At 41.9% G+C, this 108,109-nt stretch overlaps 3 protein-coding genes and 1 long non-coding RNA gene across 4 annotated transcripts; 1 reads left to right on the top strand and 3 right to left on the bottom strand.

Annotated features, from left to right (window-relative positions):
• Nucleotides 1-2,095: 2,095 nt before the first annotated feature.
• Nucleotides 2,096-39,566, top strand: LOC110492234 (rho guanine nucleotide exchange factor 19). The gene is made up of 16 exons (XM_021566371.2): nt 2,096-3,221; nt 18,204-18,866; nt 19,082-19,537; nt 19,733-19,874; nt 20,020-20,105; nt 20,344-20,600; nt 21,004-21,164; nt 28,829-28,981; nt 30,110-30,239; nt 30,427-30,501; nt 30,648-30,737; nt 31,009-31,172; nt 31,384-31,542; nt 31,634-31,713; nt 31,945-32,049; nt 38,813-39,566. The coding sequence occupies exons 2-16, from the start codon at nt 18,206-18,208 to the stop codon at nt 38,968-38,970; spliced, it is 2,877 nt and encodes a 958-aa protein (XP_021422046.2). The 5' UTR covers nt 2,096-3,221; nt 18,204-18,205; the 3' UTR covers nt 38,971-39,566.
• Nucleotides 39,567-42,509: 2,943 nt separating this feature from the next.
• On the bottom strand, nt 42,510-53,492 carry LOC110492233 (probable pleckstrin homology domain-containing family N member 1). Its single transcript, XM_021566370.2, has 11 exons — nt 53,032-53,492; nt 47,252-47,351; nt 46,620-46,763; nt 46,411-46,497; nt 46,205-46,283; nt 45,895-46,031; nt 44,708-44,854; nt 43,798-43,884; nt 43,484-43,559; nt 43,229-43,305; nt 42,510-42,966 (listed from the first exon to the last, which is right to left on the bottom strand). Exons 1-11 carry the CDS (start codon nt 53,124-53,126, stop codon nt 42,859-42,861), a joined length of 1,137 nt encoding a protein of 378 aa, XP_021422045.1. The 5' UTR covers nt 53,127-53,492; the 3' UTR covers nt 42,510-42,858.
• Nucleotides 53,493-59,801: 6,309 nt separating this feature from the next.
• ttll10 (tubulin tyrosine ligase-like family, member 10) lies at nt 59,802-69,510 on the bottom strand. The gene is made up of 12 exons (XM_021566369.2): nt 69,246-69,510; nt 68,413-68,830; nt 67,770-67,932; nt 67,537-67,655; nt 67,201-67,321; nt 66,815-66,900; nt 63,188-63,374; nt 62,316-62,487; nt 61,631-61,771; nt 61,327-61,443; nt 61,113-61,206; nt 59,802-60,797 (listed from the first exon to the last, which is right to left on the bottom strand). The coding sequence occupies exons 2-12, from the start codon at nt 68,705-68,707 to the stop codon at nt 59,962-59,964; spliced, it is 2,331 nt and encodes a 776-aa protein (XP_021422044.2). The 5' UTR covers nt 68,708-68,830; nt 69,246-69,510; the 3' UTR covers nt 59,802-59,961.
• A 16,860-nt stretch (nt 69,511-86,370) lies between these two features.
• Nucleotides 86,371-93,404, bottom strand: LOC110492231. Its single transcript, XR_002468979.2, has 2 exons — nt 93,128-93,404; nt 86,371-90,698 (listed from the first exon to the last, which is right to left on the bottom strand). It is a non-coding gene; the product is annotated as an uncharacterized LOC110492231 (long non-coding RNA).
• Nucleotides 93,405-108,109: the final 14,705 nt, after the last annotated feature.

The following is a 108,109-nucleotide window of genomic DNA, read 5'->3' as shown; positions in this document are numbered from 1 at the left end:
TGCTATGCTTGCTGTGAGTGTGTTCCTCTGCCATTCAGCCTGCAGGAAGTGTGCGTTAGTACATGTCAGTTAGTGGATTAAGGTATGCAACGTGGTCACAGTCTTCCACAGAGACTGTGCATTCCAGATGGCACCCTATTCCCTATAATGTGCTCTCCTTTTTATAGAGTTCTGTAGGCAAAAAGGTGCTATTTGGGACATGGACATTGTACTAATGATTCTCCCATTATACCTCAACATTACATTTAAAGTAACTGTCATTTGAAAATCTCACTTTGAAAAGTACATATTCTGTTAACTCATACCCACATAATGTTGTTGACTCATTCTATACTCATATTTGTGAGTTACATTCAGTTACTTTTAGATTACTTTCCCCTTAAGAAGCATTAAAAGAAGACAAACATGTATGTTACCAATTGAACCAGATCTATTGCAGGATAAATCAATGTTAACGTTTACATAGCTGGCCATATATACATTTTACTTTATGGGTTGATTATGTAGGCTTCTTCTAACCCATCACTTTCTACTACACATAATAATATGATTAAATAGTATCTTTACATTAAAAACTAAAGTCTGTCAGAATTCCGGTCACGGGCCTCCCGAGTGGCGCAGTGGTCTAAGGCACTGCATCGCAGTGCTAGCTGTGCCACTAGAGATCCTTGGCCGCGACCGGGAGACCCATGGGGCGGCGCACAATTGGCCCAGCGTCATCCAGATTAGGGGAGGGTTTGGCCGCTCTAGCGACTCCTGTGGTGGGCCGGACGCATGCACGCTGGCACGGTCGCCAGGTGTACCTTGTTTCCTCCGGCACATTGGCGTGGCTGGCTTCCGGGTTAAGCGGGCATTGTGTCAAGAAGCAGTGCGGCTTGGTTGGGTTGTGTTTCGGAGGACGCACGGCTCTCGACCTTCGCCTCTCCCGAGTCCGTACGGGAGTTGCAGCGATGGGACAAGACTGTAACTACCAATTGGATACCACGAAATTGTTGATAAATACCAACAACAAAACAAAAACAAAAAATAGAATTCCAGTCATTCCAATAAATGTTATACCCCTTGGTCTTCAAGAACAGGACTTGGAAATATGGAAGTATAGATTAGCCTAATTGTTTTACCTGAGCATCACCCCAAAACTAAGGACTTATTAGCCAGCCCTACTCTGTTGTTTATGATTTTGTTGTCGTGTAGGACTGATTGGGCTCATTGATTTGGGTTGAAAAATAAGTGCTGCGTTCATGGAATGACATGCTTTGAGCACTACTGAAAAGTGCTATTTACATGTGAAAAATGAATGCCATAGGCTGCATTTGCAATAACTTTTTGTTGGTGACACTTTGATATCTAGATAATATGCAGCTGTTTAAAGGGCAAATCCACAGATGAAACAATAACAAAATGGTCGCCCGCCTCTGTTTTGGTAAAAAGCTGAGGGATGGGCCTGGAGAAATGTAACCACTCTCAGATTAATAGACAGAACTATGGATGCAAGGTCTGACCATCCATGATATCAACATTATTGTTTTAACCATGTTATGAGGCTATACAGTGTTTGTTTATATTTACAAAGTTTACAAACATTGGAGAAAAACAAGCTTATATTTTGGGTTCTTATGTAGTGTGACAGTTAAACTAAGCTCATGAGGCATTTATAAGTTATATTCTTGAGAAATCACTTTTTGATTACTACATGATTCAATATGTGTTATTCCATAGTTTGATATCTTCCCTATTCTAAAATGTGGACATGAACATGTGTCCATTAGGGCTATGGATTAAAAAGTGTTATCTGCATGAATTAGATTGAGCAATGAAAGCCCCACTTTTATTCCATAGGCTGGGATCTGCACTGTGCAGCTGTGCAAGAGCCATGTTTCACTGGTTTCAAAAAGCCTTTTTTCAATGCTGATTTGAATGTCATTGGGAAAACAACAAGACGTTTCAAAGATTTGTTTTGCAAACCTCCTTTCTGAATTTAAAAGTAATCCTCAAAGTAATCATGTAGTTTTTCAAAAGTATCTGTAATCTGATTACAATATTTTTGCTGGTATCATAACAGATTACAGTTACCGTTTTTTTTGTAATCCCTTACACGTAACAGATTACATGTAATCCAATACTCCCCAAACCTGCTTGTCATGTAACCACAAACAAGTTGCCAATGTTAGATGGAATACACAATATTGTGTAGAGTTTTAATGATAGCAGATTAACTGGCAACTGAGTTTTTTTGATAGATTTCTGGTTTGTTGATAGTGACATGATGAAAGAACAACTTTTGAATTTTTTATTGATAAAATCTGGAAAACTGTTCAAATGAGGACAATTAGACTTTCTCTCACCACTGCTTAGTAGAGGGTTGACCGAGGTAACCATTTTTTATGTTTAATTAGGGAGTTATAATGCTTGGGAGAGGGAGAAGCCAAGTAGTTCAAGCATGCGTTTGCAAATACTTTCTTTCTCCAAACTGATACTTAGCTACTTACTTAATTGCATGGGCGCACACGCATACACACACACACAGACACTGCCTGAGTACACACACAGACAGACACACGCCTGAGCGCACACACTGTCTGCTTCCCACCCCTTTTCCCTCCTACTTGCCTTCTATCCACTTTCAGTGCATTTCTGTTGACACACAACGATCTGACCCATGCGCACACACACACACACAGACAAACTATCACACATATTCACAGAAAGGAAAACATTTTCTCTCACACAGATGGCTGCTAGCACACTCCTCTCTCGATCTCTTTCTATAAGCAGGTGTTGAAATGCAACACTAACTATTAGAGGCCGAGAGAAAAAGAGGGGGAGAGGGAGGAGAGAGAACGGGAGAGAGTGCACTTCCCCAACTGTAGCAGGGAGAGAGGGGACGAGAGGGATTGTCAACGAGGAGAGGGAGAGCAGAAGCCTAAAGAGGGATCTGCATGGTAAGTAACCAGACCAGCGAGCACTTTTTTTCGTTTAAAGTTCCTGTTTTTTGTTGGAGGGAGAAGAAAATAAAGACACAACGGAGGAGTCGGGACCCTGTCCCCTACTTTCTGGACGAGTGGAGTAAAAATCTGAAGAAGACCTGAAGGGAATGAAGCTGGGAGGGACACAAGGCAGTCATGGATAGCACATAGAGCCTCAGCCAGACGATAGGATGGCCTGGATTCACACACTGTCGCTGGCAACCATCCAGCTCAGAAGCTACTGATATCCATGAGGTAGTACAGCCCATCTATCCATACATATTTGTATATATTGTTCTGTGTGCAATGCAATGTTGAAGTGTACACTAACCAAGTGTGTACCGTTGTTAGTTATTGTGACCTTCGGGTGGGGTGGTGGATTTTGATGTTGCATATGAAAGTTAAGCTGTCCTGTTTTTTGCGGGGTGAGTCAAAACAGTGCCATGGTGCTACTTTCAGACTGCATTGCTGCATGTCAGATGCACAGATTTAGAGGTAGATGAAAACAAAGATAAACAAAAACACCCTCAAGTTGACATTATATTAATACAATGTCAACTTGAGGGTGTTTTTGTTTTATTGTTATTTTCATGGCAATTGTACTGGGAGCGTGTGTTCCTCCAATGTGCAGTCTGTTTCAATTACACATGGTGTGCTGTTAGAGGGAGACCGTTTGAGAGTTCAAGGGTACATGTTCAGTATCATAGGGGGTGCATTCTATACTATTTCACTGTTATGGAAATTAAACTTTATTTTAAAGTACATTTAACATCTCTACACATAATACAGTAAACTAGGCTCAATAAATAATAATAACCATCCCTGACGTGCACTGTAATCCAGAGAGACTGACTTTACAGTCGATGAGTCATTATAGTGTAGGTCTGCAGTATACGTTTACATAATACATGTAAAATACACACGCATCTGTCAATACATGGAGATACTTTAGAAACACCACACGTACAGACTCAACCGTTCACATCAATTATACAATGGAATGGCAAAATATTCCATTAGAAGCATTGTTTGCATCAGTAATAGTTCCCTATCCTTGGGCATAGCATGGGAAATGAGGCTTTGCAAGGCTTTGAGGCTGGAGTGTAATGGTTACAGTAGGAGCTGTGATTAGTTGCAGGGCAGGTAAGTGCATGTTTGGAATATGTCGGGGGGAGGATTGTTTAAAAAAAACTGCACGGCGCCGTAGTGCGCACACACTCCTTTCAAGTCTTAGTCTACACCAGATCAGTTGGAGGCCCTCTCCATAAACCTTCAGGATCTTTCAAGTGACTGCACTGTAAACTGAGGAGCAACCATGTGTGTCTGTGTGCGTGTTTGTGTTTGTGTGTTTTTCACAGCAGTGTTTCTGCAGGGAGAGTGTTTTTCTCTCCCACGCTCTGCCTCCAGGTATGTTTGTTTGCCCATTTAACTCAGTGTCTTATAGGAACTGCAATCTAGCTAAGCTGTTTACACACCATCACGAGGAACAAACAAATGACTCAATACTGACATTCAACAGTTCAGCAATATAACTGTTTAGTGCCTGCCAGATTATGGCGTGCCTCCCAAATGGTACCCTATTCCCTATGTAGTGCACTACTTTTGACCAGAGCCTCTGATCAAAACAAGTGTGCTACATAGGGAATAGGGTGCCATTTGGGATGCAAGCATGCTCTTATCTGCTCTGTTTCCCGAACTAAATTTGATTTAGGTCATGTCCTCAAAGACTTCTAGTTTAGATACAGATTGATGTAGCACTAACTTGTATTATTAATGGCTGTAGCAAGAGAGGGTGAACCAAGGTGGTGCGGGTAGAGAATACCCACAAGTAATTTAGTCTGTCTCGCTTATGACTAAGCCTTTTCCCAATGACAATGCACTATCTGTTTGTGTGTGCGCGTGTGAGTGGATGTGTGAGGGTATATGTCTGAATCTGTGCTACTGATTTGCCTACAGACCAATAGTAGATCTCTGCTTGTGGAGACTGATGCCTGTACAACAGCTGCTACACTCCAGGCCTTTACGATGATCTGTACAGAAAAATTAAGAGCCAATGAACCACGTTACATAAAAAGGTTCAACAGGTACTAAGTACTACACCAAACACTAGGAACATCTTCCTAATATTGAGTTGCACCCACCCCCCACCCCCAAACAGCCACAATTTGTCGAGACATGGATTCTACAAGGTGTCGAAAGCGTTCCACAGGGATGGCGGCACACGTTGACTCCAATGCTTCCCACAGTTGTGTCAAGTTGGCTGGATGTCCTTTGGGTGGTGGTCCACTCTTGATACACACAGGACACTGTTGAGCGTGAAAAACCCAGCAGCGTTGCAGTTCTTAACACAAACCGGTGCACCTAGTACCATACCCTGTTCAAAGGCACTTAAATCTTTTGTCTAGCCCATTCACCCTCTGAATGGCACACATACACAATCCATATCTCAGTTGTCTGAAGGCTTAAAAATCCTTTAACATGTCTCCTCCCCTTCACCTACACTGATTTGAAGTGAATTTAAAAAGTGAAATCAATAAGGGATTATTGTTTTCACCTGGATTCTCCTAGTCAATCTATGCCATGAAAAGAGCAGGAGTTCTTAATATTTTGTATACTCAGTGTAGATCACAATATTGGGTTTGTTGAATGTAACTTCCTTCAGGAAATGAAATAAATCTCTTGATAACATAGAGCCGATTCGGACATAGGAAATTACGCCTTTCTTACACACACACCTTTCTTATGCACTTCTCAGTAGTTGGTATTAAGACTTACATTGTGCAGGTGAGCAACGGGCTTTGTAGGCGTGGTTCCCTTGTGTGCGCTAAATAAATGTAATTCAACCGCTGAAAACTCTCCCACTTACTGGCCAACAGATCTTCTTGTGGCCTTTTCACTCAATAGGGTTTTCAGTACATTTATCTTCAGCCATCTCTTTCAAAACGCTGGTAACTTTTAGTTTGAATTTTGTCCAGACTCACTAGAATACATCTAGAGAACGGGTTCAGAATAAAGGAAAGGGAAAGGGGGATAGGGAGTTGTACAACTGAATGCCTTTAACTGAAATGTAGAATATTATGGATCAACGAAAGAAAGCCATCTAAATATATGCATAATCAAGCCATCTAAATATTTGCATAATCGTCTCAGTTTCAGCACCAATTGGTAGATTTAAAAATACTCTGATCTGGTAGATTATTTAGGGTTAGGAAAGTATTTATGAATCATAAACTGGTGAGCAGAGCCTCACCAGTACGCACAAAATAAAGAAAATGGTGGTTTGATTAATTCTGAAAATGTCCACACTCAGTTCTTCAACCAGTGGTAATGTAGAAAGAATAGTGTACAATAGTAGGTTATACCGTCATCTATTATCTGCACTAACCATGGAACTGTGATGACACAGCCAAGTATTCCACCATGCGTAGGGTTCAAACTGTTACGGCTTGGTCTGTGCTCCACGCCATAACGTTTTAATTAGCCTTTTTGGTATGTTATCGACTGTTACTAATGATCCTCAGCAACAACCATATGGCCTTGACATCATTTACAGAGGAACCAAAGGTAAACAAAATAGTGTAATTAAATTGAATGATAATGTAGGCTATACCAACTGAAGGGAACTAACAGTAAATTGACAGTTGAATGTGTGGTTATTAGGTCTACTGACAGTCGATACTGATAGTGGCTAGTATTTAACATGATAGTTCTAGGAGAAAGTTGGGGTAGCCTATAGTTAAGACATTCGAGACTGCCCATCCCTGCTGTACAATTTAAATTATGCATAATGGCACAGCATTTCATACACTTGTGTGGGAAAGTTCATAAAATCAAATGTATTTATATAGCCCTTCTTACATCAGCTGATATCTCAAAGTGCTGTACAGAAACCCAGCGTAAAACACCAAACAGAAAGCAATGCAGGTGTAGAAGCAAATTAAAAGGTAATTTACCACCTACACAAGTGCAGTCTCAGTGCTATGATGGGGTCTAAAACCAGACTGAAGCATTTCGTATACATTGTTTGTCTTCAGGAAGGCAGTGAGTTGCTGCGCAACAGCTTTATCAAAAATGTTAGAGAGGAATGGAAGATTCGATATAGGCCGATATAGGCTTTATTACTGCCTGTTTGGTACACATCCGGTGGATAGAGAGCCGTTTATTATGTTCAACATAGGAGGGCCAAGCACAGGAAGCAGCTGTTTCAGTAGTTTAGTTGGAATAGGGTCCAGTATGCAACTTGAAGGTTTAGAGGCCATGATAATTTTCATCATTGTGCCAAGATATATAGTACTAAAACACTTGAGTGTCTCCCTTGATCCTAGGTCCTGGCAGATTTGTGCAGACTCAGGACAACTGATCTTTGGAGGAATACGCAGATTTAAAGAGGAGTCCGTAATTTGCTTTCTAATGATCATGATCTTTTCCTCAAAGAAGTTCATTAATTTATTACTGCTGAAGTGAAAGCCATCCTCTCTTGGGGAATGCTGCTTTTTAGTTAGCTTTGCGACAGTATCAAAAATACATTTTGGATTGTTCTTATTTTCCTCAATTAAGTTCAAAAATAGGATGATCGAGCAGCAGTGAGGGCTCTTCGATACTGCACGGTACTGTCTTTCCAAGCTAGTCGGAAGACTTCCAGTTTGGTGTGGCACCATTTTCGTTCCAATTTTCTGGAAGCTTGCTTCAGAGCTCGGGTATTTTCTGTATACCAGTGAGCTAGTTTCTTGTGACAAATGTTTTTAGTCTTTAGGGGTGCAACTGCATATAGGGTATTGCGCAAGGTTAAATTGAGTTCCTTAGGTGGTTAACTGATTTTTGTTCTCTGACGTCCTTGGGTAGGCAGAGGGAGTCTGGAAGGGCATCAAGGAATCTTTGGGTTGCCTGAGAAGTTAACACAATTTTTGATGCTCCTTGGTTGGGGTCTGAGCAGATTATTTGTTGCGATTGCAAACGTAATAAAATGGTGGTCCGATAGTCCAGGGTTATGAGGAAAAACATTAAGATCCACAACATTTATTCCATGTGACAAAACTAGGTCCAGAGTATGACTGTGGCAGTGAGGTGGTCCAGAGACATGTTGGACAAAACCAACATGATATGACCAACATGATATGTTGATATGCTTCAGTTTCTGCCCTATGACTGGTTTCACATTTGTCACCAGCGATTTATAAGGTAAAATATATCTAAAACAAGTGTCATTTATATTTACAATTCCCTTATCCAAACGGATTACTCATTTACCTAGCTCTTATCAATAGCTCTTATCAAGATGTAAATTATAGTGCATGGAGAATGGTGTTATTTATATTGAGAGAAAAAAATGTAGAGGCTTTTCCCACTTGGAGCCGGTAGGTTCGCTAGACCTTGTTAATGGTTTCCTTGCGCATAAAGGTGGTGGAATTATGAGATAAGTCAACGTCAGAATACAGTGTATCTCTAGACACACCTCCGTCACACCTTCATTTATTAGATCTCTACCCCAAATTAATAGCAGGCGAATCGCATGCTATTCCCATGCTTAAGTTCAAGGTCAGAATTCGCATAGAGAGAAAAGGGGATAAAGTGTTCAGTGTTTTGCTCCTAAGCATGCAATTTTAGCACTACAATTTATCATTATGGGAAGGAAAGTATTGACATGGTAATTTCACCATATGGGCAAATATGCTAAAATATACCAGAACAAATCTGTAAAGTTGAGTGACTAAAGTGCTCTTTGAATCAGACCATAAATGTCTGCCCACAGGCTGCCCACAGTCTGGATAGTCACAGCCATATAGTAATGTTTGTTGTCTGGGAGAGGTGAAGGAGAGCCATAACTTGACTGACTCAGACAACACAGCTGTAGTGGAAACCTTTCACAGTATCACAGTGTCTATTTATGTGAATGCAATAGCAGAAGTACAGTAGCACAGGATCCTTGACCTTGCGTTTTCAACCAAATATTCCATTGATGTTCGTAGGTATGTTGACTGATAGAATGTTGGTTCAACATATGTTTGCCTTTATCACTGCGTCGGTGGTCACAATTGACCACTGACTCAGTGATAAAGGCAAAAATATGTTGAGCCAACATTCTCAGTCCTGCAAAATTACCTGTGTCTTACTATAAACTTAGTCATAACATGATAACTAAACAATGTGGATATACTATGTTTTTTTTGCTGTCAGTTAATAGTTGAATGACGGACCTACTTGAGTGACAGTGTAACGAGTGCGCTGAGAGTCGGGAAGCAAGTTCAGGGAGTGAGTGATTTAATCAATAAATGAAACATAATACAAAAACAAGAAACACGAACAACGCACAGACCTGGAACAGAAACAATGACTCGGGAACAAACCAGAAGGAGTGACTTATAAAGGGCAGGGAATCAAGGAGGTGATGGAGCCCAGGTGAGTAGGATTATGCGCTGATGCGCGTAACGATGTTGACAGGTGTGTGCCATAACTAGCAACCTGGTGACCTAGAGGTGACCTAGAGTCCGGAGGGGGAGCACAAGTGACAGTACCCCCTCCCCGACTCAAGGCTCCGGCCACAGTAAGCCGACCAAAATGACGATCCCTGGGATCAGGAGTTGACCGGTCACCTCTGCTAAGGCACGGGTGCACGGCGACCTAGAGTTCCGGAGAGAGCATACGTGACAGTACCTCTTCGTCGCGCGGCTCCAGCCAAAGGACGCCAACCACAGGGACGATCCTGGCGATCAGGAGCCGACCGCTCACCTCTGCTAAGGCGCGGGAACCTGTCGATCCAGCTGAGGCGTAGGAGCATGGTGACCTAGGGCGCCGGAGAGAGCATGCATGACAGTGCCCCCTCCCCGGCGCATTCTGCTCCAGCCGCAGGATGCCAACCACAGGGACGATCCCAGGGATCAGGAGCGGACTGGTCACCTCTGCTGAGGCACAGAAACCTGACGGACCGGCTGAGACGTGAGAGCCTGATGAGACCTCCCCGGTTGTCTCGGTCGAGGCATGGGAGCCTGTCGAGCCCGCTGAGGGAGCATGGTGACCTACTGGCGCCGGAGAGAGCATGCATGACAGAGCCCCCTCCCCGGCGCGTGGGGAGCCTGTCGAGCCCGCTGAGGCAGGGGAATCCGACAAACCAGCCGAGGCCTCCCAGGTAGCCCCGGTTCTGACACCCGGACCCGACATCACCACCCTTAGGCGAGGTGTCATAATGTAACGTGTGCGCTGAGAGTCGGGAGGCAAGTTCAGGGAGTGAGTGATTTAATCAATAAACATAATACGAACACCGCAGAAACAATGACGACTCGGGAAGAAACCAAAGGGAGTGAAATATATAGGGCAGGTAATCAAGGAGGTGATGGAGTCCAGGTGAGTGTCATTATGCGCTGATACGCATAACGATGGTGGCAGGTGTACACCATAATAGTCTGGTGACCTAGAGGCAGGAGAGTTTGCACACGTGGCAGATATATATATATTTTTTAATTCGAGAGTGATGTGCCTTCAGATTTACAACTCAATTTACTGCAGTACACCCCTCCACCTCTTCGCCCTCCCCTCCAACCTCCATCCTCCCATGTCCTCCCTCCCCTCCATCTCTCTGAGTCTGGAGCACCTGCCCCATCACCTGTCACTCAGATTGTGTGTGTGCGTTGTGTGCACTTGTGCCTGAGTGTACACATATGCATTGGTGTGGTTGGCTGGAGGTGTATCTGACTATGTGCATCTACATGCACTGCCACTGCAGGGAAGCCAGACAGGACGCTGTGCCACATCCTTCCCATCCATCCAACTGTTGCATACAATCCTAGCTGTATGGCTAGCACTTAGACAAACGGTCTGGCTTTGAATTAGGAGAACTGAACATGAGAGGAGGGATAGGGTGGTGAGACGTACACAGCTTTTTGTATTATGTTAAATGCTTTTCCCTCACTATTTGCTTTGACCTGGTTTCCAAAATGATTTTTTTTTCATTTGAGAAGACAACCCACCCATAAAATAAATGGAGCGGGGCGAACCACTTTCTTATCCTTTGGCTTAGTGGCAGCTCTTTTTTCTGTTGCATGTGGAAAGTCCAGTCCCTTTGTTTGTCTCCTGTTGCAGATTACTGAGAATTTTTAGAGGAATGACGAGAGCCTAGCTATTCAAGGAATGTGCAAAGTGCCTGCATTTGTCAAAGGTTCTTGTTTGGGGGCTGGTCGGTAATGAATTTGGAAGTTAACTTGCTGGCCCTCTTCTGTCAGAGCATAAAGCAATCACTAGTCGAATGTCTCTATCATGTACATATAATAAAAAAAATACTATTGATTATTGAAGTTTTGACACATTTTCTGTAGTGAAATCCTGTTGATACGTACATTGATCAAACTTGGAAGGGCGGGAAGGATACATCTAAACATTCATAACATAAAACAACCAAACAGCATGATCTTTTTCCCTGGATGATATCTCATATTTTGAAATTATTTGAAAAAGATTAGATTCACAAATGAGCGTGAGCAGTGGGGCCCTGGGGCCCTGTGTGAAATGCCCTTCCTAACAGTGTTGCTTGCACACCTGTGCAAGAGCTGAAGCTAGAGCTGAAGCCTGCAGGCTGTTCCAAGCACTGAGTTGGCTATGGCCCCAGCCCACAGCATCTAACATGCAATGGGGCAGGTTTCACACATGCACAAGAATACATTTCTGTCTCACAATAAAGTTCAACAGTTTTTTTTATATCAAAGAGAGTTGTACAGTGTTCTTCATGAGTTAATCCCTTCAGTTTTCCCTGTTAGTATTCTGTTAAAATATGAACCCCAGATATGGCTGCAAGATACAGCGTCTAATTTATATGCCAACTTGAGAGAGAACTATAGAGTACTTTGTCCTCGCTCTAGTTCACCTCCTAATCCTAATGATGCTGTGCTTTTTCCTTCTCTGTTTTTTTTATTCATTTGTAGCTTCGCCCCACAGGCAAAACCTACTACATGGTCAGCTTCGAGGTGGGTTCTCTACCTACCCTGATCATGTTTCAAAACAAGCCGCCCTCAGTTGACTTGTCCATACCTGTCCAGAAGATAAAGGAGAGAGTAGGACAACAACAAAAAAGTCTGGCTTGGTTCCAAACTGGAGGAGAGAAAGAAGGAGAAAACAGACACAGGGAATGGAGAGAATACAATACTTGAATTACAAGAGATGCATCAGCAGAATGTACAGTGTGGCCCATGATCAGATCATCAAACAATCTTTGATTGACAGTTTGGGTGCAGAGAACACCTACAAAGCTGTTTTTTGTTTTGTTTTGTTTTTTACCCCCTTTTCTCCCCCATTTTGTGGTATCCAATTGTTAGTATCTTGTCTCATCGCTACAATGCCCATATGGGCTTGGGAGAGGCAAAACACAACCCAACCAATCCGCACTGCTTCTTAACACAGCGCGCATCCAACCCAGAAGCCAGCCGCACCAATGTGTTGGAGGAAACACCGTGCACCTGGTTAGCGTGCACTGCGAGATGAGACAAGGATATCCCGGCCAAAGCCTCATGACGCTAGGCCAATTGTGCGTCGCCCCACGGATCTCCCGGTCCTGGCTGCGACAGAGCCTGGGCGCGAACACAGAGTCTCTGGTGGCACAGCTAGCACTGCGATGCAGTGCCCTAGACCGCTGTGCCACCCGGGAGGCCTGTCAAAATGTTGTTGAAATGTACAAATATCTCAGGCCTTCCGTTTGCTTTGTGATGGCAGGTCTGTAGTTCATCAGTAGCCTACTTTTTATATCTGAATTGAGTGAAGAAACAAGTGTACTTCCTTTCATAAACTCAAATTCCTTTTGAAATCTTTCAAATACTTTGAGGGTTTGCTTTAGCCAGCCTAGAGTGCTAGGTGGGCGGGATTACACTTTTGGGACTTTTTTATTGGTTCATTGCAGCAGGGAAGCTCTGTTGCAATGAACAGCTCAAGTTTTTTAATGATTTCAAATAGTATTTGAACCCAGGTCTAAAACTCATCCCCCTGACTAAACCGAGTATGTTGCTCTTCTTCCCTCACCCAGTCTGTCTCTTTGATGGGGGGGAGAGGGGAGGGGGGGTATTATTGTGGAGGGGGCAGGGTGTACTGGTGCCCGAGAGGGGGAAGGCAAAGCTGCACATGTCTTGTCATTTACATGCGAGATTCTGCACATTTTTGTGGGCTTTTAAATAATATATTGTTGTTTGTGCTGTCTGTTAGCTGGAATCCCGACTCTCGAGCAACAAGTCCGAGATTGTCGGAGGTCAAATATTTAACAGGACACCTTTCTAATGTTTTGTCTCTTTCAGTCAAAGACAGCTGAAATCACTCTCTCGCTAGGCTCAGGTGTGTCTGTCCCCCAAGGTGCTCCTTGTATGTCCATTGTTTGTGTCAGGGTAAGCCAGGTTGTCAGTATGTCTTAATAGGGAAGGAGTAGCTGCCCCAGGCTCTGAACAGGATTAGGACCCACACCAAGTATCAACATTAAGGGGGATTTCTTTCTGCTCCATGGCCTCAGAACCTCACCTGTGGGTCTGGAGCAGAGAAATGAAAATCTGAATGCCCCTTTTTAAAAACATCTATCCAGCCTTTCATGTCTATGACTAGACACTTTAGTCTTTTGATTTTGAGAAAATGGTCGCAGTAGGTGGTTCCGAATGTTTGAAGTTGCAATCGCTTTTCAGGTGGGGTTTCATTGTAAATACATTTAATGTAATTTTCATCTCAGTATCCTCTTGCACCCAAGGGATATTTCCAATCACAAATTAATCTCCTCACATTCTCAGTGCTAGTGGAGGAAAAGTTTGACAATCTCCTCCAGAGTGCTATACCCTCAGTTTGTCCTACTGTCCGATACCACTTTGCACATAGAAGATTAATTACTATAACTTAACTTGAATGGGAATGTGCTATGCTGCCTCACCAGCATCGTGGAGAGTCCAATGGTGTGAAATACTGTATATATTATGTCTATGGCATAGTGGCAGAGTCCCCCAGTCTACTACAGGGAAATTAGTGTCCTGATGTGACAGGGCTTCACTGCATTCTCACACACATACAGGATGGGGTCACACCACACCGCCAGGCCACTCCACTCCGCCTGCTCAAACACACACATCCCATAACAGACCCCATAACTCTGGATGAGAGACATGAGGGAGAAGACGCACATCTTCAGGACAGGTCTCTGTCTGTCCCCTGACTTATGGTTACCCTTTGAAACTGGAAAGAGATAAAGAGAGATTTATGCAAATTGTTTGAGATTGAGGAGGACGGACTGTTGAAAGGCTAAACAGTGACACCAGTCATCATACCCTATTATTATTACCACTTGAAAATTGTGACTGTCACAATGTGTTTTGTTTATCTGCAGTGAGTCCCATGATTCCCATGCCAGAGTGAGTGATGTATGACTATGACTAGGAATGAAATAACTTTCAATAAATTCCCTGGTTTTCCTGAAATCCCGGTTGGCGGTAGCCCGGCATCAGGAGGGAATAAGCAGGAAATCCGGAATCCTCCAACCAGGATTTCTGGAAAACCAGGGAATTTATTGAAAGTTCCCAGAATTTTGCAACCTTAACCATGACATTATTACCAAAGAGTTGAAACTATGCTAACATGTTAACTTATGATACAGGCATGGAGACTTTTTTATAACGATGCATCAAAATTGAATTTATGGTATCCGTGTTATGAGTCTGATAAGGGATTATGTCGCACATAAAAAAAATTGAACATTGTTCTTTAATCAAAACTGTTATAAAAGAGATTCCAGTGTACTAGCTACTCATTAACAATGTAGACATTCTTTCTTATTGTGGCCTATTAAAATGACAGGGGAAACGCCTACGCCAAAGTCCATAACACTCCCAAATAACACTATACAACCAAAGACACTTTTTAAGCCTTTTGATTGGAATACATAACTTACTCGGATACATTTATGGAGATGCCCTTGTTGGTAGTTCTGAGTAGATTAGGTGTCTAGATGGAATGGGCAGACATTGGGCAGATTTTTTATGTACAGCACTTTGAGAAGGCAGGGTAGCCTAGTGGTTAGAGCGTTGGACTAATAACCGGACTAGTTACCGGAAGGTTGCAAGTTTAAACCCCAGAGCTGACAAGGTACAAATCAGGTACAAATCAGGCAGTTAACCCACTGTTCCTAGGCCGTCATTGAAAATAAGAATTTGTTCTTAACTGACTTGCCTGGTTAAATAAAGGTAAAATAAAAATATCAGCTGATGTACGAAGGGCTATATAGATACATTTGATTTGATTTGACATTGCAGGGTTGCAAGGTGTTACATGTTTTTCTGTATGATAGTAGGGACACAGTGGTAGACTGGATATGGACAGGTTATAGACCATAGAGAAAGAGTGACTTGAACTGGATACTGTCTTATTGTACCTTTATCAGTGGCAGTCGGTGCCATTTAAGATGAGGGAATGCGATTATTTTTGTTCATGAGCATGGCCTTTTTCTATTACAGCAAAAATAATCGTATTCCCTCATCTTAAATGGCACCGACTGCCACTGATAAAGGTACAATAAGACAGTATCCAGTTCAAGTCACTCTTTCTCTATGGTCTATAACCTGTCCATATCCATGCACCCAATTCAATGTAACATCAATAGATTTATACTACATGATACTCACATTTTCCCTATCTCCATCATGAGGTTGCTACAACCTAGCCTATGAATGAAAGTTTGTAACGTGCACACAGTTCGAGAGAAAAATCATTAGGCCCTAATCTATGGATTTCACATGACTGGGCAGGAGCCAAGGTATGGGTTGACCTGGGAGGGCATAGGCCCACCCACTGGGGAGCCAGGCCAAGCCAATCAGAATGAGTTTTTCCCCACAAAGGGGCTTTATTACAGACAGAAATACTGGGCAGGTGTGGGCTCCCGAGTGGCGCAGTGGTCTAAGGCACTCCATCTCAGTGCATCATTGCAGACCCTGGTTCAATTCCAGGCTGTATCACGACCAGCCGTGATTGGGAGTCCCAAAGGGGCACAATTGACCCAGCGTTGTCTGGGTTTAGCTGTCATTGTAAATAAAAATTGTTCTTAACTGACTTGCCTAACTAAATAAATGAAAGAAAAAAAACACATGATCTGCGGTTGTGAGGCCAGTTGGACATATTGCCAAATTCTCTAAAACAATGTTGGAGGTGGCTTATGATAGAGAAATGAACATTAAATTATCTGCCAACAGCTGTGGTGGACGTTCCTGCAATCAGCATGCCAATTGTACGATCCCTCAAAACTCGAGACATCTGTGGCATTGTGCTGTGTGACAAAACTACACATTTTAGTGGCCTTTTATTGTCCCCAGTACAAGGTGCACTTGTGTAATGATCATGCTGTTTAATCAGTTTATTGATATGCCACAACTATCAGGTGGATGGATTATCTTGGCAAAGGAGAAATGCTCACAAACAGGGATATAAATACATTTGTGTACAAAAATGGAGAGATATTAGCTTTGTGTGCATATGGAACATTTCTGGGATCTTTTATATCAGCTCATGAAACATGGGACCTGTTGCGTTTATATTTTTGTTCAGTATAGATGTTTTTTCCACTTGGAACTGACAGGTACACTTAACCTTATTCATTGTTTCCTCACACGTTCAGGTGCTAGAATTATTAGTCAATTAAGTCAAGGTCAGAATACTGCGTATGTAGACGCACACATTTCTTTGATCTCCTCCCCAAATACCTTGCTGGCACTGGCATTTCCCCATGTTCAAGGCCAGAATACGCATAGAGTGAAAAGTGCTCAAGCTACATGCATGTAACTACAGTCTGAATTCCCCCCAATTTGTTTATAGTAAGTAACACTAGTGTAAAGTGCCGACCTAATTTCCATGGCGCAGTGGGGGAATCATTTGTGGGTCACTCTCTCTTTTTCTCTCCCTCAATCTCTTAGAATCCCTCTCCCTTCTCTCGGTCTCTCTGAATCTCTGGACTGCTGATCATGTCATAACAACCAGGTTAAAGATTAAACACTGTGAGAGATAGATGGGTCTATATTGTCAGGTGACGAGGACTGAATATGTAGTCTCACTTGGTTTGGGCGCACTTTGTGAAGGGTTATGGCTGAATGTGTGTGGCTCTGGCCTGGCTCAGCATGCCATCTGTAGATAAAGGAGGTTTGTGTGTGTGTGTGTGTGTGTGTGGGGGGGGGGGGGGGGTTAGGTAGAGGATAAGTACAGGGGGCTGAGAGCTGTGTGTGGTGCAGTCTTTAATTAGAGCAGGAAGACACTCTCAGCTGCAGCACAGAGCCAGACCTAGAGGAGAGGGGGTGGGGGGTTTCATGTGTCCATGTTCAACTGCCATTTTGCTCCAATGAACAGACATCTTCCTTAGCGAGTATACAGTACATCTTTCACACTGCCACAAGAGAGAGATGGAACAACTGAAAGTATTTCAGGAAACATACTATTTGAAAATTATTTGTGAAGGGGACCTGATTGGTTAGTTTTGGCATACACAAACTATAAACAAAGTAGCGGATGAGTCGTTTTGTACTGCATTTGGTACTTGGGCTACAGCAGGTTTGCTTTATGTACAACAGCAACACCTTCCATATAAGGATATAACTGTCTCCACCAGTGGTTAATAGCTGTCTCACTCAGTTTTTCAATTTAACATACCATGTCTCGTATAGAGGGAAGCCTGAATGAGAGACCACATGATGAAATGTTCCTTTTAATAGTGATTAGTGAATACAATATAGCCTACACTGAGTGCACACATCATTCGATATTAAACTGATTATGGCACTAGGCCAAGTATGGAAATAGTCATGTAAACACCTTACTCTGCTTGTCATAATAAGGTCAAAATCGAAGTAAGCATACGTCGATTAAAACCCCTTGGTTTTCTTTTTTCTTTCAAATTATTAGACATGTAAACAGTTTAATCAGCACTCCGGCTGGGAATTCGATCTGCACATGTGCACCTGTAGCGCAAGCCTCCCTTTTCTGCATTTATTTAAGTCCCACCAGGTAGCCTGATTTCAAATATGTCCATGTAAACAGGATTATTAGGGAAATGGTTATTCTTGCAAAGCATGTAAACGTTTTAAACACACTATTATATTAATCTGACTATCTATAATAATGGTATTATTGTGTGCACGTAACCATGCTCAGTGGGTGCTGTTTTACCAGATATGGCAAGAGGATATTATGTTAGCATTTTGAAGTTTATTGCAAAAACTTGTTTCTCCTTTCTTCTGCATTTCCCATGTGTTCTCTCAGTCATGCTTCCCGGGTATGGATTCTCCCCTCTCCCTGACTTCCAGCCTCACCTCCATGTCTTCCGTTGCCGAGGAGAGTGTCCCAGCATGTGGTTCCCGGTCTCAGGCGAGTCTCAGGCTTTGAGCGAGGCCCGGGACGACAGGCCTCTCCTGCGGCAGTGCCAGCACAACCACATCGCCGTGTGTCAGCAGGAGCGGCAGCCGCCTGTGACCCCCAGCGACAACGGCCATGGATCACCTACTGCAGACGCTCAGCACTCCACCCCTTTGCCTCTGAATCATCGCAAACACACAAGGACTGAAGCAGAAAATGGCGGCTGGAGGAGTAACCCTGATCAAGACACTGATACGGACCTGAGTTCAGACTCTCAGATGCCAGGGGGTGACATTGAGCTTTTTATCCGGGAAGATAGGGGGACTGACCCTCCAGGGCAAGAGAAGTGTGAGAGACCCACGGTGGTGTCGACGGTGTTTCGTCCCCTCCACACAGCCCTCAGCCTGCCCCTGTTCCTCCCTCTGTCCTCCCTGTACAGGGACACAGACTACTGTAACTCTCAGTCACCTGGCTCTCTATCCTCACATGAGCCTCCGGAGATGCAGACCCCAGACACCTGTCGACCCCAGAGGAGGACGTCACAGGGTTCACTCAAGGAAAAGTCTATCCGTAAGTACAGTATCTATCCATTCCACTTTGTCAACTCTCTGTTAGTCCTCATCAGGAGAATGTTTCTTTCCTCCTTCATTTTGTCATCTGTAGGACATACAAATCACACTTCAAATCTTACTTCTGAAGTATTTTGTACAAGGCCTATTTCCAATATGACTGGCTGTAGTTTGCAGAGAAGTCTTCACCTCAGTCTTTTTTGTGTTGTGTCCTAGGGCGTAAGATGCGAGTGTACTCACCAGACAGCCTGAGTGACGATTCTTTGGCCAGCCCCATTCTGGATGGCGACTACCTCTTCTCAGGACCCTTCGATTCCTTCCTGGAGGAGGACATCGGGGGAGACCCTGTAGATGCCACGAGCCCCTCATCAACAGGGGGGACACCCAACCCTCGAAAGACTCCACCTTTTTCCGCAGAGCCGCTGCAGTTGTCAGAGCACTCATCTGTCTTGAACTGTGGGGCTGTAGAGAATTCCTCGGCCACCGGAGGAAGCTCTTTAGCCCGCTCCAGTATGGCGGAACACGAGCGGCGTCGCTTCTCAGCCTCAGAGCTGATCTCACGGCTACAGCTTTCCCAGAGGAAGAACTCGTTCACACTAAAGCTTGGCAAGTCACTGTCAGCTCGCGTGGCCTCCCGCGACAGGCAGAACCCCAGCAACTTCAGCCCTGACTGTGAGTGTCCTGCCTCAGGGTTGAGCACCACTGCAGTGGGATGTGTTAGACATTATGTTTTTGACAGCAAATGCTATAACCAATTTAGCAAAGCTGGTTTCTATGTAAGAGGATGTTTAAACTTGAGACAACTTTCTGTAGTGGTTGTGTGTTTGCCAGGTTCCTTCCACCTCCATATACTTTCTTCCTCTCCAGATAAGTCCACTTCCAGGCATCGTTGCTCAGGTGGTGCCAGTGACAGCGCCCCCCATAGTCCAGTAGGACCTACACCGCAACTGCCATCTGCTGACAAAAACACGCAACAACATCGACGTAGCACCGGATTCACAATCAAAAAGTGTGTTTTAACAGCAAAAAATTGGTGTATTATATCAAAGTTAAACTCACAAATTTAAACTACAAATCTTAGCTGGAAGTGAGTTGTAAGGTTGTCCACTGTGAATAACACTGTTATAACGACTATAAATACTACTTTCCCACAGTTTGAGGAAGAAATCCATTGAGGATGATTGGTGCACTCCTCCCACAGTCAGCAGATCCAATCGTCTGTCACGGTTTCTCCCCAGCTGTGAGTCTTGTGTAAAAAATGTGGTTTATTCCACCTCCCTTCTCCACCTCCATTATCAATGGTATTTATATGGCATTGCAATGGTATCCACACTCGTTCAACCACATGCTACATAACAACATAATATCTGAAAGTATTTTTTTCAAAACTTTCTGCAATATTGATTTTAATTCTCAATCACCCCTATGTACTCTTCTTACTCAAATTCGCATCGCTCTCTCTCTTTCTCTCTCCTCAGCAATTCTGTACCAGGAGTACAGTGATGTTGCAATCAACCGAGAAATCCTGAGGCAGCAGGGGGAGGAGCCAGGTGCTGAGGAGGAGGGGCTAAGGGAGGAAGGGGCTGGGGAGACTCCATCTCCGTCTAATCTGTCTCCATCCAGCTCCTTTTGCTCATCACGAGGCTCCGCCTTCTCGCTGTGGCAAGACATCCCTGATGTCCGGACCAGCGGTCAGCTGGACAACTTCAGCAATGTTGAGCGCAAACTACAGGAGGTGAGAACATGGGGGTGACATCAAGCCAGATTGGGATTTGAGAAGCACTCATAGAGATGGATAGAAGGTGTGCCCAATATCCTATCTTTTGTGGAAAGTGCAGCCTCTATCTATGTCTATGGCAGCACTACAGGCTTTTAGCATATCCAATTAGCCAGCCAAGTTGATCTGTTTCATCTATGGGATGGATTACCTATTTTGTTAACATAACATATTTTGATTTGTGGTCATAACATTAAATTCATAGATTTTCCCAATATGTCTCATGATAACTTCATGATTTTAATATTTAGATAAAGCATTTCATTTTTCATATTTAGATAAATAAAGTATCATGTTTTTAATTGTGAGTGAGAGGTGTGCCTATTGCTTCCTAAAGGCCCATAATGTCTCCTCATCACAGGCCAAGTTTGAGCTGGTGACATCAGAGGCGTCGTACATTCGGAGTCTGACCATCGCAGTGGACCATTTTATGCTGTCCCAGGAGCTGGGGGAGTGTCTGGGGGCCCAGGACAGACAGTGGCTCTTCTCCAAGCTCCCCGAGGTCAAGGACGTCAGTGAGAGGTATAGTAAATGAATGTATGTCATGAGATTCTCTGTTTTTTCTGTCTTGGTTTTTCTTATTCTTCTGTTTCTCTTCAAATCAAATTTGATTAGTCACAAACAGGTGTAGACTAACAGTGAAATGCTTACTCATGGGCCCTTCCCAACAATGCAGAGAGGAAAAAGAGAAATAATAGAAAAATAATAACACAAGGAATAAATACACAATAAGTAACGATAATATATACAGGGTACCAGTACCAAGTAGATGTGCAGGGGTACGAGGTAATTAAGGTAGATATGTACATATAGGAAGAGATAAAGTGACTAGGCAACAGGCAGTGGTGTAAAGTACTTAAGTAAAAATACTTTAAAGTACTACTTAAAGAAAATAATATACTTTTTACTCCATACATTTTCCCTGACACCCAAAAGTACTTGATACATTTTGAATGCTTAGCAGGGCAGAAAAATTGTCCAATTCATGCAATTATCAGAAGAAAATGCCTGGTCATCCTTACTGCCTCTGATCTGGCAGACTCACTAACACAAATGCTTTGTTTGTAAATGATGTGTGAGTGTTGAAGTGTGCCCCTAGTGATCCATACATTTAAAAAAACATTAAAATCATGCCGTCTTGTTTGATTTAATATTAGGAATGATGTATACTTTTACTATTGATACTTAAGTATATTTTAGCAATTACATTTACTTTTGATACTTAAGTAGATTTAAAAACAAATATTTTTTGAGTTTTACTGAGTAGTGTTTTACTGGGTGACTTTCACTTTTACTTGAGTCTTTTTTTGTTAAGGTATCTTTACTTTTACTCAGGTATGACAATTGGGTACTTTTTCCACCACTGGCAACAGGATAGATAATAAACAGTAGCAGCAGCATACATAAACATAAACAGTAGCAGGAAGGAACTCACAGCCAAGGTAAAAATACACAATTCCAACATCGATTGTCTACTCAGGGAAAACAGGGTGATGAAGGAGTCGCTACTATACATACAAAGTCGTAGCATGCGTGGAAATCATTTACAGTGCCTTGCGAAAGTATTCGGCCCCCTTGAACTTTGCGACCTTTTGCCACATTTCAGGCTTCAAACATAAAGATATAAAACTGTATTTTTTTGTGAAGAATCAACAACAAGTGGGACACAATCATGAAGTGGAACAACATTTATTGGATATTTCAAACTTTTTTAACAAATCAAAAACTGAAATATTGGGCGTGCAAAATTATTCAGCCCCTTTACTTTCAGTGCAGCAAACTCTCTCCAGAAGTTCAGTGAGGATCTCTGAATGATCCAATGTTGACCTAAATGACTAATGATGAACATACAATCCACCTGTGTGTAATCAAGTCTCCGTATAAATGCACCTGCACTGTGATAGTCTCAGAGGTCCGTTAAAAACGCAGAGAGCATCATGAAGAACAAGGAATACACCAGGCAGGTCCGAGATACTGTTGTGAAGAAGTTTAAAGCCGGATTTGGATACAAAAAGATTTCCCAAGCTTTAAACATCCCAAGGAGCACTGTGCAAGCGATAATATTGAAATGGAAGGAGTATCAGACCACTGCAAATCTACCAAGACCTGGCCGTCCCTCTAAACTTTCAGCTCATACAAGGAGAAGACTGATCAGAGATGCAGCCAAGAGGCCCATGATCACTCTGGATGAACTGCAGAGATCTACAGCTGAGGTGGGAGACTCTGTCCATAGGACAACAATCAGTCGTATATTGCACAAATCTGGCCTTTATGGAAGAGTGGCAAGAAGAAAGCCATTTCTTAAAGATATCCATAAAAAGTGTTGTTTAAAGTTTGCCACAAGCCACCTGGGAGACACACCAAACATGTGGAAGAAGGTGCTCTGGTCAGATGAAACCAAAATTGAACTTTTTGGCAACAATGCAAAACGTTATGTTTGGCGTAAAAGCAACACAGCTGAACACACCATCCCCACTGTCAAACATGGTGGTGGCAGCATCATGGTTTGGGCCTGCTTTTCTTCAGCAGGGACAGGGAAGATGGTTAAAATTGATGGGAAGATGGATGGAGCCAAATACAGGACCATTCTGGAAGAAAACCTGATGGAGTCTGCAAAAGACCTGAGACTGGGACGGAGATTTGTCTTCCAACAAGACAATGATCCAAAAAATAAAGCAAAATCTACAATGGAATGGTTCAAAAATAAACATATCCAGGTGTTAGAATGGCCAAGTCAAAGTCCAGACCTGAATCCAATCGAGAATCTGTGGAAAGAACTGAAAACTGCTGTTCACAAATGCTCTCCATCCAACCTCACTGAGCTCGAGCTGTTTTGCAAGGAGGAATGGGAAAAATGTCAGTCTCTCAATGTGCAAAACTGATAGAGACATACCCCAAGCGACTTACAGCTGTAATCGCAGCAAAAGGTGGCGCTACAAATTATTAACTTAAGGGGGCTGAATAATTTTGCAAGCCCAATTTTTCAGTTTTTGATTTGTTAAAAAAGTTTGAAATATCCAATAAATGTCATTCCACTTCATGATTGTGTCCCACTTGTTGTTGATTCTTCACAAAAAAATACAGTTTTATATCTTTATGTTTGAAGCCTGAAAATGTGGCAAAAGGTCTAAAAGTTCAAGGGGGCCGAATACTTTTGCAAGGCACTGTATTTCTGAGATTCCTGATGACGCATCCAATAATCCAGAGGGCGCGATCAGAGAATTCATGCAATCCGCCTTGAAACTTCCTATAGAGACTGTAAACAAGGTGGCTTTCCACCAAGTACAAAGACTTGGAGCTATGACCGACAAGACCAAGGGTCCCCGACCGATCATCACAAAATTTGAACACTACCAACAAAAGGAGCTGATCAAAAGCAGGGGAAGGGAGCTTAAAGGGAGATAAACAAACGTCCTAAGAGACTGTATCCGGTACAAAGGCAACAACGAGAGAAGAGTAAGCGTGCCTTTATCATTGTGGACAAACTCTTTATAGATGGACAGCTATTCCGAGACAGCTCCATAACACCAGGCTGTACTAAATTCTACAGGGACTTCAGGTTACGAAAAAAAGAAAGTATGGGAACTGTAAAAATATTTGAACATTACGAAGTGGATATGAACACACAGGTACTCAATTACATGCATGCTTACACATACGGACTTACACACACACACAGCTGATCTCGCTCTCGTTCTTCTTCTCTTCTCTCTCTCTATTGTCAATAACAGTTTTATAATTTTATGTGTTTGTTTGTCTATCTTTTTTATGTATTTGTCTACAAGTTTATATATGTTTACAACAAGCAAGGGGAGATATCAGAATAATAACATATTGTACTGAATACATGTGTACTGTAGTGAGAGTAATGCAAGGTCTAGAGTAATGCAAGGTCTATTTTATGATCATGTGAAACGTCAATTGCTATGGAAATGCTGGGATGTGTTTTTCGATGATGTTAAAGATAATTATGATGCAACTATGACGGTGATATGATATGGATTATTATTGATTATTATTATCATGAATATCAAGGCTATACGACCTATATGTTACACACATAGACACTCAACCATGCAAATTGACAGAGTTATTATTTTTTGGACATAACACATTATAGTCTTACTCTACAGACATCGTACACACTCTCACCAAATCACATCCAATATCATACACATCAACCTACTCAGATTTACTACACACATAATATCTTGTCTCAATTTTCTAACATCTGTGGCATTGGCTCACAGGAAAACAGGCAAGGGAATAAAACAAATATTGCTAGAACCTATTGCTTGAATTCTAAATATCAGACATTTGAAAACTCTAGTTTTGACCGTCATAATACCTCTGATGGCAGTAACTTTAGAAGCACTAATTATGGTCAATTTAGACTGAGAATAGTATCTAGTTATGGTAAGGGGTGAAATAAGTATAGCCAGTTATAATTGTAACGGTTTAGCAGATTGTAAAAAAAGATCCGTCTTTACGTGGCTAAAAGAAAAGGAATATAGCATATACTGTTTACAGGAAACTCACTCAATACATCCTTAGATGAAGTTGTGTGGAAAAAGGAATGGGGTGGTGGAATCATTTTCTGTCATGGACAAAGTAACTCAAAAGGTGTGATGATATTAATTAACAACAATTTTGATCTGAATGTGCAAATAGTCAGAAATGATTCACAAGGAAGGTGGATCCTTTTGAATATGCAAGTGGGCAAAAAAGAGATTTGGCTCATTAATCTATATGGTCCAAATCAGGATGATCCATACTTCTTCAAAATAATTTGTATCCATTTATTGAACTTACAGGCAACAAATTATCAATTAATTATGGTAGGAGACTATAACACAGTGTTAAGTACCTCATTGGACCCTAAAGGAATCACTCTACAAACTATCATCACCGTGCCCTGAAGGAAATCACAAATATTATGGACACATTAGAAATAGTGGATATTTGGACACTAAAAACTAGTGAGATATGCATGGAGGAGACTTAATCAAGCTAGTCATCTTGACTACTTTCTTGTCTCTTTCTCTCTTGCATCAAAGGTTAAAAAAGTTTTAATAGGAGATCATGATCTAATTGGCATTCACAAAACTCTTATAGATTTTCCACGTGGACGGGTATATTGGAAATTTAATCCAAGTTTACTGGAGGACAACTTAGTTAAAAATAAGACAAAATCATTTATAACTGATTTTTTCCCATATAATATAGGTTCAGCAAATCCCTTTATTGTTTGGGATACCTTTAAATGTACCTTCAATTCAATATTCATCAATAATTTAAAAAAGTAGTTTCTGGCTAAAGAGACAAGACTAACAAGGGAAATCCATGAACTAATAGTACAGGTAGTTAGCAATAAAAACAATACTACAGAGATACAAAATAAGTTAGAGGAAAAACAAAAAGAACTTGAGGAACTTATTCAAGAATGATCTAATGTAATCTATTACAAAAATAAAGCAAACTAGATGGAATATGGAGAAAAATGCACAAAATTCTTCTTGAATCTCCAATACAGGAACGCTAACAAAAATTAATTTGCAGAAACTCGTTACTGAAGACGGAGTCATCTATGATTCTCTGAATTGTATTTTAAAAGAGGCAGCTAACTATTTTAGGCAGATGTTCTCTTTTCCGTCTCATCCTCTCCCACTGAATGAAGATTACGGTAAGGAATTCTTTCCAAAATATGTAAAAAATGGAAAATGAACAAATTTACAAAAAGATCAATGCGAAGGCCAAATTACAGAGGAAGAACTTTTTGAGGCTATTAAATCCTTTCAGTCTGGAAAAACCCCAGGGCTTGATGACAAGCGTTTTTTGATATTCTAAAAGCTCCATTGTTAGATTTGTTTTAACTACTCCTATATAAATTGTAGTCTGTCAGGTACTTAGCAGGAAGGTCTTATTTCTCTATTATTAAAACAAGACCCAGATGGAGGCCCCTTACACTTCAATATTGTGATGCAAAAATACTAGTGAAATGCATAGCAGGTATGGTTCATCCTGATCAGACAGGTTTTTACATGGACGATACAATGGAGATAATATACAACAACTACTAGAAATAATAGAACATCATGAAACATCTAAGAAGCCAGGCCTGGTATTTATAGCGGATTTTGAAAAGGCATTTGATAAAGTAAGACTGGATTTTATTTATAAATGCCTGGATTTTTCCAATTTCGGTAATTCTCTTATAAAATGGGTAAAACATTATGTATAGTAGCCCCAGGTGTAAAATAGTAAATAACGGCTACTTCTCAGAGAGTTTTGAATTGTCAAGAGGAGTTAAGAAAGGGTGTCCTCTGTCACCATATCTATTCGTTATGGCCATTGAAATGCTAGCTATTAAAATCAGATCCAATAACAACATTAGAGGATTAGAAATCCAAGGCTTAAAAACAAAGGTGTCCATGTATTGATGACTCAAGTTTTATATTAAGTATGCAAACTAAATCCCTGCAATGTCTCATTGAAAATCTAGCTAACTTTTCTGTACTCTCTGGACTAAAACCTAATTATGATAAGTGTACAATATTATGTATTGGACCTTTAAAAAATACAACTTTTACATTACCCTGCAGTTTACCTATAAAATGGGCTGATGGTGAAGTAGACATACTTGGAATTCATATCACAAAATATAAAAATAAGCTCTCCACAATTAATTTCAATAGAAAACTTGTAAAAATAGACCAGATCCTGCAACCATGGAGAGGTAAATACCTGTCTATTTATGGAAAAATTGCCCTGATTAACTCCTTAGTCATATCTCAGTTTACTCACTTCCTTATGGCGCTGCCTACTCATGATTATTCATTTTTCAAATCATATGAGCAAAATATATTTCGCTTCATCTGGGACGCCAAACCAGACAAAATGAAACGTATACAGTGTATCTATATAATGAATATGAATTGGGTGGGTTGAGATTATTAAATATAAAAGCACTAAACCTCTCTCTAAAATCTTCATTTATTCAAAAGTTTTACTTGAAGCCTAAATGGTTCTCAAGTAGATTACTAAGAAAAGCTCATCCATTGTTATAAAATTGCCTTTTTGCCTTTGTGCAGATTGCCATGTCTCCTTTTTGTTTAATTGAAAACTATACTTTTTTCAAAGTATCTCTCTTTTTCAAACAAAATAAAACATGATAAAAAGTATGTTTAAATGACACAGAGGGGCAGTGTTTTTACAACTAATGCCAGTTTGCATGAGACTGATGCCGTGCAGGTGTTTGTACACATGAATATACATACACTCTCATTCAAATAAACGCATACAAGAACACACACATACATATAATAGTGCCAGACATGCACACAAACATATACAGTTGGCATTGCTGTTATGATTTTAGTTATCCTTGGTGTCCTTTGTTTTAAATGTATTATATATATATAATTTTTTTTTTTTGCAGTGTTGTTTGCTATTTTCTTTTGTCTTCCTTTTTTCTCTTTAAATGTATATATTTTCTTTCTTCTTCTTCTTGGGGGGGGGTGATTGTGGGAGGGGTCTCGAATGGTTGCAGGACAGCTATTGGGGAACTGTGGGGGGATCTTGGAGGGTTCGGATTCACGTTTGGCCTGGTGGGAGATCTGTCAACGCGCCCCTTGAGCAGGGCATTGAACCTGGATGCTTCTGTGTGTTGCTCTGAATGGGAGTCTGTTGGATGATTGGTCTGATGTAGTTGTTGAGCGGCTTCACTGCAAGTATATTGTATGTTTCGGATGTTCAATAATATATATATATTTTTTTTAAAGTAGCAGCATATGTGATGAGTTAAAAGAGTTAGTCACAAAAGGGTCAATGCAGATAGTCCAGGTAGCTATTGGTTAACTATTTAACTTACTATTTAGCAGTCTTATGGCTTGGGGATAGAAGCTGTTCGGGGTCCTGTTGGTTCAAGTCTTGCTGCATCGGTATTGCTTGCTGTGCAGTAGTAGAGAAAACAATCTATGACTTGGGTGGCTGAAGTCTTTGACCATTTTTAGGGGCCTTCCTCCGACACTGCCTGGTATAGAGGTCATGGATGGCAGGTAGCTTAGCCCCACTGCTTTCAATATCTCTCTCTGTTTCGATCCCAAGCTCGATTTTCTCTGAATATTTCACTTTCTTTGTTACTCCCTCTCTTCCTTTCTCTCTCTTCCTTTCATCTCTCTCTCTAGGTTCCTGCAGGACCTGGAGCACAGACTGGAGGAGGACATCTTGCGTTTTGACGTGTCTGACATCGTCCTGGCCCACTGTCCCGCCCTGCGAAGGGTCTACCTCCCCTACGTGACCAACCAGGCCTACCAGGAACAGACCTACCAGCGCATGTTGTGAGCAGTCTTACTTTGTGTGTAATCTATTTTGCTTTGTTGCACATTTGAGACCGTAAGTATAATGCAAATTATGTTGCTCGGTGCCTAGTACACACGCTCGAATTGTCACTTTGTACATATGGATATCGACGGTGTGCAGGTTTCTGTTCCAGCCCAGCACTAACACACCTGGTTCAACTAATCATCAAGACCAAGTGTGCTAGTGCTGGGTTGGAATGAAACCCTGTAGCTCTTCAGAAACAGGGTTCATGACCATAGATATATGTGAACCGATTCAGGAAACTAGGAAACTAACTAGCTAACGTTAGCTGGCTGGCTTGTTAGCTAACGTTGTTTGAATTTACAATTTGTTTACATAGCTAGGTTCATTGTTTACCTAGATAGCTATATGTCTTAAGATAAAGTGTACTGTTAGCTAGCTAGCTAACGTTAGTTGGCTGGCTCCCTAGCTGATGTTATTATTCATATTCCAGAGCCATTTGCTTTTCTAATTAGAGCCAAATGTTAGCTAGATAACATTGAACCTGGTTGGTTAGCTCCCAGCACTGTGGCATTGTTGGCACTGTTTATTGTCGTTTAATTAGCTAATATTAGCTGGCTGGCTCGTTAGCTAATGTTACGTGATGTGTGTACAACACCCATTGAATATGGCCAGTGTCAGTAAACATCTGCAAAAGAACGTAATAAAATTGTTGCCAGCAGAGTTGGTTAGGCTGTTTTCATTGTTATCCAATCATTCGCTCCGATAGGGAAACGAGATGGGTGGGGCTAAAGCTTAAGAGGGTGTGAACGATGCTGAATGGGTGTAGACAAAGAAGAGCTCTTCACTAAATGCCAAAACATTTAAAGGCCATTTTCTCAAATGTGAGTTTACAATTGATCAACTTTAAAAGACAACAAACAAACTTCCATTTGTTCCTCAAATGCAGTGTACGTTATCTCATTTTGTATCTCTGACTCTCTACTTTTATCCAATGTATAAAAATAAAAAACACAATTTCAAATGTTGCTACATAAGACCGAATCCAGGTGGTGAGTCACATATACACATATATCTCCAATCCATACCAGTGAAGGTTTTTTCTGACCATATTGCTAGATTTGAAGCGATTTTTGTCTCTGTAGACAGGAGAATGCTCGCTTCCCAGGTATCCTGGCTCGTTTGGAAGAAGACCCCATCTGCCAGCGTCTTCCCCTCGCCTCCTTCCTCATCCTCCCCTTCCAGAGGATCACACGGCTCAAGATGCTGGTGGAGGTATGATAGAGCACCCTTGTTCACCATAGAATTAAACTATTCATGACTGGCTGTAGGGACAAAACAATTACTCTACTTTACATCAAGTTACTGACCAGTGAATAAGCAAATATACAGCAGCAGGCTTTGCAGTGTCCTGAGGTGAAAGTTGAGATCCAAAATGTTCTATCTTCCTTCTATCTTATAGAATATCCTAAAGAGGACAACACCAGGCTCTAGGGATGAGGACACAGCCACCAAGGCCTTCAATGAGCTGAAAAAGGTAGCATAAAATAAAACACATACCAAAAGTTGAAGTTTGGTTCATTTGTGGTCGTTATACAAAATAAATAATAGAGAAATGATTAAACTTTTTACTAATAGACTATATTGCCTAAAACATTGAAATAACCATTCTTATCACAACAGATTATAAAGGAATGTAACTCCAGTGTGCAGTCAATGAAGAGGATGGAAGAGCTCATTCACCTCAATAAGAAGATCCACTTTGAGGGCAAGGTAGATGACAACATCTCTCATTAGGAACAACCTCATTCATTTTCAGTACACCTCCTGTATACTCATGTACAGTATATTCCCCTTTCCCCTATCCACTGCTGAGAATCAATGGTTTTGGACAACAACAAATCCTAGTATCCATAGTATGGATTAACCATATAATGTTTGCCCATTGTAGATTGCAAGTAAAGAAACCACATGCCTCTAACCCTAGTAATAATTAAATAACTGTTCATTCATGCTCATTACTCACATACATCTCCCCTTTTAGATATTCCCTCTGATCTCCCAGTCTCGCTGGCTGGTCAAGCATGGAGAACTGCTCGAAGTGGACACACAGACCATGAGTATTTCTGGGTCAAAGTTCAAGTTGCCCACAAGGCCTGTGTACTTGCATCTGTTCAATGACTGTCTTCTGCTGTCCAAGAAGAAGGAGTGAGTACTAAAGCTGTACAATGTAGAGGGAGAATAGAAAGAAAAGTGTTTTATATGTATGGCGTAATGCCATGCTACAGTATGCTGAGCTATGCTATGCTCTGCCACACTATGCAACACTATGTATGGTGTTACTGTATGTCATAAATGTTGGTTGATTGAGTGATGCATGGCATACATTGACAAATTCCTGTCTCTGGTTTGTCTGCAGCACGTGGAAGTTCATGGTGTTTGTTCACGCTAAGATCGGGCAGCTGAAGGTGAAGGACCTCAGTCAGAAGCTTCAGGGCATCTCAGGTTTCATCTTCCACCTGCAGCTGTGTGAGGGCCGGCAACTCAAACACCAGATCCTACTCAAGGCCCACACTGAGTGAGCTGCTATACATACCACTATCATGATATGAAATGGTAGTGATAAAGTAGGAACTGACAGCCTCTACGTGGGTTTTGTTTCTTCCCAGGAGTGGGAAACAAAGATGGATCACAGCCATGTTTCCCTCTGATCCATTGGAAGATATTGAGCAGGCCACTGAGAATGATGGTAAGTAGCTGCTTTATCAATAGTCTGGATAAGCAGTCACATCTTGCAGTGCTGATTAAGTATTTCAATGACTTATAAACCAACTTCAGTCATGTCCCTGAGCTTCTGTTGTTTCATTTACTGTAACTTGGAAAATGTTGCATTACGTTTTAAAATATTTTAAAAATCGATTTTAACGGAAGTACATCCTTTTCAGTAATTTTATACACCTTTGGTTGTTTATCCTCTCAGATCTTTCCCAAGTTCAATGCATCAAGAGTTACCAGGCCCAAGAGCATGATGAGCTTACATTGGAGAAGGCTGATATTCTTCAAGCCAAGACCATTACAAGTGACGGTGAGAAACTCCCTTTGGCAAGCTCACATTAAACTCTATCATCATAAGCAGGTTCAATCCAAGATGGGCAGGTTCAATCCAAGATGGCGTAGACATATTTGTCCTTCGTCTTGTCGTATCCCATGTACAGTGCCTTGCGAAAGTATTTGGCCCCCTTGAACTTTGCGACCTTTTGCCACATTTCAGGCTTCAAACATAAAGATATAAAACTGTATTTTTTGTGAAGAATCAACAACAAGTGGGACACAATCATGAAGTGGAACGACATTTATTAGATATTTCAAACTTTTTTAACAAATCAAAAACTGAAAAATTGTGCGTGCAAAATTATTCAGCCCCTTTACTTTCAGTGCAGCAAACTCTCTCCAGAAGTTCAGTGAGGATCTCTGAATGATCCAATGTTGACCTAAATGACTAATGATGATAAATACAATCCACCTGTGTGTATTCAAGTCTCCGTATAAATGCACCTGCACTGTGATAGTCTCAGAGGTCCGTTAAAAGCGCAGAGAGCATCATGAAGAACAAGGAACACACCAGGCAGGTCCGAGATACTGTTGTGAAGAAGTTTAAAGCCGGATTTGGATACAAAAGATTTCCCAAGCTTTAAACATCCCAAGGAGCACTGTGCAAGCGATAATATTGAAATGGAAGGAGTATCAGACCACTGCAAATCTACCAAGACCTGGCCTTCCCTCTAAACTTTCAGCTCATACAAGGAGAAGACTGATAAGAGATGCAGCCAAGAGGCCCATGATCACTCTGGATGAACTGCAGAGATCTACAGCTGAGGTGGGAGACTCTGTCCATAGGACAACAATCAGTCGTATATTGCACAAATCTGGCCTTTATGGAAGAGTGGCAAGAAGAAAGCCATTTCTTAAAGATATCCATAAAAAGTGTCGTTTAAAGTTTGCCACAAGCCACCTGGGAGACACACCAAACATGTGGAAGAAGGTGCTCTGGTCAGATGAAACCAAAATTGAACTTTTTGGCAACAATGCAAAACGTTATGTTTGGCGTAAAAGCAACACAGCTGAACACACCATCCCCACTGTCAAACATGGTGGTGGCAGCATCATGGTTTGGGCCTGCTTTTCTTCAGCAGGGACAGGGAAGATGGTTAAAATTGATGGGAAGATGGATGGAGCCAAATACAGGACCATTCTGGAAGAAAACCTGATGGAATCTGCAAAAGACCTGAGACTGGGACGGAGATTTGTCTTCCAACAAGACAATGATCCAAAACATAAAGCAAAATCTACAATGGAATGGTTCAAAAATAAACATATCCAGGTGTTAGAATGGCCAAGTCAAAGTCCAGACCTGAATCCAATCGAGAATCTGTGGAAAGAACTGAAAACTGCTGTTCACAAATGCTCCCCATCCAACCTCACTGAGCTCGAGCTGTTTTGCAAGGAGGAATGGGAAAAAATGTCAGTCTCTCGATGTGCAAAACTGATAGAGACATACCCCAAGCGACTTACAGCTGTAATCGCAGCAAAAGGTGGCGCTACAAGGTATTAACTTAAGGGGGCTGAATAATTTTGCACGCACAATTTTTCAGTTTTTGATTTGTTAAAAAAGTTTTAAATATCTAATAAATGTCGTTCCACTTCATGATTGTGTCCCACTTGTTGTTGATTCTTCACAAAAAAATACAGTTTTATATCTTTATGTTTGAAGCCTGAAATGTGGCAAAAGGTCGCAAAGTTCAAGGGGTCCGACTACTTTCGCAAGGCACTGTATATATATTTTTATATATTTTTTCTTCGCATATCTTTTAATATTTTTCTAAACCCTTACTTCAAAATACTCTCCTGCAACTCGCCTCACCCAATGTGGTGTGGACATTTAAAAATTTTCTCTGCCTCTATTACTGGAATCTCTCCAACATAAACTAGCCAGCTAACTAGCCAGCTAACGGTCATCAGCTAACCTCTAGCCAGTTTGTACAAAGCGATTCAACCAGAGCATACTGGACCTATTTTTCTCTCCAAATCTCCGGATTCCTATCGCAAGCTCTGAACCTTCTCACCTTCCGACCTTCGCAGCTAACGTCCCCTGAATGCTATCTGTCTAGAGCACAACGGACTGTTGGCTTACGAGGCCAAATACATTCCAAAGCCACAAGCTAGCAGTCAGCTATCCTTTGCTAGCGGTCATCAGCTACCTTTATCCCGGACAACTCTCGCCAGTCTGTACAGCGCGACTCAAACCAGAGCTAGTCGGACTTATTCTTCTCCATATCTCCGGATTCCTATCGCAAGCTCTGAACCTATTATTTTTTTCACTTTTATGTTTAATTGTTTCTTTTTTATTGTTATTATTTATTTAACATTTTTATTATGACATTTTTTTCCCCCACCTGGAATTATAGCAGCTAACGACCCCTGAACGCACAGCCGCAAATCTGCGGCCTGCTAGCTATCTAAAGCACATTGGACTGCTGGCTTAAGAGGCCCTTCGGACATATTTCAAAGCCCACTATACATATTTTGCCAATTGGCCTGGTTTACCACACGGAGCCCTGCTGATCTGTCCGCTGATGTAACTGCACGAGGGGGCCACAACAGACTTTCCTCCTCTAAGGCCTTTCTGTTAGCCTGCTAACCCTGTGCCGCTAGCTGCCTGAAGCCACGCACTGGACTTGTATGATCACCCGGCTACGCATGCCTTTCCCTAACGTCACCATGCCGTGTCGATTGCTGTTCTGGTTTGTAACTATTGTTTTATTTCACTGTAGAGCCTCTAGCACTGCTCAACACGCCTCGGCTAACAATTTAGTTCCACCTCCCACACACGCAGTGACATCACCTGGTTTAAATGCTATTTCTAGAGACAATATCTCTTTCATTATCACTATATGCACAGGTTTACCCCCACGGTATTCACATCCTACTATACCTTTGTCTGTACATTATGCCTTGAATATATTCTACCGTGCCCAGAAATCTGCTCCTTTTACTCTCTGTTCTGAACGTACTAGGCGTCCAGTTCTGTTAGTCTTTAGCCGTACCCTTATCCTACTCCTCCTCTGTTCCTCTGGTGATGTAGAGGTTAATCGAGGCCCTGCAGTGTCTACCTCCACTCCCATCCCCCAGGCTCTCTCATTTGTTGACTTCTGCAACCGTAAAAGCCTTGGTTTCATTCAATTTAACATTAGACGGCAGGGTAGCCTAGTGGTTAGAGCATTGGGCTAGTAACCGGAAGGTTGCAAGTTCAAATCCCCGAGCTGACAAGGTACAAATCTGTCGTTCTGCCCCTGAACAGGCAGTTAACCCACTGTTCCTAGGCCGTCATTGAAAATAAGAATTTGTTCTTAACTGACTTGCCTGGTTAAATAAAGGTAAAATAAAAAAAAATAAAAAAAAGAAGCCTCCTCCCTAAGTTTGTTTTATTCACTGCCCTAGCACACTCCACCAATCCGGAAGTCCTAGCCGTGTCTGAATCCTGGCTTAGGAAGACCACCAAAAACCTTGAAATTTCCATTCCTAACTATAAAATATTTCCGACAAGATAGAACTGCCAAAGGGGGCGGTGTTGCAATTTACTGCAAAGATAACCTGCAGAGTTCTGTCTTACTATCCAGGTCTGTACCCAAACAATTTGAGCTTCTACTTCTAAAAATTAACCTTTCCAGAAACAAGTCTCTTACCGTTGCCGCTTGCTACAAGACCACCCTCTGCCCCCAGCTGTGCCCTCGACACCATATGTGATTTGATTGCCCCCCATCTATCTTCTGAGCTCGTGCTGCTAGGTGACCTAAACTGGGACATGCTTAACACCCCGGCCATCCTACAATCTAAGCTTGATGCCCTCAATCTCACACAATTTATCAATGAACCTACCAGGTACAACCCCAAATCCATAAACACGATCACCCTCATAGATGTCATCCTAACTAACTCACCCTCCAAATACACCTCTGCTGTTTTCAACCAAGATCTCAGCGATCACTACCTCATTGTCTGCATCCGTAATGGGTCTGCGAGCAAATGATCACCCCTCATCACTGACAAACGCTCCCTAAAACACGAACAGGCCTTTCTAATCGACCTGGCATCCTGGAATGACATTGACCTCATCCCGACAGTAGAGGATGCCTGGTTATTCTTTAAAAGTGCCTTCCTCGCCATCTTAAATAGGCATGCCCCATTCAAAAAATGTAGAACCAGGAATAGATATAGCCCTTGGTTCACTCCAGACCTGTCTGCCCTTGACCAGCACAAAAACATCCTGTGGCGTTCTGCATTAGCATCGAATAGCCCCCGTGATATGCAACTTTTCAGGGAAGTTAGGAACCAATATACACAGGCAGTTAGGAAAGCTAAAGCTAGCTTTTTTAAACAGAAATTTGCATCCTGCAGTACAAACTCAAAAAAGTTCTGGGACACCGTAAAGTCCATGGAGAATAAGAGCACCTCCTCCCAGCTACCCACTGCTCTGAGGCTAGGAAACACTGTTACAACTGACAAATCCACTATAATTGAGAATTTCAATAAGCATTTCTCTACGGCTGGCCATGCTTTCCACCTGGCTACCCCTACCCCAGTCAACTGCCCGGCACCCTCCACAGCAACCCGCCCAAGCCCCCACCATTTCTCCTTCACTCATATCCAGATAGCTGATGTTCTGAAAGAGCTGCAAAATCTGGGCCCCTTCAAATCAGCCAGGCTAGACAATCTGGACCCTCTCTTTCTAAAATTACCTACCGAAATTGTTGCAACCCCTATTACTAGCCTGTTCAACCTCTCTTTCGTATCGTCTGAGATTCCCAAAGATTGGAAAGCTGCCGCGGTCATCCCCCTCTTCAAAGGGGGAGACACTCTAGACCTAAACTACTACAGACCTTTATCTATCCTACCCTGCATCTCTAAGGTCTTCGAAAGCCAAGTTAACAAACAGATTACTGACCATTTTGAATCACATCGTACCTTCTCTGCTATGCAATCTGGTTTCCGAGCTGGTCATGTGTGCACCTCAGCCACGCTCAAGGTCCTTAACGATATCATAACCACCATCGATAACTGTGCAGCTGTATTCATCGACCTGGCCAAGGCTTACGACTCTGTCAATCACCACATTCTTATTGGCAGACTCAACAGCCTTGGTTTCTCAAATGATTGCCTCGCCTGGTTCACCAACCACTTCTCTGATAGAGCTCAGTGTGTCAAATCGGAGGGCCTGTTGTCCGGACCTCTGGCAGTCTCTATGGGGGTGCCACAGGGTTAAATTCTTGGGCCGACTCTCTTCTCTGTATACATCAATTATGTCGCTCTTGCTGCTGGTGATTCTCTGATCCACCTCTACGCAGACGACACCGTTCTGTATACTTCTGGCCCTTCTTTGGACACTGTGTTAATTAACCTCCAGACGAGCTTCAATGCCATACAACTCTCCTTCCGGGCCTCCAACTGCTCTTAAACGCAAATAAAACTAAATGCATGCTATTCAACCGATCATTGCCCGCACCTGCCCGCCCATCCAGTATCACTACTCTGGACGGCTCTGACTTAGAATACGTGGATAACTACAAATACCTAGGTGTCTGGCTAGACTGTAAACTCTCCTTCCAGACTCACATTAAGTATCTCCAATCAAAAATGTAATCTAGAATTGGTTTCCTATTTCGCAACAAAGCTTCCTTCACTCATGCTGCCAAACATACCCTCGTAAAACTGACCATCCTACCGATCCTTGACTTCGGCGATGTCATCTATAAAATAGCCTCCTACTTTCTACTCAGAAAACTGGATGTAGTCTATCACAGTGCCATCTGTTTTGCCACCAAAGCCCCATACACCACTCACCACTGTGACCTATACGCTCTCGTTGGCTGGCCCTGGCTTCATACTCGTCGCCAAACCCACTGGCTACAGGTTATCTACAAGTCACAGCTAGGTAAAGCCCCCTCCTATCTCAGCTCGCTGGTCACCATAGCAGCACCCACTCGTAGCACGCGCTCCAGCAGGTATATCTCACTGGTCACCCCCAAAGCCAATTCCTCCTCTGGTCGCCTTTCCTTCCAGTTCTCTGCTGCCACTGACTGGAACGAACTGCAAAAATCACTGAAGCTGGAGATTCCTATCTCCATCACTAGCTTTAAGAACCAGCTGTCAGAGCAGCTCACAGATCACCGCACCTGTTCATAGCCCATCTGTACACAGCCCATCTATCTACCTCATCCCCAAACTGTATTTATTTATTTTGCTCATTTTGCACCATAGTATCTCTACTTGCACATCCATCTTTTGCACATCTACCATTTCAGTGTTTAATTGCCATATTGTAATTACTTTGCCACCATGGCCTATTTATTGCCTTAACTCCCTTATTTGACCTAATTTGCACTCACTCTATATAGACTTTGTTTTCTTTTTTCTACTGTATTATTGACTGTATGCTTCGTTCATTCCACGTGTAACTCTGTGTTGTTGAATGTGTCGAACTGCTATGCTTTATCTTGGCCAGGTCGCAGTTGCAAATGAGAACTTGTTCTCAACTAGCTTACCTGGTTAAATAAAGGATAAATAATTGTTTTTTATTTTTAAATAAGTATAAACTTTAAACAGCAACTTCAGTAAAATAAAATAAAAACCCTTTACATTTTCTCCTTTACCCTAAAAGTAGTTCATAACAGTTTTCTATAATGTTTAAAACCCAAAGTTTGAGTCTTAAACCACCACAAGTAGACCACAAGTGATAATGTCACTAGGTGTGTTTTCGTTTGCTGAGGTTGTTGTGTATTGTGTATCCACAGGCTGGGTGGAGGGCATTCGGCTGTCAGACGGGGAGCGGGGCTGGTTCCCCAAAACCAACGTGGAGGAGATCACAAGTCGCAGTGCGCGTCTCCGCAACCTCAGAGAAAACATCCGCGTTAAGTGTGTCACACAGAAACTGGAAGAGGAGCTCTTTTAAGTGTCCTTTCCATCCTGCAGGTTTTCATTTACACTTGGGATGTCCAATCAAACAGGGCAGCAACCCTCAACCCGTATCCATTAGACCCAGCTTTTATGCAACACCAGTTATACAATAGCTGAGCAGTTTTAGATTATCTGGATGTGGGAGTTTTATTTAGTCTGCAGGTGCTCATAAGGACATCATTTTTGGCATAGCTCGAGCATAAGCAATATTCTTAAGAAATATGGTTATCCAGCTGCATAGCAGTAATTTTCTATCACTCATGCTTGCAATGACTGCATATACAGTACAACTACTGTAACACATCAGAAACCAAGCATTTGTCTTTGCCCCCAAGCACTGTAATAGGAATAAACATAATTTCAGACATCACTTTCAACAGAACATTAAGAACTACAGTGTTTGTGCATCTTCCCTGTCTTTTGACTTTCACTGCTAGTTACACCCTATTGACAATAAGAGTTGTTTACGCGTAGACAAAAATTAAGACAGTAGCACATTATATTATTGTCCAACCACTACTACCATCTACATGCAGATGTTCACCATTCCAGTGACACATTAAATATTTTTAAAATATAGTTTAAAAAAAAAGTTGTTAGTGCTAATTTAAATGTTTGCTGTTGTGTATTTGTTTATGCTCCTATAGCTGGTTATTCTCTATGGAGATAATTATGCACATTTACATAGTGTAGATGCACTTGTATAAATGAGTAATGGCTAATTTACTATTATGACTGTAATTTATGAGGGCCAGGATCTGCCAAAAATATGCCATACCATTTTAACAAATCTTAGAACTTATAGTAGAGAAATATAAATAACAAAAGACTAATAATACATGCGCTACTTGAGATTTCTGGTTCTGAACATAATAATTTAAATGTTTTACCCCTGAAATAAATGCACATACTTTTCAGTGTTTTATATGACCACTGCTGAAATGGTTTCATATAATAATATGTAGGTGAAGCCTGAATGTTTGTGACCATGACATAAAGTTTGAGTTACTTGTACTGTACATATAAGTATTGTACATAATAAGAACAACAATTTGAGAAAGGTATTTAGTTACTTTTTATTGAGTCCGTACATTTCAAGAACAATCATAACAGAAAATATGGAAAAGGTCATGAACAGCACTAGATTTTCTATTTTGGTTCACAGAGATTCTACGAAAAATATTGTACAATCAGTTCACTAAAAATAAACTCCCTATTTAGCCTATTCATTGCTATTACAGTCGCTAGTGAAGCAGAGTACTACAGACAGTAGTCTACAGCAGAAGAATGTTCACCAGAATCTCTTCATTTCATTGGACCAGACTGAATAATATATACATACACAGTGCCTTCAGAAAGTATTCACACCCTTGACTTTTTCCACATTTGGTTGTTACAGTCTGATTTTAAAATGGATTAAATGGAGATTTTGTGTCACTGGCCTACACACAATACTCCATAATGACAAAGTGGAATTATGTTTTATAAAATTTTGAAAATTAATTAAAAATGAAGAGCTGAAATGTCTTGAGTCAATAAGGATTCAATGACTTTGTTATGGCAAGCCTAAATAAGTTCAGGAGTGAACATTTGCTTAACAGGTCAAATAAGTTGTATGGACTCACTTTGTGTGCAATAATAGTGTTTAATATGATTTGTAAATGACTACCTCATCTCTGTACCCCACACATACAATTATCTGTAAGGTCCCTCAGTCGAGCAGTGAATTTAAAACACAGATTCAAACACAAAGACAAGGGATGTTTTTCAATGCCTCGCAAAGAAGTCCACCTATTAATAGATGGGTAAAAAAAAGCAGACATTGAATATCCTTTTCAGCACGGTGAAGTTATTAACCCTCTAGAGAGTTAAGAGACTCTAAGCCCTGTCTAAGCTGGGGTAAGGGAGGTTCTACTAAGCTAACTTATGGAATTGTTTTAAGATGGTCATACCAAGGATCATTACAGTATTTGATTTAGAATTTTAAGACCCCTTTAAGGTATAAACAAATATATAAAAAAATTATTGGATGACACATTGAATTTGTTGTTACTGTTATTAGCCCATAGACGCATTGAATAACAGATTCACTACATGGAACAGATAGTAAAACATATATATAAAAAGGAAGTTTGTTCATTAAGTGTCTGCCCTATATCTGAGAGATATAAGAAAGCTCAGGAAACAATTGGTACCGGGGACCTCCAGAGGAGTCTTGTGAGGCTTGTGGGCGTCCTACAGAGGGGTCATATTAGTGTGTAGACCAAACTGTTGGGACGCTGCAGACAGAAGTTGGCAGAAGAGGCTTTACCGACTTCAGACGAGTCCTGTGAAGCTTGTGGGGATCGTAGAGCCAAACGGAGAACATCATCGTGAGAGTCTCATCTTTCATAATAGTTTGTAGGCCTAACCTTTCGGACGCTTTAGACCTTTTCTCGAGAAGACAGATTTTACGGATGTCTTATGGTCTGACAAACACCGCTCTAGCTCTGCCACCTTCTACTGCGGAAGGGCTATATTGGCAGATACAGTGGATTGAGACAAAGCCCTAGCTTAAACAGACGGATTTTGAAATACATTTTTTATTGTTAATTTGATTTCCACAGGGCCATGTAAATTGTAGGGGAAGGGTTAATTACACTTTGGATGATATATCAATACAAAGATACAGGCGTCCTTCCTAAGTCAATCAATCAAATGTATTTATAAAGCCCTTCTTACATAAGCTGATGTCAAAGTGCTGGACAGAAACCCAGCCTAAAACCCCAAACAGCAAGTAATGCAGGTGTAGAAGTCAGTTGCCAGAGAGGAAGGAAACCACACAGGGATTTCAGCATGAGGCCAATGGTGACATTAAAACAGTTAGAGTTTAATGGCTGTGATGGGAGAAAACTGAGAAAGGATCAACAACATTGTAGTTACTCCACAATACTAACCTAAATGACCGAGTGAAAGGAAAGAAGCCTGTACAGAATAAAAATGTTTTTGCAACAAGGCACTAAAGTAAAGCTGTAAAACATTTGGCAAAGAAATCAATTTTATGTCCTGAATCCAAAGTGTTATATTTGGGCCAAATTCAACACATCACTAAGTACCACTCTTCATATTTTCAAGCATGGTGGTGGCTGCATCATGTTATTGAGTGTGCTTGTCATCGGCAAGGACTAGTGAGTTGTTTAGGATAAAAAATAAATGGAATAGAGGTAAGCACAGGCAAAATCCTAGAGGAAAACCTGGTTCAGTCTGCTTTCCAACAAACACTGGGAGACAAATTCACCTTTCAGCAGGACAATAACTTAAAAGATAATGCCAAATATACACTGGAGTTGCTTACCAAGATGGCATTGAATGTTCCTTAGTGGCCTAGTTACAGTTTTGACTAATTGGCTTAAAAATCTATGGCAATACTTGAAAATGGCTGTCTAGCAATGATCAACAACCACTTTGACAGAGCTTAAATTAAAATAAAATAAAATAATACAATCAATGTGTCGAAACGCTTAGAGACTTACCCAGAGAGACTCACAGCTGTAATAGCTGCCGAAGGTGATTCCAACATGTATTGACTCAGGGGTGTGAATGCTTATGCTTATGTGAATGCTTATGTAAATTAGATATTTCTGTATTTCATTTCCAGTAAATTTGCAAACATTTCTAAAAACATGTTTTCACTAATTATGAGCTATTTTATGTAGATTGGTGAGAAAAAAATATATGTTTAATCAATTTTGAATTCAGGCTATAACACAGCAAAATGTGGAATAAGTCAAGGGGTATGAATACTTTCTAAAGGAACTGTATACATGATATCCACAAATAGTGTCTATTAATGAAAAGAGGCATGAGTCTTCTATATTGTGAGGCCATTGGTCAGTTAGTCTCATTAATGTGCAATTATCATTGGTTCCTGGGACTCCTTTCTGCTCCTTTGTTTTTTTGGCATGAGAGGTGGAGCCGGGTGGTTTGAGGTAGCTTGGAGGTTTTTTTCCGGCTATTGAGAAAAGAAATAAACACTACTGAGTCGTTCTGCAACTACTTTTTGGGACTTGTCTCTAATTTTCTTTTTTTTCTGTAAAAAACGTTCAAGACAAAATAACTTATTTTTAACATCCTGCATCTTCACAAAATAGATGTACATGTATGGCTCAATTGGAATCAATGGAAACAGGCAAAAGGCTAGCCACACAGTTTTCCCGATCCGTTTGTTTTGTTCCATCTTTTCCCATTTTAATGGGACTGTAATGGTACTTTACCTGTTGTAGCTGGAAGATCCAGTTCTGATATTCTTCAGGACAGGTGCAAGATACCTGCAGCGGCTCAATCAGTTCACCTGAGCCACACAATACACAATAGAAGTACAGTGCTCTTCACCAATACATACAGCAACACCTGACACAGTGGAATTGATACAGATCTCTTTGCAGTTTGGAGGGTCAATTTACAGTCAATTTCCCTCATTATATAAACATGTTAGAGCATAATGACATTATGTCTGTTTTGTATATAACCTGCTAACTCGAACTCCAGCCTCCCAGGTAATGCTGACCTCTCCACGGCTGTGATGCTTTTCCGAGGCAATCTACCCTAAAGTGTTAAGAAATACAGGTTGAAGTGCCATTTATCTTGAATTGAGAAAGGTTAGTATTGGATCACCTCTATATTTTACAACATCTTCTAAACTGTACATCATAGGTGACCTTACCAAGTTTCACACCAACATCTACTCTATAGCGACAATTGGCAAACTTGGTAAGGTCACCAGGTTCCTATTGTAGGAGTTCCAGTGAAATTGTTTTACCTAGAGAACATAATTTGACTGTACCTCATATATGACACTGAGGCTCTTGTTATCCACAGAGAGCAGGAGGACATCTTGAGGGAAGAGGACTAGAAGTTGCTGATGGAGTCCCTGCAAGAATGTTTTAACATTATCACACTGTTAATTTGATCTGAAGTCCACTATTATAATTATTATTAGCATTCTAATATTAGCATCATCAAGTATTATTATTAGGCCTATGATCATTATTGTTTGATTAGCATATTTATTAGCATTAGCATTATTTATATTTTTTTATGTAGCAGATACTAGTGATGAAGTAATGTCTGAGTATTTGATTCCTTTGCATGGGATGTATACCATGTGTTGAATCTGTTTTAGAACATACCTGTGTGTTTACCTAATTCTGGAAAGATGTCATTAATTATTTACCAGGGATTTAATGATCTGTTATTTGATTGACCAATGCATTAATTGTATTGTAATAGCTTTATTGAAACAGGAAGTGATAGACAATTTCTGAGTTTTGGCTAATGGTATTCAATTGGGTCTGCCTAAATAGTAATCTGTCTTCGTCCACTCTTTGTTGCTTAAAGGAGGTCATCCATCCAACTGCATGCGGCCCCTAAAGTTACACTGGTGGCAGCAGTGGTGCTATTTTTGTTGGAATTGTTATTTTTGTTATATTTCTGGACATTGTGGATAGCTAGATTCACCTACCTAGCTATTGAGATCTTTAGCAGATGTTGATCTTTTTGCTGGAGATAAGAGGGATTTCAGATTTTTGGGGTAATTTTGCCACCATTTCCACATAGTTTTGCCTTTTTCATTCCAGTACAACATGCATGCCTATTTGAATCGTTTAGCATGTCTAACATGACAGCTATCAAGACCCCTTAAAATGGACTTTAGAGTGCTGGTGAGTACACAAGTTACAGCGCGGGTTGTGTACCTGTCTCTGTGTGTTGATGATGTGGACCATGGATATGTATACAGGCTGGCCCATGTGCTGGATGGGGGCCCCTTCCCACTGCTGAATTGGGGCTTGCAGTAAATACGTTTTCAGTTCCTCTTTCTTCCAGATCTCATCGCAGGGTACCTACAGTAAGTGACAACAGAAACGTAGCTTCATATTTGGAGAGTTTCGCCATAATTATTTGCAGCAAATGTCCTTTCATGATGATGCATTTAGCTCATTAGTGTAATATATAGTTGAAGTCGGAAGTTTACATACACCTTAGCCAAATACATTTAAACTGAGTTTTTCACAATTCCTGACATTTAATCCTAGTAAAATTTCCTGTCAGGATCACCACTTTATAGTAACCGAAAGGTTGCAAGATTGGAACCCCTGAGCTGACAAGGTAAAAATCTGTCGTTCTGCCCCTGAACAAGGCAGTTAACCAACAGTTCCTAGGCCGTCATTGAAAATAAGAATTTGACAGAATGCGTCTCCTTCCTGAGCGGGATGACAGCTGCGTGGTCCCATGGTATTTATACTTGTGTACAGATGAGTGGTATCTTCAGGCGTTAGGAAATTGCTCCCAAGGATGAACCAGAATGTGGAGGTCTTGGCTGATTTATTTGGATTTTCCCATGATGTCAAGCTACGTTTGAAGTTAGGCCTTGAAATACATCCACAGGTACACCTCCAATTGACTCAAATGATGTCAATTAGCCTATCAGAAACTTCTAAAGCCATGACATAATTTTCTGGAATTTTCCAAGCTGTTTAAAGACACAGTCAACTTAGTGTATGTAAACTTCTGACCCACTGGAATTGTGATACAGTGAATAATAAGTGAAATAATCTGTCTGTAAACAATTGTTGGAAAAATGACTTGTGTCATGCACAAAGTAGATGTCCTAACCGACTTGCCAAAACTATAGTTTATTTTAACAAGAAATTTGTGGAGTGGTTGAAAAATGATTTTTAATGACTCCAACCTAAGTGTATGTAAACTTCCGACTTCAACTGTATGTAGTATGTGCTATTCATATGTGCTATTAGATGTTCAAGTTGTGATCAAGCAAAGTGAACCTCACAATTGTTCAGACAGTTTAACATTTTGCAATGACATCTGTTTAGGATCTGTAATTTACTGTATACGGGTGTGGTTCTTATGCTGATTGAATTACCAGGTAAGACAGTGCACAGTGGGAGGGGCTTAGCAGTTGGCTCATGGATTTGTATTTCCTCTCCTCCATGTGGTGTATCCATTTGTTCATCTCTGCTGCACTGGCACAGGTGAATACTTTGGAGTCCACCATTGGACCTAGAATGGGGAGGGAGATGGTAGCCGTGTTACAATACAATAATTAAACCATTTACTGTTGGCTTCGCATCATACCTATGACCGTAGCACAGCCATGATAAACCACAATAAATCATATACCCTTGTCTATTTATGCTTTAATGAACTCTCTGCACAATCATAATAGAACTCACCACTGATCTGGAACATGGTTTGTGAGTTGGAGGCTAGTGAGGTGGCTTGGAAAGACAGTCCAGAGAGAGGTAGCATGCCCTGAAAAAGAATAAGCAACACATTGACTAGCTGGCCTTAGGTGAACGCATTTTACATTCAAGTTAAATGTTCAACATGCATCTGCACAGTGTCGTTACAGTATTTCCCCATTTGTAAAGGAACCAACCTCATAGATAAAATCATGGTGAGAGTGGTCCAGAGATAGGATCAACAAGTGGAAGGAGAACAGCACCAGATAGTGTTCACGTGTCTCCTATAGGAATATAAACAAACACATGAACAGAACATCAATATAGCAGTACTAGATCAGGACATAGACAGTGAGTTTTGATTGATCTCGACAGTCTATCTGAGCATGGTGTAGTGAGATGTTACCTGTGTGTAGCTGTTGTGGAGAGACACCAGGGAGGAGTGCACTATCTCTCCATACATGTGTGTAGGTTGGCCCTCCCAGTCACGGATGGGCTGGTTGTAGATTCTGTGGTGTAGCTCCTCTCTGCTCCTGCCCCATAGCACAACCTAGGGGAATAGAATAGAATACTTCATTTGAAATGAGATGTTGTGAGGAGTTTACATTAGTATACATAAGTATCCCTTTATCATTAATGTGATAAAACAACTTTGATATAAAATAGTATATTGATGCACCATTGACACCATGCATTCACACTTGCAGGTGCCAATATGTGCACTCGAAGGGTGTGACCCACTGTTGTTTCCTGTGTGATAAGTGCATGGCAGAACCTTTTCAATTTCTGTATCTTAGTGTCATATTCATACAGATGGCCTCTCTCTCTCTCTCACTCACTCACTCACTCACTCACTCACTCACTCACTCACTCACTCACTCACTCACTCACTCACTCACTCACTCACTCACTCACACACACACACACACACACACACACACACACACACACACACACACACACACACACACACACACACACACACACACACACACACACACACACACACACACACACACACACACATCCTCCACTGACCTCCTGGTTGAGGTGTCTCACTGAAGGGTAGCGAGAGGGTGGACCGTCTTTTCCATTCCTCACGGAGAGCTGAAGCCTGCTCTCTCCTAGACTCCATATCCTGAAACATTATTCATATACAGTGCCTTCGGAAAGTATTCAGACCCCTTGACTTTTTCCACATTTTGTTACGTTGCAGCCTTATTCTAAAATTGATTAAGTCGTATTTTCCTCTCATCAATCTACACACAATACCCCATAATAACAAGGCAAAAACAGGTTTTATTAGAAATGTTTGCAAAAAAAACATAAATATTACATTTACATAAGTATTCAGACCCTTTACTCAGTACTTAGTTGAAGCACCTTTGGCAGCGATTACAGCATTGAGTCTTCTTGGGTATGACGCTACAAGCTTGGCACACCCGTGGATCTCTCTGTACTTTGCTCTGTTCTTCTGTGCCTCGATCCTGACTTGTCTCCCAGTCCCTGCCACAGAAAAACATCCTCACAGCATGATGCTGCCCCACCATGCTTCCCCATAGGGATGGTGCCAGGTTTTCTCCTGACGTGACGCTTGACATTCAGGCCAAAGAGTTCAATCTTGGTTTCATCAGACCAGAGAATGTTGTTTCTCATGGTCTGAGAGTCTTAAGGTGTCTTTCGGCAAACTCCAATCAGGCTGTCATGTGGATTCTGTCTGGCCACTCTAACATAAAGGCTTGATTGGTGGAGTGCTGCAGAGATGGTTGTCCTTCTGGAGGTTTTTCCCATCTCCACAGAAGAACTCTGGAGCTCTGTCAGAGTGACCATCGGGTTCTTGATCACCTCCCTGACCAAGGTGCTTCTCCCCCCAATTGCTCAGTTTGGCTGGGCGGACAGCTGTAGGAAGAGTCTTGGTTGTTTCAAAATTCTTCCATTTAAAAATGGGGACCTTCAATGTTGCAGTGATCACCTCCCTGACCAAGGCGCTTCTCCCCCCGATTGCTCAGTTTGGCCGGGCGGACAGCTGTACGAAGAGTCTTGGTTGTTTCAAAATTCTTCCATTTAAAAATGGGGACCTTCAATGTTGCTGATATTTTTCAGGTGCCCTGCCCACATCTATGCCTCGACACAACACAATCCAGTCTCAGAGCTCTACGGACAATTCCTTCAACCTAATGACATGGTTTTTGCTCTGACATGAACTGTCAACTGTGGAACTTTATATATACAGTTGTGTGCCTTTCCAAATCATGTCAAATCAATTGAATTTACCACAGGTGGACTCCAATCAAGTTGTAGAAACATCTCAAGGATGATCAATGGAAACAGGATGCACCTGAGCTCAATTTCTAGTCTCATAGTAAAGGGTCTGAATACTTACGTAAATAAGGTATTTCTGATTTTATTTTTTTATTTATACATTTGATAAAATGTTTGTTTTTTTACTGTTTTCGCTTAATCATTATGGGGTATTGTGTGTAGATTGCTAAGGATTTTTTTAAAGTCCATTTTAGAATAAGGCTGTAATGTAACAAAATGTGGAAAAAGTCAAGGGGTCTGAATACTTTCCAAAGGCACTGTATATCAGCAGTCACATTAACCACAAAACCTTCTCACAAAGATGTTTATATCTCCCATTTATCCCACACTACTGTAACATCTCATAGAACTGTAGACCAATTTGCCCACCTCATTTACAAGCCAGCCATGTTGCCTGAGCCCCCTTCACCCAACAGTGTCCAGACATAAGCAGATTAAAGTGTGGAGCAGACACCCACCATCTGACCCCCTCACATAAAGACCTGTTGCCCACATTCACCCATTTATCTGGTAGTAATACAGTAGCTACATACCCCTAAACCACATATGTCAGAGTCAAGGCCCGCGGGCCACATCCGGCCCGCAAGAAGGTTTTTTACGGCCCCTGGGATGATCTTGATTTATTATTAGAACCGGCCCGCAGCAAGCCGGCAGCCCGCAGATCTTTTACACGCACCAATACTACATTTCCCACAATGCAAAGGTGACGCACCGAGCAGTAGGCTGCTTCATTTCAATATTTATTGGCACAGCAGTCGTCAGCATCACAGTAAAATTAACTTTCAGATACCCATCAAAAATGGCAAAACGGAAGGTGGATACTGAGAACCGGGGGTTTCAAACAAGGTGGGAGTCGGAGTATATGTTCACGAAGGTAGCTGGAAAACCTGTGTGTCTTCTGTGTGGAGAAAGTGTGGCGGTACTGAAAGAGTATAATCTGAGACGACATTATGAAACGAAACACGCGGACAAAAACAAGAATATGGACATGGAACAAAGGCTACAAAAGGCAGAGGAATTAAAACGAGGCCTCAAATCTCGACAGGCTCTGTTCAAAAAAGCCAAATCACAAGGCCAGGCTGCTGTCAAGGCCAGTTTTATTTTGGCAGAAGAGATCGCTAAATCAGCCCGGCCATTTACGGAGGGGGATTTCATCAAAAACTGCATGATTAAAGTTTGTGACGAAGTTTGCCCAGAAAAAAGGCAACTCTTTTTAAATGTGAGTCTGAGCAGAAACACCATTGCCGAGAGAGTAGACCAGTTGTCCATCAATCTAAAAGAGCAGCTTGTGAAAAAGGGAAAAGATTTTATTGCATATTCCTTGGCTGTGGATGAGAGCACCGACATTTCTGACATTGCCCAGTTGTCAATTTTCATCCGCGGAGTGGACTCCAACCTAAGCGTGACAGAGGAGTTTTTGGCTTTACGTCCTATGCATGGCACAACTACGGGGCATGATTTGTATGAAGAGGTGTAAATGAGATGGAGCTGCCTTGGGAAAAACTCGTGGGTTTGACAACCGACGGAGCACCTGCGATGTGTGGACACAGGAGCGGACTGGTGGCGAAGATACGGGAAAAGATGCAAGAGGAAAACGCGACAGGTGAGCTGACAGCTTATCATTGTATCATACACCAGGAAGCGTTGTGCGGTAAAGCCTTGAAAATGGAGCATGTAATGAGCATCATCACGCGCACAGTTAACTTTATCAGAGCCAAAGGTTTGAATCACCGCCAGTTCAAGGCATTTCTGACGGAGTTAGAAACGGAGCATGGTGATTTGCCTTATCACACAGAGGTGCGATGGCTAAGCCAGGGAAAGGTGCTTCAAAGATGTTTCGAGCTTCGTGAGGAGATTTGTCTGTTCTTGGACAGCAAAGGGAAAGACACAACACAACTCCGAGACGAAATGTTTCTGTGTGAAATGGCTTTTCTGTGTGACATTACGAGTCATCTGAATGCAATAAACTTGCAGCTGCAGGGTCGGGATCGTGTCATCTCTGATATGTACAGTACAGTGAAGGCATTTAAAACCAAACTGACTCTGTGGGAGACGCAGATGCGGAAAGAAAATTTGAGCCACTTTCCCAGCTGCCAGACCATGAAAGAGAAGCTCTCTACCAGTGCGTTCCCGAGCACACAGTTGGCTGATAAAATAGGTATGCTTGCCGCTGACTTTCGACGCCGATTTGCTGACTTTGAAGCACAAAAAAGCAGGTTGGAACTGCTCGGTAACCCATTTGCTGTTGACGTGGAAAGCTCACCACCAAACCTCCAAATGGAGTTGATTGACCTCCAATGCAATGATGCACTGAGGGCAAAATATGCGGCAGTGGGTGCTGCGGAGTTCGCCCGTTTCCTCCCCGGCACAATGCCCCAGCTGCGCATCCAGGCTGCTCAAACGTTGTCTATGTTTGGCAGCACATACCTGTGTGAACAACTGTTTTCTTTGATGAACCTGAACAAAACATCACACAGAAGTCGACTTACTGCTGAACACCTCCACTCAATTCTGAGGATTTCTTCAGCTCAGAGCCTTACCCCGAACATTGATGAACTTGTGGAAAAGATGGGACACCACCAAGTATCACCCTCAACCTCAAACAAGTGAACATTACTGTGCAATCACATATTTAGAGTTTTTACTCAGTTCAAGTTTAAAAGTTAAAATTTAATATTTGTTTTCACTGCATGTTACTTCTCCTTAAACAAAGTGTTGTTTTTGATTAATAGATTTTTGCACTTTATTTTTTTGTATTTCAATCCAATTATATTTTAAAAATATTTCAGTTGAGTGGATGATAGAAAATTGCTATTATTGTTTTTTCTTTGAAGTAAATTTAGCCCACTTTTGCTAAAATAGAAAATATAGTCTACTGATGGTGCCTTGAATACCGGTTTCTTTCATTTAATGTTCATGTTATGGGGATATTTATATAAAGGAAATTTGTCTTTTGTGTCTGTTGAAAATTAAAGATTACTGACAGAGCCATAAGAAAATATTGCTTTATTTATCTGATCATATTGTAATATATTTGTTAGGTTTTCAGTAGGTTCAATTAGGTTCACTAGACTATATGCGTCATTTAAAATTTTTTCAATGAACATTCGAACAGTCCGGCCCTCGTCTTGTAGCTGATTTTTTTATTTGGCCCTCCGTCCATTTGACTTTGACACCCCTGCCCTAAACCATTCCCTATGTGTGTCAACAGTTCTGTCACAACTGTGTTTGTGCTTGAGTGTCTGTCTCTGTGTGTGCATGTGTCCCTTTGTGTGTGTGTGTGTATGCACTGTTTGAATGCAGTGTGTGTGAACCTATTCATGCTTGTGTGTGTGTGGGTGTGTGTGTGTGTGTGTGTGTGTGTGTGTGTATATATATATATATATATATACATACATACATTCATAAGTGTGTCAATGTGTGTGCGCGGACAAGCATCCTCGCGCGTGTGCACAGTATGTGTTGCTTGTGGCTGATCCCTTGTCTTCTCACAGTTTGGGCACGTGAAGTCTGTGAGCTGCTATTGTGATTAGCTTCTCGTTTCCCCCACTCCCCACATGACGGGATTTAGAGGCCTGGCCAGTGTTAGACCAGACTGGACAGGAGGGAGAGACGAGCGGTAGCATTGTCTGCTAATTAGGGAGACAATATCACCGGCCGCTCATGTCCTAATCACATCAGTGCCGCTTCAGTGAGGATCAGTACGTTTATGTCTAACGTTTATGTCTCCAAACTAGCGTTCTGACTCTTTGTGTGCTTTTGTGTGTAAATGAAAATGACACAGATGCATTATGTTTCATTGTTCAATAAAATATGCCCTCAAATGTCATTGTTTCTTTCTCAAGGAACTGAAGTTCTGAAGTGGTTGAAACTGCTAGCACACTTGTCAATGTGTGCTCTATTTTCATCACTCACCCCAAGGCAAAGCGATACCACTTCCTCTCAATACCTCGTCAACCAAACACACCTCGTTCTTATTACCAAAACCCAACAATAGGTACTATTTAATAGTATTGCTTCAAACTTTCTTACAAAGCCAAGAGGCTCAGTATTTTACTGCTTTTTTTAACTAGATTCAGAGAAATTGATATTGTGAAGCGTATCTATTCAGTTGTGACCATGCTTGATAGTCTTAGTGTCATGTGTCATCAACATATTTAAAATCTCCACAGTCATTACATTTACGTCATTTAGGAGATGTTCTTATCCAGAGAGACTTACAGGAGCAACTGGGTTAAGTACCTTGCTCAAGGGCACATGGACAGATTGTTCACTTAGTCATCTCAGGGATTCAAACCAGCGACCTTTCGGTTACTGGCCCAACACTCTTAACCTCTCTTTACCTCTAGGCTACCTGCCGCTTATGTTTCCGAATCAAATTAAAATGGGATTGTGAGGATGTAAAAAGCCGAATGGCAGTCTATCAAACTCAAACAGACCACTCCCATGAGGGATTGATAGGGTTCATGGTCTTCTGTTAACAAAATAAGACTCACCCTGAGTTGTCAATCTCCAGGAGCTCGATCTCGTCAGGGCCCACATCGTCAATCCCGGAATGCGCTCCACTCTGAGTCACACTACAGCATCCCATGACCAGGTAGCACTCTCCTCTCTCAGCCTAGTCCAGTCCAGCGAGACACAGAACTCTTTCCTTCACCCTCAGTTCCTAGTACACTAACTATACTGTACCATCTGTCTCCGTCTGCATTCATCCCCACAGCTAAGACCAGACGGAGGATATTTAGAGAGAGGGAGGGGGGGAGGAGAGGAAAAGAGGACCGGCACAGTGCAGAGGGAAGGGAGGGCTATGTCGCTTAACTTCTCAGTTCTCAATTTCTTCTAAAACACAATATCACTATCCCTGAAATATCAAGAAAAAGGTGGCAAAGCTTCTGAGATGAGTTGAGTCAAGAAGCAAAAAGCTGTGAGCAGCGTCACAGTGCACTCACTCTTCCTTCCTGTCAGTTTGCACGCAGAGAGCCATGCAACTTCCTCAGTGGCCTTTTCACTTTGACGGTGTCACAGAGCAAATTTGAGTTCTTCCGAAGCCTGTCTGCTTTCCCTTTGGAGAATCATGCAGATGAAGCAATTGATGGCAGAGCCATTGAGAAACAAGAGACGCTGTTGACCATTGTTGAAATAATCCTCCTGTTTACATGTGTAGTGCTTAATAAGTACAGAGGCATGATAATTATGTGTTTCACAGCTGAAAGACAAAGGGCTGCAGTCATAACAACAAGCCACAGCTTCAACACAGTTGTGCGGTGTGTTGTAGTTGTTGTTTGTACAGTTGGATTGGTGTGGGCACTGTTGGATTGGTGTGGGCAATTCCACAATAACAGAGTGACGCTGAGACACAGATTTTCCACTTTAAAAAGTATATGGACAACCCTTCAAATTAGTGGATTTGTCCATTTCAGCCACACCCATTGCTGCAGGTGTATAAAATCGAACACACAGCCATGCAATCTCCATACACAAACATTGGCAGTAGAATGACTCGTACTGAAGAGCTCAGTGACTTTCAACGTGGCACCGTCATAGGATGCCACCTTCCAAAAAGCCAGTTTGTCAAATTTCTAGAACTGCTAGAGCTGCCCCGGTCAACTGTAAGTGCTGTGAAGTGGAAACATCTAGGAGCAACAACAGCTCAACCGCGAAGTGGTAGGCCACAAAGGCTCACAGAACGGGACCACCGAGTGCTGAAGTGCGTAGCTTGTGAAAATTGTCTGTCCTCGGTTGCAACACTCACTACCGAGTTCCAAAATGCCTCTGGAAGTAACGTCAGCACAGAATCTGTTCATCAGGAGCTTCATGAAATGGGTTTCCATGGCCAAGCAGCCGCATACAAGCCTAAGATCACAATGCCAAGCGTCGGCAGGAGTGGTGTAAAGCTCACCTCCATTGGACGCTGAAGCAGTGGAAACGCATTCTCTGGAGTGATGAATCACGCTACAGCATCAGGCCATCCAACGGACAAATCTGGGTTTGGCAGATGCCAGGAGAAAGCTACCTGCCTAAAGTTTGGTGGAGGAGGAATAATGGTCTGGGGCTGTTTTTCATGGTTCGGACTAGGCCCCTTAGTTCCAATGAAGGGAAATATTAACGCTACAGCATACAATGATATTCTAGATTTGTGAAAACAGTTTGGGGAGGGTTCTTTCCTGTTTCAGCATGACAATGCCAGCCATGCACAAGGCGAGGGCCATACAGAAATGGTTTGTTGAGATTGGTGTGGAAGAACTTGACTGTCCTGCTTACAGAGCCCTGGCCTCAATCCCATCGAACACCTTTGGGATGAATTAGAACGTCGACTGCGAGCCAGGCCTAATCGCCCAACATCAGTGCCCCAACTCACTAATGTTATTTTGGCTGGATGGAAGTAAGTCCCCACAGCAATGTTCCAACATCTAGTAGAAAGCCTTCCAGAAGACAGGAGACTGTTAAAGCAGCGCAGGAGGGACCAACATAATGCAAATGGTTTTGGAATGAGATGTTCGATGAGCAGGTGTCCACATGCTTTGGGTCATGTAGTGAATGTCAAACAATATCCAATGTTTGTAAAGTTAAACTAAACTCAAACTCAAATCAAATCAAACGTTATTTGTCACGTGCTAAATACAACCGGTGTAGACCTTACTGTCATGTATTGTCATGTTGTGTCTTGTTTCTGTCCTTTCCCTTCACCCTGTCTCCCTCTGCTGGTCGTTATTAGGTTACCTTTTCTCCCCCTCTTTCCCCCAGCTGTTCCTTGTCTCCTCCTAACTACCTCGTCACCCCCTTTTCCCACCTGTTCCCTTTTTCCCTCTGATTAGTCCTCTATATCTCTCTCTGTTTTTGTTTCTGTCTTTGTCGGATTCTTGTTTGTGTTATTCATGCCTGAACCAGACTATCGTCATGTTTGCTGCAACCTTGTCCTGTCCTGTCGGAATCTGCCGGTCCATCTGAGCCTACGTATGTTTTGTTATTAAAGAAGCTCTGTTTACGTTAATTCGCTTTTGGGTCCTCATTCACGCACCGTAACACTTACAGTGTTAAGAAAAAAATGTAATATGTGTTAAGTAAAAAATGTAAAATAGAAAATAAAAGTAACAAATAATTAAACAGCAGCAGTAAAATAACAAGCAAGGCTATATACAGGGGGTACCGGTACAGAGTCAATGTGCGAGGGCACCGGTTATTTGAGGTAATATGTACATGTAGTTAGAGTTAAAGTGACTATGCAGAGATTATAAACAGAGAGTAGCAGCAGCGTAAAAGAGGGGTCTGGGTAGCCCTTTGATTAGCTGTTCAGGAGTCTTATGGCTTGGGGGTAGAAGCTGTTAAGAAGCCTTTTGGACCTCGACTTGGCGCTCCGGTACTGCTTGCCGTGCGGTAGCAGAGAGAACAGTTTATGACTAGGGTGGCTGGAGTCTTTGACAATTTTCAGGGCGGCCTTCCTCTGACACTGCCTGATATAGAGGTCTTGGATGTACTGATGTACTGGGCCGTACGCACTACCCTCTGTAGTGCCTTGCAGTCGAATGCCAAGCAGTTGCCATACCAGGCAGTGATGCAACCAGTTCTTGATGGTGCAGCTGTAGAACCATCTGAGGAGCTAAGGACCCATGCCAAATCTTTTCAGTCTCCTTAGGGGGAATAGGCTTTGTCGTGCCTTCTTCACAACTGTCTTAGTGTGTTTGGACCATGATAGTTTGTTGGTGATGTGGACACCAAGGAACTTGAAGCTCTCAACCTGCTCCACTACTGCCCCGTCGATGAGAATTTGGGCGTGCTCGGTCCTCCTTTTCCTGTTGTCCACAATCATCTCCTTTGTCTTGATCACGTTGAGGGAGAGGTTGTTGTCCTGACACCCCACGACCAGGTGTCTGACCTCCTCCCTATATAGGCTCTCATCATTGTGTCTCTCTGTTGTGTCATCGGCAAACTTGATGATGATGTTGGAGTCGTGCTTGGCCATGCAGTCATGAGTGAACAGGGAGTACAGGAGGGGACTGAGCACGCACCCGTGAGGAGACCCCGTGTTGAGGATCAGTGTGGCGGATGTGTTGTTCCCTACCCTTACCACCTGGGGGCGGCCCGTCAGGATGTCCAGTATCCAGTTGCAGAGGGAGGTGTTTAGTCCCAGGGTCCTTAGCTTAGTGATGAGCTTTGAGGGCACTATGGTGTTGAACGCTGAGTTGTGGTCAATGAATAACATTCTCACATAGGTGTTCCTTTTGTCCAGGCGTGAAAGGGCAGTGTTGAGTGCAATAGAGATGGCATCATCTGTGGTTCTGTTGGGGCGGTATGCAAATTGGAGTGGGTCTAGGGTTTCTGGGATAATGGTGTGATGTGAGCCATGACCAGCCTTTCAATGCACTTCATGGCAACAGACGTAAGTGCTACGGGTCGGTATACACAAAGTATATATAAAATACACAAAGACTACTTTAAACTATTTCAATTTTTGCCTAAATAACATACCCAAATCTAACTACCTGTAGCTCAGTACCTGAAGCAAGGATATGCATATTCAAATAAAATCACATTTTATTGGTCACATACACATGGTTAGTTTCCAACAATGCAGTAATATCTAACAAGTAACAAGTAATCTTAGTTTCCAACAATGCAGTAATATCTAACAAGTAACAAGTAATCTAACAACTACCTTACACACACAAATATAAGGGATGAATAAGAATATGTACATACTGTAGAAATATATTGATGAGCGATGGCCATGCGGCATTGGCAAGATGCAGTAGATGGTATAGAGCAGTATACACATATGAGATGAGTAATGTAAGATATGTAAACATGATTAAAGTGGCGATATTTCAGGTGACAAGTGATACCTTCATTAAGTCCATTTATTAAAGTGGCCAGAGATTTGAGTCTGCCTCTCTATGTTAGTGATGGCTGTTTAACAGACTGATGGCCTTGAGATAGAAGTCCCTCTCGGTCCCAGCGTTGATGCACCTGTACTGACCTCGCCTTCTGGATGATAGCATGGTGAACAGGAAGTGGCTCAGGTGGTTGTTGTCCTTGATGATCTTTTTGGCCTTCCTATGACATCGGGTGCTGTAGGTGTCCTGGAGGGCAGGTAGATTGCCCCCGGTGATGCGTTGTGTAGACCGCACTACCCTCTGGAGAGCCTTGCGGTTGAGGGCAGTGCAGTTGCCGTACCAGGCGATGATACAGCTGTACCAGGCGATGATACAGGGGAGATACTCTTTTAGTTCAACAATGGTGGCCATCTTGAAGCATGTGGGGACAACAGACTGGGATAGAGATTGACTGAATATGTCCGTAAGCACACCAGCCGGCTGGTCTGCTCATGCTCTGAGGACGCGGCTAGGGATGCCGTCTGGGCCGTTAGCCTTGCGAGGGTTAACACGTTTAAATGTTTTACTCACATTGGACACGGAGAAGGACGCTTTGCTTGTTTGATTGCCGTGCGGAGGGAAGGGAATAGCTTCACTGTTTGTATTCGGTCATGTTTCCAATCGCCTTGCCATGATTAAAAGCGATGGTTCGTGCTTTCAGTTTTGCGCGAATGCTGGTTAGGAAATGTTTTAATAGTCACAGTGGGTACGACATATTAGATGCACTTGCTAATAAATTTGCTAACTGAGTCAGCGTATACATCAATGTTGTTGTCTGAGGCTATCCGGAACATATCCCAGTCCACGTGATCGAAGCAATCCTGATGCATGGAATCCGATTGGTCAGACCAGTGTTGGACGGACCTGAGCACGGGCGTTTCCTGTTTTAGTTTCTGTCTATAGGCTGGGAGCAACAAAATGGAGTCATGGTCAGATTTGCCGAAGGCAGGGCAGGGGAAGGCTTTGTATGCATTGCAGAAGTTAGAGTAGCAATATTCCAGAATGCTAGCAGTCCATATCTCGCATTCGAAATGCTGATAGACTTTAGGAAGTCTAGCTCTTAAGGTTAGCTTTGTTAAAATCCCTGGCTACAATAAATTCAGCCTCAGGATGTATAGTTTCAAGTTTACATAGAGTCCAGTGAAGTTCTTTCAGGGCCGACGAGGTATCGCTTGGGGGGGGATATACACGGCTGTGACTATAATCGAATATAATTCTCTTGGAAGTTAATATGGTCGGCATTTGATTGTAAGGACTTCTAGGTCAGGTGAACAAAAGGACTTAAGTTCCTGTATGTTGTTGTGATTACACCATGAGGCGTTAATCATAAGACATACACCCCCGCCCTTCTTCTTACCAGAGAGATGTTTGTTTCTGTCGGAGCGACGCATGAAGAAACCGGGTGGCTGTACCGACTCTGACAACATATTTCGAGTGAGCCATGTTTCAGTGAAACAGAGAATGTTACAATCTCTGATGTCTCTCTGGAAGGCAACTTGTGCCCTAATTTTGTCCACTTTGTTATCTAGAGATTGGACATTGGTGAGTAATATGCTCGGGAGCGGTGGATGGTGTGCTCGCCTTCTGAGTCTGACCAGTAGGTCACTCCGTCTGCCTCTCCTGCGGCGACCTCATTGTTTTGGGTTGACCTCTGGGATAAGATCCCATGTTCAGGGTGGAGGACCGAACAAAGGATCCGCTTCGGGAAATACGTTTTCCTGGTCGTAATGTTGGTAAGTTGTCATTGCTTTTATATCCAATAGTTCTTCCCGGCTGAATGTAATAACACTTGAGATTTCCTGGGCTAACAATGTAAAAAATAATACATAAACTAATACATAAAAAAACAAATAACTGAGTAGTTTTTTGTGGACCTGAAGCGAGGCGACCATCTCTGTCGGCGTCATCTTGCTGTATTCTTGATACCATTTGAAAGGAAACACTCTGCGGAAGTTTGTGGAAATGTGAAAATAATGTACTAGAATATAACATATTAGATCTGGTAAAAGCTAATACAATGAAAAAAAATATGTGTTTTTTTGCTCCCATTGAAACACAAGAGAAAGGCCATGATGTACTATTCCAGGTTAGGCTCAATTTAGATTTTTGGCCACTAGATGGCAGCAGTGTATGTGCAAAGTTTTAGACTGGTTTAATGAACCATTGCATTTCTGTTCAAAATTTAGTATCAAGATTGCTTAACTTTGCAATCATTGTTTTTTGTTTATAATACATTTCAAGTAAAAAATCTTAGTCTCAGTATTACTCTGGTACCGTAGATTTGCCCGTGTGCTATTTCACCAGTTGTCATACTGTTGTGCAATTGCATTTTTGAAGCCACCTCAAACATTTCAAGCATCAAAAGACAGAATCATCTGGGTTTTTTGAGAAGATAAATATACTTTATTCATTTAAAATATTCTGTAATAAAAAGCTAAGTAGGATTCCTTTCATGGCGAGGTTCCAACCTCACCCATGCATATTGTTACCCACAAACCAAAATGATTAACGTTAAGCCTATACTTTGACAGGTTTGAGTGTCTCAGTATGAGTATATCACAGCTCCTCCCTGTGCTCTTTGTCCTCTTTCTCTTCCTTGGCTGTACTCTGTGTGTCTACACCGGGCTCCTGGCCTCCCCCTCCCTCCTGTTCCCCTTCCTTGTCCTGTTTGTCTGTCCACACGGGGCTGCTGGTGCCGGGCTTGGCCAGGCGGAACTGTGTGGGCCTCAAGGAGTAGCAGAAGGGTTGTTCCTGGTCGGGGTGGCAGGCTTTGGTGCCCCGCAGGCGTCTCACAGAGAAGCGTGAGCCCTCAGTCAGAGCCGGGGTGGACAGGGACATGAAAGTATCCTTCACACACAGGAGATCTGAGGGCTTGCGATGTTCTGAGTTCCCCGATCGCCGCTGCCAGGTGCACTTGCTGAGCCGGAGCTCCACGCGGGCTTGGGCTGGCTTGAGGGGCCGAGGACTGGGTTTGTGGGTGGGATGGGGTCTGGGGGCCCCTGCTGGGCCTGTGAGTCGGTTGGGACCGGTCTGCAGGAATGGATCATTGTGTGTAGTGACAGGGGCAGGATGGTCAGTGGCATCATTGCCAGTCAGGGGTACCAAGACAGCCTTCATGGCTACAGGAGAAAATGTGTTTTCACTCACTGACTTCTCCCGAGACACTGATGCTACAGACTCGGTCTTCTGAATCCTACTGGTGGTGAAGGGCATTTGGGTGGAGGCACTCTTTGGGTGCTGGGCTTGGAGGGGTACTGCTGTTTTGCTCCTGCGGCTGAGAACAGGGACATGGGCAGTCTCGCCATCATACAGTAGCACAAAGTCCCTCTGACTGGCCAGTGGCAGCAGCTTCAGTCCACAGCGACACTTGTTGAAGATCTCCAGAGTCAGATCTACAGGAGATAAGGCATAAGGCTGTAAGGGCTGACTAACCTACAGCTGGGTAGTAGCTATCACATATCAGGCTATTTTCAACTCTCCAATAGAAAAACAGAGAGAAGCCACACACAGGCAAACTAACAAATTAAAGGGGAACTGGCGACACATCATCTCGTTATCTTGAATTACAAAGACAAAAAAAGTATTTCCGAACTGAGCTTATTTCTGAGATCAGCTGCATTTGAGGATATCTTGTCAAATTCTTGAGGTAATATCATAGTCCAACAGAACTAATTAAGCCAGTCATGTGAACAGTAGTGTGTGCTCACCCAAAGTTTCCACAACAGTGCTGGGAATCACTTCCTTCAGGGCCTCACAGTTGGTGTGGAGGGCTGGGTTACAGTTCATCTCCAACAGCCACACCTAGATGAGGACAGACAAAGGCACAGCAAGCACATCAACTGTTAGTTTGACCAACCGCTCACAAATACTTTGAAACTCACACACACTTTACATTAAAAACCAATGAGGTGTTTTGCCGACCTTAAAGTCATCGTCAATCATGAAATCACAGCCAATCAGGTCAAAGTACCCCAGTTTACGATCTAGCTTGGCTTTCACAGCGAAGAAACACTGGATCATGATCTGCTGCATTCGCTTCTAATGAATGGATAACAGACAGACAGACAGACACAAAGGTGTGGGTGGAGAGGATGTCATTTGTAGTCTCTCCCAGGAGTAAAATCACATCACTTAACTATAAATAACACCAATGATGCTTTCATAATTGGTCCCTGAAGGGTTAACTTAACCATGATGTAAACCTAAAAAAAACGATAAAACTCACGGCGAAAGCGCCAAGCACCCAGTCCCTAGGCAGGCCCTTGGCAACACTGAGCTTGTCATTGATGTAGGTGTTGAATCGATCCATGGACCAGACGGTCTCCTCCTTCAGCACGCTGTAGAGAGGGTTCTTCTTCTGCATGTACTGTGGGGAAACAAAAGGGGGACCAGGATACACATGAATGGCCAGAGAGAGGAGTTGTTACAGGGCCAACAGTTTGAGACTTGATTGGTACCATTATTTTATGACCTGGTTTCTGGTCTATTTTCATGCAGTATCCTATGGAGATGCATCTGTTGACAACCTGATTCTGAAATAGTAATACTCTGCTTATGTCACTAAACTTGCAGGTCAGGGGAGCAGGTTGATATTTATTGTCATGAGTTGTCCTGGAGCAGAATTGAGCATTTTCCCTTTAGACAGGCCAACTGCAACATCAAAATTGCCTATATTGTAAAGATTCATTATTTTTTATTTTACTTTTTGTCTTCATTGAAGGTTAGGGTTAGACATTAGGGTTAACAGTGTGGTTAAGGTTAGAGTTAGAGTTTGGTTTAAAATCAGCTAGTGACCACTCTGTAGAGCTGCCTCCAGAACAAGATTCATGGCAAAAAAAAACACTATCCTGCTCAGGGGAGGCAAAATAATTTTGTAAACCAAGAAAGAGAAGCATATTTTTTCTACTAACCTGATTGGTCAAATGGGAAGAAAGGTTGGGAGAGTTGGGGTCATAAAGGTCACAGGTCAAGCGCACGTAACCATGGCGAAAAAATACCATGTAGGGTGAGGTGCAGGCAATGAGGAAATAGGAGCGCACATCGAACTTTCTCCCCTTTAAGAGCAGAGGGTTCTGGACATACCTGAGGAAACAGTAGATATACATTATAATCCACTTGGCTGATCTAGGATCGTCCCCGCTGTCCAAATAATCGTATTCATTATGATAAGGAAAAACGGATCCTAGATCAGCATGCATACTCTTTCTGAATACAGGCCCAGAGCCTTGTCGCAATAGATACAAGGCTGAGAACGGCACGAAAACAATGCGCACGGTTCATTGTTATTGATACCATGTCTTGGTTGAGGTGTTTTCACTGATGTTTCGTCTATGCCAAATGTCTCAAATTCATGAGCTAGCTAACCAACAACTGTAACGATGTATTTGAGAGATGAGGTGCTCTATGTGAAACTTTATTTATATATAGTTTACATGTTGTCAACAATCTATGCCAACACCGTCTGTTTTGCCGCATAGTTGCGCACGCGTCGGTTTTGTTGCTAATAAACCAACCCGTCTTTAGTACATCGCTCTTTTAAAAACAGATATTGCATTCCCTCTGTTGGTAGAAATGTAATAATATATCCAATTCGTCAACTGAATATGGCAGACAATGGCAGTTTTGCAATTCATGGAGAATTACTACAGTATAACCACATCGAATAAAATCAGAATTGTAGAATGTATTTGATGATAGTATAATCTGCAATTCCTTTTGTTTTTGCAGACACAGTACTGAACGTTCTTATAAAGTAGTGTTCACAGCCCTAGTGTTCACCCACTGCTGCACGATGCGTGCCTGGGGCAAGCGAAAAGGCAGCGTCCTGTTGCACTGGCTCTCTGCGATGTTCTGCAGCTTGAGTCTGAAGGCCGAGACGTCTTCCTGGCTCCTCAGGAGGAAGATGCCTCGCCCCTGGTTGAGGCCCGTGGGCTTACAGATCCACATGCTTGTCTCCTCATCACACATACCTAGCAACGCAACATGGTCTTATTAGAATATATCATGTAAACTTGAATGAAACTACTAATACCAGCAAGAGCAGTGTGCTTTCTTTTTTCGCATCATTCCCATGCTCCTGCAACAATATAACTCAGATGTGGGAATGCTTTTTAAATGTCTTATTAGAATATCTCAAAATAGTGAGAAATTGCTGACTACATTACCTACAGTACCAGTCAAAAGTTTGGACACGCCTACTCATTCAAGTTTTTTTGAACTATTTTCTACATTGTAGAATAATAGTGAAGACATCAAAACTATGAAATAACACATATGGAATCTTATAGTAACCAAAAAAAAGTGTTAAACAAAGAGATTCTTCAAAGTAGTGACCTGTCACGCCCTGACCATAGAGAGCTTTTTATTCTCTATGTTGGTTAGGTCGGGGTGGGTCATCTAGGTGATTTATATTTATATGTTGGCCTGTCTCTGATTAGGGATCATATTTAGGCAGCCATTTCCCCTTTTGTGTTTTGTGGGATCTTGACTATGGATAGTTGCCTGTTAGCACTATTATTAGCTTCACGTTTCGCTTTGAGAGTTATTGTTTTGGTTTTGCTGTGAGTTTCACTTAGAAATAAAAAGATGTGGAACCCAGATCACGCTGCGCTTTGGTCCAGTTATTATAACGTTTGTGACACGACCCTTTGCCTTGATGACAGCTTTGCACATTCTTGGCATTCTCTCAACCAGCTTCATGAGGTAATCACCTGTAATTCATTTCAATTAACAGGTGTGCCATGTTAAAAGTTCATTTGTAGAATTTCTTTCCATCTTAATGTGTTAGGGCCCATCAGTTGTGTTGTGACATGGTAGCGGTGGTATACAGAGATTGCCCTATTTGGTAAAAGAATGAGTCCATATTATGGCAAGATCAGCTAAAATAAGCAAATAGAAATGACAGTCCGTCATTGCTTTATGACATGAAGTTCAGTCAATCCAGAAAATTTCAAGAACTTTGAAAGTTTCTTGAAGTGCAGTCAGAAAAACCATCAAGCTCTATGATAAAACTGACACTCATGAGGACCGCCACCGGGAAGGAAGACCCAGGTTTGCAACTGCTGCAGAGGATAAGTTCATTAGAGTCACCAACCTCAGAAATTGCAGCCCAAATAAATGCTTCCCAGAATTCAAGTAACAGACACATCTCAACATCAACTGTTCAGAGGAGACTGAGTGAATCAGGCCTTCATGGTCAAATTGCTGCAAAGAAACCAATACTAAATGAGACAAATAAGAAGAAACTTGCTTGGACCAAGATGAGTCCAAATTTTAGATTTTTGGTTTCAACCGCCATGTCTTTGTGAGATGCAGAGTAGATGAACAGATGATAGGGGTGGCAGGTAACCTAGTGGTTAGAGAGTTGGACTAATAACCAAAAGGTTGCAAGCTCAAGTCCCCGAGCTGACAAGGTAAAAAATCTGTTATTTTGCCCCTGAACAAGGCAGTTAACCCACTGTTTCTAGGCCGTCATTGAAAATAAGAATTTGTTCTTAACTGACTTGCCTAGTTAAATAAAGGTCAAATAAAATAAAATCTCTGCATGTGTGGTTCCCACCGTGAAGCATGGAGGAGGAGGTGGGATGGTGTGGGGATGCTTTGCTGGTGACACTATCTGTGATTTATTTAGAATTCAAGGCACACTTAACCAGCATGGCTACCAGAGCATTCTGCAGCGATACAGCATCCCATCTGGTTTGCGCTTAGTGGGACTATCATTTTGTTTTTCAACAAGACCATGACCCAACACACCTCCAGGCTGTGTAAGGGCAATTTGTCCAAGAGATGAGAGTGATGGAGTGCTGCATCAGATGACCTGGCCTCCACAATTACCCAATCTCAGCCCAATTGATAAGGTCAGGGATGAGTTTGACCGTGGAGTGAAGGAAAGCAGCCAACAAGTGCTCAGCATTTGTGGGAACTCCTTCAAGACTGTTGGAAAAGCTTTCCAGGTGAAGCTGGTTGAGAGAATCCCAAGAGTGTGCAAAGCTGTCATCAAGGCAAAGGGGGGCTGCTTTGAAGAATATAAAATATAAAATTATATTTAGATTTGTTTAACACTTTTTTGGTTACTACATGACTCCATATGTGTTTTTTCATAGCTTTGATGTCTTCACTATTATTCTACAATGTAGAAAACAGAAATCAATAAAAAACCAATGAGTAAGTGGGTGTGTCCAAACTTTTCACTGGTACTGTATGTGTCACAATAATTCGTTATTTATGTCACAAAGCAGACTAAACCTTATTGTTGTCAATATGCATGTTATATTTCAACTGATTGTTGTAATTTTGCCGTAGGCTTGAGAGATGCTGTTTCAATATATAATATGCAGATGTATCATTGTCATCCTCTTAACTTAAAGGAACAATTATAGGATTTTCAAGAAGCAAAGTGGCACTTGCCACACCATCATGATGATGCATTTTGCATCATCATGATCATGTGGCAAGTGGCACTTTGCTTCTTGAAAGTCCAACATCCTGAAAACTTGACTGCTGACATGCAAACATTCGGGGTCTGTATTAACAATGGACTAATGAAAAAATACCAAAATATAGCTTTTGAGTGGATTTATCCTTTAACTTTTAGAATTAAAGTTACTATTAACTTCATGATGATACACATTGCAAGTTATACTGCATCCTTCTTCTATGGCAGCTGAGTCATACGTCTACTTGTGCTATTGGTGTGGGAGAACTGGGAGAACTGACTGTGTCATAGTTTCTTCTTCAACCCTTCTGCCTCTTTAACAAACCTAACTGCAGAAGGTGAAATGAACAGGTTTCGAAATGCCTTGAGGCCAATACCTAAAGCTTAATAAAGAGCAGTGATACTAGCAAGACCATTGTGCAGGTTTCTTCTTTTTTCTCTCATCTTATTCAACTGTTACCATGCATCTGCAACAAAGATAGCTCAGATGTGTGAGTGCCTTTTGAATTTTGACATGAACAGCTTTGAAATGAGGTGAAGAGCAATGGTGGAAGGCCTGCTACAGTGAGGCGGTAGCCACTGTTGAAGGACTGTGGGTGTCATGGCTTTTCACTACATGTCTCTCAGACATGCCCTCTGCCAACATTTCTCTATAGCAACACAACAGGTTTCTTTTGTGATTTTATCACAATAGCCTACTGGGAACTGAAGTGCTGTACCTTAATGTTCCATTCATAAAAATAAATAAATAATAATACATTCAAATCGCCAGGACAACTATTGTGTCACACATCTGTCAGTTACGCATTATTTATTTTCATTGTCTTTGCCTTCATTGTCTTTTCCATGAAGCACAAGTTGCTTTTTCAACTGTAGCCCCCTACAGAATCTTGTTGAACCTGTATTGTAGTGTGCTAGTATTGACATGTTATCATGTTACTGGAGGCGTTGTATTTGACTTAGGCCAATTTTTACCTTCCTGCTGGGCAAAGAAAGCCTCTCTCTCATCTCTCATGTCCATGCGGAAGGTGGTGGGGAAAAACTCCTCAATTTTCAACCTCCTACAAGGCAGAGAAGTATTGCCATTAGATGAAAGGTCACTGTATTACTTAAAGGGATAGTCCACTTTTTAAAAGTGTTATCTTATTTTCAATACTGGATTTAAAACGGATGCAGGAAAATCAATACCCTAGTGAAGTAAAAAAATAAATAAAGGGAACTAACATAAGTTATTATAGAAGTAGCCATTAGATGATGTAACCATTGGAAGTAGACATTAGTAACTACTCTATAGAGATACAGTATTTTACAGGACTATAATGTGAGAGGTCTATGCACCTTCTTTGTCTCAGATGCCTCACCTCAGTCCCCGACCGTGGTTGACCTTGCTGCTGAAGCGGTCATACTCCCTAAGGCTGCTAAGGAGGCCGATCTTAGTGGTCAGCACCTTGTTGTTGGGGATCTGGTAAAGGAGCTGTTCACCTACGACATGATGACATATTAAAAACCATTCTCCTTCATATAGTCATTTTATATCTGTTGTCTTCTACAAAAGAGACAAGATTTCAAACACTGAACCCAGATATATATTTGCCACTTATCATGAAATATTCAAGACTGAATTAACATTTTATGTAACTGTAACTGTATTGATACCTCTGTGGAGTGAACCATATGAGCTTGTATAGTACAGTTACCTTCTTTGAAATTGTAATAGGTGACTGGGGATTTGATCTCGCACCACTTGAGTTTAAAGTCTTCTCTAGTCTTGTCGTAGATCCGTTGCCATCCTCTGCTCTCACAATAGGAGGTTACTCTACATTGAATAAAAGTAGTCAATACAAAAAATGGCTACACTCAACAGATTGAATTAAGGCCTACGTTGAATTGTCTTATCATTTCACTTCATTGGAATAGGGGAGGGACTTACATGGAGGCTCCGTTCCCTCCTCCAAAGAAGAAGAAAGACCGGGGGCCCCTGGGCTCCTCTGTCCGCCTGTCCCTCTCCCTTTCTGGATACGGTAGTAACACCACCCCCCTGGGGGAAGACCTCCTCCTGCTCCCACTGAAGCACTGCTCTTCCAGACACACACCTGCCGCACCCAGAGATATGGATTAAAACACACACTCATACACACACGCACAAACACACACACAAGTAAACACACACATGCGTACACTCGTACAGAACATGCACGCTTACACACTTGAACTGCTGAGTGCCAAATTCTATTCAAAAAGTGTCAATATGTACTGTAACTAAAATGGTGGCAACTCTAGATAGGAAGGTCTTGTTTACTAAACCATAATAAATAATATTGCTTTCATCAGCTTTGTAGTTCCTGAGTGCTGATTTTGAACATTCCTTTTCATTTCAGTATTCTAGCTTTTCTTTTATCTTTGTTCACTAAAGCATATAAGAACTGTTCACCACTGTATGACTAACTGGTCGTTTATATGCCTCTCCTGTTACTTATTATCGGAAAACTTTAACAGACAAATTCGATTTTTAGAACCTGATGAGAAAAAAACTTGAATTGAACCACCAGAATACCACCATTCTCCACACACACCTGGCCCTCCATCCTCCCCGCTCCTCCGTGCTGCAGACGTCCCCTGGTTACCTCTGAGACCTGTCTGTGGGTCCTCCTGCAGTTGGCCTACCCCTTCACTGGGTTCTGATGTCACTTCCTGTATCTTGTTGTTGTCGGCCAGGGACCCGCTGTCTCCCACCTCCTCCTCCTGTGTCCCTCTCTGGCTCTGTCTCTCCGGGGGCGTGTTGTCTCCACAGGCCAGCTGAGCTTCTGGGAGCCCTCTCACCCCTGTCTCGCCCTGAGGGCAGGGCTCAACCAAGTTCTCAGATGACATCACTTGCCACTGATGCTGACCCAGATCGTGGGAGTAGTGGAGTACTGTAACAGGAGTTTTTCCATTGAGAATGGCACCCGGACCGTACCACCCCTCTCCTTCTCGCAGTCTGTGACACCCCCCCTGTTCAAGATTGGAGACAGGAGTTAGCTGACTCATGCTGCACTTCAGCATGCACTCGGTACTAACTGGAGTGTGAAACTAAAGCTATGGATAAGATTCAAAAGGATGGCTGTTTAATTGTAGTTTCTTGCATGTCTGTTATTCTATTTTTTATTGAGAAATACCATTTTGTAAATGTACTCACAAAATGCAATTTAATCTCAATGTCAAGCAAATTGTATTTTACTGTATTCATAGCCTAGTACATTTGCCAAATTGTTTTATTCCTTTATGCTTTATAGCTAATAAAAATGTTAAGGACAAGTAATTAGATTAATTAATATATCGCAAAATGCATTAAATGTAGTCCTATTGAGCAATTTGCAGAATCGAGTGGTTAGCAGAAGTGGGTAGGCAGTAAGTGATGACCTCTGACCTTATCTTGAGCTGGTCTTGTTGAGCACTGATGCGTTTAGATTTCAGCTATGCATGCAGCTATTTAGGTCCAAAACAAAAGCTTTTTCTTTTTATGCATTTCATCCAATGGTCCACATGAGGCCCTAAAAAGGAGAAAAAATTGCCCATGCACAAATGAAATAGTGTAAGTCAATATGCTGTAATTCAGTGTTAGTCCATGTAGGTTTTGGTCTGTATAAAATACTACTGGCACCCTGGTAGCCAGTTTAGCCAATGCAGGACAAACTGATTAGGAAAGTGTGTAAACAGCCACTGGTTGCCTGGGAAATGGGTGCCTTGGCAACAGTTGCTAATTCTAGATTGAATCTTGCAACAATACCACCACAAGATATACTAGTCAAGGATATGAATCCCACATGCACCCCACCTCCAAGTTTAGTGTCATTCAATATTAATTGCCAGTAAGCCTGTGGTGTGGCTTCTATAGTAATATGAGAACAGAGTGTCAATCAAAATGGATTTGCCAGTTTTCCAATGCATTTTATCTAGCAAAAGTGTAAAATAATATTTTCTGGAGGGTGCACACAAAGTATCCAGGGGGCATTTCTTTCCTTTTTGTGTTGTAATAATCATCGCACCTTGTCTTGGGTCTTTGTTCCATAAATGTCCCCTTCTTTCCAGACTCAATTTAATAAGTAGTGATCTAAAAATAAATATGTTTAAATTGTATTCATTTTTAGCAATGTGTGTGTGTGTGTGGGGGGCTCCCCCATAAAATTTGCCTGCCCCTTTTTTAAATCCAGTAATCACTCCCATCTCAACCATTTGCCTACAGAGGACCCACCCAGTCACAGTTGGCAATTACCACTAATCCTCCCCCTACCTCCGAACACCATGATAATTTACTGGGAGTGGTGCCGTTGCATCTAACAGCCATGCAAACCTACAATATACTGTTGTCTGATTGTGGATTTGACTGTTATGAGGGTCTTTCCACAAAATGAGTGCCTTTTGCGGCCCTTTGATATTTTAAGTAGAAATTGTACAGCAATATTTAATTTTAAAGGCCTGTTATACCTGGGGTGGCAGGTAGCCTAGTGGTTAGAGCATTGGGTCAGGAACCAAAAGATTGCTAGATCAAATCCCAGAGCTGACAAGGTATAAATCTGTCCTTCTGCCCCTGAATCTAGGCAGTTAACCCACTGTTCATAGGCTGTCATTGTAAATAAGAATTTGTTCTTAACTGACTTGCCTAGTTAAATAAATATATACAAATATTAAATGAAGTTTCCTTGAATATAATATACTGTGACCACATAGAGAATTCAATCAATCTGATTTTTATAGGAATAAAGATATGGTGAAACTATTATTTTTGCATCTTTTTTTCATAAGAAACATTTTACATTTTAAAGTCAAATCATAGTGTAAAAGCAGGTGAGCTGGTTCTACTCTTTTGGGCCATTTGCTGGTGTTTTGTGGTGGAAAATTGAGTGGGTCGAGCATAACACATAAACACTGTTATGCATTCATTAGATAGACAGGCTAGAAATGTTTGAACTATTTCTTTTTTTTTTAAAGCTTGCATTCAAATGCCACTCCCTGTTGCACAAACTGTAAAACAGGATCAGTTCTGGCTACTCAAACATTTTGAAGAAACTGATGACCTAAAATACAAATCCGGGCACTTTTGGATGTTGAATGTTGGTTGAAAATGAAACCTTATTTCATATAAAACAACTAATGAAAATACCATTAAACATTTTAATGTCACAGGTGTACATATTTCATTTTATTGAAGATATAGAACACACAATTCAAAACCTAAAAAAACTAAGAAACATGCCTCAATAACTTAAGCATCTTTTAGAACAATTTTGGATTCAATGCATTAGGCAGAAACACATGTACAGGGTTGGAAACACTGGTTTCTTAGGGCTAGGCATCCCACCAGCGGGACACCTGTCGACAACTTCCTGTGAAATTGGAGAGCGTGCAATTCAAATAAATTGGCGCCATCGATTTGAGTAATCCACTCCTTCAACATGCAGAGAAAGGAATTCAAAAAGCTACCGCTACACTTTGTTTAAACAAGTCCAAATATGTTTCTATTTAATCCTCAGGTACCCTAAAATGTAATTAAACTATAATATTTCATACAGAAAGAAGTATGTTCAATAGGAAAATGATATTAGCAGACTGATTTCCAACTGAGTCCCAGTACTAAAACTTATAATTCTTCCTCGTTTTGGAAGAAACAAGCCTGAAATCTTGAACAAAGACTGTTGATATCTAGTGGAAGCCATAGGAATTGCAATCTGGGAGCTGGATTTGGATATGCCCTTATACTGGCCATTGTAAGAGCATGGGCTCTCCCCCAAAAATGTCTGGTTGGTTTTTCTTTGGATTTTCTCCTACCATATCTATTGTGTCATACATACATTATTTTTAAACATTTCTACAAACGTTAAAGTTTTCTATCCAATGGTACCAATTATATGCATATCCTGGCTTCTGGGCCTGGGCGGAAATTCCGAAAAAAGGACCCTAGCCTGAAGAAGTTTTAACAAATGATTGTTCACTGCCTGCAGTCTATTGATACAGAGTCATGAGACAGTTGTGTGCTCACTCAAGATTCGATATTGCCCTTAATTGCCCTTAATGCACTCTATTTCTTAACGAGAGAGTACATTTCCTCCCAGACTGTGCCATCAAGCATCATATGTCGTTTTGTAGCTGGATGTGGCTCAGGGACAAGCCCAAGCACATTCTCTGGTTGGTACCATATAATGTCCTCTTTCATTGGTCAAAATAATTGGTTGGCTCCCACATAACTCATTGTCTTGACTAGAGCACAGCTCTCTGCATCAACGTTATGTATAATACCAGGGTAAGGGTCTTCATCATATTTCACATCACCACTTTCCAATCAGTACCTCATGTATGTCTGCAATGTGCTGTATTGCGCTAGGATTGCAGGTGGAAGGTTGTGCTTTGTCTGCCTCTATTTGTTGAATTATCACGGTTTGTGCATGGGCCAAAACAATCACATACAGTAGATGTGGAGTCATTTGAGGGGCAGTTAGGTCATGATTCTATAGCTGTAAGACTTCAGGTGAGTGTGGTGGTGTGTTCCTTTACAGGTATGACTCCATAACCACAATTTTCTGGATAGTTGATCTTCTTATTCTTTTTTTGTTGCTGGGAAAGTTGTGAGATGGATTTCAGTTCACCACTTTATTTTCTCCTGAGTTATCTTTCTTTTTGTTTCTTAAGATACTCCTGGTATCTTATAGGATCTTGTTTGATTTTGTTTATATACATTACATGACCAAAAGTATGTGGACACCTGCTCGTCAAACATCTCATTCCAAAATCATGGGCATTAATATGGAGTTGGTCCCCGCTTTGCTGTTTTAAAAGCCTCCACTATTCTGGGAAGGCTTTCCACTAGATGTTTGAACATTGCTGTGGGAACTTGCCTCCATTCAGCTACAAGAGCATTAGGGCGATTAGGCATGGTTTGCAGTTGGCATTCCAATTCATCCCAAATGTGTTCGATGGGGTTGACGTCAAGGCTCTGTACAGGGCTATCAAGTTCTTCCACACTGATCTAGACAAACACTGAAAGATGAAAGATTACAAAAATAATAAAACGATTGGTCAATTTTGGGGGGAATCCTGGCTACCCTTGGCATCCATGAATACACGCACACTGCCAAAAAATCTACCTGCAGTATAGCATGCTGGGAAAAAAGTTGATTTGTTATATCTTTTTTAAAATTAGTTTGTGCGACTTCTCTATTAGTTTTGAGTCAGTGCCACATAAACGTTTGAAGTAATAATGACTTTGAGAACAACTTACTAACAGTATTTGAGTTAAAAATGCCTTGGGGTTTACAGTGCACAACAAGCTCCTAGTCCCCCTGTCTCAAGGGGATTTATGGCTGATTTATGATGAAATCATCAACCCTGTTGCTGTTACTTTATTTGGCACTTAATAGGTACTTACTGTAGTAATTTCTTGAAATGGGAAAACTAGTTTTTTTTAAGTTAAATGTGCTCTTTATGACAGAATGTTCAAATAAGGCTCAATCAAACGTAATGAATTGGTGGAACGACCCATGAATATTTATTTTTTTACAATTGTGAATATAAATGTTGGCAAATAATAGCCAAAGCGAGTAATGGCCAAAAATACACCAATACATTTTCTATATATACAGTTGAAGTCGGAAGTTTACATACACCTTAGCCAAATACATTTTCCACAATTCCTGACATTTAAATATAGTAAAAATCCCCTGTCTTAGGTCAGTTAGAATCACCACTTTATTTTAAGAATGTTGAATGTCAGTATAATAGTAGAGAGAATTATTTATTTCAGATTTTATTCCTATCAGCACATTCCCAGTGCATCAGAAGTTTACATACACTCAATTAGTATTTGGTAGTATTGCCTTTAAATTGTTGAACTTGGGTCAAACGTTTCTGCTAGCCTTCCACAAGCTTCCCACAATACATTTGGTGAATTGTGGCCCATTCCTCCTGACAGAGCTGGTGTAACTGAGTCAGGTGTGTAGGCCTCTTTGCTCGCGCATGCTTTTTCAGTTCTGCCCACATATTTGCTATAGGATTGAGGTCAGGGCACTCCAATACCTTGACTTTGTTGTTCTTAAGCCAAGTTGCCACAACTTTAGAAGTAAGCTTGGGGTCATTGTCCATTTGGAAGACCCATTTGTGACCAAGCTTTAACTTCCTGACTGATGTCTTGTGATGTTGCTTCAATATATCCACATAATTGTCTTACCTCATGTGCACCAGTCACTCCTGCAGCAAAGCACACCCTCAACATGATGCTGCCACCCCCATGCTTCACAGTTGGGATGGTGTTCTTCAGGTTGCAAGCCTCCCCCTTTTTCCTCAAAACATAACGATGGTCATTATGGCCAAACAATTCTATTTTTGTTTCATCAGACCAGAGGACATTTCTCCAAAAAGTATGATCTTTATCCCCATGTGCAGTTGCAAACCGTAGTCTGGCTTTTTTATGGCGGTTTTGGAGCAGTGGCTTCTTTCTTGTTGAGCGGCCTTTCAGGTTATGTCGATATAGGACTCGTTTTTACAGTGGATATAGATACTTTTGTACCTGTTTCCTCCATCATCTTCACAAGGTCCTTTGCTGTTGTTCTGGGATTACTTTGCACTTTTCGCACCAAAGTACGTTCATCTCTAGGAGACAGAACCTGTCTCCTTCCTGAGTGGCATGACGGTTGCATGGTGCCATGGTGGTTATACTTGTGTACTATTGTTTGTACAGATGAACGTGGTACCTTCAGGCTTTAGGAAATTGCTCCCAATGATGAACCAGACTTGTGGAGGTCTACAATTTTTTGGGGCTGATTTCTTTTGATTTTCCCATGATATCAAGCAAAGAGGCACTGAGTTTGAAGGTAGGCCTTAAAATACACACACAGGTACACCTCCAATTGACCCCAATGATGTCAATTAGCCTATCAGAAGCTTCTAAAGCCATGACATAATCTTCAGGAATTTTCCAAGCTGTTTAAAGGCACAGTCAACTTAGTGTATGTAAACGTCTGACCTGGAATTGTGATACAGCGAGTTATAAGGGAAATAATCTTTCCGTAAACAATTGTTGGAAAATGTTATTTGTGTCATGCAAAAAGTAGATTACCTAACTGATGTGCCAAAACTATAGTTTGTTAACAAGACATTTGTGGAGTGGTTGAAAAACGAGTTTTAATGACTCCAACCTAAGTGTATGTAAACTTCCGACTTCAACTGTATGCAAGTACTACATTTAAGTTTAGAATACCACAAATCTCTTTAATAAGACAGTCTTTTGTCAGTGCTTGGTGGGACATTGAAGACACTCTAAGCACTAATTCTTACATGGAACCCTCCCATATACTTGTGTAAAAGTGCTTTCTGTTTCGTTAGTGTTCAGCCAATATCAGCCACACCTTAATAAAGAACCGCCATCTGATAGACAGTCTGTGCAAAGTGCTGCATGGGTGGACAAGGATAACAGGTTTGAAATACAGCCTTGTCGATCCCTTGGCTCGCCATCTGCCATTAGTGAGTGAGTATATGTGTGCGCATGCATGTCACTGGCTGGAGACAGTGGAAGGTGTGTGCATGTGGATATTTGCCCATTTCCATATCATCCCAACTGCTTCCTGCACCAGGAAGTAATAGGCATTCGTAGTGCACCCTTTAGTCATTGTCTCTATGTAACTGATGTGAAATGGCTAGCTAGTTAGCGGTGGTGTGTGCTAATAGTGTTTAAATCGGTGACGTCACTCGCACTGAGACCTGAAGGAGTTGTTCCCCCTGCTCTGCAAGGGCCCCGGCTTTTGTGGTGCGATGGGTAACGATGCTTAGTTGGTGTCAGTTGTTGATGTGTGCAGAGGGTCCCTGGTTCGAGCCCAGGTAGGGGCGAGAAGAGCTATACTGTTACATTGATGCTGTTGACCCGGATCACTGGTTGCTGCGGAAAAGGAGGAGGTCAAATGGGGGGTGAGTGTAACCGGTGTGAAATGGCGAGCTAGTTAGCCATGGTGCGTGCTAATAGCGTTTCAATCGGTTACGTCACTCGCTCTGAGACCTGAAGTAGGTGTTCCCCTTGCTCTGCAAGGGCTGCGGCTTTTGTGGAGCGATGGGTAACGTTGCTTCGTGGGTGTCAGTTGTCTGTGTGTGCAGAGGGTCCCTGGTTCGAGCCCGGGTAGGTGCGAAGGGACGGACTAAAGTTATACTGTTACATCTACACAACCCATTATTTGGAGAGATTCTAATGTTGAAGTGTTATAGAGGAAGGGAAGGAGTTAAGTTGTAAAGAAAGGCAATTTTCAATTGCAGTCTCAAACCATTCATGATATCCATACAGAATTACACTGGCAAGGGGGGCTCTGGGAGTAAGTGTGTTCTCATGCTTTTCATTTTTTAAATTTAACCACGCAAGTCAGTTAAGAACAAATTCTTATTTACAATGACGGCCTAGCAACAGTGGGTTAACTACCTTGTTCAGGGTCAGAACAATAGATTTTTACATTGGCAGCTCGGGGATTCAATCTAGCAACCGTTCGTACACTCCAAAAAATGCTGGGTTGTTTGGATGACCCAACTACTTGGTTACAGGCATTGGGTCACTTAGTTGAGTTGTTTTCCTTAAAAGGAGCAAGGTTGGGTTGTTAATGCTGGGTTATTGATGTAGAGTTATTGAGATCATTAGACCCAGCGGGTGTGTTAATTCTCCTGCCAAATCCAGAAGATCAAAGTGATCCGTCAAGCTCCTGAATGAGGATTTTTGCAGCTGTGTAACAAGTGAGTAAAAAGCTAGCTAGCTAACATTACTAATTATTAATTCAGGAATAAATGACCTAGCTATCATAATTACATATTATCTCAGTCATTGGCAATTCTAGATAATCTTAGCTAGCAAGCTAACTAGCAAACATCCCCGTGCATGCTAGCTCGAGCATTAAGTAGCTACTTAGCTAACATTTGCTAACTTAGCTGGCTAACTAGCTAGCAAGCTATTTTCCTGTGATGTGTGTGATAGCAAACATTTCAGATTTGTGTTGAAGTTTCGCGAGCAAGCTAGCTATGTCAGTGCCTGTAGAAAGCTTGTCTTCTGTAAGCCTAACATTAACATTACTGTGTGGTGAATTGTTTCACATCAGGTAGATAACTTGGCTTAGCTAGCTTGCTAAAACTAACGTAAACTCACCCCATTCCGTACAAATGTGCGCAACCGCGACATTCAAACGAGGCTGCAAAGAAAACTAATGGGACTGTAGCGACTGTGTTGACTTCAAAATCTGGGGTGTGAACTACGTTTCTATTCAAGCGTTGATCGACATAGTAATGGCTCTATAGTATTGGAGAAAAGTTGAAAAACTGACCCTCCGTTACATCGTGACGTGTCATGCCGTAACATACAGCATGCATAAAGCAACTATTTCTGTCTTACAATCTCTCTCCACCAGGTGTAGCACTTCTCTCATTGTTTAAATAACAAGAAATGAACAGTGACGGGGGTATGGGGGGATACCTTGTCATTTTTTGCATCATCACTGTAAGCGATCATCACTCTCAGAACCACTTCATCCAAGTTTAGACTATCTCTGAAGATCACTTCAGCAACGCCCTAAAAACCCGATTCAAATTCGACAAACCTTCAAATAGGTATGTAATGACACATTATAAACTCTTTATAGTGTTTTATTTACATTTTAGAGGCGCTAAGGTGACAAGTTGGACAGATCAAGTTAAAAAAATGTGTTTTCCCACACATCTCCTCTCCTTCTCACATTAGTTTCACTTCCCCACCCGCCATTTTTTTTAAAGACCCGAAGGAGCTCATTGCCTTCTTCAATCATGCAGAAACGGGCAGCATTGAGGTCTCGGCATGAATTCTGTTGGAAAGGGGAGAAATGTACAATGGCATTGGCATTACAGTTGATCTAGAAGTATTAAGTTTTTTGGGCGCTAAAATAAGGTCAATTGTAGGGACCAAGGCGATGTACAAAAGTGAGTGAGTTTACGTTAGGTTTCTCACCTTATTATGCTAGCTAGATCAGCTAGCTAGCTATAGATTGTACTAAGCTAGCTAGGCCTATTCCTTGTCTCTGTTAATTTAACATGGCTGTAGTTAGTTGGCAAACGTATAACTCATGCTTTTATGGTGGTTCAGATACTGTATGTTTTTTGCCTAATTGTTTCAAAAAAATTTAGCTAGCTAGCTGTTACTTTAACATTACATTGAAATTAAAGGAGTGTCTCAATTGTTCATCCAAGTTTAGACTATCCATTTTGACTCTCCACTTAATCAAATCAAATAAAATGTTATTTGTCACATGCGCCAAGTCCAACAGCTGTAGACTGCTATAGATAAAACTACATTGTTGGACAAGGGTTTGTAAGTAAGCAGTGAAGTGCTTACTTACAAACCCTTGTCCAACAATGTAGTTTTATGAAAATACCCCCCCCCCCAAAAAAAAAGTAAGAGATAAGAATAACAAATAATGAAAGAGCAGCAGTAAATAGCAACAGCGGCGCTATATGCTGAGCTGTAGTCAATGAATAGCATTCTCACATAGGTGTTCCTTTTGTCCAGGTGTGAAAGGGCAGTGTGGAGTGCAGTAGAGATTGCATCATCTGTGGATCTGTTGGTGTGGTATGCAAATTGCAGTGGGTCTAGGGTTTCTGGGATGATGGTGTTGATGTGAGCCATGACCAGCCTTTCAAAGCATTTCATGGCTACAGACGTGAGTGCTATGGGTCAGTAGTTATTTAGGCAGGTTGCCTTAGTGTTCTTGGGCACAGGGGCTATGGTGGTCTGCTTTAAACATGTTGATATTACAGACTCAGAGGTTGAAAATGTCAGTGAAGACACTTTCCAGTTGGTCAGCGCATGCTGTACACGTCCTGGTAATCCGTCTGGCCCTGCGACCTTGTGAATGTTGACCTATTTGAAGGTCTTACTCACATCGGATGCGGAGAGCGTGATCACAGTCATCCAGAGCAGTTGATGGTCTCATGCATGTTTCAGTGTTACTTGCCTCGAAGCAAGCATAGAAGTTATTTAGCTCGTCTGGTAGGCTTGTGTCACTGGGCAGCTCTCGGCTGTGCTTCCCTTTGTAGACTGTAATAGTTTGCAAGCCCTGCCACATCCGACGAGCGTCGAAGCCGGTGTAGTATGATTCAATCTTAGTCCTGTATTGACGCTTTGCCTGTTTGATGGTTCGTCGGAGGGCATAGCAGATTTCTTATAAGCTTCCAGGTTAGAGTCCTGCTCCTTGAAAGCGGCAGCTCTACCCTTTAGCTCAGTGCGAATTTTGCCCGTAATCCATGGCTTCTGGTTGGGGCATGTACGTACAGTCACTGTGGGGATGACGTCCTCGATGCACTTACTGATAAAGCCGCTGACTGATGTGGTGTACTCCTCAATGCCATCGGAGGAATCCCAGAACATATTCCAGTCTGTGCTAGCAAAGCGGTCCTGTAGTTTAACATCTGCTTCATCTAACCACTTTTTTAGACTGAGTCATTGGTGTTTCCTGCTTTAATTTTAGCTTGTAAGTAGGAATCAGGAGGAGGTAATTATGGTCAGAATTGCCAAATGGAGGGCGAGGGAGAGCTTTGTATGCGTCTCTGTGTGTGGAGTAAAGGTGGTCTTGATTTTTTTCTTCCTTTGGTTGCACATTTAACATGCTGATAGAAATTAGGTAAAACTGATTTAAATTTCCCTGCATTAAAGTCCCCGGCCACTAAGAGCTCTGCCTCTGGATGAGCATTTCCCTGTTTGCTTATGTCACGCCATGACCCAAGTCTATGTTTTCTATTTCTTTGTTTTTGGCCGTGTCTGTTTCCCAATCAGAGGCAGCTGTCTATCGTTGTCTCTGATTGGGGATCATATATAATTTGTCATTTTCCTTTTGGGTTTTGTGGGATCTTGTTTTCTGTTTAGTGTTTCTGTCTGACAGAAATGTGCGCTTTCGTTTTCACGTTTGTTAATTTGTTTGAGTGTTTTTTGAAATAAAACAATCATGAACACTTTCCAAGCTGCGCTTTGGTCCGGTCATTCTACAAACGAGAGCCTTAACAGAAGATCCCACCACCAACGGACCAAGCAGCATGCCCCGGAGTGGAAGACATGATGGACATGGGAGGAGGTGGCAGGGCATGAGAGCCTGCCGTGGAAACAGGCGGAAGCAGCGAGGGGGGAACGGCGACGAGACCAGGAGTCACGGCAAAAACGGAAGCCCAAGGGGCAGCTCCCCCCAAAAAATTGAGGGGGGGGCACACGGGGAGATTGGCGGAGTCAGGGTTTAGACCTGAGCCAACTCCCCGTGCTTACCGTGGGGAGCGTATCTCCAGTGCGCATTCACAGCCCGGTGCGCACTGTTCTAGCTCCCCGCAGTTGCCGTGCTAGAGTGGGCATTCAGCCAGGATGGATTGTGCCGGCTCAGCACTCCTGGTCTCCGGTGCGTCTCTTCGGCCCAGGATATCCTGCACCAGCTCTACGCACGGTATCCCCAGTTCGCCAGCACAACCCAGTACGGCCTGTTCCAGCTCCCCGCACTTGCCATGCTACAGGGGGTATTCAGCCAGGACGCGTTGTGCCAGCTCTACGCTCCAGAACTCCAGTGCGTCTCCACAGCCCAGTATATCCTGCACCGGCTCTACGCACTATGCCTCCAGTGCGCCTTCATAGCCCAGTGCCTCCTGTGCCAGCTCTCCACACTCACCGAGCTAAAGTGGATATCCAGCCAGGACACATTACGGCAGCTCCACGTACCAGGCTTCCAGTACGTCTCCTCAGTCCGGTGAGACCTGTTCCGGCTCCGCGTACGAAGCCTCCAGTGATGATCCATGGCCCGAAGCCTCCAGTGATGATCCATGGCCCGAAGCCTCCAGTGATGATCCATGGCACGAAGCCTCCAGTGGTGATCCATGGCACGAAGCCTCCAGTGATGATCCATGGCCCGAAGCCTCCAGTGATGATCCATGGCCCGGAGCCTGCAGTGATGATCCCCAGTCCGGAGCCTGCAGCGTCGGTTCCCAGTCCGGAGCCTCCAGCGTCGGTTCCCAGTCCGGAGCCTGCAGCGACGGTTCCCAGTCCGGAGCCTCCAGCGAGGGTCTCCAGTCCGGAGCTTACAGGGGGGGTTCCTAGCCTGGAGTCCCCGACGATGATCTATGGTCCGGAGGTCCCGGCAACAATCCCTGCACCAGAGGCGCCACCGAAGTGGGGGGAGCCTCAAGCGTAGCGGGGTCTGCGTCCCGCACCGGAGCCTCCACCGAGAGTAGATGCCCACCCGGACCCTCCCCTATAGGTTTAGGTTTGCGGCCGGAGTCCGCACCTTTGGGGGGATAGTACTGTCACTCCCTGACATTTGAGTTCCTTATTATTTTTTTATTAGTTTGGTTAGGTCAGGGTGTGACTTGGGTGGGAAAGTCTATGTTTTCTATTTTATTGTTTTTGGCCATGTGTGTTTCCCAATCAGAGGAAGCTGTCTATCGTTGTCTCTGATTGGGGATCATATATAAGCTGTCATTTTCCTTTTGGGTTTTGTGGGATCTTGTTTTCTGTTTTGTGTTTCTCCCTGACAGAACTGTGCGCTTTCGTTTTCACGTTTGTTATTTTGTTTGAGTGTTTTTTGAAATAAAATAATCATGAACACTTTCCACACTACGCTTTGGTCCGGTCATTCTACAAAAAAGAGCTATTACAGCTTATGGTTGTATACAGCTCACTGAGTGCCGTTTTAGCGCCAGCATCGGTCTGTGGTGGTATGTAGAAAGCTACGAAAAATACAGAAAACTCTCTAGATACAGTTGAAGTCGGAGGTTTACATACACTTAGGTTGGAGTCATTAAAACTTGTTTTTCAACCACTCCACAAATGTCTTGTTAACAAACTATAGTTTTGGCAAGTCGGATAGGACATCTACTTTGTGCATGACACAAGTAATCTTTCCAACAATTGTTTACAGACAGATTATAATTCACTGCATCACTTATAATTCACTGCATCACAATTCCAGTGGGTCAGAAGTTTACATACACTAAGTTGACTGTGCCTTTAAACAGCTTGGAAAATTCCAGAAAATGATGTCATGGTTTTAGAAGGTTCTGATAGGATAATTGACATAATTTGAGTCAATTGGAGGTGTACCTGTGAATGTATTTCGATGCCTACCTTCAAACTCCATGCCTCTTTGCTTGACATCATGGGAAAATCAAAAGAAATCAGCCAAGACCGCCTAAATAAAATTGTAGATCTCCACAAGTCTGGTTCATCCTTGGGAGCAATTTCCAAACACCTGAAGGTACCACATTCATCTGTACAAACAACAGTACGCAAGTATAAACACCATGGGACCACGCAGCCGTCATACCACTCAGGAAGGAGACGCCTTCTGTCTCCTAGAGATGAATGTAATTTGATGCGAAAAGTGCAATTCAATCCCAGAACAACAGCAAAGGACCTTGGGAAGATGCTGGAGGAAACAGGTACAAAAGTATCTATATCCACAGTAAAACGAGTCCTATATCGACATAACCTGAAAGGCGGCTCAGCAAGGAAGAAGCCACTGCTTCAAAACTGCCATAAAAAAGCCAGACTACGGTTTGCAACTGCACATGGGGACAAAGATCATACTTTTTGGAGAAATGTCCTCTGGTCTGATGAAACAAAAATAGAACTGTTTGGCCATAATGATAATTTGTTATGTTTGGAGGAAAACGGGGGAGGCTTGCAAGCTGAAGAACTTCATCCCAACCGTGAGGCACGGGGGTGGCAGCATCATGTTGTGGGGGTGCTTTGCTGCAGGAGGGACTGGTGCACTTCCAAAATAGATGGCATCATGAGGAGTGAAAATTACGTGGATATATTGAAGCAACATCTCAAGACATCAGTCAGGAAGTTACAGCTTGGTCACAAATGAGTCTTCCAAATGGACAGTGACCCCAAGCATACTTCTAAAGTTGTGGCAAAATGGCTTAAGAACAACAAAGTCAAGGTATTGGAGTGGCCATCGCAAAACCCTGGCCTCAATCCTATAGCAACTTTGTGGGCAGAACTGAAAAAGCGTGTGCGAGCAAGGAGGCCTACACACCTGACTCAGTTACACCAGCTCTGTCAGGAGGAATGGGCCAAAATTCACCCAACTTATTGTGGGAAGCTTGTGGAAGGCTAGCAGAAACGTTTGACCCAGGTTAAACAATTTAAAGGCAATGCTACCAAATACTAATTGAGTGTATGTAAACTTCTGACGCACTGGGAATGTGGTGAAAGAAATAAAAGCTGAAATAAATAATTATCTCTACTATTATTCTGACATTTCACATTCTTAAAATTAAGTGGTGATCCTAACTGACTTAAGACAGGGAATTTTTACAAGTATTAAATGTCAGGAATTGTGAAAAACTGAGTTTAAATGTATTTGGCTAAGGTGTATGTAAACTTCCGACTTCAACTGCAGATAGTGTGATCTACAGCTTATGATTGTGATTGTTATCTACAGCTATATGTACCTCAGGCGAGCAAAACCTCGAGACTTCTTTAGATATCATGCACCCGCTGTTGTTCACGTATGTGCATAGGCCCCCGCCACGTGTCTTACCAGAGGCTGCTGTTCTGTCCTGCCGATGTGTTCTTAATGTCGTCGTTCAGTCATGACTCGGTTAAACATAAGATATTACAGTTTTTAATGTGCCGTTGGTAGGATATACATGCGTTCAGCTCGTCCCATTTATTTTCCAGCTAATGAACATTAGCAAGCAGGAAGGAAGGCAATGGCAGATTAGCCACTTGTCAGCTAATCCTCGCAAGGCACTCTGGTCTTTTTCCACTAAATCTCAGTTTCCTTCTCCGGCAAATCACGGGGGATGTGGGCCTGGTTGGTTGTCTGTAGTAGTATATCCCTCCTTGTCTGACTCATTGAAAAATAACTCTTCGTCCAGTTTGAGGTGAGCAATCGAAGTTCTGATGTCCAGAAGCTCTTTTCGGTCATAAGAGACTGTAGCAGCAACACTATGTACAAAACAAGTTACTAACAACGCGAAAAACAAATAAAATAACGCGATTGGTTAAGAGCCGATAAGACGGCAGCCCTCCCCTCCGGAGCCATCGTTCAGTCCTAATCTTTGTTAATGTTATGTTTTTGTCCCCACTGGCAAGATACTAGAGGCTGTATGGCCCTGAGCGTTATCCCACCACCAGTTTATCCATTTTGACTGTCCCCTAAAACTTAGCCATTGTCCCCCAGATACTAAAGATGACATGTTCCTGAGAGTGCTTCTCCCACCACCAGTGTACCGAGTGCAGGTATATTGAAATGAAAATAGTGTCTCAAATGTTCATCCACGTTTATCCATTTTGGCTGTCCCCTAAAAGCTTGTTATGTCTTTGTCCCACGATACTAAAGATGACATGATTCTGAGAGCATTCTTCCCACCACCAGTGCAGCGAGTTGGAAAGAAGTCTGCCCACCCAAGCATTGATGAGGTCTGAAAGGTAGCCTAGTGGTTAGAGTGTTGGGCCAGTAACTGAAGGGTTGCTGGACTAAATCCCAGAGCTGACAAGGGAAAAAAATCTGTCTTTCTTCCCCCGAGCAAAGCAGTTAACCCACTGTTCCCCGGCGCTGAAGACGTGGATGTCGATTAAAGCATTCAGAGTGGTTGGGTTAAATGCAGAAGACACTTCAGTTGAAGGTATTCAGTTGTACAATTGACTAGGTATCCCCTTTCTCTTATAATGTAGCTTAAGTATACATGTGGAATATTGAATAATTTGTAATATGTAATACTGTAAACCAGAGGTAAGAAGTAACTAATTACAAATACTGTCGTTACTGTAAATGAGTAGCTTTTCCAAGTACTTGTCCTTTTTTTTCCCAGTAATTTTTCTTCTACCTGAGTAGGCTATTTCAGTACTCTTCCCACCCCAACTCAATGCAGATTAATGTCCTGCACACAGCAATAGACTGTATAGAGTACCAGAGTATGAGTCATAATACCCATAAAACCTTGCGGTCAAACAGAGAAATGGTTCCAATCATTTTTCCACCATTCATTTTTTCCCGTAGAGGATTTTAGAAATACTTAAAATAAGGGCTGTGTTTCATGTAGGCTTACAATGGCATGACGTTTTGATAACTGTGTAAATCTATCTAGGACAAGGTGACACTCAATTGAAATAGTTATGAACTGCTTGCTCTTTCTGTAAGTATCATAGTTTAAGTTCAATGACCAGCAATAGATCTAGAACAGAACTAGATTTCATTTTGGGTTTCAAAATACAACGAATATGAACCAGCTATGGCACAATATTGTAAATCCCTCTAGGTGTTCCACCTATCTGACTCACTCCACTGGAGTTCCCTCCCTGTGCGTGTGTTTGTGTGTGTGCTTGCATGTGGTTGCATGCAGGTTTATGTGTGTGTACACGCGTATGTGTGTATGCGTGACAGTTATACAGTATGTCAGCAGTCTGTCGGCATGTCATAGCCGTTTAAACACAGCCCCCGTGCCTCTGTTGTGGGGCCGTTCCACCTCAGCGGTGAACCCAGGTGAACCCCACCCTCTGCAGTGACTTGCAGGAATCTGGTTGGATGGCACCAAAGCATGTATAGACCGGCCCTGGAATCCTCAATCCGCCAACTACTGTGTGGGCAGCCTGGAACTGGAGTTCTCCTGTGATGTCATGCATAGCCAAGATATCCAACTAGATGACTACCCCCCCCCCCCCCCCCCCCCATGAAGACCATTTAGGTTCAAGAAATGTGACCTGATGTTTAATCGTTAAGTAGTGTTTTTACCCGTTTTATGTAGATAGTTTGTGTATATTTTGTATGTATTGTTTTGTGACCCATATTCTCCAAAATCACATGAAAAGTGGATGTTCAGTCAAAGCATCAAGGGAAATAAAAACACAGTTCATTCATTGCATAGCATGTCAGTGATACAGTCATTTGCCTAATTGTTAACAAAATACATGTGAATTACCATTGGAAAACCCTTTTATAGTAGTGAGGGATGAAGACAATTTCCTTTGAACCCTTTAACTTGCTCATTACATGTTCTGCATGGGAGATCAGGTCCAGGGCTTGTTTCAGTAAATGTTTAAATGAACTCTGTGTTTGTGTTCCTCCTGATACAATCAGAGCTCCAGTGAACCCCTCAGAGCTCTAACAGCTTTAATTAAACAACAATGGAGCTGTATTATTTGTGTGTGTGTGTGTGTGTGTAAAAGACCTTAGAATCGGTGAAAAGTGGCCCTATGCTTCTCAGCCTAGCAACGAGACACACTGGGCAGCCTGTTATGAGTTGCTTTAGAGCAGGAGTCGGGACACAATGAGGGCTTGGCTGATAGGGGACCTCATGAGTAAACTGAGGGATTTAAAAAGGTGCTCTGTTCAGATGTAACCTGATCTCCACCTGACTGGGGCCAGGCATTCCGCTCGGTGAAGAGTCCCCCTGAACACAATGACCAGAGCACACATCGATCACATTTACATTCCTTCGTACAAAACTATGCAACTAGAAAGATCATTAAATGCATTCAGACAACACTTTATTAATCACAGTCAAAAAGGACGGGACAAAGTCAAATATTGTTTTATTTCAAGTTTATTTGATATTGTCATGTCATATTACATAACGTTGGTGAAAATATATATGTGTATCTATCGCTTGGCTGTAGTATAGACAGTATTTATAGATCAATTAGATCAATAATGGATTCATTTATAGTTTTTTAATTTACTGTACCTGGAGAAATGTCAAATTCCCGACAATGTTCCTATTTGGAATTTAGTAACCATGACACCGTGACGAGCACACAAATCTTTCTTTTAAAAGTCGAATAAATGCTGTTCTAAATGCTTTATTACATGAAGATAATATTACATCCGTTTAAATATAAAATATTTGATACAGTATATTTATGAACACACACACACAGAGAGAGAGAGAGACAGAGCGAGATTTAAAAGCACCTTAAAGCATTTTAATTACTTATGGCATCACATATGTGTATATCCCAAAATGCTGTATTTCTTTGCCCATCCTGGGCCGTTGCTTAAGGAATAAACTCTGACACATGGCACATGGAAGAGCACTGACAACTGAATCAATCTTCCAGTGCAAGGTTCATAGTTCCTGTATTGTCATTATCTTCATGACCATAGTGAATACACCCCAATCCATCTGTCACTTCAACCAATGTGTCTATGCACTGGTCATATACACACACAAACACACTGTATACACACATTAACATAGAAGAAGCCTAAGAGGTCAGACACACCAAGAAATCTGACGGCCATGCTCAAACTTCTGTACAAGAAGGGGAGAGGAAAAAGAGAAGTAAACGCCATTCAATGGACGGCATTACCAGACAGTATTAGACAGGGATATTTAGATCTAACCATGTCTGGTAAGACGCCAATCAACAGGCTAGGGAGCTAGGACTGAAGGACGCCCTCTGAACCAACCGTCCACTGTACGCAGAGGGAGACAGCTGAAAGAGACAGGATGAGATACAGGAAGAGACTGAAAAGAGCTGAAAAGATACAGTATGTCTGTCTGTCTGTTCGTCTGTTTGTCTGTCTCACACACAGACAGGGATACTACTCTATCGTCTTCATATTCTCAAAGACTATGTTATATGGAGTACATTTACAATGATTTGCCATGAATAAAGACAAACTAGATCCTGTTGGTTGAAAGTTCACATCAAAATGTGGTGCCCTCTCACCGCAAATTAAATAAATATGCCACATTTGGGTTCAGTACAACATCAAATTGTCTTTTTAACCGTTTGGAAAGGAGAGGGGGTGAAAAGGGAAAAAACATTGAACCATTCCGTGTGTCTATGTCATAAATAAAGGCAAACAACCGAAGGTGAGCCAATAAAGGTATGGTTCAATATTTGCGAGGTAATTCTCCCTCCTTAAACAAACATTTAGGCTCTGCCAGCTCCTTTTATTATTTGCCAATGTCTGTGCTGTCTGTTTGAAGGCTTTACCTATTAAATTGGGATGTATTTTTCTTCCTGGAAGACGACATGGAACGGGGTAGTAGTTTGCCATAAAGGATCAACTCATTTAAGTCTATGGCTATTTATCATTTGTTTATGAAACAAATTCAACAGAATTCTAAAATTCTAATTGGAACAAAGGTTCTCCAATGAAGCCTTGTAAAACAACAAAAGGCACTACAGATAGAGCTGTGGGATATATTTAGCTGTGATAAAAAAAAGAGTAATCATTCATATGAAGGGATGAGAGAGAGGTGAGGCTGAAGGGGAGTGGTAAGGAGTCAAGGAGGATGTTGCTGAGTCTATTTTTATCATAAGTGCTCAGGTGAGCTTCTGTCAGTTTCAGGATGTGGCATGTAGATAAGCGGTGCTGGACCAATCACGGTGACACAACACAAGCCACACTCTACAGAGGGGAGGTGATACGAAAATGAGTGGCGGTGCGACCGGTTGAACCGTCAACCGACCTGTATTCTTTAACACAGGTTGGGTGGGGCCACCCTAGAACAGGACAGGGAAGTTGAATTACAAATGCTGGGTCTCCTCTACTTGTTCCCCAGGGAAAGGCCATTGCCAGTCGTGCCTCTAATCTTCTCCATTTCTTTGAATTGATTCTTAACTGAGGAACACTGAGATATTTCAATTACTTGGATTGCCAAATAGTTTCCCAATACAATTTACAAAATAAGCACTTCATAGGCCTATCTTTTCTACAAATAAATGATGAGGTAAAATGGAGCTTCTTTCAGATGTATAGTTTTAGCTAGCGGAATAAAGGCGTGTCAATAGATGAAGATTTAAGACAATCTCTTACAGATAGATGCAATCCTAAACCAAGTCTTCTTATCAGTGACAATATCAGACATCAAACACCTGACCCTTTAAGCACATCCTTAGCTGAGGTGTATCTCTGGAGGTAGGTGGGTCACCCAGGAAACATCGTTACCAGACAGTGTTAGAACTTTTTTGTACAATCCAGCACTGTCAGGTAAGATGGATCCTGAAAGCCATTTCAGCGTAAACCAGAGCATTTCATTGAGAAAAAAAATGGCCGCCAAGCTATGGTAAAGTGTGCTTATGTAGCTAGCTAACGTTGTAAGTTGTGTGGTATATCACTGTAGTTAGCGGATGGCTAGCATCATCATTACCAGGCAGTATTAGAGAGATTGATGATATCCAATGCTGCCTTGTAAGATGGGGATGACCATCCAATACATACATAGGAGACAAACAATGGGTCATAAAAGTGATTATTTTACAGATCACAATAAGTGTACGGATCGCAGTAATAATATTTTCGTCTAAGCATTTTACAATACAGGTTCATTTTGTTCAATGTGTTGTGTTATCTCCTGGTTTTCACTGACAAAAACTTGATAAAAGCCTAACCTTGCTTTGGGTAGGTTTGTGTGGGGATAAGCCCCATCTATGTGCATAACTGAGACTTCAGGAACATTCCACTATGAAAAGAAAGAGGTGTACTAAACAGTAGGCAACCCTGACTGGTAATGCAAATGATCATTATAAGGCCTGTCTTTCACATCTCTAAAGCTACATCTGCATTTACCACAGAAAGGAGAAACTATAATAATATAAAATCAAGTATACCTCCTCCTCAGGCACACATGCAACTCATCATCAATATCCATTAGAACTCCACTTCAGTTAACTCAACAAATTGTGGCCTTGGGTGGACTCTACTATGGGTGGACTCTACTATCTCAAACTCAAACTAACAATAGCAAGTTCAATTTATCACCTAACCCCCAGGTCTTAAACAAGAGATGAAGTGGGGGGAAACAACGTATTTGAAACTTGCCTTGAAACAAAAAAATACAACTTGTTGTACGGCAGACTTTGTTCTAGTAGGGACTGTAGGTTAGGTTCTGCCAGAGGAGAGTGGGCCACAGTGGATGTTAATGATTGGCCAAACCTGTTCTGACTGGTCTGGTTCTACGAAATGGTAAGGCTGCTTTTCCCCCTCATTCTGAAAATTATATATATATATATATATTATCCCTGGTCATCCCTACTGCCTCTGATCTGGCGGACTCACTCAACACAAATGCTTTGTTTGTAAATAATGTCTGAGTGTTGGATTTTGCCCCTGGCAATCCTTAAATAAATATACTTCAGTGTATTTAAAACCAAATACTTTTAGACTTTTACTCAAGTAGTATTTTGCTGGGTGACTTTCACTTCAGTCCTTTTCTATTCATGTATCTTTACTTTTACTCAAGTATGACAATTGGGTATTTTTTTGACCACTGCATTATTAACATCCATTCTCGACAAAACCCACTGCTAAAGCAACAAGGCCTTGGGGTTGTTGTTCCGTATTCACATTTCATGTCCCTGAAGATGGTAGCACAGGTAGCACAATGTATGTCATTTTATTGAGACTTGGTACAGTAAGTCAGCAATAGTTACACTAATATTGATATCTATTAATGTTAACTATTTTTTTGCTATTTTTTTCTCTAAACCTGAAACAAAACTAGAATCAAGACAATCCTGTGTTCAGAGGGAAAGAATAGGTTTCCCGTCATCCTGCAAATGAGCTAAATGGAAGAGTGTGAGTGAATGAGAAAGGTAGAGAGAGAGAGAGCAGAAGGGAGGGAAAAGAACAGGCAGTGAAGAGAGGTGGAGAATGTACCTGTAACCTTACCGTTGTGAAAAGGAACCCAAAAGGAAAGAATGCAACAAAACAAAGTGAGTAAAGGGGGGTGGGGGGTGAAAAGGAAAAGATCTAGAATTTTTAGCAGCCAGCGCCTGCGAACACTTCAGCTTCTTCCCGGTCAGTCAGGCCCATGAAGTGAGAAAGCTAAGCCGCCCTGCTCTCACAGACTGCTGCAGCCTCTATTTAGTTAATCATCAGCATTATACACCAGGGCTGCAGGCCTAAAGAGAAAGAGAGAGAGAGAGAGAGAAAGAGAAAAAAAAAGATCAGGGAGAAATAATGAGTATTAAAGCTTGTAGAATGAAGAAGAGGGCAATGGAAATAAAACATATTTAAATTCAAGTACAGTTTCTAGTATTTCCTGACTTCCTACTTCCCACGTGCTTGCTATGCATTTCCTCAGTTATCCTTCCTTCTTTAAGGTTTGCTTAAGTTTTGTCCCCTGAAACTCGTCCCTGTTTTGGCTCTTGAGTGAAATTATTCCATTGTAGGAGAGGTTGTTCATTCGGTGTGGTGTATACGGCTGCCCACGCTGTAGCCTTACTGAGTGAATGAGGTGTGATCAGGTAACCCTGCCCTCTGCGTTGGAATGGGACTCCACTGTGAAATGAACCTGATAGGTAAACCAGCCTGGCCCTTAATCAATAGTTGGCGTCTTTGTGGAGAAGAATGTCGGTGAAATCCAAAACCTCACTTAAGGCTGGACCTTATCAACACCACTAATTGGCCCTCCAGACTACTGGAGAGTAAAGCTTAGTGGCTTGATTCGTCGCTTTTCAGCTATTTCTCTTTGGTTGTTTCATTTCAATATTTACTATATTGTTCAGTTCCCTCTGCTATTTTACTAAGTTAAATTATATATTTACTATTCTACTATCTTTCATGGTTCATTCATTCAGTTGAGAACTATCACTTTTCATAGTTCACTACTTTCCCTTTCGTTTTGAGTATTTCCAATGAATGAGTGAAATTTGTTAAGCAAAAAAGGTTTCTAGCCTCCCTCATGCATGGCACCGTAATTAAGTCATTTATTTGTCAGTTTGGCTTTATTTAAGTATCACAAATATAAATTTTTATTTCCACCTCACATTACTATTGTCTATTCCTAGCTTCAATATTAATGTATTTCCATGATTTGTCTGAAAATGCTTTCTTTCTTAACTTGTTCTTAAAATCCTGTCAATGTTTCACATATTTTTATAGCAGCTATTGACATTGATTTATCTAGGTACAAAGAAACAGCATTCCACCAACATCAACCATAATGTTAATGGTTTAAAACAGTTATGGCAAAAGCTGCTTAGTCACAGTCATAACTATTTAAACTGCATGTTCTTCAGTTCACAAACTCAATGTTTTTTTCTCTGACCTCTCACTTTATTCCGTGATTGGCATTACGGTTAACATAGTTAGCTTGTTCTTAGTTTCACATGTCTGTTTTCTAAGCTGTAAAAAAAAACGGTAAAAAAAACTATTTTCAAATTTCAACCTCCATTTTGTATGGCTTACCAATCAAGTGAGTCACATTCTATGGAAATTCCCTACAGACCAGTTATGATATCTGTAATGCCCAACCCATAGTCAATCTTTAAAAAGCTGTAAACAATTACGAATTACTCATTCAAAGAATTTAACGAATGTCTGTCTTTCCGCCAATCAAAATCTTCCACCTCACTCCTTATTCACTGCACTATTTGTTCAACAGTTTCCCTCCATTTATCAACAACACCTTTTAAAATTTATGAAAAAGATTAAATCAATCTTCTTGCAATATTCCAAAAACCTAACCTTCCTAATGGTTATTTTCTACTCCCAGAAGTCAAACAAAATAACAAAATCCTACAGAAGATTAAAATGGATGAGCAGACATTTTATGTTCAGCATACATCCACTATGTAAACCTCGTATTTCTCACATCAAAAGGTTAGGAAAAACAGATTATTATTTGAAATCTCTATCTATACATGCCAAATTAAATAAGTAAGAACAGGCCTTGGTATTTTAGTCTCCTTTTCTAGACATGCAACATCCTAAGGAAAGGCTACGTTGAGACTTATTTAACAGGTAGCAGAGATAAGTTGTCACTCCCATGCCTTCATTATCTTTTTTTCAAATATTTAAAATACATAAATGTTTATTTTGTAAAATAATGAAAATATTTCACGTCAATTGGTTATCATCAGCTTTTGAAGTGGTACAATTATCAAAATATTACCATAACTGCTTTAATGTTCTTCCAAATGTGCATTTCCAGTGTGACAATGGAAGGAAAAATCTGCTGTCTTTATATCATTTGACAAGTCTGTCTGTTTGCCTCTACCTGCCCCAACTGGTCTTTCCAGTTTAGGAATTAACGTTCGGCTCTTTTGTTTCTATTTAAATGGACTGGAATCTGATACAGTTTATAATATGCTTCCCCCTAAACTCATGCTCTTCCTGTAACAGCATACAAGCACCAACGGTTTTATACAACGACCTTGTTGGCTTGCCATCCATTTCCTGACTATTACATAAGTATACATGCAACTGCGCTTCAGTCTACCTGTAAGCTGGTGCGATGACAAAGCAAATGTATCACAAATAATGTCAGAGGAAATCGTACACGGACCAAAATTAAAACAAATAAGGAGGTATCATGTTGGTGGGTTACCCTGTCCTTCCCAGGTGTGGTCAAGTGAGCCAGAAAGAGGCATCATGTTGCCTGGCTGTGGCTGCTGACTGCTGCCTCATTGATATGTCTTCCTCTTCCCTCCTCTCACAGAGAGACCAACTCTTCGATGTTTGCTTGGAAAAAGATGCGAATTAGCTCGGCTTGACTAGACACCCAACGAGGAGGCGAAGAACCCCAAAAATCAACTCAATAGGTTTAAGTCGTGAAGACTCGGCTCAAGTTTCCCGGAGCTCACGGCGACGCTACCTGGTTAAGCTCCTCAAGACGAGTAGACTGAATTTGTAAAGGGGATAGGTTTACATGTAGCCTGGCCTCCCTCCCCCACAGGTGAGGTGTAATTTTCAGGTGGCAGCCAATCTCCTTAGCCTCTGGCGCTCACAGGTGTGCCCCATGTGCTGCAGTAGCCAATCAGGTCTGAGACTAAGCCCAGTCCAACCCTCCCCCCCGTCCCACCTCACCGGTTCACCTGCCCCCACCCAAGCCCGCCGCCGCACCACCCCAGGTACATTGTATGTGTTTATGACGTTAGCCTGAGCTCCTGTGGGAACGGCCTCAGTTCCTATCACAACACAAACTACACCAACATCATCCATGAGCCCCGGTCCACGCCCAGAAACAAACCAAAACCATGTTGAGAGGGAAACATATAGATAGCAAATCTTATAGAGCCTACCAAAAATCCTTTGTGAAAAAAACCCACATGACCTCTGGCATACTTGTCAGTGTATATATGAAATAGCCATAACCTGAAATAGCCTTTGCCCTTGTCTCTTTCAGTCTCTCTATTTCCTGTTCACAGAAGCCATTCCAGCCTCAGTGGCTAACAAAGCCCTACTGGTTTAAAGCCAGATGACAAGTGAACAAAGTACAGGTAGGTGAAACAGACAGACAGACACAAGACGGTTTGAGGTGAGCCAGGTTAGGCCAGGTCGGGCCTAGAGCAGGGTATGTTGGTCTATCAATCACCGTGGCTGATGGGGATGAGGCTGAGCCCTAATCCCTGGCCAAGGCTGGCTAGCTGGCTGAGCAAGGCAGCCACCTTGGGCCTGGTGTAATTGACTTGATTATCTTCAACAAGGCTAGCAATGCCATATCCATATATCTTGTTTCAGGGTAGGGGGCATGGCAGAGATTACTGTGAAGCAGGTGAGAAGAAAGGGGATTGTTCCAAGCAGCATGTCACAGATATACACTAGTTTGAGTAGAATTATGCAGAATCCATCTAGTCCATCTAATTTGAACATGATATCAACAGTAAATTCAACCCATGGTAGAGTAGTCAGTGGCTTTACATTTTACATTACCTTTTTGTAATTTAGCATACACTCTTACCCAGAACGACTTACAGTCAGTGCATTCAACTAAGGTAAACAATATATATAAATAACACAGCACAGTGGTTGTGAGGGTGGAATGACTACTCAGGGAATAATATGATATGCCATAGGAAGGCCAAAAAGATCCTCAAGGACATCAACCACCCGAGCCACTCCCTGTTCGCCCCGCTATCATCTAGAAGGCGAGATCAGTACAGGTGCATCAAAGCTGGGACTAAGATACTGTAAAACAGCTTCTATCTCAAGGCCATCAGACTGCTAAACAGCCATCACTAGCACATCAGATGCCATCTATAGACATAGAGGCTGCCTATAGACATAGATTAGGAATCACTGGCCACTTTTAGAAATGGATCACTAGCCACTTTAATAATGTTTCCGTATCTAGCGTTACTCAGCTCATATGTATAAACTGCACTCCACACTATTCTACGGTATCTTAGTCACTTTTAAATCGTGTTTACATATTGCATCACCCATTTCATATGTATATACTGTATTGTATTCTATACTACACCACTGACTGTGAAACAGCCATCTCCAGCACATCAGAGGCTGCTGCCTATAGACATAGATTAGGAATCACTGGCCAATTTAAGGAAATGAAACACTAGGCACTTTAATAATGTCTCTGTATCTTGCATTACTCATCTCATTTGTATAAACTGTACTGTATACTATTCTACGGTATCTTAGTCACTGTAATTGTGTGTAAATATTGCATCACCCATCTCATATGAATATACTGTATTCTATACTATACCACTGTATCTTAGTCCAATGCCGCTCTGACATATATGTATAAATATTCTAAATCCATTCCTTACTTAGATTTACATGTATTTTTGGGGATGTATTGTGAAACTACTTATTAGATATTACTGCACTTTCAGCGCTAGAAGCACAAGCATTTCACTACACCCGCAATAACATCTGCTAAACACGAGTATGTGACCAATAGCATTTGATTTGATTTGATATATGTTTCTTTTTCTGCATTTAGCAGACATGCTACTATGGTATGGGTAACTAGGTCCCCAAAGCACAGAAGTGTTGAAGAAAAAAAAGACGGCCTTTTAGGATTTTTACCTCTGTCTTGAGTAGCCACTGGGTGAAGTTAGCCATTCCTCAAAGGGATTGGTGAGTGAATTGCCTGAATGGTCTGAAAGGTTTGCTTTGTTTAGTCTTTTCATTTGCATTCCAAATGAGGTCTAGAGTGTTGAGCTGGAGCACAACCTGAGCTCATTTGGGTATTGATGGGTATCAGGCTGGCCTGTCACGCATGGAGGATGTAAAGACAGCGTTAACGACGACTTCACACACACATGCATGCATGCACACAAAAACATGCACACACCAAAGACACAGCAAAGTCAGCAGCTGCATCATCATCATCACTACTCAAAGGGTTAGTGCTCTCACGTAATCATAGCGTGGGGGGTTTTGTATTCTTTTGCATTTGCACCCTGTTGTACTGACTTTCCCATTGTGTTTGTCCAATTTTATCCACGCCTTATTCTGTGACCATTCGTTGTTGATTTTGTGAGGTCATTAAGATAGTCCGTGTGTTATGATGACATTTCATTTATCAAATTTTTTACAATTTCACCTAGCTACATGATTTTTCCCCTCTTACAACGTAAGCCAAGCCCTATCACATTGCTATTATCAAGCAAGCAACTCAGGAATGAACAAATACTTTACAATGAGATATCACTCCAGTTCTGTCAATGCTCGTCAGTACTTGTCCTTCATTAGGCCAATATGTTGCATCTGTTTGTTCTCTGTTCTGTTGTTTCATCCACCTGTCTCCCTTTTGTCCTTCCGCTCAACTGACTGTGGGATAATTACAGAGATTGACATGTCTTACAGGAAATTGGAGGACTTAGCACAGGTGTGATGCTAAAAGGGCTCTCATTATCATGACCAGTGCTGAACCATAGATTTCTAGGAAGTCTCTCACCAATTACCTCCCTGTCTTCCCACTACTCAAGGTAAGAGTTTAGCTACCCCTGAGTTGACCAGAGATGAGCTATGAATGGGAATGAATGACTAGGCCTAGACACAGATATAGACAGACACATTTCATGTGACAGAGTACTGTGACCCGCATAACTCCATTTTGTGATGAGTTCCTATACGAAAGAGGTTTAGAAGTGATATGAGAGGAGTTGTGTGTGTGTGGAGCATTCACCTGGGGACCGCCACACACAAGCAGTCTAGCAACCACAGCCTTGCTCCAACTTGCCACCTTCTACCACCACCAGGTAATTGGGCCCCAATGATTGTGTGGGGGCAGGGTGTGTGTGAGTGTGCGTGTGCGTGTGTGTGAAGGAGAGACATTCCATAAGCCCCAATGGGGTTGTTGCCATAGTGACATGGGGAAGGGGAGTCAGGCATACCCATTATTAAAGCACCTTCATTCCACAAAACATCTGTTAACCCAGCCCAGCCCAGTGCTTTATTTTATTTATTACATTCAATAGTACTCACCAGTCAAGAAAAAGCACTTTCAGGTGATCTTCAAGGCCTAAAGTTGAGATGTTTTATGCTGTTTTATAAGCACAAAATCCACATAGAGTAGGTAGGCTATGATATTCGCTCTCAAAAAGAATAGCATAAAATGCTGGAAGTCACTTACTGGGCAATAGTCTCAAATTTAGAGCATTAATGATAGTAAAAAAAAGAAACGTTTTAGAAAAATAAAATGTTTTGTCACGTACAACAGATAGGTGCAGTGAAATCTGTTGTTTTTACAGGGTCAGACATGGTGTGGTGTCCCTGTAGTAAATTTGGGTTAAGTGTCTTTCTGAAGGGAACACCGACAGATTTTTTTACCTTGTCGGCTCAGTTAATCAAACCAGCGACCTTTCGGTTACTGGCTCAACGCTCTAACTCCTGCCATCCATTTTTGGGGGGTATATTTTTCGTAAGCCTTCTTTCCTCCAAACCATATTAAATTCGTTAGCTGGATATTTGACATCCAGAATCTTCTGGCAAAAGTTTTCTGAGAAGGCAGCGATGTTAGTGGAAATTGATTATATGGTGCAGCGGTCTAAGGCACTGCATCTCAGTGCAAGAGGCGTCAATACAGTCCCTGGTTCGATTCCAGGCTGTATCACATCTGACCGTGATTGGGAGTACCATAGGGTGGCGCACAATTGGCCCAGCGTCGTCCGGGTTTAGCCGGGGTAGGCCGTTGTTGTAAATAAGAATTTGTTCTTAACTGACTTACCTAGTTAAACAAAGGTAACAAAATGATTGTAATAATAAAAATATTAGTTAACAGTGCATTCAAAAACATGAACACTAACATACAATTATTTGATGTGGTTATTTTTATTCAAACTTTACTATACAGATTGTAATCTCTCTAATTTGATCATAAAGATCCAATTAAAAACCCCACTACATTTTCTATCTTAATATCTAATATCTCATTTTGAGTTCCCCCAATTTAAAGCATTTTCAACATTGACAAAAATGCTTAATATCCCATTGCTCATTATCATTACTGATATTGTGGTCATTGATCTCTTTATATATTTGAGAGAAACCATCACTTTCTCATCTGCACACATTAACCCATGAAAGGCCCTGCCAGGCCTGACCCCCATAGCCTATCAAATGCTCCTGGCCATCGGCTGCTCAGGGTCAAGTTTAAGTATGGAGGGGAAAGCCACGCTCGGCCCTGATGAGTTTGTTTAGGAGATGATGCTAAATGTTGAACTCCAGGTCTCCTCTTTCACTGTACTCCTGCTAAAGAGCATGTCTGCTTGCATTGGATGCCTCTCAGGCACATTGGGTCTTGTCTAGTTGTGAAGTGGTATGTGTGCTCTGAAAACAACATTATGGACTACTAGAACACACAGTCTTCAAACACACCTGTCTGTCTCCCTCACTAGAGAATCCTCTCCATTGTTCCTCACAGAATACCAAAGCCAGTTATGAATTGTTTACACTAGAACAATGCATCCATATACATGAACAAATAATCTTAAAGGGAAGATACACTCCAAACATTGGTCAAAACATTTTAGACCTCAAAAGTTGCTGGATCTATAAATTAGATGGCCTGAGATGTGGACTTATCTAAATGGAATCAAGGTTGTAACTTCATACGAGGCCTGGGACTCGGTTATTTTTTATACATTTATACAGTACCAGTCAAAAGTTTGGACACACATACTCATTCAAGGGTTTTTCTTTATTTGTAATATTTTCTACATTGTAGAATAATAGTGAAGACGTCAAAATTATGAAAAAACACATGAAATCATGTAGTAACAAAAAAAGTGTTAAACAAATCAAAATATATTTGAGATTTGAGATTTTTCAAAGTAGCCCCCCTTTGCCTTGATGACAGCTTTGCACACTCTTGGCATTCTCTCAAACAGCTTCACCTGGAATGCTTTTCCAACAGTCTTGAAGGAGTTCCCACATATGCTGAGCACTTGCTGGCTACTTTTCCTTCACTCTGCAGTCCAAGTCATCCTAAACCATCTCAATTGGGTCGGGTGATTGTTGAGGCCAAGTCATCTGATGCAGCACTCCATCACTCTCCTTCTTGGTCAAGTAGTCCTTAACCAGCCTGGAGGTGTATTGGGTCATTGTCCTGTGGAAAAACAAAATGACAGTCCCACTAAGCGAAAACCAGATGGGATGGCGTATCGCTGCAGAATGCTGTGGTAGCCATGCTGGTTAAGTGTGCCTTGAATTCTAAATAAATCACTGACAGTGTCACCAGCAACGCACCCCCACACCATCACACCTCCTGCTACTTGCTTCTCGGTGGGAACCACACATGCGGAGATCATCCATTCACCTACTCTGCGTCACAAAAAGATATGGCGGTTGGAACCAAAAATCTCAAATTTGGTATCATCTGACCAAAGCACAGATTTCCACCAGTCTAATGTCCATTGCTCATGTTTCTTGGCCCAAGCAAGTCTCTTCTTCTCATTGGTGTCCTTTAGTAGTGGTTTCTTTGCAGTAATTCGACCACGAAGGCCTGATTCACCCAGTCTCCTCTGAACAGTTGATGTTGAGATGTGTCTGTTACTTGAACTCTGTGAAGCATTTATTTGGGCTGCAATTTCTGAGGCTGGTAACTCTACTTAACTTATCCTCTGCAGCAGAGGTAACTCTGGGTCTTCCTTTCCTGTGGCGGTCCTCATGAGAGCCGATGGTTTGTGCGCTTGATGGTTTGTGTGACTGCACTTGAAAAAAATGTCAAAGTTCTTGAAATGTTCTGTATTAACTGACCTTCATGTCTTAAAGTAATGATGGACTGTCGTTTCTCTTTGCTTATTTGAGCAGTTCTTGCCATAATATGGTATTGGTCTTTTACCAAATAGGGCTATCTTCTCTATACCACCCCTACCCTGTCACAACACAACTGATTCTGTATATCACTTTGTGACATCGGCTGACGTAAAAAGGGCTTTATAAATAAATTTGATTGATTGATTGATTGATTGGCTTAAATGCGTTAAGAAGGAAATAAATTCCACAAATTAACTTTTAACAAGGCACACCTGTTAAGAGAAATGCATTCCAGGTGACTATCTCATCAAGCAAGTGCTCAGCATATGTGGGAACTCCTTCAACACTGTTGGAAAAGCATTCCAGGTGAAGCTGGTTGAGAGAATGCCAAAAGTGTGCAAAGCTGTCATCAAGACAAGCGGTGGCTACTTTGAATAATCTCAAATATATTTTTATTTATTTAACACTTTTTTGGGATACTACATGATTCCATGTGTTATTTCATCATTTTGATGTCTTCACTATTAGTCTACAATGTAGAAAATAATAAAAAATAAAGAAAAACCATTGAATGAGCAGGTGTGTCCAAACTCTTGACTGGTACTACAGTCGGAAGTTTACATACACTTAGGATGGAGTTATTAAAACTAGTTTTTCAACCACTCTACAAATTTCTTGTTAACAAACTATAGTATTGGCAAGTTGGTTAGGACATTTACTTTGTGCATGACAAGTCATTGTTCCAGCAATTGTTTACAAACAGATTATTTCACTTATAATTCACCTTATCACAATTCCAGTGGGCCAGAAGTTTACATACACTAAGTTGACTATGCCTTTTAAACAGCTTGGAAAATTCCAGAAAATTATGTAATGGCTTTAGAAGCTTCTGATAGACTAATTGACATAATTAGTCAATTCTGGTAAGAAGAGGGGCGGGGGCGTATGCTTTATGGTTAACGAGACGTGGTGTGGTCACAACAACATACAGGAACTCAAGTCCTTCTGTTCACCTGATTTAGAATTCCTCACAATCAAATGTGGACCGCATTATCTACCAAGGGAATTCTCTTCGATTATAATCACAGCCGTATATATTCCCCCCCAAGCAGACACATCGATGGCTCTGAACGAACTTTATTTGACTCTTTGCAAACTGGAATCCATATATCCTGAGGCTGCATTCATTGTAGCTGGGGATTTTACCAAGGCTAATCTGAAAACAAGACTTCCTAAATTCTATCAGCATATCGATTGCGCAACCAGGGCTGGTAAAACCTTGGATCGTTGTTATTCTAACTTCCGCGATGCATATAAGGCCCTCCCCCGCCCTCTTTTCGGAAAAGCTGACCACGACTCCATTTTGTTGCTCCCTGCCTACAGACAGAAGCTAAAACAAGAAGCTCCCACGCTGAGGTCTGTTCAACGCTGGTCCGACCAATCTGATTCCACGCTCCAAGACTGCTTCCATCACGTGGACTGGGATATGTTTCGTATTGCGTCAGACAACAACATTGACGAATACGCTGATTCGGTGAGCGAGTTCATTAGAACGTGCGTTGAAGATGTCGTTCCCATAGCGATTCCCATAGCGATAACGATAGCGATAACGATTAAAACATTCCCAAACCAGAAACCCTGGATTGATGGCAGCATTCGCGTGAAACTGAAAACGCAAACCACTGCTTTTAATCAGGGCAAGGTGACCGGAAACATGAACGAATACAAACAGTGTAGCTATTCCCTCCGCAAGGCAATCAAACAAGCTAAGCGTCACTATAGAGACAAAGTAGAATCGCAATTCAACGGCTCAGACACAATAGGTATGTGGCAGGGTCTACAGTCAATCACGGATTACAAAAAGAAAACTAGCCCAGTCACGGACCAGGATGCCTTGCTCCCAGGCAGACTAAATAACTTTTTTGCCCGCTTTGAGGAAAATACAGTGCCACTGACACGGCCCGCAACCAAAACATGCGGACTCTCCTTCACTGCAGCCGAGGTGATTAAAACATTTAAACGTGTTAACCCTCGCAAGGCTGCAGGCCCAGTCGGCATCCCCAGCCACGCCCTCAGAGCATGCGCAGACCAGCTGGCTGGTGTGTTTACGGACATATTCAATCGATCCCTATCCCAGTCTGCTGTTCCCACATGCTTCAAGAGGGCCACCATTGTCCCTGTTCCCAAGAAAGCTAAGGTAACTGAGCTAAACGACTACTGCCCCGTAGCACTCACCTCCGTCATCATGAAGTGCTTTGAGAGACTAGTCAAGGACCATATCACCTCCACCCTACCTGACACCCTAGACCCACTCCAATTTGCTTACCGCCCAAATAGGTCCACAGACGATGCAATCTCAACCACACTGCACACTGCCCTAACCCATCTGGACAAGAGGAATACCTATGTGAGAATGCTGTTCATCGACTACAGCTCGGCATTTAACACCATAGTGCCCTCCAAGCTCGTCATCAAGCTCGAGACCCTGGGTCTCGACCTCGCCCTGTGCAACTGGGTACTGGACTTCCTGACGGGCCGCCCCCAGGTGGTGAGGGTAGGTAACAACATCTCCACCCCGCTGATCCTCAACACTGGGGCTCCACAAGGGTGCGTTCTGAGCCCTCTCCTGTACTCCCTGTTCACCCACGACTGCGTGGCCACGCACGCCTCCAACTCAATCATCAAGTTTGCGGACGACACAACAGTGGTAGGCTTGATTACCAACAACGACGAGACGGCCTACAGGGAGGAGGTGAGGGCCCTCGGAGTGTGGTGTCAGGAAAATAACCTCACACTCAACATCAACAAAACTAAGGAGATGATTGTGGACTTCAGGAAACAGCAGAGGGAACACCCCCCTATCCACATTGATGGAACAGTAGTGGAGAGGGTAGTAAGTTTTAAGGTCCTCGGCGTACACATCACAGACAAACTGAATTGATCCACCCACACAGACAGCATCGTGAAGAAGACGCAGCAGCGCCTCTTCAACCTCAGGAGGCTGAAGAAATTTGGCTTGTCACCAAAAGCACTCACAAACTTCTACAGATGCACAATCGAGAGCATCCTGTCGGGCTGTATCCCCGCCTGGTACGGCAACTGCTCCGCCCACAACCGTAAGGCTCTCCAGAGGGTAGTGAGTTCTGCACAACGCATCACCGGGGGCAGACTACCTGCCCTCCAGGACACCTACACCACCCGATGTCACAGGAAGGCCATAAAGATCATCAAGGACATCAACCACCCGAGCCACTGCCTGTTCACCCCGCTATCATCCAGAAGGCGAGGTCAGTACAGGTGCATCAAAGCTGGGACCGAGAGGCTACAAAGGGAGAAAAAAAGTTATTTGGTCAACCAAACCACAGACAACCTTTTGCAGTTCTAACGCTTCAGCCTCACCCCACCAGGTGCATAATATCCATCCACCATTTCAATGTTTTACAACTGAAGTTGTATTTAATAATGAATAACAACTTTACAAATACATAAATATGCCACTCAGCAGATGCTTGTATCCAAAGCAAAGTTTGAGTGCATACCAGTATGTGATCCCTGCAGGAATTGAACCCTCCACCTTGTCATTGCTAGCGACTAACTCTTATAAACTGAGCCACACTGGACCAAATGCTCTTTCCTCCATCTTTCCTTTCTTCCTTGAGACAATTATTGTTCTGGTTAGGCTGGGGCCTGTTCAGGAATATCTAGTCCATCTCAATAAAATAATTATACTCTCCTTGAAAAAAAATACCTAAACTCCATGATAAGACAATCACCATGTCTCCTCTATTTCATTACATTTCTATCTGCACTGCTCAAAATGCTTTCTATCTCAAGGCCATCAGACTGGTAAACAGCCACCACTAACATTGAGTGGCTGCTGCCAACACACTGACTCAACTCCAGCCACTTTAATAATGGGAATTGTTGGGAATTGATGTAAAATATATCACTAGCCACTTTAAACAATGCTACTTAATATAATGTTTACATACCCTACATTATTTATCTCATATGTATACGTATATACTGTACTCTATATCATCTACTGCATCTTTATGTAATACATGTATCACTAGCCACTTTAAACTATGCCACTCTGTTTACATACTCATCTCATATGTATATACTGTACTCGATACCATCTACTGCATCTTGCCTATGCCGCTCTGTACCATCACTCATTCATAAATCTTTATGTACATATTCTTTATCCCTTTACACTTGTGTGTATAAGGTAGTAGTTTTGTAATTGTTAACTAGATTACTCGTTGGTTATTACTGCATTGTCGGAACTAGAAGCACAAGAAGCTACAAGCACAGAAGAAGCACATTTCGCTACACTCGCATTAACATCTGCTAACCATGTGTATGTGACAAATACAATTTGATTTGATTTGATTTAATTTTTGTCAACTGGAGGTGTACCTGTGGATGTATTTCAAGGCCTACCTTCAAACTCAGTGTCTCGATGCTTGACATCATGAGAAAATCAAAAGCAATGAGTCAGAAAAACAATTGTAGACCTCAGCAAGTCTGGTTCATCCTTGGGAGCAATTTCCAAACGTCTGAAGGTACCACGTTCATCTGTACAAACAATAGTACGCAAGTATAAACACCATGGGACCCCACAGACTTCATACAGTTCAGGAAGGAGACGCGTTCTGTCTCCTAGAGATGAATGTACTTTTGTGCGAAAAGTGCAAATCAATCCCAGAACAACAGCAAAGGACCTTGTGAAGATGCTGGAGGAAACAGGTACAAAAGTATCTATATCCACAGTTAAACAAGTCCTATACATGAAAGGCCGCTCAGCAAGGAAGAAGCCACTGCTCCAAAACCGCCATTAAAAAAGCCAGACTACGGTTTGCAACTGCACATGGTGAAAAATATCATTATTTTTGGAGAAATGTCCTCTGATCTGATGAAACAAAAATAGAACTGTTTGGCCATAATGACCATCTTTATGTTTGGAGGAAAAAGGGAGAGGCTTGCAAGCCGAAGAACACCATCCCAACCGTGAAGCACGGGGTCGGCAGCCTCATGTTGTGGGGGTGCTTTGCTGCAGGAGGGACTGGTGCACTTCACAAAATAGATGGCATCATGAGGAGTGAAAATTATGTGGTGATATTGAAGCATCATCTCAAGACATCAGTCAGGAAGTTAAAGCTTGGTCGCAAATTGGTCTTCCAAATGGACAATGACCCCGAACATACTTCCAAAGTTGTGGCAAAATGGCTTAAGGACAACAAAGTCAAGGTATTGGAGTGTCCATCACAAAGCCCTGACCTCAATCCTATAGAACATTTGTTGGCAGAACTGAAAAAGCGTGTGCGAGCAAGGAGGCCTACAAACCTGACTCAGTTACACCAGCTCTGTCAGGAGGAATGGGACAAAATTCACCCAACTTATTGTGAGAAGCTTGTGGAAGGCTACCAGAAACATTTGACCCAAGTTAAAAGGCAATGCTACCAATTACTAATTGAGTGTATGTAAACTTCTGACCCACTGGGAATGTGATGAAAGAAATAAAGGCTGAAATAAATCATTCTCTCTACTATTATTCTGACATTTCACATTCTTAAAATAAAGTGGTAATCCTAACTGACCTAAAACAGGGAATTTTTACTAGGATTAAATGTCAGGAATTGTGAAACTGAGTTTAAATGTGTTTGGCTAAGTTGTATGTAAACTTTCGACTTCATCAACTGTATATAACACAATTACACAATTATGGGTCAACATCTAAATATTGCTCCCAGCGTTGATCAAAGCTCAGAGCGTGTATATTCTTGATCTGGCTGAGTTCTAATCACGCCTGCTTCTTTGCGAATTAGTGGAGTTATGAACAGTGGTTTGTTTGTTATGGTTCGAATTCGAATACACGTAGTTTGATGCCATTTCATTTGCGCGTATTATGAGTCATGGTCCTCCCAGCAGCTTCCACTGCCAAGCTCAAGTAAGCAACTTGAGACGCTGCCTATGGTGTGTTTGCGAGATGCTAAGCCAAAGGCAATTTAAAAAAATGTCCGTGTCAACAGACAAACAAACAAACGACTCTTGGAGAATGAGTGCAGAACTGGTAAATAGGCACTTATATATGTCAGTTAGTCAGGTGGCTATCTGCCAGCAGAGACTTCTATTGCAGTAACCTTGAAGGGCTCTGGATAGTATTAGCCAGCTAGAAGGATGAAGTTAGAAGCTAACGTTAAACAGAGCCTACCTCAGCAGGAGCAAAAAACATGCTTCTTAAGTTATCATAATAACTTTGCTGTACAGAGACTGGGCTACTGAGACAGACAGTGATGTAGCGATTAGTGGTGAGACAGACATGCATACAGGAATAAGCAGAGCAGAGGAGCAAGCGAGCGAGAGGTTAGTACAGTGGTTCCCAAACTTGGGGTCATCCCCTGAGAAAATGTTTACTAATCTTATCAAACATGTTAGGAACTTAAAAAAAAAAAATCAATATGAACATCTCCACATGGCCCATCTTCCCTTTAGGCCTACATTAAAATGCATTTATATGGGTGGTTGTTTGTCTTATTTCAATCGCCCACTGGAGTTTAGAGTTTACCCATACCCAACTTGTTTTTACCACTACATCACTGATAACACAGAATCATAAGCAACATTATAATAATTCATGTGAATGTGACAATACGATCGTCTGTGTGCTCCATTGATGTCTGTTTGTGCAGAAGTTGATTAGTAATGCCTAGGAATACAAAATGTGAACGCTATGTAATTTGAGAAAAGAGATACCTATGTAAAGAGTTGATGATTTTATGCAATTCATCATTACAACTGAGTGAACAGTTGCTGATGCTATGTGTCCGTGTGAAAATTTATCATATTTCCCCATATTCAGGGGTATAACATTACAATTGTATAGCTAATAGGCTATGTGTTTGTCGACCACCCCAGAATAATTAACCTACAGCATCCATGGTGATAATGGATGGGTCTTTTTTGCTCGTTTCTTCTGTTCTCCAAATAGCATCTTAAAGTTTTTTAGTTGCATAGAAATGCAGTAAATTAACATCAAACATTATTTTTTTTTACAAAATGTGGAAAGGGGGGCTTCTTAGTACAATGGAAGTGGAGGTAATGGAAGGGCGTTAGTTGTACCATGGAGGTTGAGTCCCCTACTTGGCAACCAATCACTGTGGAAAAAATGTGATTTTGGAGTATAATTTGATTTACTTGACTCACTGGCTGGGCACTGGATGTGTGGTATTTGATATGCATTATGATGTCTCCTGTACAACAGAATATGATAGTGCAAATAAATCTCTCCCATAGAATGTATCATTGGGACTATTTTTTTGTGAAGGGTAACAGCAGGTCTAGATAATGATGTAAGATGTGTTTGTGATGAGGGCCCTTGAGGGACTGGGCTCATGTGAAGATACAGTCATCGCTGGGCCCACAGAGATCGGTTGCCAAGGAGGGGATCCAAACAACATGGTACACCTAACGCCCTTCCATTACTTCCACTTCCACTGTACTAAGAAGCACCCAGGAACATTCTAAAAAACTATATGTGATTTAAGACAAACAAAGATGATACCAAGATCAATTGAAAGAAATCCTCAGTACATCTTTTAGCAGCATGACAGAGATATGAAATATGAATATTGGAGTAAAAATGATCATAAATCCAACTAACACTCTCAAACAAATGTATAGGTAAAATAATAAGTACAACTCATGTTATCATAAAATACAAATACACAATGGACATAGGTGTCAGATATGTGGCAATTTTAATGCAGTCCGATGTTCTCTTGACTATAACCCCTCTCTAGGAACATATTCTATATGTTCCTAGACCCCACGGATCCTCAATAAAAGCCATTAGCCAGAAGGGTACAGCTGAATAAAACTGACTGCCTTAATACCTTACATTTCTGAATTGAAATGATGGACGTGTTTGTTGCTGGCTGCACAGAACTCTTTGTTCTCCAATGAGCGGTGTAAAACAACTGGTTCCTCTTCGTGTTCAGTGACTAACATGATTTACTTGAGCACAGCGTTAAAGGTCCCAATTAAAAGTGATTTACTGAGAAATACTGAGAGCCCTCGCCAAAAAATACATTGGACCTAAGCACTACAGTGAGTAGGGGGAAACCAAGATATTCATGAGGGAGTGTCCCTCAGGAAAAAATACATTTGAGGAGCATGCACGGATACACACAACGATAAATATATGTGTTGTCTTTGATCACCTATTATAACAAGAAATATGATCATCTAGACTCTTTCGTTCAAGTTTAACATTGTCCACACAGGCTTTCAGGCCAAGTAAATAATTTTTTATGATTCAGAAAGAAATTAGGTATCAAAGTCCACAGACCTG

The sequence above is a fragment of the Oncorhynchus mykiss genome, chromosome 16 (genome assembly GCF_013265735.2).
Source record: "Oncorhynchus mykiss isolate Arlee chromosome 16, USDA_OmykA_1.1, whole genome shotgun sequence".
Taxonomy (NCBI): domain Eukaryota; kingdom Metazoa; phylum Chordata; class Actinopteri; order Salmoniformes; family Salmonidae; genus Oncorhynchus; species Oncorhynchus mykiss.
Note: the sequence above shows the minus strand (reverse complement) of the source record. Positions and strands in the feature narration are given on the sequence as shown.

Excerpts from the sequence above, each read along its gene's own strand:
- LOC110492234 (XM_021566371.2), top strand. The coding sequence starts at position 18,206 with ATGCTTCCCGGGTATGGATTCTCCCCTCTCCCTGACTTCCAGCCTCAC. Across the intron at positions 19,875-20,019 it reads ACCGGATTCACAATCAAAAA|TTTGAGGAAGAAATCCATTG; the intron begins GTGTGTTTTAAC and ends ACTTTCCCACAG. Across the intron at positions 28,982-30,109 it reads CAGACCTACCAGCGCATGTT|ACAGGAGAATGCTCGCTTCC; the intron begins GTGAGCAGTCTT and ends TTGTCTCTGTAG.
- LOC110492233 (XM_021566370.2), bottom strand. The coding sequence starts at position 53,126 with ATGGGATGCTGTAGTGTGACTCAGAGTGGAGCGCATTCCGGGATTGAC. Across the intron at positions 43,560-43,797 it reads GCCTCAGTGTCATATATGAG|GGTAGATTGCCTCGGAAAAG; the intron begins GTACAGTCAAAT and ends TTAACACTTTAG. Across the intron at positions 42,967-43,228 it reads GGATCTTCCAGCTACAACAG|CCGGAAAAAAACCTCCAAGC; the intron begins GTAAAGTACCAT and ends TTTTCTCAATAG.
- ttll10 (XM_021566369.2), bottom strand. The coding sequence starts at position 68,707 with ATGTCATCTGAGAACTTGGTTGAGCCCTGCCCTCAGGGCGAGACAGGG. Across the intron at positions 61,772-62,315 it reads CTTCCCATTTGACCAATCAG|TACATGCAGAAGAAGAACCC; the intron begins GTTAGTAGAAAA and ends GTTTCCCCACAG. Across the intron at positions 61,444-61,630 it reads GGGTGCTTGGCGCTTTCGCC|AAGCGAATGCAGCAGATCAT; the intron begins GTGAGTTTTATC and ends TCCATTCATTAG.